General features: G+C 44.2%; 1 protein-coding gene, 2 long non-coding RNA genes and 1 pseudogene across 8 annotated transcripts; 3 read left to right on the top strand and 1 right to left on the bottom strand.

Annotated features, from left to right (window-relative positions):
* Positions 1 to 14,540: 14,540 nt before the first annotated feature.
* LOC132346376 (uncharacterized) lies at positions 14,541 to 26,115 on the bottom strand. The gene is made up of 3 exons (XR_009496216.1): positions 24,162 to 26,115; positions 23,819 to 23,962; positions 14,541 to 14,736 (listed from the first exon to the last, which is right to left on the bottom strand). It is a non-coding gene; the product is annotated as an uncharacterized lncRNA (long non-coding RNA).
* On the top strand, positions 25,781 to 44,542 carry LOC112448484 (uncharacterized). 2 transcript variants are annotated; one of them, XR_003036860.2, is made up of 5 exons: positions 25,781 to 25,833; positions 27,203 to 27,880; positions 32,171 to 32,244; positions 41,058 to 41,176; positions 43,000 to 44,542. It is a non-coding gene; the product is annotated as an uncharacterized lncRNA (long non-coding RNA). The 2 variants fall into 2 exon arrangements; XR_009496215.1 differs by having other exon boundaries at positions 25,785 to 25,839.
* A 30,674-nt stretch (positions 44,543 to 75,216) lies between these two features.
* On the top strand, positions 75,217 to 135,780 carry GLDN (gliomedin). 5 transcript variants are annotated; one of them, XM_059890860.1, is made up of 10 exons: positions 75,217 to 75,407; positions 98,800 to 98,851; positions 110,322 to 110,339; positions 110,708 to 110,815; positions 119,007 to 119,144; positions 121,374 to 121,511; positions 124,823 to 124,906; positions 126,450 to 126,575; positions 127,576 to 127,726; positions 130,505 to 135,780. In XM_059890860.1, the coding sequence occupies exons 2-10, from the start codon at positions 98,809 to 98,811 to the stop codon at positions 130,980 to 130,982; spliced, it is 1,284 nt and encodes a 427-aa protein (XP_059746843.1). In that variant the 5' UTR covers positions 75,217 to 75,407; positions 98,800 to 98,808; the 3' UTR covers positions 130,983 to 135,780. The 5 variants fall into 5 exon arrangements, with proteins under 5 accessions (XP_059746843.1, XP_024853810.1, XP_002690971.1 ...); XM_002690925.6 differs by lacking the exon at positions 75,217 to 75,407 and adding an exon at positions 75,816 to 76,699; XM_024998043.2 differs by lacking the exon at positions 75,217 to 75,407 and adding an exon at positions 83,810 to 84,993.
* Positions 135,781 to 135,880: 100 nt separating this feature from the next.
* On the top strand, positions 135,881 to 143,539 carry LOC782491 (TAR DNA-binding protein 43-like; annotated as a pseudogene).
* The last annotated feature ends 640 nt before the right edge of the window (positions 143,540 to 144,179 follow it).

Here is a 144,179-nt window from a genome sequence, read left to right as displayed (position 1 = left end):
CAATCTTACTAGGTAGCTAATTCCTAAATTTCTGTTATTTCTAGGGTTACCAGCATTATCTTTGTTTTCTTTCCTCCTTTCCTTCTTTCATCTAATCACAAAGCCTAGCCCATTGTTTGCTCTGAACTCATCTCCAGTTGGGTTTTATCCTCTGCATCTGTTGCCCAGGCCAGGACCATCAGTTCACTCCTGATTAGTTCAAGGATTTCAAAAGACTGATCTAGTTGGTAGTATGCCCAAGTTAGGATCAATAACACATGAACAAAACTCTTTCTCTGGAATTATTTGTCACAGATGTCTACAGTCTAGTGATATTCAAAAACCAGGAGCCTGAATCAGCATATTTTTATTGACTCATTTTCTGATCACTTAATTCAAACGGCTTTGTCTGATTGCTAAGGTTTTCTGCCAGTGTCTTGTATCACCAAGTTTATTGTTCACATTATTCCTCAACATGGAACACCTTCAGCCAAGAGAAGAAACCCAAGGTTTGCTGGCCCTCTTATGTGAGCTGATCGTTCTCACCTCCATGCTTTTTGCCCATTTTATTCCACGTGTCATGAATGCCAATTCTCTGTCTCTAATTTTTCCCTCTCATTGTAGACCCTAGTCCTATATTTTGCTATCCTAGGATTGCTTCTCTAACCCTTTCCAACCTTCAAAATGAATGTTCTAGAGCAAGTCTTTTAGAATTTACTTAGCAAATACTATATTTACATTAATCTAGCTCTGACAAGCAGAAGTTCTCACATCAGCTGGAAATGAATATCATCAGGCTATAAGCTTCTTCAAGATGAGGACCATGTCTTATTTAACTTTATATTACCAGCATCTAGTCCAGTGCCAGGCACATCATTTAAGTGCAGTAAACATATATTGAATAATCAACTACCATTTTATGGTGGCGAGTTCCTTAAGTGAAGAAGTTTTAGCTTCCTAATATGGAAAACAGTGCTCACAATGCTAGCATCATAGGTCATCAACATTAAATATGAAAACCCATGTAAAGGTCCTAGCACAGAACTTGGCACAGAGAGTTCAGTCCATGCTGGGTTCACACATTTCTGTTGAATTTTTAGAATTGTCATCACAATTGTCGAGCTCCCCTAATTGCATATCAGGGTATTTCTGTTAGAGCCTTTTCTGGAGTAGTACCAAATTCAAGTGTGGGTCCAACAGGAGGGAAACAGTACCCTTTGTCATCAAGTTTTGGTGTGGGGCATGGCTGTGACATATCTGACATGCAGATATATGCTGGTTTGCCTCTTTAGGAGAATCTATAAATGCATAATCTGTTTGGATACTAGGCTTAATCATGGCAAGGACCAGTTTCAATCCCCTTACTTTTCATATAGGAGAGAAACTGTATGATCAGCAGGTTGCACAGCCTTTGAACGCTTCAGCGCGTTCACTGCAGCACTGAACTCTGCATATGTGTTTCCATCAGGAAGAGTGGAAAATAGAATTCCTGAGGAGCTTGCAAATCACTTCCATAAACTTAAGAATTTTCATAATTTTGGAGTGGCAGTCACTCCTAAACTGAATTAGGCTCTCAGTTTTTCTATCTGTAAAATAGGGGTAATAGTTTGAACTCTCATCCTCTTCTTCTTAATAATTATAATACAGAGGAAAGAGCACTGGACTGGGAGTCAAGAGGACTGAGTTCTATCCCTTGTTGTGACTAGCTGCATAGACCTTGGGCAAATCACTTCAACTCAGTTTCCTCCCCTCTAAACTGAGAAGTCTAAAAGAGGCAAACTCTAAGTCAGCTCCCAAACCGCAATGGATATACTTTTTAAGAAATGAAGGGGCCCTCTTCTTCTACCCAGGGATGCCAGATGAGAGGAGACTTTCTGCGCCCTGTATAGAGACAGGGGCATGGCCTGTGCTGTCCGAGGTCAGTATCTGGCATCTATGTGCTGACCATATGTGTCACAGCACCATGCACCAGGCAGGAACTCAAAGAGTATGAGTGCGATTGAAGACAAGTACTCGAGGGCAGTAGAGGCATGTGAATTATTTGGATATCTTTGCACAAATATAATGATCATGTTTTATGCAAAAGCAGAACTTATTATCATGCATTTTTTTTCACATTTCCTAAGCTGCCCACTGGCCCTCTGATTTTTCGGTTGGAGGGATTACCTGTGGGTATACCCCAGTAGACAAAGTCTGGAAAAAGAAGTGGAAAGTTGCCTGTTACATCTGTTGGCGTGTTAGTTCTTCCTCCAGGGATGAACTCAAGTGTAGCAGGTGAAGAGCTGCCCCACTGGTATTCATTTGATGATCATGCCAAGTTCAAGGCAGATCATTTCCAACCCCAAACCTTTCTGGATCTATATCACACCTTAGAATATGTATGTGCTTGTATATATTAACACTATCCTATTTCCCAGCTGCAGGAAAAGAACCACAGGATTTCCAGTCAGAGACTTGAGTTAAGCCTTGGGCAGGACTCTTCAGGTCTCTAAGCTGATAGAAGGATCAAAAGAGACAAGCGCATGTAAAGCGCTTTGTTCCAGGGTTAGTCACAGCAGTCCTGGCCCTCCCTCCTCTATAGATCTCCTCCTCAAATACTGTTTCAGGGAAGTTTTGTTAAATTAACTAAGACTCATCCCTTTGTTAGGGATATTTGAAGAAGGGGCATCCGTACAGACCAGAGGCTTTAGAACCAGACTGCACGGGGCACTGCTGTCCTGCAACTTTGAAGCAGTGTCCCTCGGAGGAAGCTCTGCTTTCAGTAGCATCATCTCACCCACCCTCACCCAAGCCCGCCTGGGTTCTCTTCCCAGTCACTGCAACTTGGTGGCATGTCACTTGACCTGCTTCCCCTCTACCCATGCAGCCCCTAACTGTTGTGATCAGGGGCTGCCCCCTAGGGAGCCCTGCCTCAGGCTCTGTTCTCACAGAAAGGGTACCTCAAAGAGTCCTACCCCACTTGACTTGAGATGTGTGTCATAGCAAGGAGGCCATATGCCCTGTGACTGCCAGTGCCACAGCCCAGCCAAATGCCCCCTCCAATTCATAGCCTGTGACAACCATTGAAAATTGGGGATCTGAGTCACCCCAGAACCAGGGGTTAAGGATTCTCTGCTGTGAAAAGATGCCTAAAGCTTCACCACCAGCCACCTACTAAAAACGTTTGCTTTACTAAGACTAGAGGGACTATTTGAAGGTCAGTTTAAAATGGTAGCTTGTGCCATTGTGGCACAAGGAGAGTGCATGGGCTGGGGAGTCAGACTGGCCCTAAGTGGAAATCCCAACTTTACATTCACTGTTCACGTAACCTCCTGGGGCAAATTGCTGAGCCCGGTTCACACACATGTCAAGTGGAGCTGCTGATGCCTTTGCACAGTTGTTGTGAGGATTAAACAGAACTGCATATTGTAAAGCACCCAGCCTATAGGGGCTGCTCCGAAGGTTTTTCTCTTGCTCCCTTCTCACCAGAGAAAGACCAAATTATCTCAAGTATGACTCATTTAAATTTTTTTCTGTTAAAAAGCCAATCATGTCATAATTGATCATTTCTGACTGACCATTTCAATTCAGGTATTAAGGTGTCCAGAGTAAATGGATTTGTTTGCAGTGTGGACCTCCCACAAAGCAGGACAGTTTGCCAGTGGGTCTACCAGCTGTTACCCTCCCCTCACACCCCTCCCCACCCTACCAGCCCAATCCCACCCCTAAAGTTGAAGGAAAAGGGCCATTAAGTCTGTCTGAAAATCCTAGACACCAAATAATTAGAAGCTTTTCGTTCATGAAACTATCTTTTTTCCCGGGAAGCCCTCACTAATGGAGAGGCTTATTTTGATTTCCTGGTTTATGATTTATATTGAGACCATTTGTGTATTTGTGTGTGTGTTTCAGAAGTAACTAATCCCAAAACAGCAGAACAAATTGCCTTAGTCTATAGTAGCCAGTCTGTTCTAAGTATCTCATTGTATATCTCAGATTTTGTCATTGTTTGTCTGTCTTGGCCAGACAGCTCATTACAAAATGACAAGCTCTATAGTGTTGTGGGCCCCTTTGTTTCCTTACGCATAGACAAAATGTAGAAGATGTAACCCTCAAAAGACATAGTGAATGGATCTGAAAAATCTTAAAGAACCACTGAAAAAACTACCACTTATAATATAAATGTTATCATATTTTCACTTATTTTAATTCCCCTTCATATTTAGGAGACTGTGGTACGCTGTAAAATGGAAATACATCCAAACACAGTCCACACAAGTTATATCTTATAGTTATTTATCCAAGTTCCTTAAATCCACAAACAAGTTTCCAGAATAATGACCAGAAGTACAGTAAGTCTTTAGTTCTAAAGGACAAAGCTATGTTTCTCTGTACTTGCATAGCACATCGCTTAAAAAAAAAAAAAAAAAACTTTCTGCAATTCAATTTAAAATACCCAAGCTGCTAACTTCCAAGCAAAGCTATCACAAGAAGGAATTCTTTCTGCCTGAAATTGGTAGCAGTAACAGAAACACAAGTCATAAGCAGCTTTTAAAATCAAGCATGATCGTGTTGTGCTGATTAAGGAGCATTTTCTTAACCGAGCAATTGTAGGTCCCAGATTTTCTGGGACTGTCCTGATTTTGAATGCCCTGACCCACTGAACTCTGTATTTAGACTAAATATCCCATTTTCTGGTTTCAAAAAGGTGTCAGCACATGGTTCAATTTAAAGATAAGTGGCACACACGATTGTTATAAAAAACCAAAGTATCATCATCCCAACTTGTCTAATTTATTGAAACTGAAATTTTCTAAAGTCTCTTTGCTTAGATCTGTGGTATCTCTATAATCTTTCCAGGTTCAATTGGAAAATTTTTTATTTCACTCTTACAACACATCTTTTTATGCAATCCCCAAGTGGGATTATAATTACACAGTCTTAATTGACGGAGTTCAGATGAAAAAAATGGTTCCTCATCTCTAACTCCAAATTTCTAGAAAGATTTAAAGCTACTCCTGGGTACCTGGAAAAAAAAAAGGAAACAAGGCACAGATGCCTGGAATTTCTATTTTTAGCTTTGGAATGAATCTTTTCTGATGGTAATGAAAACAAATAGAAAAATGCTTGCTTTTGTGCTATGAAAGAGAGAAGAGAAAAACCGGTCCATAAATACTTGCAAAAAAAAAGACCACTTGCTACTGGAATAGAAACTGGATTAAAAAGCTGAAGTTTAGAAGTAAAATTATTTGGATACTCCTTAAATATTTTAGCAGCTTAAAAATGCACTAGGAAAAAAATTCACGTATTTCCCCCTCTCAGAGCATACCATTCGGGGTGATACTTGCACAGTTCTATATTGCCACAGTGTGGATTTTTTCCCCTCAAATGAAAACCTGCAGAAATAAACTCAGAAAAAGGAGAGATTGCTTCCCCCTTCCATCCTCATGCCAATAAAATATTTTAAGTGAACAGTTTTCTGATCACAAAATTCAAGTCCAAGTTGTTTTTAAAAATCAAGAAACAGTTATTTAATAGAATACATTCTATTAAAAGTTAGCCAAGACCAACTAACAAGACCTCAAAAAAGGAACATATCTCAAAGAATTTTGTTCTCTTCAATAGTTGCATGAGTTGTTTTTTTTCTTTCAGGATAATGTGCAAATATCAAGGTTACCTGGGTCTGCTGGTCACTTCTAGTTTTGGACTCTTGAAGATGGTGAGTTTTGCTAATGATGCGCTGCTGTTTAAAGAACCGGGTGGCTTTTCTGGCAATCACTCTTTGTGTGCCATCTTTTATAAAGGTGCTTCTTGTTGCTAAGAGATCAGTTGCTTAGAGACCAAATCATTAAAAAAAATATATATGTCAGAGGCCAACATAAATTATAACCAAAATTTGTCATTTCAGCTCGCCCTCTTAGTGTTTGGCTTTTGTAATAGATCGTAACGTACCAAGAGAAGCCAATTACTAATCACAAATAGAAAACGGACCATGAGGAGGAGAAAAGATCTGTGCGTACGCTCCCATGGACAGGGAGTAACACCGCTGATTCCCTGGGAGAGAGTTACAACCTCACGGGGCTCTCGGAAACTTTGACTCCTCATGGGGGGGTCTGAGATGTACGTTTATGTACACACATATACCTGTCCCAGGTAAACTTGGGTGCAGTTTGGAGTATGAAGACAGGGCAATTGTGGAGCTACTTTTGTCTTTTTCAAAGGAAAATTAAGAGAAAAAAGATGCTGCACTTGGAAAAATGTTCAGTTGGGAAACTGAAGTGATCTTAGGCTTCAGCCAGATATTTCTGTGTGTGAACAGCTGCCACGGCTGCAGGTCTGTACCATGCTGGGAGGAGGGGGCTGGTGTACAAATCTGCCTTTTATCTTCTCCCCTGTGCAGCACCATCAAGGAGACAGCAATAAAAACAATTGGTTAAGTAGGTAAGGTTTGGCCTTGGGGTTCTTTCTCTCCCACTGTGTGGTGACTTTGCCCATTGAGAGACTCTCCCCTCAAATTAGCTGTCATTCAAGTATTACCCCTCCCAGGGGACATTTACATTTTAGGAATATATTTTTAAATGAAAGACTAAGAATGGTAGCATGTGAAGCTTCTTAACAGGTAGGATAGGTGATGTAGGGGAGCAAAATAAAGCTATATACACTCCTTAACTCTATGACTTCATAACACCTTGCCATCCTCCATCTCTTTTCCTACCTCCTCCATCCTTCACAGTTCTCTTTGGTCCCATCTTAGGTGAGAAGCAAGCAAGCAATAAGGGATCAAAGACTTGGAGTTAAGATTCAGGTAAGATAAAAAGAATACCTAGAATTATTTATATATATATATATATATATATATATATATATATATATTTAAACAAGCCTCCAAAGTGCTTGCCATTAGAAAAGAATTCATGCCTGTCTTGACTCCTAAATAGTGTTATGATGAACACATTATGTGGGAGAATGTGGAGCCAGGGCTAGGAGGTGGGATGGAAGCATCAGGTGGGGTGATGAAGTGGTCTGGCTCTCATTCATTACCTTGTGCTGATCTTTGTTAGGTTACAATCATCTCATCATTCATTTACAGAGTAGATGAAAGACCCACCAGTATCAACTTATTTAGAGATACATGGCAGTTGGGAAAAAAAAAAAAAATTACAACCTGTGCAAATGGAATGGGGCTAATGCTCAGCAGAAATTCATTATAAGAGGAAAGGAAACGCTGACTTTGCCCAGCCCAAGCTATGAGTCAAATGGATATAGGGCATGTGAGTGTTGCAGAATAAACTCAGGTATGTCACCAAGATTTCCCTTAAAGTCTCTTCTCCCTTTCTAATCCCCCCAATTTTTCTTTATTGCCTTTTTTTTTTTTTTTTTTTAAGAAAGAAATGGAAGTAGAAAGGGAAGGGATCTGAGAGCAATTAGGGACAGAAAAAGGCAAGAGAAATTAAAATTCCCGAGTACGTGATTGGTCCTTAGTTGAAGGAATGAGACAAACGTAGAGGAGGTTAGGGGGAAAGAGGCCATGAAGTTGATTGCATGTTTCTTAAGGCAGGGACCACCTTATACTTTTCTTTCCCCAATTCCACATACTTTGTACAGGGCTTTTGCATTTAGACCTCAATCAAATGGTTTTGTTAACTTCCAAGTCAAAGGAAAAAAAACTGGGCCTGAAGAGGTTGAACTATTCCTTGGCCCTATACCGCATGTGCCTGGTTCCCTCCAAAGGAGCAGGCTCTGCAGATGTTTATATTTTGGAGTCCAATCTGAAAATAAAACCCACCTTTATTCTTATCCATCTGCCCTAATCTCAACTCCTTTGGCTCTGCTTTGACTCTCCCCACTCTTGTGGCCATTTGCTTTGGATTTCTTTGCTTCTACCTCTGTGACATGAGGCCCCTGCCTGTCTTTTTGGCCACCTCTTGCCCATTGGAAGGTGATTCAGGCACCACTCAGGATACCAATCTTTGGCCAAGCTCCAGGCTTTCACCTGCCTAGGTGGAGGTGAGAAATGTAGCGGGTCTGTGAAGGACCCACTCAGTTGTCAACCCTGTGTGACTGAAGAAAATAGGCTTGGATCCATGAAGCCTCTTCCTACAAGCGTCCCAAACTGAAAGGACATTTTTCACAGGAAATAAACTGTTTGCACCAAGGAATGTGATCTGGTGTTTTTGGGATCCTACACTGCAGCAGACCACTTTTTCCACAGATGAATGGACCAAAGAGCCCCCACAGCCTGGTTCTACCACTGCTGTGGTGCTGCTCAGCCCATATAAGCTCCATCTCCCAACCTCAGGAATGAGGGGGAAGCTGGGAATCCAGAAGAGTAGGGAGACGGTATACACTGAGAGACATCGAGCCCCAAGACATCTTCTGCAGAAGTGGTTGCTGCCTCCAGTGCCTTTCATTGATAAAAGCAGTTTTCTTTGATGCCACTCCCACCTGGGCACCCTATTGCATCTATTGCCTCCTACCCAACTGCCAGTAATTCCCCCAGGACTTGCCTCTCTTGACTGAAAACCGAAGACACTTTCTAGAAATAGAAGAGCCCCCTTCTTAGTTAGTTAGGAGGACCTACTCCTATCCTGGAAAGTGGATAGGACCTACTCCTATTCCAGTATAGTGGCCTGCAACTCCCATGCCAAATTCTGTGGGAAAATATCCCCAGAAGAGGGCAAAGGGCCTATCTAGAGGAGCATGCCCTACTAGATAAGAATGGAGGCTGCCTCAAGTGCTTGAGGTCCTCTCTCAAGGGACATCTCTGCATGCAGGCAGCCTACAGCAACTAGTAAAAGCTTAAGCAGTACCAAACAAGGCACCTTGCCAATGTTGTGTGCTGGGCAGAAAGCTACTCTTAAAAGCCAGAGTACCAGAGGGCCACAGAGGAGCCACCGCCCCGGAAAAGTCTCCTCTAGCTGTCAGCGCAGTGGCTGCTATTAAAGAACAGGGTTTGGACAGTGACGGCAGCAGAACACACCTGCCTCAAATTGAACTTCAGGGCCATTTTGGGAGGTGTGAGGTGAAGGTGCAGAGAGGACGTGTCTCTCCCAGAGACGGCTGTCCATCCTGGCTAGAAGTACTGCAACCAAGCTTGCCCTTGTGCTGATTGCTTCTCTGGACTCCAAACTCTTGTTGAAATCCACAGGGACTTCTGGCATGCTAAGATCTGAGACACAGAGGCAGGCCTCAAGGCTCACGTTATTGCTGCCTTCCCTAACGGCAGTTCCTCCTGGTCCCACCTTCTCCTGGCAGTGATGAAGGCTTTAAGACATCACGTGTCATCACCCCTTTAGGCACATCATCACAGCCTTACTCAGCAAAAATCCCTCTAAAACACCTTGCTCCCCCATCCAGATTGTATCCCTGCTTTTTGGGGGTATACATCTGTCCACAGGCATACTCTCCAATGATTACCTAAAGAGCAAGGCCAGACACAGCGTATCTCTTGGGTGCTCAGGGAAGATTCGCCCTTGTCCCTGTCACCAGTAACAGACCTGATCCAACTATCTAGATAATGTACCTGTAACAACCCTCTGCCCCTTCTCTCCTGCTAGATAGAACGCCCCTTCTCTCCCCTCCTTCTCCACCCCGCCACAGGAAATATGGCTTCCACCCACCCCACGTCCCCAAAGCTCTGGTCATACCAACACTCTGGAAACCAGCCTGCCATTGGGGGAGCAACAGCAACCCCCTTCCAGAAAGGCCTCAGCAGCACCTTGCTCTGACATGTTGAAGACCGCAACAAAGAGCCCATCCACCACCCCTGGTCTCCAGAGCAAGCATGTATGTCCAAACCCATCTTGTTGGTTGCCAGATATTCAAGGCAGGGAGCTCTCGGACTGCAATTTGTATGATAATTAACGTAACAAAAGAGCTCAGCCTGATAAGAACCACCACGTAATCCAATTTCACTGCTTTTCTTGGAGAAAGAACCATGATGTTCTCTTCATAGATTGTCTGGCCCTCATTGACCCTCTTTCGCAGTTGGTATTATACCCATCTGTTAAGTAGTTTCCTGGGTGAGAAAAAAAAAATGGGAAAAGGAATGGGAAGCAAAAGAAGAATATGCTGTGGTAGGGAAATGTAGAAGCAAACAGAAGTTAAGGGTCTGGTGCTCTTGAACTTATGAGCATTACATGTCCTCACAAGGCACATACATTAATATCCACACTAAACAAATTTCCCTGTAGACTAGCTCTAGAATCTTCTAATCCTCCTCAAGAGAGATCAAAGGGAGATAATTAATAGTTGCAACACAATTATAAGCCAACAATGTTGCTTTAGCAAAATACAAATAAACTGAGCAAAATTATCTTAAAACTACTCTCTTTCCCTTCTCTGATCCACCTCTGAGTCAATCTTTCCCTGTCTTCCCATTCTCCCTGTACATCCCCCCATCAAGCCACCTCTCATCTGCAGGGAAGCACTCTCTTCTGCCCCATCTTTATGCACACCTGCTCAAGCCTGGGACAGCCACACATCTTGAAATGAGGTGGGCTAAGATAAAGGCCAAAAAGCACTAAACTAAACTGCTCTGTCTTCAGGAACCTGTTTTGTTGGTTTTTGTTTCCCTCCTTTAAAGGTTGGTTCCTGCCTGAACCACAGTTTTCAGCCAGCAGAGTACACAGTGCTTATTTCACTCTAACACTGCATTTTGAAGCCAAGTGTGCTGTAACCACGTGGCATGTCCAAAGCCCACTGTGTAAGGGCATCAGTCCTCAGTTAGCTTAAAGGGAATCCTCCTCAAAGGAACAAATGTTCTCCAGTTGCCCGTGCTTCCGACACCATTGCCTCCTTCCCACTCAGGGTTTCCCAATTGTTTTCATCCTGCAGGAGATTCGTTGATTTGTAAACATAGCGACTAAACAACAGCAAAGCATGCAGCAGGCATCCAGTGGAAGGCTGATGAAAACCACCCAGGAGGCAATGAAAGGAAGAGATCCACACAGAGGAGATATTCTGGCTTACATACAAGCAAGAAGTCGAGACCTCATGCCCATGACATCTTGAGAGGTAAGCAGTGGCATATTCAGAACACACCTCTAGGAGGCCTCTGGAGGGGACAGAAGTGCTGCCCCAGTCTTGCCAAGGGTGATCCCAGCAGAAAAGGCTTTCGATCCATCCCACCCATCATTTCTATCCATATAGTGATCAGGAGAGGGCAGGGTCAACAACCGTTAGGGTTTGCCCCTGCATGTTCCTCCTACACATAACTCATCTAGATGACACCCACTCCAAAAGAAAAATAGACCCTCTGGGAATGAGCTGGGAAATTTATCAGTCTTCCTTGCCTATCCTGCCCTTTCCAATTCCCTAGACCAATCCCAATCAAAAGAGTAGAAAATATAACTTTCAAGGAAAGGGAAAACAACACAGCCTTGTCATCCAAGAGAGACAGGGGCTAACCACTGCCACGGGGTTAAGTGTGATTGTTTCCAAGAGGCACTGCTAAAGCAATGTAGATTTACATTGCTTTAGCAGACCAGGGAAGGTCTGTTTTGAAGTGACCAGGAAACAGAGCCCCCTGGTACTTAGGGCTTTTCATGATGCTGCTTCCTTGAAGCTGCAGTGAGCCTCTTCCAGTTCTCAAACAGCTGCCGCTCAGGCTTTGGTACACAACCTTGCTGGAAGGTGTCTGTTCCCACACTGGCTCCCCAGGCCCCTCCTCCTCTCCCAGCCACAAGCACCTTGGCCCTAACTCTGCCCCTGCGGGTCTCCCTCTTACTTTCAAATGGCACCCCCTCCTCTAACTGTTCAGTTAAAACCCCCAAAGTAATTATCATACTGACTCCTGATAATCCGCAATGATGCAGGGCTAAACCTATTAAAGGAAACGAAAGCACTGCCTTCTGGATGTCCAACCCAAAGCAGATCCAGGTCGCCAGCTTGATTTTATTGGTAACTAATAGGAAATTCTGACATCTTCGAGGTGGGGTGTGAATTGAAGGTGGAATGTTAAAAAGTTCAATGCCTCAGTGAAATAGTCCATGGATAACTGAATTTGATATATTAGTAAAGAGTTGATATATTAGCTAAAGAGTGTTATTGGAGTAAAATACTAAGTAGTAGAAAGCTGTTTTCATGTAATAGTTTAAAAGCACCATGCATGTGACAAGTCATCTCAAGGTGCTAAAGTCTCTATTTTTTTCCCCAACCTATCTCTCCCCCAAATTCATGCACCCCTCAAGAGTAAGGACCATGTCTTACTCATCTTCTAATCCCTGGGCTGCTGGAGTCTGCAGCCCTTAGTAGATGGACAGTGAACTTTGCCGCTTACCCTTCACCTCATGTCCCCAGCCCCCACCTTCCCTGGTGCTCCTCAGGGCCTGACAGCTGAGCTACCTGAGCTCTCAGTCCTGCCATATTCCCAGACCAATCATGTCTTGACACAAGGATTTTTGTTCAAGTAGCCACAGCCCTGTCTACAGTTCAAAGCGTGGTACCAACTCACTGTCTATCCCAAGCTTTCTAACTTAGGCCTTGGTGCCTTGGAGCTGACCCCTAGCATTCCACATTGTTACTCAAGTCAGGTTCTCCACCATAACTCCTTGCAGTTCCCCGGGGCCTAAGTGTTTAGTACTGAGTAGGGATTCATCTGACCCCATTTCCTCGGTCTGGGTGAGCTGTCTAATAAGCATGCCAGCTCTACCACCCCGCCGCGCACGCTTCTGCAGCCCACTACATGGATAGCGGTCACGTATCCCCCAGCCTGTTCCCCTCCCCTCACCCTCCATCCCTTCCTTCCTGGAAACAGAAGCCCTGATTTGACCCCCTGACCCAACAGTCTACTTCCAGTTAAACTCAGACTGTTCTCAGTGCTGACAGCAGCCTCTTTGCCCTCAGTCTGGTCTCTGCTTTGCCTTTCTGATGGGACACCCCTATCTCCCGAACCAGCCCCCAACTCCCGGGGTACTGACCATTTGTTTAAATCAAGGCAGGGGATTACTGAGCCCTGTGCCCTCTTCTCCCAGCTGGCCCTCCACTTAGCATATGGCCACAGTTAGTGAGGGGGCTCTGACATCTCCCAACCTTTCTTGGCAACCTTCAACAAAGGGATCTGCAAGTAATGGTGGTAAGCCCACCCCCAACACACACACACACACACACACACACACACACACACACACACACACCCCACTGGATTCCAGCATCCTTCTTGCACTGTCAAGAGAAATGGAAGGTGAACTAAGTGGGGAGGGATTTCTCTGAAATAGGTATGTTGCTGTGGAACTAGGGTTTGGGGTTAGTTACTTTCTTTGTGGGAGGAGGGGTAGGGATACAGCTCCCTAGTAATGAGACATACTGAATTGGTGGGGACAATCCTACTTTCTATGGTGCTTTAATTCATTTCAGTGAAGGTAATTTACTTCGCACTTTACTAAATACACAAGTCCTTACATTTCAAGTGCCTTGTTGCAGTTTATACACATTTCCAAAAACATTTTAAAAGAATTCCTTCTCAAATCATGAATTGGGGGAAAGGGGGGCCCCCAGGTGAGTAGATGGCTCCCCTGGCATCATTCTGGGCATGGAGCAGCTCTCCCCAGGGGCCCTGCCCCTGACTCTAACCGCAGGCTTCATGTTACAAGAGCCCTGCTCTCATCCACAGGGATGTCAGCTTGGTTCTGCTTGTCATCACTCTTGGGTTTCCTCTCACGTAAGGCTGCAAACTACCCTCCACCTTCAGCTGGTTGGGTGCTTTGGAGCTCCCAGCCATGCTCAGATGGCAGGTTTGCCTGCTGAACTCTCAGCTGCCCACTGTGTCCCCTTTCTTCCCTACTCCCCTCAGACAGGCAGGATTCTCACACCATCCTCTCCACACTCCTTGCCAGAAAGCCTTCCTGAGTCAAACTTTTACGAGTCTCTTCTTGTAAATGGGAGGTAACCCCAGCACCTTCTCTAGAGCTATTTGCTTTCTAAGCCCTTTTCCAGTGAATCAAGGAATAAAGACTGGCCCCTTTGAAGGGATTTATCATTAACCCTCAGGGAGCTGGAGGAGCCTGAGAAAGGCCCTTTCCAGTGCCCCAATATCCTATACAACATTCCTGCTACCAGACCCAGCAGAGGCTGGCAAGGTTCAGTGAAAGCAGCCCCCACATTCCTCTGGCCTGGCCCTGCCCCACCACCCAACTTCAGGCCCAGCGCTGAGTGAATGGAAGGCAGACAGCAGGTGGGAAACTGAGGGTGCATTGCAAATGCACCTTTTGAAGACTGTTATCCCTGGCTGGTCCAATCCTGTGTGAGCCCATACTTCCCCAGCTCCTAAGAGTTTCCTTTTATCTCACATTCCTGCTCAGATTATTCCCAGGAACCACTTGGGAAAGATACAATGTGTTTCTCTTTGCACAGTGCCTGGCACATAGTAAGCACTCAGTAAATGTTAGCTATTAGACATTAAAGAACAAATCCAGAATGAAATCCAGGATGCTTACATAGAAGCTGCTAGGAATAGCTAGGGGACCAGAAGAGTGGTGGGCAGCTAAATTCTCAGCACGTGGTGGACTACTTATTTAACGGTTATGAAATGGAGGGAGCTGCCTGCAGTTCTTTAAAGGAGAAAAAGAATGCATTTTAGCCAAATGAAAATGATAAAGAGTATTTTATTATTCCTAAAATCTCCAAGAAAGTTGAAAAAAGTTTTCTCGCACTGGCTGAGTATAGTGCTCAGTACCTAAGATGGAGGTTTATGGCAAAACATCACCCATCTGTCTTCTGTCTTGGTTGTGAGAATTCCTGCTCGTCAGATGATGTAAAAGATTTCATAGGACCCAGTGCCATCTATGGGAGGAAAGAAAGCTAGTGAGAGGTGTAAAACCAAATAAACAAGCAGAATTTGCAAGATTCCCACCTAGAGCCGGGGAACAGAAAGATAAACAGCTGAGGTTCTGCCTTCAGAGTCCAGAATTCATCTTACTGCCTAAAGCCCAGAATCACAGCCCTGCTTTCTTCCCTCCCTCTCCTTTGTCATGTTGCTCTCCACATGGAGGCCGGAATTCTTTCTCCATTCCCTGAGTCTGTCTTGATTTCCAGCTGGTCCTCCTGTAGTGCCTTGATTTCTAACTGGCTCTGTGGGGCACAGGTTTGCTTCCCTGCCCAAGACTTGCCATGACGAGGGCAAGAGTTCAGCACCTTGGTGCAGGTAAGGCCCGCACTTCACCTTGACCATTGCCAGGACCCCAAAGCTCTAGACTGGATGCCCTTGGGTAGAACACTGGCTCTCCTTCCCACCAAATGCAAGATTCTGTGCCGCTTTCACCCCAGCATGCCCTGTGATTGAGCCAGTCAAGGTCTGGCAGAAAACTAGGTTGGTGGCAGATCCGAAACCTTAAAGTGAAGGTGTGGAGTGGGGGTGGGGTCACTGCAGGTGTTCAAGCAGGGAGGCCGCATGTGGGCAAGATGGACTGGACAGAGCCTCAAGGCAGAGAGACTGGTCACATGGACTTAGATAACTTCCCCTCAAGGTGGAAAGGAGGCAACCAATGTGAGAGATGGTTCAGAAGAACTGACATGAATCTGGGGAAGTGTAGGGGAAGGGAAAGAACATATTATGTTAAACAACTAGGTAACTGCAAAAACGTCTTTTGAATGGTGCCTTCCCCTATGAGCCCGCTCTCCTAACCCCTCGGTCTCTGTTTACTTGAGGTTCCCACTCAGTTTCCCAGGAAGCACCCAGGGAGGCAAACCCCCTTATAGGAAAGATGTTCGTGCTAAGAAGAAACGGACAAGGTGATCAACATCTAGCAAGTTCTTACTATGGAAGGAGCATTGGTAGCCTACAAGGAACCTGAGAACCAGGGACCTTACCTCCAAGGCTACCCATTAAAGTGCAGAGCCAGAGTCCAGCCTAGGAGCATGACCCTGAAGTCCTTGCCCCTGGCGGTGCAGAGTGTTTATCTACAGAAGCCAGAAAGAGGAGCAAAATAGAGGGGGAAGATGACCACTTTGAACAGGTTGAGGGGCTGGCAGTCCAGTCAGCAGTCAAGAGCTGTGGGCTTAGAGATCTGTAGATAGATCAGGACCTGGAGAGACAAACCTGGGCATCAGCCACTCCTGGACACGTCAGATCTCCAGCATAGACACAGAGATCAGAAAAGAAGGTGCAGGCCACCACCCTGAGGGACACCCTCGGTTCAGGAACTAATGAAGAAGCAGAAAAGAAGCCACGGGGTAGAAGGAAAACCAGGAGTGGATCATTTAACTGGAGAGTCCAAGGAGGGCAATGTAAAGACAGGAGCAAGAAGCCATAAGCTTAGAACACTATACTGACAAGCTGAAAAAGCAGGAGGAGGCTAGTGGCTTCAACCATTAGAAGAACACTGCTGCTCTGCCACCACTCAGATTCTGTCAGATGGTGAGCAGAGGAGCTGCTGAGCAGCGAGTGTGGACTCTTCTTTCAAGAAGAGTCAAAGAGGAGAGAACTGGAAGAGGTGGGGGAGGGTGGGGGAGGGGACTCTCCCTCCTTCAGGCAGGATTGCACAGATTTAATCATTCATCTCACAATCCCTGCAGTGTGCAAAGAGAGAAATCATCCCCAACCAGATTATTTATTGGCCTGGACAGACCATACTTCAGAGGCAACAGTTTTACAGCACCTCCCTTTCAACTCAAACTCTCTGGTGGGGGTCATTCTGCCACCACCACTGGCTGTAAAAGTAGCGTATCTCTAACATGATGCTAGAATCTTGGCGATCACCTCAACCAACCCACCACTCTGTGTGGGAGCAGTAATGGCTCAGGCTGACAAGCAGCCTTGGGGATCCCCAAATCTGTAGAAAGCTCTGAGCATTTCCAAAAGGGGCCAATCATATCCAACTTGTGTGGATTTAAGCTGCTTCTTGGTCTTACCTATTTCGTCAGCCTCTGATTCAGGAGGAACAATGTTAAAGGCCAAGGAAAAGACCTCTTTACTTAGGGCCAAAGGTGCAGGGGCCAAGTGGGAATGAAATCCAGCTCCTGCTTTCTTGCCTAGTCCTGGGTCCATCCAGATGCGACACCTTTTTCTAAACTGCCCAAAGGAGCGTAGGCTAGTGGGGGCTTGCTTATACATGTACGTTGGGAAAAGGTCTGAGGTCCCTCTGTGTGGGTGGAGGGCAGCTTTATCCTCAAGAGAAGAATTTTTTCTTTTTTTTCCCCTGACTGCCGTCCTCTAGCCCTCACAGGCCTAGTCTCCAGTCACCAGGCTCTCTGGCTGGCAGTCCAGGGTTGAGGAGAGGCCGGGATTGCTAGGGCTGAGTGCTCCACAGGCCATGGTAGTCTCAGGTAGAAAGGTCAGCTTCCAGAGGAGCGCTGGATGGAAAAGGGGAAGGGGCCAAATCCGCTGAGTTACGGGAACAAACTTTAGTGGTCCAATGCCTGGTGCAAAACACTGTTGACTGTCTGTGCAAATTATTTTAAACACAAAATTGGCGAGTCTTCACTAAATAATGCTCTCCCTGGTCCTTGAATGAACCAGCTGAGACCAGACCAGAAGAGGTTAAATCATGTGGAAATCCCTATTTTAAAATGGAGCTACATTTACTCAAGAACCACTTATGTAGGATATGTCTTCAAATTGTTGCCATTTGCCAGAGAAAATATGCTCTAATTCCTTGATGCCAAAGAATGTCTGATTGTATAATGAAAGTAGAATAATTGAGCTACTTGTTCATTACAAAGCTCTCCAGCTGAATACCCTAAATTCTTCAGTGGCTGAGTGGGCTTGCAGTGAATTAACAACGTTCCTTATAAAAAAAAAATATATTTTGAGGTAGGGCACAATATTTACAGTAGAATTTTCTGTGAAGTGTTACTAAATTCCTTTTACTTCAAGAAGGATCATGCATTATTCTTTGTTGGTAATGCCAGGGTGATTCAGGACAGGCGAAACATTAGCCAACGTGTTACTCAAAAGTCTAGACAAGCTTCAGTCTGGTCACTTTTCTCTCAGTTTCCACCAGGGATCTTCCTTGACTTTCATTCTCCTAATTTCCCGCCCCTCTCTCACAGAATTCCTGCCAGCTGCCTTGTCTCCAGGTAACTGAAACACCAGGATTTGGGGAGCCCCGTAAAGGGCAGCAAAGCATGTAGTGTTATCCTTCCCGCCCACAGAAGCAGGCAGCAGGGTAGTGTCCACCTGGGAGGCTTTCAGGGAGGCACTGGTGTTGGGTACAGAAAGCTGGGGTTAGGTGAGAGACGGAATAAAAGCCGATAAACCAAGACCAAGCTCAGAACGACTGATGCTGCCAGACGGAACTGACACTGTCTCCACATCTTTGCACTTCCCAGAAAGAGTGAATGAAGTGCCAGCCCAGTCAGGGCTCTCTTGTCCTCTTCTGGCTGTGGCTCTGGGAAAGCAGGCTGCAACGTCAGTCACAAAGCTCTGGCAGCAGAGAGGTTTGGGGAGTGGAGAGAAGAGTGAGAAAAGAGAGAAGGGACACAATGAGACGTGGCCAGGCAGGCAGAGCCTTGTTTATAGGAGCACAGGAACATTTTAAGGATCACAAGTTGAGTTTGAGGACAACCAAGAAAAGACCCCTTGATTTCCAAAAGTTACTTTTCAAGTTTTCAAGTGATTCCAGAGGGGTAAGGATAGATGCTAGATAACAGGAGGGTTAAAGAGGGGCTTGGGGCTGGGGCTGAGGAGTGGTGGTGCAGTAGGGTGCAGTAAGGCAAAGACCACACATTTCCAAAGCAGCAGAGAATAAAAACTGGCATGGGGGGCTCTGTGTGTGTGGGGGGGGGGGGTGGGGGTGCTGTGTCACTGGGGCCGGGAAGGGGAGTGGACACTGGAGTTTTATTTTAACAGCAACCCTCTGGGCAGCCATTATGGCAGAAGAGGCCTTAAGGGAAAGAATCTGAGGAGCAGAGGAACTGTACTGTTTCTCTGAAGTCGGAAGGAAATAGAAAAGAAGGGCTATAGGTTTGATTTGTGTTCATGAGTCTCGCTCTCCCACATCCACATGGCACAGTGGGTGGCAGGAGGGAGCCATCACCGTCGGTTCTCTGTAGTGTGGGCTAGTGGCTAAAACAGGCAAACGAGCAGCGGGGTGGACCCAGTGACCACCATCAAAGGACACTCTCTCCTCTAAACCAGGGGGCCCCAGGGCCAATCATGGACCAGTGTCCTTCCGTGGTGAACTTCTCACTGAAATAAGGACAATGAGGTCCTTTTTTCATAGAGCTAAATTCAGTGTAAAAGGTCTGTCCTTTATGCTGAGATTACATCCTTTTCCCTTTTTTTTTTTTACATTAAAGTGTTTTGCTAAACATGAAACAATGATCACAGATCAGAGTTTGGGTTTTTCCCTTAATATCTTAGAAAAAGGAAAAATGCTGTTCCTGGTGCAGCCTGCCCTTGCCGCCACCACCTTTTTTCATATTTTTGTTTGTAAAGTGAATTCTTAGGAACCACTGTTCTCAAACTCATGTTTATACACCTCTAAAATACAGTACAATTATTTTATATAAAGTATTTCAGAATGCTGGAAGAAAGACGTTTTGGGGTTGGTCTCCTGGGTCAGGATTTATCACCTCCTGCCGGTGCACCAGTTGAACTGTGAGCTGTTTTCTGCAGGGAAGGTTCACCTTGAAGATGAGTGGGAAGTCAAGTCTTTTCAACTCTTTTCCAAAAGGACCACATGACAACTCTTATGTATACACCTCCCTCCAGAGACACCAGTGAACAGGTATGTGGTGGGAATGGGGCTTGTGGAGCCCTAGGATCCCAGCCCTCGAGACCTGGAAGGAATTCCAAAGTTCATCTTGTCACCTAATCCGAATTATTCTGCCTGAGACCCTCTTTAAGGAAGCAGGTTTGTCTGAGGCCGAATCATCAACCATTAGCAGGGTCAAGAGGAAAGAGGGGCCAGGCCCACTTTCCAAACCCCCAATCAGGCCTCTCCCATCTCCACCTGTTCCTAACTCAAAATTATGGCAAGCCCCCTATTTCCCAGCAAGCAAGCTTCAAGCCAAACAACGGCAGCCTTGGCCCAGCATGCTAGGCCTACCAGGTGGTACTTGGAGGAGAATGCCATTTTATCCTTTGTAGTAATGGCTATTTGCCTCCAATCTTTAATGCCTTTCTGACTGTGTGACTCAGAGCTGCTGCTGTAGCCGTGATCCCCTCCTGGGGAGGAGTTTTCTTCCAGTGACCCAGAGGTCATAGTCCACCTCAGCCTCCACGATTTCAACAAGGCTTTCCTGCAAACGTCTCCGCTCCCTGTCCCCTCCCCAACCTCCCTGGTTCAATACCGTGCCCTCACACACCCCCACACCCGCCCCAAGAGTGAAATCTTTGTCTTTTACAAACTTCAGACCTCATGAGCGTTCCAGTTGAACTGATTGGCATAAAAATTCTCACAGTACTCTGTGAGGCTGAAACACTGGGAATTACAAACAAGAGCACCTCTAGGGCTGGGACGACCTAGCAGAGTCACCTCGTACTTTGGCTGTAAGGGACATGGTGAACAGGGCCACTGTGGAGAAGTTAGAATGGGGAGGGGGGGATTGGGGCCACTCTGAGGAATGGGGGGAGGACCCAGGAAAGCTTCACAGAGAAGACATTTGAGCTGGGTCTGGAAGAATGAGTTAAGAGGCAGAGAGGGGACTTTCCAAATCCAGCTCCCTGTCCCTTGCCATAGAACCAACACACCCCAGAGAGCATAGAGCAGTTACAGAGGAAACTCACACTGAGAGCCAGGGAGGACCCACCAGCTGGGGTGCAGCTGCCATTTGCGGTAGTATAAAACCAAACAGCCCTTCCTTACTCACTTGCGTTATGGCCCCCACCTGAAAAAATAAGGTCATCTGTCCACTGGCTCTAAGCTGAGATTTAATGCCTAAACTCTGTATTTTGGGGTTGTCTAATTATCTTTTTTAGACATTGTGGGAAAGACTTGAAGCTTTATTGAGCCTGTGCCATAAAAAATAAAATGTAGTAAATTAATGTTTTAACTTTGACACTGGCACGTTTGACAAGTTATATTGACATCTCACTATCCTTTATGCCCTTCGGTAATGATGTGGCCACTTCATGATGCTTGCAATGATAAGGTGTTTAGCTGGGGATATGTTGTGAGCATGTGTATCTTGGAAATTAGCATAAAGGAATCCAGAAAAAAATTCTATCTCTGGGGAGACAGGATTCACATGGGAATCAGAAAGACCTGGCTTCTTTCCCCAGCTCTGCCCTGACAGTAAATGCCTCATCTCTAACTACCATCCACTTCACTTTCTCATCTGTAGAAGGGAAGCAGTTGCCTAGGGAGGGGAAAAATGGAATAGATGGTTTCTAAGGACTCTTCCAGCTCTGCCATTTCTATGATGAAATTCTAAAGGATTCCTTTATTGAACAGTGGTCTAGGACATTCCCTTCCATGCCAATCAACCTTGTGTAATGTTTGCTTCCAAAATCCTGAATCCTTGCTTTCTCAGGAACCTTTGCATTAGTAGTTAAGAGTTTGCCTCAACCATTAATACTGTTCTCCCACTTTAGATGTTGCTGAGAAAAAGCCAGCAGGGCTGGAACAAAGTGTGAAAAAAGGAGCTGATCTGGGGGCAAAGAATCGCCCTTGGCGTCATGGATCACTGCTTTTCCTCAAATTAGAAAAACGAGGCCTGAGCTGAGTGCAACTGTGAGCTTGTTCCTACAGCTAGCAGAAAGCAAGGAAGGCAAGTGCCTGGGGCCAGGCCCCCATCTGCCAGCTCCATGCAGGTTCCTAGGAACCAACAAAGGCACTTTCTTGCTCCTTCAATACTCTGCCTCAGAAGGCTCCATACAGAAGCGAGGTACCTTCTGCCAAAACAGAGGACCCTTTATCCTGAGCCCCTATGCACTCCTTTTCCATTGTGGGTGGCATCTTCTGTCTGGTGGCGCCTGGGCTTCTTGCCATCACCAGGGCTTCCTTTTGATCCCTGGTTTGCATGGCTTTCTGTTGAGCAAACAAACACATCCGTCCCCCCCACCAACAAGACAAAGGCGATTCATTCATAGGAGCTGTTGCCCAGCTGACAGATGTTCTGGCCTTCTTGCCCTGCAGCCAGGCATGTTGCTGACCCCAAAGGTGAAAGGCCATGCCACCCATTCTCATCCCCCAGTTGGCCAGTTGCTACTCAGGATCATACAAGAATTTTGATGTTTGTCTTTCCTCCCCTACTCCTGCCTCCACAGTTCTTAGTGGCTCTTAGGACAGAGCTGTTTCCAAAGTGGCCTTTGATCAGGTCAGCTACAGCCTGGAAAAGATGGGCCATGTGGTCAGAGATGCCCTGCCACAGCTGCTCAAACCCTACATCTGCAGACCTGACCGTGTCTTCAGGAAGAAAAGGCCGTGAGGAACCCTTTTGAGGTACTTCCACACACAGAGATAGTGTGTAATGGTTCAGAAAACAAGCGTCGCCCTTCTGGTTTGTCCTGACTTTGGGGCTCAGCAGTCTACTTTTCACGTTTAGTTTATGGCCTATTGGGGGGGGGGGGGGACAAGATCGTCACTAACTCTCCAGCTTTTAGAGTTCAGATAAGCTCCTGACCAAATGGCCACTTAGTCTAGAGGAGGGAATGTGCACTTCCAACAGGATACCCATGGGGGGGTCCTACGGAGGCAGTGACATTTGAGCTGGCCTAGAGGAGAGGTAGGATTTCACTGGGCAGACATGGAGATGGGCAGGCTCTCGTCTGTGCAAATTCTTCTGTGTGAAGGCAGGAGAATGTGGAGCCAATCTGAGCAGCAGGGAGAATGGAGAGGCAGCCAACGAGGCAGGACAGATCACGCTGCCACAAATATGCTCCTTGAGCTCGTCAGCCAGCCCACCAGGAGTTCTGAGCTCAGTTTGAGTCAATGCTCTTTAGACCCCTTTCTTCTTAGAAATTCACCAAGAGATTTTTGAGGGAGAAGTAACCCCTATGGAGTCCACTTAAAGGGCAACTCTACGATCTCAACTCAACTTACTTTCTCTAGGCTACTTTGGAAATCATTGCAACAAACATTTGGAATCTTCCAGCATTTTTCTACATAGGTTACTGAGTGCTCTGTTTTACCCCAAGCCACAGCTGACAAGAAGAGCTACCAACAGCATACTAACTTGTTGTGTAGAGCTAAGAGTCTCTAGAAATCCCTTTGGTGCTTTTCAAAGTCATCTTCAGGGTGCAATAGAAAGGTTTGACAGCATTGAGTGAAACTGACCCTTTGCTCCCCTGCCAATCAATAGTCAAGGCAGAGAGTTTCTGGAATAAGATCCTGAAGAGCGCTACCACCATACGGGGCAGGCCTGCAGCTCTAGCACCAGCTCCTTTGCTGGAGGCCTACAGAGTTTGAAGAGGGCTGCCGCTAGCTCCTCCTCTAGCCCTGGCCCTACAAGGGGAACTGGCTCCCTGCTGCTTTTCCCTCCTACAAGGAACAGCCTTTCTTTCCCCCAAATTATACCCATCCTCAAGGCCCTTTCAGTATATCAAGTGATTAGAGATCCCTGTTAGTGTAACTTTTGTTGTTGTTGTTTAACAATGTTCAATAAGAAGGACATTCCCTTTAAGAAAATCATCGCCCCCCCAGAAGTAGAAAACAATAGTAAGGGGACAAACTGAGTTAGACACCAATATGATTGAAGGCCGGCAAAGTGTGATGGGAGAAACAGCAGGAAAGAGAAAGAGCTGAAGAGAAGTGAACAGAAAGCTAAGAAAGGAAGCCACCTCCCCAAGGAAGATAATGGAGTCGGACCAGGGGCGGGTAGGAGCAGCCATCAGAAGAGAAGTCAGATCCAAGGAGACCTGCCACGCTGAGGGCTGAAGATGTATTTTGATGGGCTTAGAACGGGCATGGGAAAGTTAGTCTTTGGTGGCAAACTGTAAGGCAGAGGCTGGAAAGACTGAGTTTGGAGGTTGAAAGAATACCGGTGTGGGAAATCCCCGAAGGCAGTTTCTTGCACTGGACTTGGCCATGTTGCTCCTCTTCTTTTCCTTCGCTTTCTGGTACCCTCAGGTTATTTGCACTCTTCTCTGGTTCCCACTGCGCAAGGGCAGACACTGAGCAGGTACCTGAGAGGGCACAAAGCTTCCTTTCCAAATCAGGTTTAGCCTTTTATGGTCCTGAGCTGACCAATGGCAGGATTCACCTAATTCTGGATGCAAGGCCTACACCTCCGAGGCCAAGGGTCCTCCCCTTTGAGCTAGGTGTATAAAAGGTCAAGCAGAGAATGAATGTCCCCTTCCCACTCCTGAGGGTTCACGGGCCTACCTGTTTGACCCTACTCTGGCTTGACCAACAATGCCTTTGTTCCTTTTCTTATCTGGCCGTGAAGACATGCTACTGCTGCTCTCTCAGGCCGGAGTGTTCTGCTCTTCATCCTTTGATGGACTAGACCTGATTTAACTGCCTGTTTCTTTTCCATAAAGTATCTTCAGGTTGCTTTGTCTTTCCAAGGCTAGGATTACTGCTAATTAAATTCAGACTACTGGGAGTGACTACAACCCTGGGGAAATACTGGTTATGGTTGGGCTTAAAAAGCAAAAGTCTAAAGGGTGTGATATCACTGATAATTAAGCAAAAATTATTCTTGGAAGTTACATAAACATTTTTAAAACAGTAAAACTTAGGTAACAATATCCTTGCCAAACAAAAAATTTCACAAATTTTCTACAAAAATTACAGAGCTACAATTCTAAAATAGCAATGAAGGAGAAAAGGAGAACTAGATTAAAGTGTAGACTTCTTACATACATTTCCCCTTTTGTCTTTGTATTATCTTGTTGCCCTTTCTTGAATGTGTGTGTGTGTGTGTTTGCATCAAGCAACTCTTTCCTTCTCCTCCCCACCTTGGGTCAGCTCCAGTCTTCTCACTTCTGCCTACAGACACTTCACAACATGTGCCCATACTATTTTTGCTGGCAGACATGAACTAAACATGGACCTGACATTCTTGCAGATTCAAATGAACAGTCTTGAGCATCTTCACTCTATGGGGTCCCATGTCCCATTCTGCTGTGAAGCCTCATTGTTCACTTAAGGGCATTCACTGATCGAAACATCTTGCCTGGGTCTAAAGGTGTATCATTAGCTGCCCTTCCAAATCACAAACTCATAGGATGATGGGGCTGAGGGTCACCTTAACTGCCTTCAGAGAGCACCTGTCATTCCAACCCTGAGTTCTCAACTTTTAATCACTGCTCCCTATAAACAGAAGCCTATTTTCCTCTAAGCAGTATTGGGAAAAAAGGTAAAGCAGGCCAAGTGTCATCTTTGGTGTCCTCTTTCTAGAGAATACGCCCAGAGCCTCCTTGGCCTCTTTTGCACCTTTCTCCAGCTATCCTCTCTTCAGATCACAGTTTTAGACTGCAGCTACCCATCACCATAACTAGTACCACCTTCAATCTCTGCCTGTGGAAAATTTCCTCTCAGCCTCCTAGGTCCAGCTCAAATGCGACCTCCACTGACAGGCCTTTCTTGATGCCCAACCTGCATCTTTCTCTCTTCTGCAGCCCCAGTGACCTTTAGAATGGTATTTGCTATGGTACTTGGCATTTTCTACATTAGACAGTAAACTCCTCGAGGGCAGGACCCATGTCTGACACATCTCAGGATCCTCTGCAGGGTTGAGCCCTGTGAACCCTTTCTGAGGCATGCAGAAAAGGCTAAGGAAGGAGGGAGGCTCTAACAATGATACAGTGTGCTCTGCTGGTAGCCTTGAGTGTGGAGTCTACCTCTTCCTAGGACTGGCCTCCCTCTTCCCTCCCTTTCTCAATCCCAGCCATTGCTGAAGGACATCTCTCTTTAACTGTCTTCAGCCAACTGTCACTGTGGGACTGAGTCCTCTGGGAAGGCTTCAGCTGTTAACAGCTTAGAATGTTGCTATTCCCAGAAGTCTTTGCACTGAAGAGAGGGAAAGATGGAGGTGGGGTCTTTGAAGGAGGTGAGGGTATGAACCTTTACTCCTCAAAGCCATGTATGTTAGAGAATTTGGGCATGACAATCTGGGCAAGCGAGGAATTTAGGGGATTGAGAGGGCTATTTATTGACACTCTTTCAATCACTGTCCCTTAGTATTCTGAGTGGGTTTCCTTCTCTCTATGCCTTTGGCTTTTTAAAAGGTGTATGCCCTGGCACTTAGCAGCCCTTAAATAGTAATCATTCTTAGTATTGTCATTACCAATAGATCAAGAATATCAACAAGACAGACAAGTGAAAACATACAGAGCCCACCCTAAACACATGAGCATGTGGAGGTGCCAAGCAAGAGATGTAGATGGATTTTGTTAGGCAGAATTTCTGAAAATAAGTTTCTGAAAGGAAGTATCTGCCTCCCTGGTGGTGGAAACAGTCTGAGCAAAGACAAGGAGGTGAAAACAGCAGGTTATGTGTGCACAGGGGATGGCCAATGACTGGGAGAGGCCCCTTCTAAGAGACTGACCAGTGGAGCTGGTTAGATGGCAGGAGGCAGTGGGCCAAGATGAAGGAGGTATCATGAGGAATTCAACTGGAGTTGCAACCGCATGTGCTGGTGGGTCAGTAAGAAGTCCCCTAGGAGCCGGAAGTTTCTAGGCTGAGAGTGAAGAGATGGAGCCTAGGCTCACCGGAGTGAGTGAATCTTGCAAAGGAGCAAGTATGAGGGAAAGGGAAGGGTGTGGGATGCAAGGGGTGTCCCAGTGGAAAGTGTTGGGGATGGGGGTGACAATAGAGCGATAGGAGTGGAACTTCTAGCTCTTCCAAGCTCACCAGTTACAGCAGAAAAATCCAGAAATATAAGGCCAGGAAGGAGGAGAATGTTGTTAGAAACCTCAAATGTGCTCTACATGCAACTTTGTTTAAAATGAATATTGATGTGGTCTTTAGTTACTGATTTAAAAGATTAACATCTTTATTGTTTTTCTGGATTGGGAGATATATTGAGGGCTTGATAAATGTTGAGTTGAAGTTCCCACTTGGCCATCTCCCTGGTGCTTGGTTTGCATTAATATGAATATATCTCTTGCCTTGGGGGTGTTGCAAAAACCGTTACTTTCTCCCAGTTCTTCTCTCTTTAGCTGCCAGCCAGGTAGAAAAATATCACTGAATAAAGTCACCTTTCCATCTACCCACTGTCACTTAGCTAATGACTAATGCACATTTTTGAAGGGGGGTAAACAGTCCTTTGCAGGAGTATAACTCTCTCCCTATTTTTTCCCAGTCCAACTCGTGTTAATGATGGTTTTCAGTAGGTAATGAGGTTATGAGGAATGTTTATTTCCTTTACATTTTATGCATTTTCCAAATATTACTTAGTTAATTTTCTTGTTTTGAAGGAAGAAAAGCAGACCGGACATGATTGGAGTCATCACTCTTAGTCTTCCAAGAGAATCTCTGTAAGCCGTGAGATTCCTAGTGACATGACAATACCTCTGTGCCTCCTTTGAGAGAATATCCTTGGCATAATATTCAAGATTTTCAACTTACTTTTTAAAAGATGCATGAGCATAAACTCTACAAGGTAAACTTTAGGATTGCACTTCAAAATTGAGTGTTTACTAGCCCCCACATGGCTGGTTCTCTTCTTCCAATGTAATATCAACTCTTATAGGAAAATGTGACTTGGGAAGATTCCTAAGAATAAGGCATAACCTATACGACTTATGTCATATTTCTAGCAGGAAAACTCAGCTAGTGGGGAGAGCAGTCGTATGGTTAGGACTGTCTCAAAACCAAATTCACCCAATACGAATTCAACCCGTGAACACTGCCGCTGCTCACTGCTCCACTTGTGCCCTCATCACTGCCTTCATGCCCCAGTGCTCTGGGCCAGTTGACGACTCCCTCTACATCCCTACATACTCTCTGCTGGCCGGCTGCTGGGCCTTGCTTTGGCCAGGGGGCCACATCACGATAAAGGCTGGGGAATGTAGAGTCACCTGCAGCCTGTTCTGCCAAAATATTCAGTGGAAGACTGAGCCACGCTGACCTCGGACATGAGGAAAAGAGATGTGGTAGGTAGGATTCTAAGGTAATTCTTATGATTCTACCTCTACAGCCCCCAAGATTCCATCCCCTCACCACCATGCACATGTCTGTGTTATCCCCCCACCCCTTGAGAATGAGCTGTGCTTAGTCACTCGGTCATGTCCAACTCTTTGTGACCCCATGGACTGTAGCCCACCAGGCTCCTCTGTCCGTGGGGATTCTCCAGGCAAGAATACTGGAGGGGGTTGCCAGTGAGCAGGACTTAATGAATATGAGGGAATTTCACTCTTGTGATTATTACCTTGTATAACAAAGGGGATGTTGTAAATGAAGTCAATGACCCTAATCAGTTGACTTTGAGTTAATTTAAAGGGAGATTTCTCTGGGTGAGCCTGAATTAAGCAGGTGAACCCTTGAAAAGAGTCCAGGTTTTCGAAGTCAGAATGATTTCAAGCAGCTGAGATGCTCTTCTGTTGGCCTTGAAGAAGCAATCCTGTCATGTTGTTGAAAGGGCTACGTGAAAGCGAATAGCAGGTGGTTTTCGGGAGCTGAAACTGAATTCTTCCAACAAATAGAGAGCTTGGAAGAGAAATCTAAGCTGTGGATGAGATTTCAACCCTGGCCAACACCTTGATTTCACTATTATCAGAGGACACAGCCAACTCATACGTGGACTCCAGACCCATGCAAGAAAGATTTCTATTGTTTGAAGACACTAAGTTTGTGGTAATTTGTTATGTAGCAATGGAAAACTAGTACAATCAGTAAAGGATGTCTTCTTACATCCTTGAAGACAGAGGAAGATGTGAGATCTAAAGTCCTTTGAGAAGCTTTGGAAGCAAAAGAGCATCCTTGCCAGCTAGAGTAATTCAGTGAGTGGTGCTGAAATATAAAATCAAGCAAAGAAGCCTCCCCCTCTTCCTAAAAATCCCTGAGGTAGGGGTTAAAACCCATGTCTTCCCCTCTCATGAAGAAAGCTCAAGTAAGTGGTGCTGGCTGCCGGTCTCTGAGTTCTCCACCTAATAGGAGATTAGTGCAGAGGAGAGGATCCGGAGATGAAATTTACACCCTGGGAAGGTATCAACAGTGGGTTTCAGTCAAAGACAAGCCCTTCACTTGTGTCTCTTGAAACTTGGCAAATTTCTTCCCTGAAATTTACTCATTTCCTAGGACTTTATTTCATGTTGTGTGTGCATGCTAAGTCACTTCAGTTATGTCAGACTCATTGTGACTCTATGGACCATAGCCTGACAGGCTCCTCTGTCCATGGGATTCTCTCGGCAAGAATAGTGGAGTGGGTTGCCATTTCCTTCTCCAGGGGATCTTCCTGACCAAGGGACTGAACACATGTCTCTTACATCTCCTGCATTGGGGGCAGATTCTTTACCACCAGCGCCTCCTGGGAAGCCCTTTTGTGCTGTTACTTGCTACCAAAGGCACAGAAACAAGTTGCACTGTTCTGTGGTGCATTTTTTTAAAAAATAAAAGCACAACCAGTTTGCTTTTCCCCCAGAAGAGCCAATATTTGGTTTTTCTTTCTTCTTCTTTTAAAAACAATTTTGGAAGGGTGACACCAGTTTCTTTCAAACTGGTGAATCATATCAATGTTTAAATAATTTTAAAGGGTTCAGAGGGATTATTTCTTTAATACTGGGAATAATTAAGAGATTATATAATATCCACAGGAAAGACAAATAGCTTTAAAAAGAAAACCCTTCATCTCTTTTTCTGATACCATCTCAAGGGCCCTAAGTCTCTACTAAAAACAATAAAACAGTCTAAGTGAAAAAGTTATCTTTAAATTTCAGATCTCTAGTAGATTGTGCAATAGAATATTTTTTTCATCTCCCTAATTTTATTTATTTTTTCTTTTTAATTGAAGGATAATTGCTTAACAGTGTGTGTTGGTTTCTGCCATACATCAACATGAATCAGCCATAGGTGTACATATGTCCCCTCCCTCCCACTTCCAACCCCATCCCATCCCTCTAGGTTGCCACAGAGCACCAGTTTGAGCTCCCTGAAACATAAAGCAAATTCCTTCTGGCTACCTTATTTTACATAGATATTTCCAGATGTCTAAGCTGGGTTTAGAAAAGGCAGAGGAACCAGAGATCAAATTGCCAACATTCACTGGATCATAGAGAAAGCAAGGGAATTCCAGAAAAACACCTGTCTCTGTTTCACTGACTATGCTAAAGCCTTTGACTGTGTATATCACAACAAAATGTGGAAAATTTTTAGAGATGGGGATACCAGACCATGTAACCTACCTCCTGAGAAACCTGTATGCCAGTCAAGAAGCAACAGTTAGAACCTTGTATGGAACAACTGACTGGTTCAGGATTGAGAAAGGAGTACAATAAGGCTGTTTATTGTCACCCTGTTTATTTAACGTATACACAGAGCACATCATGAGAAATGTCAGGCTGGATAAGTTACAAGCTGGAATCAAGATTGTGGAGGGAAATATCAACAACCTCAGATAGGTGGATGATAACATTCTAAAGGCAGAAAGTGAAGAGGAACTAAAGAACTTTTAATGAGTGAAGAAGGAGAGTGAAAAAGCCAGCTTAAAGCTAAATGTTAAAAAAACAAAGATCTGGTCCCATTACTTCATAGGAAATAGAAGGGGAAAAGGTGGAAACAGTGACAGATTTCCTCTTCTTGGGCTCTAAAAAGCAGTGAAAGGAAAGACATCACTTTGCCAACAAAGATCCATACAGTCAAGGCTCTGGTCTTTCCAGTAGTCAGGTACGCTGTGAGAGCTGGACCATAAAAAAGGCAGAGTGCTGAAGAATTGATGCTTCAGAACTGTGGTGCTGGAGAAGTCTCTTGAGAGTCCCTTGGACAGCACGGTGATCAAACCAGTCAATCTTAAAGGAAATCAACCCCAAATACTCATTGGAAGGACTGGGGTTGAAGCTCTGATACTTTGGCCATCTCATGCAAAGAGATGACTAATTGGAAAAGACTCCGATGCTGGGAAAGATTGAAGGCAGAAGGGGAAAAAGGCAACAGAGGATGAGATGGTTGTACAGCATCACCAATGCAATGAACTTGGGCAAGCTCCTGGAGATGGTGAGGGACAGGGAAGCCTGGTATTCTGCAGTCCATGGGGTCGCAAAGAGTTGGACATGACTTGGCGACTTAACAACAATAGCAATCTATTTTACATATGGTAATGTATATGTTTCCATGCTACTCTCTCCATGCATCCCACCCTCTCAATAGAATATTAAGTGCTATTCTATTTTGTGAGCTGCTGTCATATCCACACGTGGAAACACATTTCAGATATAACAGCGATCTAATTTCATGTGACATGAGGAGTCCAGACAAAGGTGTGATTGCAGAGGATGGGGAAATTGCTTAGAGACCAAGTGACCAACCTTGAGCCCATCTTTAAAGGAAGGTTAATGTCCCATCAGTGATGAGGACTGAGAAGGAAGGGACCGCTGGTCCACGCAGGAAAAAGTTGGGAAGGTTAGAGGAGTCTAGGCATATTTGTGTAATATTAAGTGAACCAGTTATGTTGGAGGTGGAATTCATGGCAGGAAGTAGAGATGTCTGGAAAAGCAAGCAGCTATGGAAAGTTTTGGTTACTGAGTCTAGATCTTTCCTGTATGTAGTGGAAAGCCACTGAAGTCATTTGGATCCATCAAAAGCAAATGTTTTATGAAAATCCGTGTTTAGCTGTGTTTGTCTGAATTGATGGCAGGGAGCCGATGGGGAATTTACAGTGAAAGTGATAAAGACCTAGCCAAGGCAGTGGAAGGAGAGGAGAAGATAGCAATCAAAATACAATACACACACACACACAAATTCAAAAAGCATGGTGCCTCTCTAGGGAATCTACTGGCGTCACAAGCCTTCAAAGGTTTTGGCTGGGACCCTGTTTGTTTGGTGCAGCCAAGTGGCCTAGGCAAACTTCTTTCTCTTTGCAGAGAAATATAATCATACATGGGCTTATTCTGACATTTTTACAGAATTAGCTCATGCCTAATTGAGAATTTCAGAGATTAAAAATTAGCCACATCAGGAACAGAGCATGGTAATGGTGTGAAAGGCTGCTTCCTCCAGGGCAAGTGTGAGCCAAGATTTAAAGATGCTCTTTGGGTCCAAACTGATGCTGAGAGATGCTGCTTGGGCCCTAAGTTTCTATAGGCTTCCACATATCTTCTTACTCGGCTCCCTGCTAAGCCGTCAGTTTCTGGGTTTCCTGTTTCCTCCTCAAGAAGTCTGTGTGATCAGCCCTAATGTTAGTTTCATTTTAATCCCTGCCATTTTGACATTGTTCTTGCCTACATCTTCAGCAATCAGACTAAGGAGTCACCTACTGCTTAGGTGGATTGTACCTGGATTCTAGTGAAATGAAGAGACGCTAAAGGTAAGAGCTAATTATCTGTTGAATACTTACAATGTACCAGCCCCTCTTCTAGATGAACGTAAAGTGCTTAACAAGGTGTCTGGTACAGATGGGGCTCAAGCAACATTCACTTCTTTTCTCCCTGTTATTAAATTATAGAGAGGGCGTGAGATGGTGGGAAAAAAAAAAAAAGGAGCCAAAAGGGAGATGGGCAAGGAGAAGCCCTGTCTTGTCTGAATGCAACATGCAGGTAACCCCCACCCTCCTGGAGCAGGAGGAGAAGCTGCTCCTCACCAACCAGTTAGGAAGAAGAGAAGTCTTCCCCTCCCCCCGCACCTCAGAGCACCCAGCTCCCCTCTGAGCAAGGGCCAGCACTGAGGCCTGGGAGGAACTCAGAGGGATAACCCTGCTACTTTGCTACTTGCTGGCTGTCCTCTGTTCCCAAATCACCCTTCTGCTCAGAGGAAAGTGTCTTGGAAAATGAGCCCTCCTTTAGCTTAGCTTTTCTTCCTTTGTATAATAATAGGTTCTGATTTTTAAATTTTTTTAGAGAGGGTGATTAACACTTGCTTGAAGTATACTCCAAGGAGATCTAGGTCTGAAGAAGCTGGGACGTGGCTTCCTAGCAGAATTCTTCCTCTTTTGTGAGCCTGTAGATCCCATTGTCAGGGGCAGGATGTCTTTCTCCCAAAGTCCTCAAAATGACACACTCGTCACGCAGAAGACTGCTATGGCTCTAGTAATGTGAGAAGGGAACATATTCAGACTGAATCTTAGATGCTGATGCAGTAGAGAAAATAGAACCCATACGCAGAAGACCTGGATTCTAGTCTATGGTCTTACTGCTTTAAGAGAAAATCATGTCACCCTTTGAGTCCTGGTCTCCTTGTGTACCACCTAAGAACCACAAATCTTATCACAGTGTGGTAAGAATGGCAAGATAATCAGTACCCTTGCTGATGTTTAGTACCTGAGCTAATTCAATGGTTGGCCCCTGTTCTTCCTCACATTTTTATCTCCTTTCCCAAATTCAATACTCTGGTCTTACTTTTATGTAGAAAGAGAAGGTAAGTTCTTTCAAAGAGAAAAGGCAGCAAGGCAGAGGCAGAGGGAGGGAGATGTTCATCTTCCTTACGAAGGATTATCTCCTTGGCAGGTGGCCTCCTCTTCTCCCACTCTTTTTTTCTTTTTTTTTTTTTTAATATAATTGCACTCATCTCACATGCTAGTAAAGTAATGCTCAAAATTCTCCAAGCCAGGCTTCAGCAATATGTGAACTGTGAACTTCCTGATGTTCAAGCTGGTTTTAGAAAAGGCAGAGGAACCAGAGATCAAATTGCCAACATCTGCTGGATCATGGAAAAAGCAAGAGAGTTCCAGAAAAATATCTATTTCTGCTTTATTGACTATGCCAAAGCCTTTGACTGTGTGGATCACAATCAACTGTGGAAAATTCTGAAAGAGGTGGGAATACCAGACCACCTGACCTGCCTCTTGAGAAACTTTTATCCAGGTCAGGAAGCAACAGTTAGAACTGGACATGGAACAACAGACTGGTTCCAAATAGGAAAAGGGATACGTCAAGGCTGTGTATTGTCACCCTGCTTATTTAACTTATATACAGAGTACATCATGAGAAACGCTAGGCTGGAGGAAGCACAAGCTGGAATCAAGATTGCTGGGAGAAATATCAATAACCTCAGATATGCAGATGACACCACCCTTATGGCAGAAAGTGAAGAACTAAAGAGCCTCTTGATGAAAGTGAAAGAGGAGAGTGAAAAAGTTGGCTTAAAGCTCAACATTCAGAAAACTAAGATCATGGCATCTGGTCCCATCACTTCATGGCAAATAGATGTGGAAACAGTGGAAACAGCGTCAGACTTTATTTTTCTGGGCTCCAAAATCACTGCAGATGGTGATTGCAGCCATGAAATTAAAAGACGCTTACTCCTTAGAAGGAAAGTTATGACCAACCTAGATAGCATATTAAAAAGCAGAGACATTACTTTGCTAACAAAGGTCTGTCTAGCCAAGGCTATGGTTTTTCCAGTGGTCACATATGGATGTGAGAGTTGGACTATAAAGAAAACTGAGCACTGAAGAATTGATGCTTTTGAACTGTGGTGTTGGAGAAGACTCTTGAGAGTCCCTTGGACTGCAAGGAGATCCAACCAGTCCATCCTAAAGGAGATCAGTCCTGAATAATCATTGGAAGGACTGATTTTGAAGCTGAAACTCCAATACTTTGGCCACCTGATGTGAAGAGCTGACTCATTGGAAAAGACCCTGATGCTGGGAAAGATTGAGGGCAGGAGGAGAAGGGGATGACGGAGGATGAGATGGTTGTATGGCATTACCAACTCAGTGGACATGGGTTTGGGTGGACTCCAGGAGTTGGTGATGGACAGGGAGGCCTGGCATGCTGCGATTCATGGGGTCGCAAAGAGTCGGACACGACTGAGGGACTGAACTGAACTGAACTGAATATCTGATTCCATTCTTTTTCCATTTCAAGTACTACTTTGGAAACTCCCATGTCTTCACTTCCCTTTTGAGTTCTGGAACCCCAAACCAGGCTGTGTTCTCTAAGACTATATGTAGTGGACAAAAAGATTTCTATACAGAGTAATCTTGGCAGTTTGTCAAGTTCACAAAACTACAAGTAGTACTTTACATACTGTTTGATAGAAGTGCTTCGTGGTTGGTCCCCCTTAGAGGAGAGAAGCAATTAAAGATGTTTTCTAGAAAGGCAGAGCCCCAGAACAGGTGGGAAATGCTCTCTATGTATTGTGGTTTGGGGGCTAACAGGAGATCTTGAGAAAGAACTAAGTTTGGGTCCTAAATTTCTAGTCCACATTCCTGTTATTCCACTATACCGTGAGCTCTTTGAGGGCAGGGGTCAAGTTTTAGGCATTTTTGTTTCCCCAGGATATAGCACATAGGGGCATATAATCCAGGATATAGCACATAGGGGCATATAAATACATCTTTGCCAAGTGAACATGTGCAATGAATATCTAGCCAAATAAGGCAGAAAACTTGGAGCCACAGACTCTTGGGAGCTGGCACCACCAGACTAAGGTATATAGGATCCCCAAATACAAGTTCTATCAGTGGGCAGCTACCAGTGACATTCAGAGGAGCACCAACAATAAAAAAAAAAAGGATTCTATGTGTGCTACTAGACTTCTGGTTCCAACCAAATGGAGGAGACACATTGCACTCTCTCTCCCACTTATTACAATTAAACACTCTGAACAAGATACAAAAAAAAAAAAAAACAAGGCAATTAACTGAGGACTCTGAAAAGTAGGTAAAAGCAAAAAGTCTGGGGGAAAAATAAAAATACAATGAATGATCAATATGATAGAAGCCAGTTTCTTGAAATTTTTTTCCTGGATTTGACCTGTCCATGACTGCTGTACAGTTATGAAACTGCATGGCAGTCATGGACAGCAGCAGCTCCAAGAAACAGCCCATTTTTCCGGTCAAATGATCTGAAAAATTGAACCCAATAATCCAGAGAGTGGGAGAAAACCCTGTTCTTTTTTCTCATTTTTTTATTTTTTCAGTTCAGTTCAGTCGCTCAGTTGTGTCCGACTCTTTGTGACCCCATGAATCGCAGCACGCCAGGCCTCCCTGTCCATCACCAACTCCTGGAGTTCACTCAGACTCATGTCCATCGAGTCAGTGATGCCATCCAGCCATCTCATCCTCTGTCGTCCCCTTCTCCTCCTGCCCCCAATCCCTCCCAGCATCAGAGTCTTTTCCAATGAGTCAACTCTTTGCATGAGGTGGCCAAAGTATTGGAGTTTCAGCTTTAGCATCATTCCTTCCAAAGAAATCCCAGGGCTGATCTCCTTCTAGCTCAGCCTTAAGGCCAGATGCAGCTCCCAAACTGTCCTGCCACCACCATGCCAGCTGCTCAGGTACCTAAAAGCCCTGAGAGAAAACCTCTACCTCTGGATTGAGGAACTCAGAAAAATCCACATAATCCTATGATGGAAAGAGTATGAGAGTAGTCCTCATTTTTTCTCTTGTCACTTTGTTGTGATTTTAAGAAGACCCAGAGTCTCATTACATACCATACAAAATGTCCAGATTGCAATCTAAAATTACCCAACGTGGTAAGAAGCAGAAAAATCTGACCATTTATCAAGGAAAAGACAAGATAATGTTGTAATTACTAGAAAAAATTTAAAGCAGCTATTATAACCATCCTTCATGATGTAAAGGCAAACACTTTTGTAAAGAATGGAATGCTAGAACTTCTCAGTAAAAAATCAAAAACAATTTTTTAAAAAGTAAAAGAACCAAATGGAAATTTTAAAACTGGGAAATACATGAAATAAAAATTCACTTGATAGGTTTAATACAGAAGGCAAAAGACAGAAGAAAGTGTCAGTAGGCTGAAAGAGATAAATAGAAATTATTCAATCTGAAGAACAGAGAGAAAATGTTTGCAAAATAATGAATAGAACCTCAGGAATCTGTGGGAAGATATCAGATGGTCTAACATCCATGTCTTTGGCGTTCTCAAGAAAGAGGTTGGTAGAGAAAAAATATTTGGAAAAATAATAGCTGAAGATGTCCCCAATTTGGTGAAAGGCAGAAATTTACAGACTCTCCACAAACAGGATAAACTTAAAACTGAACATCCCTTCCTACCATCTTACCCACCAACGCCCTCCTTCTCGCCTGCCTAGACCCTAAACACATCTAGATTTCTTGACCCTGGTGTCAGGGAAGGAGCACATAAATATAAGACACTTGGGAGATGATTAATCCTGGCTCACTGACTCAAGTGTGAGACCCAGGAAAAACTAGGTCCCCTGACTAGTCCTCAGTTCCTCATCTGGAAAATCTCAAGTTTGAGCTAAATGGTCTCCTAGTTTCCCTTCCAGCTCTAAGATATCCATTAGCAGTTCTTATGTAGACTTTTCTATTCAAAAATAACATTATTTATCAAACCCAATACTGTGAAACAAGAGACCATTGTCCTCCCACAAATTTTGCACCCTTTGTAATGACTGAAAGGCATTGACTGTAATGGAGATGCTCATTGAACAGAACCAAAAATGGAGTTTCAAAGCAACCAGAATCGAGGTCGACTTTCCCCAGCAGCTTGCTAACAGAACATCTCAAGCACTATGGAAAGGCTGGAATTCATTGCAAAGGAAAGGAAACGCCATAGAAAATATTCACTTTCAATAATTTCATTTCAAACATCAGCTTTTTCAGATGCCAAAAAGTGGAATGTCCCCATTGCCTTGGATTCCCAGGGTAACATCAAGTCTGTCAGAAAACATTTAATTTACCACGTCTGTAAACACAGTGATAATACCACTGATGTAGCATCTTACAGTTAGTAGAATAGGTCTCATTTCACACATTTTATCATTTCATCCTCACAACCACCACCTTCTCAGGTAGTTGAGAGCAGTCACCTCCTGTTTTCTCAGAGAAACCAGTCTGAGAGGTTTTACCCCAGACCATCCAGCACTAAGCCGGAGAAAGAGCCAACAGTCTGGCACCCAATTCTGTGCTCTTTTCCCACACCAACAATCAGAGGCCCGGGGTAATGCCAGAGTCAAGCTGTGAGCTACAGCTACTGGGAGCAGGGCCAGTTACTCTACTTTAGGAGGGCAGGATGTAGTAGATTAGATCCTCTGGGCTCATTCCTCCCAAGAGGAACACAGTGTTGAGAGTCAGCTCCAAGATATGCTGTCCCTTTCCCATCCTCTCATTTGCCTCCAGCCAGGCCGTTTGGCTGGGGAGGCTCTCTGGTATGAGACACACAGAGTTCTCCATCCCCCCACCCTGCATATGAAGGCTCTTTTGCAAAAGTCCTTTCTTCCCTCCCTCCAGTGCCTGTGAACGTGCTTGCTAAATCAAGCAGACTTGGGGATTGGTGCTTGCTTCTTCAGGTTTTACCACTGAGGAGTTTTGAAGGGCTTTGTTGCGTGGCCTTGTCATCTGCTCCTCCTCACCATGGAATTCTGTCCCCTCGCATTCCTGCACATTCATTCAGCCTCCAGGCTGCATTGATGTGCTCAGAGGACTTCTTTCCCTCCCAGCATGAGCCATTTTCAGTTCATTTATTTCATTTCATTTTCAAGAAAAAAATACAAAGTAGTCTTCTTTGAGTGTGAATACTGAGTCATTGCACACTGTCATTTCAGAACAAAAAGAAGGACAAAAGGTGGGTAGGCTCATTTCATCTAGCAAAGGAATAGACCTCCTCTTCTTTGTTTTACCCTTAATGACTCATTCAATCTGAATCAAAGCTGAGTAGTCTTGGCTTTGGAATAGGAGGCTGGGTGGGGGAGGAGTGGGGTGCAGCGAGTTGGAGGAGTGGAGTATAGGCATCACATAAGCGGGGATCATGGGCCAAACCCCTGGAACCATATCCAGGAGACATGAAGAGAGCAGAGGAACTGAGAAAATAGAGTGGTTGAATGGCGCTATGCACAGCCCTTGCTCATCTCTGGTCCTGGTTCTTCCCTCTACAAAAACTTAAAAAGGCTCACATGAGGGGGCTGGGAAAGGACCTCAGGCACACAACTCTAATGTAACTATGTCCCTGGAATCTGTGTGCTTTCTACGTGGGCACTGGAGTCTGGATTCAGGAAATGAGGTTTGATGCTCACCTGTTTAGGAAACTGGACAGGTGGAGAGAGGAAGTTTTGGTAACAGACTTAGGTTTGGATCCCACCTCTGTCTCTTCTTGGCTATGTGACCTTGGAATAAGTAAACTGAGTCTCAGTGTTTTTGTTTGTAAAAAGGGAATAGTAGTACTTGTCTTGCTAAGCCCTTGTGAGGATAAAAATGTAACATTTGTGACATGCCTTAGCACAATGCTGCTGACGTTTTCTCTTGGACTTCCCTGACTCACAAACAGGACAGTGGGACAGAGGACAGTTTGGCTTGGTGGCTTTGGGCAGCCATTTAATCTCCCTCAATTTCTTCTTCAGTAAAAGGGATAATATGTGCTTCACAAGAGGATTGTAAGCATTAGAATTGATGGCATGAAGAGTCCGGCACAGTTCTAGGGCACTGTGGCTCCTCAAGTGGTTGTAATTATTTACCTTAGAGGTCACTGTCAGGGTCCAGTGCCCCTAGAAAGGGGTCCCTGGGAAGATTGCAGCAGCCCTTAGAACTAATATCAGAGGCTAGAGGCTGGACCAAGACAGGAGATACCAGCAGATTTTGAGACAGGGTAGATGGGATGAGGGTGCCATCAGCTGGAGCCAGTACCCAGAGGTGTGGGGCAGGGTGCTCAGAGGGCATGGTACCTGGCAGGACACTTGCCCCTATGGCCAGAGAGGCTGCTCCACACCCCTGGTTATGCAGCTGTGTCTTTCATAGTCTTGGGCTCAAGAGTCTTTCTGCTGGGTCCACAGGCCCTACTCAGAATGTAGGCTGCCAGACAGGCTTCTTTAGGGGTTTAGAAATCGTAATGCAACACCCAGGCATAGCACCTCTAACCATGGGACCTGGGTCACTACAAAAACCCACAGGCATAAAAGCATTCCTTTGGGGGAAGGAGGACCTTTTGTCTTTTTTTCTGGTGGAAACTGGGATCTGTGGGATTTTGGTCATGCTGGGTTGTCTAATGATCCACAGACCCCTTGAGGTTCCAACACAAGGGGCCTTGGGATGCATGACGAACACTCTACCACTCTGAAAGAGCAATGAGATTCATCTCTCCAGTCCTTCCTTTCATCAAAAGTTTTAGTTGTACCCCCTGGAGGACCAGCTCTTTGTGGCTCTCCCAAGAAAACCACAACCAAACCATCTGCTTAAAAAAACACACAGTTCTATCTCAGTACTTCTACTTGCATCATTGTTCAGCCTGGAACATCCTCTCCGTTCATCAAAATCCTACCTGTACATAAGACCCAGCTCCAATCTCAACTCTTCCAAGAAGCCCTCTAATATCTTTTCAGCCCACAGCAGTTATTCTTACCTCTAAATACAGTCATGCAACCATTTTTTTTTTTCCTGGATAGCCCCCTATTCCATGGCTTTGTTAACATCTGCCTTTGTTTAACTTTTTTCTTTATGAATATTGGTTTCCTCTATCTTTCCTTGTGTCTTACTTCCAATAGTCACCAAAGACCATTGGTTGTGCCTCTCAGCAACATCTCAAATCTATCCACTTCCATCTACCTCTCAAGGCCATTTTCTGGTTCAGGCCACCATCATTGCAACAGCCTCCAAGTGGTCTCCCTACATCTAGACCTGGCCCTCCAATCCATTCTCTACCCTGAGGCTAGAGGACTCTCTAAGATACAACTATGCCACAAGCACTTGATCTCACTAGCATCAAGATAAAATATGAACTCTCTAACAGACCTTTCAAAGTCCAGCCCACCTTTCCAATCACATTTCTCAATATTCCCCACCCCTCTCTTCCACCACCATCACGGAGGCCTGTCTTACTCTGGTCATGATAAATCCTTCTCAGCTCCTCAGGCATACTTCTTTGGACATTCTATCTGGATCACTCTTCCTTTCCACCCTCCATGCACCTCACACAGCACTCAGTCTTCGATCTTCAGGCCTCCTCTTCAATGTTATCTCACCCACTAAGCCTTGACCCTCCCCCTAAAGCCCGGTCCAGGTGACATACCTGGAGTACCTTGTCCCCTCCCTCTCAGGGCACTTTTAATTCTGTTTTGTCGTTGCCTGCTCACTGGTCTGTGTCCTCCACTGGACTGTAAGCAGTTTCAGAGCAGGAAGCATGTCTGTACAGTTACTGTTGTATCCCCAGTCTTGGACCCAGCATCCACCTTTAGTAGAAGCTCAATACATAATTTTTTTAACAGATGAATGAAAAGAAGACTGAATCTGTACATCCACATCTTCAAGGGCAGCGACCATTTCTTATGCTTCTCTTCAGGACCTCGTTCAGGACCCTGTGCATTCTAGGTACAAAGGAAAGGAGGTAATTATTTGCTGTGAGCGAAAAAGTCTCGTTATTTAAATAGCACACTCCTCCATTTCGTGAAGTTTCCCCCTCTCAGATGGAAGGCTTTAACTACATGCCAGCAAGGATGCAGCTGACAACGTGGTGACCTAAATCTGCCTACAGGGGAACTGGACACGTAGCACCCCCAGCCAGGACTGGGAGACCCACAGAATTCAAGGCCTCTAGAAACCGAATGGGCCACTCCTCCACAGAGGAGCAGAAAAACCCTTGACAGAGTCCAGAAACTCACATTCTAGCCCTGGTTCCTTCCTTAATTATGGGACAACAGGCAAATTACTTCACCTCCCTGGAGTTCAGTTTCATCATTTGTAGAATGTAGAAAGGGGGAAGGGCTGATAATGTATCTTCACTTAGAACCCTGAATTATCATTCCATGAAAAACCATGTCACCACATTCTTACCTGAGGTGAAAAAGAATCAAGATGTTTCCAACCTAAAGATAAGGACACCCATACCATTTCAAACAAGGCGTTTTGTAATCATAATCTTATCTGTTGTATGAGGCTTTGAACTTGGTAGTGGGCTTTCATAACTTTCATTCTTTTAAGTAACTGACAGAGACAACCATATGGGTATGTCAGTATCTCTTCCCTCCCTCTTCCCTATCAACTTTATTAGAAATAGCAATATGCTCACTTATAAAGAATATTCCCCAACCTCCCTTACAGCTAGAATGACCATGTGACTGAAGTTCTAGCCAACAAAATGATATGAGCAGAAGTCGCATATAGCATCCAGAACGTATTCCTCAAGGGATAGAAGACACCTTTTGTGCTTTTTCTCCTCTCTTTTATGCTGGATGAATGAGAATGAGATGACTAGGACTTGGCAGCCACAGTGTACCATGAGGTGATGTGCTAAGAATGTTGGAGCAGGAAGACAAAAGGAGCATTTGTTCCTGACTTCTGGAGCCATCATCCCAGCTCTAGGCCAATTCTGTTGGATCTCTTTTCCATAAGAGAGAAATCATTCCTATCTTGTTTAAGATACTATTTTTATTTTCCTGTCACATGTAAACAAACCTAATCCTGATTGATAAAATGATCATCTGTTTTATGAAAGATCCTGTACTACGTACTGTAGGGAATGCAGAGGTACATAAGATTTAGACACAAGACTTAGGCAAGAAGGTTCTGTCTGGGTATGAAGGAAAAAAGAAGAAAGGTTTGGTTTTGCAGGTCCATGTGGGTATGAAAAGAATTTATGGGAGTCAAGACCAGAGAATGTAATGAAAGGAATTTGACTGCCAGGCCAAAGAGGTCAGATTTGATCCTATGACAGACAAGTAGATGACCTTGCCCCCATTGCAAACAAAGAAATCTGTGCCTAGGTTACAGGACTTGCCTAAGGCCACCCAGCCAGGGAGGGACAGAGTCAATCTCAATTCTCTTGACACTCAGTCTGGTGTTATCCTGCAATTCTGTTCTGCATTTGAAAGGATCTGGAGCAGCAAGAGTAGAAATGGAGGTTCTACACTCCGACATAGCCAGGGAGTTGGAGTGTGCACTGTTCCAGTCGCCTGCCCCCCCACCCTCCAGGACAGAACTTTGTGAATTGCCAAAAATCTAGGAGCCAGACCTACCTTTAAATCTGAGGACCCTTTCTGGGCCCCCTGATTAGCCACCTCTGTGTGGCTACCATGGCCAGGGTGCTCCTTTACTGTGTAGTAAGCCCCTCCCCGAATGTCAGGTACAGCTCTGCCTGCTCTTTATATATTATCTGATTACTCTCATTTATTTGAGCCTAATAAAGTTATAATGTCCATTCCTGTTTTACAGATGAAGATGAAGAAACAGAGGCTCAAGAAATAAAGTCGCCTATCCAATGTTGCTCAGTTGACGGCAAAGTTGAGGTAAAAAGCCATGTTTGTTCAACTCCATAGACCTGTTCTGAGCCCCACATTCTAACATCTCCCCAGTCTCTGCCAAAGCATGGAACAGTCTCCTGTTCCTGCTCAGATTCCAAGGACTTACCTGGTTTGATGGGTTGACCAGCACTAAGAATCTCCTGCCAGATTCCAGCTGTGCTCATTCCACCTGCATCAGGAACCGGCACCCCATCCAGGAGTCACACCATCATACTCTGCACCTGACCCTGTGTGGGTGAGGCATCTCCTGGAAGACAGTGGACCCACGGATGCCCAGTCCTCTGTGAGGGCTCTCAATTTTGTCTGGTCATGGAGCAGGGATATCGGAGTCCTCCCATTCTAGGTTCTAGAGTTCACAAATTCCAGCAAGCTGTTTCATGGGATCAGGGACACTTCGTTCTTTGCGTCCATCCTGTGACTGTCATGGTTAGAATGCATTTGTTCTGATTTGCACTGACATTCAGTCAATAAACAACTGGTCATTGGAACTGAATCTCCTATCACTGCCAGCATTTGCAAAGCTGAGTTTCATTTTGCTGATCATCCAGTGTGTGTCTCTCCAGTAATGTGGTATGTCCAGTGTTCCAACATGAACCGCATATTCCCCTAAGCTGACCACCCTGGCTTTCTTCTGGAAATTCCACCGGAAACACCCTGAGATACTGTAGCCTGCAAAGCTGAAGGCAACGGATAGACCTTGGTCCTTCTACATCCACTGCCTAAGTGTGAGGGACAAGCCCTATGCCAGGCTTTGCCCTAGCCATCACATGTCTACCCTGTTCTTGTCTTGCACAACCTCCCTTTCCTCTGTCCAAACAGTTGCTGTTTCTTTCCAAGCTCAGTCTACGATTCTCACCCCTATACATGCTCCCCTAATCAGGCTGAAGACAGAATATGCTCACCTTATTTTACTATGACTAGATATATCAGGGATATATCAGACTTAGCCTAAGTCTAGCAGATTTTAATAGTTATTAATAGAATATTCGTTCTTTTCCTTATAAACACTATAGTCAATATTCTTGTTCTCTCATGTACCACTTAAAGTATCTGAAATCAGACATGAAAGAGTAATTTAAATTTGTTGAAGACAAAGCTTTCTCTTTATTTTATTTTTTAAAATGTTTATTTTATTTTGGAATATAGCTGATTAGCAATATTGTGGTAGTTTCAGGTGTACAGCAAAGTGATGCAGTTACACATATACGTGTATCTATTCTTTTTTCATTTAGGTTATTACAGAGTATTGAGCAGTGTTCCCTGTGCTATATGGTAGGTCCTTGTTGGTTATCTATTTTAAATACAGCAGTGTGTACATGTCAATCCCAAACTCCCAGTCTATCCTTCCCCTCTGCCCATACCCCCAGTATCTATAAATTCATTCTCTGTGAATCTGTTTTTGTTTAAGTTCATTTGTATTGTTTTAAATTAAATACCACATAAGAATGATTTCATATATTTGTCTTTGTCTGACTTACTTCTCTGGGAATGATAATCTCCAGGTTCATCCATGTTGCTGAAAATGGCATTATTTCATTCTTTTTAATGACTGAGTAATATTCTACTGTATAAATGTACCACATCTTCTTTATTCATTCATCTAATAATGAATATTTCTTCCATGTCTTGACTATTGTATAAAACAATAAACATTGGTGTACATGTATCCTTTCAAACAATGTTTTTCTCTGAATATATACCCAGGAGTGGGATGGTTAAATTATACAGTATCTCTATTTTCAGTTTTTTAAGGACCTTCCATAAATTTTCAATAGTGACTGTACCAATTTACATTCCCGCCAACAGTGTAGGAGGGTTCCCTTTTCTCCACACCCTCTCCAAACATTTATTTTTTGTAGACTTTTTGATGATGGCCATTCTGACTGGTGTGAGATGATATCTTATTGTATTTTGAGTTACATTTCTCTAATAATTAGCAAAGAATGCTCAAACTACCACACAATTGCACTTATCTTACACGCTAGTAAAGTAATGCTCAAAATTCTCCAAGCCAGACTTCAGCTATACGTGAACCATGAACTTCCAGATGTTCAAGCTGGTTTTAGAAAAGGCAGAGGAACCAGAGATCAAATTGCCAACATCTGCTGGATCATCGAAAAAGCAAGAGAGTTCCAGAAAAACATCTATTTCTGCTTTATTGACTATGCCAAAGCCTTTGACTGTGTGGATCACAATAAACTATGGAAAATTCTGAAAGAGATGGGAATACCAGACCACCTGACCTGCCTCTTGAGAAACCTATATGCAGGTCAGGAAGCAACAGTTAGAACTGGACATGGAACAACAGACTGGTGCCAAATAGGAAAAGGAGTACATCAAGGCTGTATACTGTCACCCTGCTTATTTAACTTCTATGCAGAGTACATCATGAGAAATGCTGGGCTGGAAGAAGCACAAGTTGGAATCAAGATTGCCGGGAGAAATATCAATAACCTCAGATATGCAGATGACACCACCCTTATGGCAGAAAGTGAAGAGGAACTAAAAAGCCTCTTGATGAAAGTGAAAGAGGAGAGTGAAAAAGTTGGCTTAAAGGTCAACATTCAGAAAACGAAGATCATGGCATCTGGTCCCATCACTTCATGGGAAATAGATGGGGAAACAGTGGAAACAGTGTCAGACTTTATTTTTGGGGGCTCCAAAATCACTGCAGATGGTGATTGCAGCCATGAAATTAAAAGACACTTACTCTTTGGAAGGAAAGTTATGACCAACCTAGATAGCATATTGAAAAGCAGAGACATTACTTTGCCAAAAAGGTCCATCTAGTCAAGGCTATGGCTTTTCCAGTGGTCATGTATGGATGTGAGAGTTGGACTGTGAAGAAAGCTGAGCACCAAAGAATCAATGCTTTTGAACTGTGGTGTTGGAGAAGACTCTTGAGAGTCCCTTGGACTGCAAGGAGATCCAACCAGTCCATTCTAAAGGAGATCAGTCCTGGGTGTTCTTTGGAAGGACTGATGCTAAAGCTGAAACTCCAGTACTTTGGCCACCTCATGAGAAGAGTTGACTCATTGGAAAAGACTCTGATGCTGGGAGGGATTGGGGGCAGGAGGAGAAGGGGACGACAGAGGATGAGATGGCTGGATGGCATCACCGACTCGATGGACATGAGTTTGGGTGAACTCTGAGAGTTGGTGATGGACAGGGAGGCTTGGCGTGCTGCAGTTCATGGGGTCGCAAAGAGTCAGACACAACTGAGCTACTGAACTGAACTGAACTGAATAATTAGCAATGTTGAACATCTTTTCACATGCCTCTTGGTCATGTGTATATCTTCTTTGAAGAAATGTCTATTTAGATCTTCTGTTGGTTTTTTTGATTGTGTTGTTTATTTGTTTTAATATATATGGAACTGCATGAGCTGTTGTAAATTTTAGAGATTAATGATTTGTCGGTTGCTTTGTTTGCAAATATTTTCTCCCATTCTGTGGGTTGTCTTTTTGTTTTATTTATGGTTTCCTTTTCTGTGCAAAAGCTTTTGAGTTTAATTAGGTCCCACTTATTTATTTTTGTTTTTATTTCCATTACTCTAGGAGACAGATCCGGAGAAGGCAATGGCACCCCACTCCAGTACTCTTGCCTGGAAAATCCCATGGACGGAGGAGCCTGGTAGGCTGCAGTCCATGGGGTCACTAAGAGTCGGACAAGACTGAGTGACTTCACTTGCAGTTTTCACTTTCATGCATTAGAGAAGGAAATGGCAACCCACTCCAGTGTTCTTGCCTGGAGAATCCCAGGGACAGGGGAGCCTGGTGGGCTGCTGTCTATGGGGTTGCACAGAGTCGAACATGACTGAAGCGACTTAGCAGCAGCAGCAGGAGACAGATCAAAAAAGATATTGCTGAGATTTATGTCAAATAGTATTCTGCCTCTGTTTTACTCTAAGAATTTTATAGTATCTGGTCTTACATTTAGGTCTTTAATCCACTTTGAATTTATTTTTGAATATGGCATTAAAGGATGTTCTAATTTCATATTTTTACATGTAGCTATCCAGTTTTCCAAACACCATTTATTGAAGAGACTGTCTTTTCTCCATTGTACAGTCTTGCCTCCTTTGTTGTAGATTAATGGATCATAGGTGAGTGGGTTTATTTCTGGGCTTTCTATCCTGTTCTGTTGATCTATATTTCTGTTTTAAATGTGTTCATAACAAGGTTTTCTGAAGATATAAGCAGATTTTGTCAAATGCAGAAGCACATACAATTCTCGCAAACACATGTTGTAGCATAGTCAAAATAATCATTAAACCTTGTCGACATTCTTAGAGTTTTTACACAATCCTCATAACCTATCACTGTCACCAATAAGTGACAGCCAGTTAAGTAGCTGAATCCACATGATTAGCAAAGGCTTATTGCTTCATTGGCTACAGAAGTTTTAAGAAAATCATGCAGTAAATGTTTTGTATACAGCAGTATGTTGCATTTATACACCCTTCTACACCCTTTTACCTGGAAAATTCCATGGATGGAGGAGCCTGGTAGGCTGCAGTCCATGGGGTTGCTAAGAGTCCGACACGACTGAGCGACTTCACTTTCACTTTTCACTTTCACGCATTGGAGAAGGAAATGGCAACCCACTCCAGTGTTCTTGCCTGGAGAATCCCAGAGATTGGGGAGCCTGGTGGGCTGCTGTCTATGGGGTCACACAGAGTCGGACATGACTGAAGTGACTTAGCAGCAGCAGCACAAACACTCTTTTACACCCAGCTGATGGGCACAAAAGGAACTCTGAAATCTGTACCGTGCACATGTACTAGCTTCTCTTTTAGCCAAGCAACAGCAGAGACTGGCCTAAGTAAGGCTGGGATCCAGTCCCAGTTTACCTCTTAATAGTGTGTGATCTCTAGTAGGTCAACACTCTCTGAACCTCAGGTTTTTCATCTGCAAAATGGAAATGATACCAATGCCCACCTTATCTGAAGTTAATCAAGGATGAGAAATCCCTGATAGGCCATGAAGCAACAATCAAAGGCCATGAAGCAACAATCAAATATTAGTCATTTTTTTCACACACATTTACTTTTCACTTTGCCCCTGTCAAATGATCCTTCCCCTCTGTGCAGTGGCCCAGCTTCTTGACCCGGTCCTTTCTCACCACTCTGTCATGAGCCATTGGCCTTAAGTCTGGGAGCAAACTGGTTGTCTCTGGGGAGAAAGGGGCTGAAGGAAGGTAGTCAAGCCCCCGATGCCTCCACTGCCCATGAGCCCTCTCCCAGGCCCCAGCCACCTGCAATACAAGTGTGTTTCCCAAACACCTGTGGAGGGAACCTCTGCCTCCACCCCAGCCCTGAGCTGAGTAAGCACTAGGGCGAGCAGAAGGGGCTTGTCATCTGGCTGAGGCCAGAACTCAGATGCACAGGTAAGCCACAGTCCTGAACAAAACAGCACATGGTCAGGTGCCAAGGGAGTGAGAAAAATAGACAGTCCCGGAGGCTCTGTTTGTGGACACTGGCAATTCTTGCAGTGCTCTGTGGCCCCAACAAGCTGAGAGACGCGATGTGCACCATCTGCCTCTTCCTCAGCCCCACTCTGGAGGCCCCCCTCTGCCCTGTCCCTTCATGACCCCACAGCCATCTCCCTCACTGGCCTATAGCCACGGGGTCAGACAGTGGACAGCTCCATTGCCACACATACCAGGCTGGACCCAGAGGCTGTCCCCAGTGAACACCTACTGAACTGAGCAGACAGAAACAGAGAGGGTGGACAGCACCAGGGGCTCGTCCTCTGGCCTTGGAGGCCTGCCTGCAAAAGAGCGTGCAGGAGGGACCCTGTCCTGGGAAGGAGGTTGCCTAGGCTCTTGTGGGAGGAGCTCCCTAGAAGGAGAAAAAGGGAAATTCATCAATATCCCATGAATTACGTTGAGAGCAATGCTGTTTAGAAAAGAAGCCTGGAAACTGAAATTCCTGAGAGCAGCAGCTAAGCCAGGGAGCACATTACTCCCTTGTCAGAGGTGAGAGTGTAGAGCTGAGGCTCTATTCCTAAGTCCTGTCTGCAGGGCCTTCCCACTGCTGGCTGCCAGGGCTGCTTCCTGGACTGCAGGTGGACTGAGTGCTGCTTCCTGCCACCTTGCTGGGTCGGGGTGGGGCTCATCTGTGAGTTTGAAGGGCCCTGGCATTCTTGGAGAAAGGTGGCCTGCTCACCAGGCCCTGTTCTTTCCTGACCTCCCGCCAAGAACAGATGAAGCTTTCTCTGAACTGTTCAGTCCCTTACCTGATTTGGAAGCATGAAGGGAATATTAAGATAGAGAGCTACTGTATGTAGATGTCTGTCTCTTTTTGTACTATATTTACAGAAAGGAACTGCTTTGGCTTTTAGAGTGAAGTGTGATGTAAGAGTTTGTTGCTGCTACTGCTGCTGTTCACCACCCGAGCAGTAAAAACAAATTGGAAATATTCAAATGTCAATAACACCATCAAATTGCTTTAAAATATATCATAGCCCCCCCCCCCACTTCAGCTGTCATTTTTTAAATACTTGGAAGAATAGAGAACTTTGTGAGAGAAACTATCATACTCTAATGCTTGACAACACGGTGTCCACCTTCGCCCTCCAAACTCTCCCATCGGGGCCTCGCAAATACCTTTAATTTCAACAGTTTGGGGTGAGACTAGCTCACTGTGTGGCCTTGGGCAAGTCCCTGATGTCAGGACCTCCAGGTTTCTCTTCCACTCTGGAGCCCCTTTCAGTTCCATGAGTCTTTAACTGGTGATCCCATTAGGAAACAATGCAGTTGCTAGAATGATGAGTCTTCAGGGAGCACAGTCCACTTCTGGCTGAACTGTTCCCAACACTGCTGCTTACACAGAGGTTCCAAACTTTCAAGCCTCAATAATGACTCCAAGGAATTCAGCTTTTTCTTCTGTACCAAATGACTGCCGGAACCACAGGGGCCCTGGACAGGCCTTAGCTGGCCCAGCAGAAAGAAGGAAATTGACCTTCTGCCCTCCTCCCAAGCTCACTCTTTCAGTGGCCTCCTGGGCTGCCTCCTCTGGACCCCTCTTCACAGCCCCTCTACCCCACAAATCCAGGCCCTTGGGCAGCCTACAATTGCCCACTTTGTGGGGCTTCTCCAGCCCTCTCCTCCCCTGACTGCTGAGAAACTCCTTCTAGAGGATCTGCACTCAAGTGGGAAGGAGACTTCTGACTAACTCACACTCAGGTTCAGTGTTTCCTCAGGAATGGAAATATGGATGTCTCATAGGAGAAAAAAAGCCATTACATTCCCACAGAAATCAATTTTGAAGAGTTGAATTCGAAGCATCAAAGATGAACCAAGAGAGGGAGATGTTTTGTGGCGCAGAAGGCTTCCAACACCAAATTTCTGGGTTTGGGTTTGGCCCTACCTTGTCTTTAAAAATTGTGTGCTCTTGGGAAATTTATCTAACCACTCTGAAATCTGACTTTTATGACCATAAAATAGCTCTGGAGCCTCTGACCTACGCCCACTCGATCATGTGAGAGCGCTTGCAAATAGTAAAGCTCAGCACAGACAGCATGTCGGTGCCCCTCACCACTTCCTCCTGCGTGTCTGGAAGCGGCCCCCTCCTCAAGTCAGCTCTGCCACAGCTCTGCCACTCAGAAGCCCTGGGGAGGGAGAGATGCCAGCCAGCACTTTCCCTTCCAGCCTGCGGATCATGCTCTGTCCCCTTCCCACCTCCTAATCCCTGTAGGGATCCTCCCCCCACAAGAAAACACCACAGGCAGGGTTTCTGGCTTGGGCTGTAACAGGGCAGCAGGAGACTGGCATGCAGGGCAGAAGAGAGGAGGGTCTGTGTTATGGATAAAACCCAGAGACATGTTTTGTTTTTTTTTTTTAAAACCAAGACAAGAATGTGGTCCTTCTGGCACTGTTTATAGCATCTCTCAGCCCCCTTGAAGACTGGGCAGCACTTCTTGGTGCTATTTTAAAATGAGGCAGCCCATGGAAAGGGGCTATTCTCACACTTCTTTCAGTCAAAGGACAGCCCTCCAACACCCAACACAATGGACACTCTCCTTATTTAAATGTAAACATTTCTCATAGTTTCCCAAAATCAATATTTATAAATACTATGCTGGCAATTATTCTAGTTATTCCTAATTACCATTAGGCTTGTATGATGATAATGTGCTCCCATATAAGCTTGAAAATATTTCTAAAAATGCTAACAGAAATGAGTGAATTATTTTTTCTTAAAAAGCCAATTCATAGGACACTCAAATATTGTAAAGAGAGGTGCCATTATGTTTATTAAGCCACAGTCTGATGAAATTAAGTAATGCATGCTGGATGACAAAGTCACACACTGATCAGAGCTGGGGGAGAACCCAGTTCTCCTAATCCACTCATGGCTGGTTGAGAATGAAACAGAAAATAATATAAACTAAAAGGTAATTATGAGCCAAAAAGATAAAAGGCCAATTCAAAGCTGTTTTAAAACAAACTAAACACTGATTTAAATCCAACAGTAAACAAACATATGGAAATTAAATTTCAATGAGAAAAAGCATAAGTGGGTAATGCAAGTTTCAGACAGACAGAGTAAACCCATTTCAGCTGTCCTCTGATGCAGTCTTTTTTTTTTTTTTTGATGCAGAGTCTTTACTGTCAGCTATCTGGATCTCTGTGGGTCATAATTCTGAGGAGGAAATGATTACTGGGAAAACAAAGGTCATCGGTAAAAAATACTGTAACAAAATGCTGGGTCTTTTCTTTGACACAAATTGAAGTCAGAAGTGGAGATGTAACCTCATTTTTGGTGAAAATGACCAGGAAAAATAAACAAAGAAAACAGTTCTTTCTCTGCTTCCCACAAAAGGGAATAAAATACCAAATAAACAAGAAAGACAAAGTAATTAAGAGAACTCCTAAGCCCAGATAAACTGGCCCAGTTTGATTGGAGTGGGTGCGCACTGCAAAGCCCTTAGAGTGCTTCTGAAAAGCACGCTGAGGAGAGATGTGCTGTGGGTGCTTGTAAGAACTTGCAGCCTAAAGATGTTCATCTCCTTCACCATCTGCTTTCCCTGCTCTGTCTTCTTGTGCTCACAGTATGATGCTAAACCAGGGGGCTTGTCTCATACTTACCCAACAAGTAACACAGAGAATTCCTGAGTCTCCCTAGTCTCTCCCATTTGATTAAAGTAGGTGTCCAAATCAGGTTGCTATGGAGTAAGCACCGATTTTACTGAATGCAGTCAGCTCAATCCATAATTCACCTAGCGTCTCCTAGCCATGGTTTCCAAGAGGCCAGAGGCAAAGCTCTTCTAGGAAAATGAAGAAAGAAAAAATCCATCTGCAGTAACTAAGTCAAATGTCCAGAACTCCTGGACAACAAAGAATAAGACAATAGCAAAACTAATAGGAACATGACATGGACCTTACAGGAAAAAAAAAAAAAACTTGTTGGAATAAATCTCAACTGCAATGAAGTGTAAAACACGGCTAAAGCTTAATATTAAACTAGTAAATCCCAGGTATCTAAACTTTCATTTTTTTTTAATCAAAACTGTCTGAAGTTATGGGAAGTACCTAAAGAAAGGACCCATGTACATAAGACAGCATTCAAGCACAAAGGCACAGGGCTTTGGGAAGAGCCGGTATAATGAGGGGCTTTAAAGCTTGAGTGTCTTTCACTGCATGGCACATCTACCTCCGCCAATGCATCACTGTGAAATTCCTTCAAATAGTAGTTTACTGCATTTCACTGACTCGTAGACTTTTAACCTGGAAATATGAACTGGCTTGTCCGTGGCCACATAGCTAGTTGGTGAAAAGTCAGAGATCAAGTCAGTCTCTTGAATCCAAATCTAGACCTGTGTTCCCTACACCCTCTACACCTCTAACTACTTTGTATACACTCCTAATCAGCCAAACTGGCTCAGGTTCTTGGTTTCAGGCAATCAATAACAGATCTTAGATATCTAGCATCTCAAAAGAATAAACACTTCTAGCATTCAGAAGTAAAGTAACCTACGTGGAAGCTGGCAGGTGATATATGGCACCATATGTCACACTGGTGACAGCCCAGCTCTCTCTGGCTTGAGCTCATTGCTGTTCTCCATTTCTTCCAGAATCAGGTGCCAGGGCTAATTAAATTCCTGATTAAAGCCCAAGGCACCACTAGGGGTTTAGCTGGTGAGCTGGCTGGTTAGAAAGTACAAAACAGTCCCTTCTATTTTATTTCCACAGACACTAGGAATAAATTAGTAGAGCTATCCAATATTCCTTCCACATGATAATACATCCACTTATTTATTCACTTATCCATTTATTCATTCAAAATTCTTTCATGAGTACCTTGGGGCACAGGACACATCAACCTCTCCCCTCAAGGAATTTACAACTCATTTGAGGAGATATGAAATGAATCCATGAAAAGAAGTTAAAATGGAGAAGTATAGGCAGATCAGGGAAGGAAGAGAGAGGTTCCTTGAGGTGGAACTGATCCAGACAGCCTTCATGGAGGAGGCAGAGTCGATAAGCTCTTGGGAGTAACTAAGTAGGAAGCCCCTTGATCCTTCCATCCCTTGGTTAAATAAAGTAATATCTCAATGATACTAAGGAGCAGGACACATCAGCCACTTGCCTAGGGATTTGTTAATCTCTGAAGTTAGCCCGAAGTGAAAGATAATAACCTTATATTACTATCTTTCACTTTGGGCTGTGAGGACCCAGTATCCTCACTGTACAGGCCCCTTGGGGCCAGGCTTGTGACTGACGGATAGAGAAGCATTTCTTCAGGACACTGGATCACCTGGAATAGTGGCTCTCAGTAACATTAGATCTGATGTACTTTTTATAACAAATAATTTGTAACTCTCCCTTTCTCATACTCAAAGCCAAACCAGAGATAAAACAATCTGCCTATACACAAAATTTACCCTCTAAAATCCATAATTTCAAAAAAATATAGAATCGTACATTCACTGCACTATATTCAAGGAACAAAGAAAAATAATTTATAGTAAAATGATAAGTACGTCAATACCTGAAAAAAAAAAAGTACACAGCTACAACTGTAAGACCTAATGAGGAGCTGGATGTCTGCACCTATATGCAGAATGACCATGGATTCAATACGTACGAACGCACACAGGTTCACGTGTGTTTTAAGGGCCACTCAACTACTGTGACTGGCATTGCCATTTGTAATATTATTTTCCAGAATGGTGAACAACCCTCAGTAAAGTTCTGAACAAAATTTACCATGTTCATCCAACCTTGCACTCCTGAGAAATTCAATGTGTGTTAAAGCTAAAAGCAAAAAAAGCCCACCTTTGTGTTTATATATAAAATGAAGTTGGAAGCTCAACCCTGATAGTTATGAATAAGATTTTCACAGACATGAACGTCCAGTTTGTTTGAAAGTCAAGTAAGATAGTCCCTTGTGGTGTAGACTGTCCTGACCGCTGCAGAACATCTGACATTTCTGCCCATGTCCACTAAGTGTCAGTGGCAACCCCCCATCATTGTGACAAATGCCTCCATAAGTTCTAAAAATACGTCTTAAGAGGTGGAACCACTTTCTCTGGGAAGTCTAAATTAGAGGGCAGGGGTGTATTGTGGGGGAGGGAGTGTCTTCCAGTAGCTAGAATTAGGGATTTTCTGCTTACCCTATTGCCCTCTATGATGCTTAATTTTATGTGTCAGCTTGACTGGGTCATGGGGTGCCTGCTATTTGGCCAAATATTCTGGGTGATTCTATGAGTGTATTTTTGTTGCTGTTTTTCTTTCTTCTTTTTTTTTTTTTTCACTTGTCTTGAAATCACTTATTATCAGGGAGGAGGAAGTTACAATAAATTGTCACAGAGTTGGTACACAAACATAAACTTTCTTCAGCATTAGTTATTTTTTTTTAATTGAAGTATAGTTAATTTTTACATTTTTATTTTTTTTTTAACACCAAAAACATTTTGTGTTGGGGTATAGAAAATTAACAATGTTGTGGTAGTTTCAGGTGAACAGTGAAGGGACTCAGTCATACATATACATGTATCCATTCTCCCCCAAACCTGTCTCTCATCCAGGCTGCCACAAAGCATTGAACAGAGTTCCATGTGCTTTGCAATAGGTTTTTGTGGGTTATCCATTTTAAATATAGCAGTGTGTACATAATCTTCCCCAAATCCATAACTATCCCATCCCCCTGAAAACCATGAGTTCATTTTCTAAGCCTGTGAGTCGCTTTCTGTTTTGTAAGTAAGTTCATTTGTATCTTTTTTTTTTTTAATTCCACATATAGAGATGGCATATGGTATTTCTCCTTTTCTGACTTACTTCACTCAGTATGACACTCTCTAGGCCCATCCATGTTGCTGCAATTGGCCTTATTTCATTCTTTTTGATGGATGAGTAATATTCCATTATATATATATATACATATATATACTGCATCTTCTTTATCCATTCCTCTGTCGACGGACATTTAGATTGTTTCCATGTCTGGGCCGTTTTGAACAGTGCTACAATGAACATTAGGGTGCATGTATCTTTTTGGGTCATGTTTTTCTCTGGATACATGCCCAGGAGTGGGATAGCAGGGGCACATGGTAGCTCTATTTATTTAGTTTTTTAAGGAACCTCCATACAGTTCTCTCTATGAGTAATATTTTTGGATTAGAGTCCCATTTAAATCGCCTGAATAAAGCAGATTGCCCTTCCTAATGCGGAGAGACCTCATCCAGTCTGTTTAAGTCCTGAATAGAACAAAATTCTGGGACTCCCTTGGGTAAGAGAGAATTCCTCCTGCCTGTCTTCAAACTGAAATGACTTCTTCCTGTCTTAGGCCTCAAACTGAAACAAGGACTCTTTCTGGGTATCAAGCCTGCTGGCATTCAGAATGGAGCCACACCATCAGATTCCCAGTTCTCTAGCTTGCCAACATCCTGAGTAATCTGTCAGCCTCCAAAATAATGTGAGTCAATTCCTTTTAATAAATCTGTGGGTGTGTGTGCGCACATGTGTGTATATAGACCATCTATGTATTATCTATACTTATCTATATACACATTATATTGGTTCTGTTTCTCTGAAGAGCCCTATGTAATACACTCCCACACAAGTCTGAGCCATGTCCTTGCCCTGGCCTGCCTCCTGCCTTCTGGTGCCTCCTTCCAGGGTGCTGGGCTCTCGCCATCATAGCCCTTGGTCCACTCTAAGATACCCTGAAGCACTGTATTAGGAGGCTCCAGCTACAGCACACAGGACCCCACCCCAAACTCAGCATGAAGCAGGCAGTGGCAAACAGGAATGGGAGGGACGGCCAACAAGCAGCTTTTACAACTGATTGGCCCCCCGGGGCTTGGGCCCTTTTGCAGTATCTGCTTGGACACTCAGGTTTAGAGTGTTCTGTGAAACAGAAAGGACCTTTTCAGAGAGACATTGGTATTAGTAGTGTTTCCCAGGAGGCCAAGAAGGCTAGGACCAAAGACGGGAATTTTACAAGGTAGGCAGATATATAGAGAACCCCTTCAAATACCACCTGGGATGAAGACAGTTTCTCAAAGGCGCACCCTCTCTCTCTGGGCAGAGGGAATGGCAATGTGAAAATTTGATTAGTTCCCCTTTAGTGACTGAATCTTGTGGTCAGGAAAGAAGCCTTCAGAAAGAAACTGTAGAAAGGGTATTTCATTTTATCAAGTATTCATTCACTCATTCAAAAATGCGTTGAATGTCTCCTGCATGCCAGGCCTGCATTAAGTTCTGAGACTTTAATGATGAACAAGATGTAGGCCTACACTAAGAAGCTCACTGCCTGACAGGAAGATAGACAGGTAAAAAGGCAATTATAAAATGACGGTATGCACACCAGGAGAAGTAAACACAATCACAGTGGAAGCATATAGTTGGGGCATTTATCCCACCCAAGGATGAGGAGGTTTCCCCAGAGGGAATAGCAGAGGTAAGATGTTCTGTTTATTAAAGTATAGTTGACATACAATATTTTGTTAGTTTCAGGTGTAAAGCATAGTGATTCAGTATTTTTATACACTGTGAAAAGATCACACTATGAGTCTAGTTACCACCTATCACCATACAAATTATTACAGTATTATTGGCTATATTCCCTATGCTGTACATTACACCCCCATGATTTAGTTTACTACTGTAAGTTTGTACCTCTTAACCCTCTTTACCTATTTTGCCCATTTCTCTGGCAACCACTAGTTTTTTGTCTGTATCTATGAGCCTGTTTATTTGTTATTTTAGATTCCACATATAAATGCTATCATATGGTATTTGTCTGATTCATTTCACTCAGCATAATTTTGAAGTATGAATTTAAGTTGGGGCAGATAGAGAAGGGAAGAAGGACGAAACAGGCCAGAGATGAGTGCTGCTGTAGCAGAAGTCAGGGAAGGAGCGGGTATCTCCTGGAAGCTGGAAGAAGGAATATAAGGCACAGTGTGGGATGGTAAGAAACAGGCCAGAGAAAACAGACAGGGGGCAGGTCATGGAAGTCCCTGTGTGAATCATGTCAGCAAGTTTGGTTTTCACTATGAAGGCAGTAGGAAGCAGCTGAAATATTTTAAGCAAACGAATTATATGATCAGATCTGTGTAGTAAACATATCACGGAGACTGAAGAGTCAAATTTAGGTGCATAAGCTAGAAGACTGGGAACAGGACAAACATTAGGGACAATATTGCAATAGTCTGGCTGAGGCAAATTAAGGCACAGGGGAGGAAGGAAGGGGTATAAGGAATATCAAGGGGGGAAGGGTTTGTGTGTACACACACACACACAATTGATAAATAAAATATGAAAAAAATATTGCCATCACTAATAAAGTAATAAAAAGTAAAAGGGATGGTGTTTCCTTCTATGAACTTGATAAGGGTTTTTGTTTTGTTTTAAGGGAATAAAGTGAGCTTAAAACTCAACATTCAGAAAACCAAGATCATGGCATCCGGTCCCATCACTTCATGGGAAATAGATGGGGAAACAGTGTCAGACTTTATTTTTCTGGGCTCCAAAATCACTGCATATGGTGACTGCAGCCATGAAATTAAAAGATGCTTACTCCTTGGAAGAAAAGTTATGACCAACCTAGACAGCATATTAAAAAGCAGAGACATTACTTTGCCAACAAAGGTCTGTCTAGTAAGGCTATGTAGTCATGTATGGATGTGAGAGTTGAACAATAAAGAAAGCTGAGCACCAAAGAATTGATGCTTTTGAGCTGTGGTGTTGGAGAAGACTCTTGAGAGTCCCTTGGACTGCAAGGAGATCCAACCAGTCCATTCTAAAGGAGATCAGTCCTGGGTGTTCATTGGAAGGACTGATGTTGAAGCTGAAACTCCAATACTTTGGCCACCTGATACGAAGAGCTGACTCATTGGAAAAGACCCTGATGCTGGGAAAGATTGAAGGCAGGAGGAGAAGGGGATGACAGACGATGAGATGGTTGGATGGTATCACCTACTTGATGGACATGAGTCTGAGTAAACTCTGGGAGTTGATGATGGATAGGGAAGCCTGGCATGGTGCAGTCCATGGGGTCACAAAAAGTCGGACATGACTGAGCAACTGAACTGAACTGAACTGAAGGGAATAAAGCAATAGGAGACTTGGGGAAAGTTTGGATGTGAATTTGAAGTCCCTATGGGCCTCCAGGTAGAGCCCATTGGTAGTTGACTTTGTGGGTCTAGAGCTCAAAAGAGAAGCATAGGCTACAGAGTTTGAAAGTCTTCCATGGTAGGCGGTGATCAAAAGCTTTGGAAGTAGATGAAGTCACCAAGAGAATCTGAGTCTATAGAGAGGATGTAAGGCAAAACCCAGGCTTTCCTGATGGCTTAGCAGGTCAAGAATCTGCCTCCAATTCAGGAGACATGGGTTTGATCCCTGGGTCAGGAATATCCCCTAGAGTAGGAAATAGCAACCTGTTCCAGTGTTCTTGCCTGAAAATTTCCATGGACAGAGGAGCCTGGTAGGCTACAGTCTAATGGGGTTAGTCCAATGTTGTTGCAAAGAGCTGGACAAGACTGAGTGACTAAGCACGCACATAAGGCAAAATCCATAAGTATACTGGCCATTGAGGTGAGAAGAAATTGAAGAGCAGTTGAAGGAGGTGAGAAAGAATGCTCAGAGAAATAGAAGGAAAACTAGAATAAAGTGATATCATGGAAACCAAGGGAGGAAGGAGGGACAAGAAGGAGGGAGTGAGTGGCTAAATGTTGCAGAGAGGTCGAGCAAGACTGACACTGAGGCAGAAAAGTATATGTTGTGTTTAACAAACAAGTCATCGGTGACTTCTTTCTTTTATTTCACTTAATATTCATTACTTATTTCATCCCTCCCCCTATTTCCTTTGTATTAATTAGCTCAAGTTGCTGTTCATTTCTTTTATTTTCCTTCTTAGTTTGGGAGCTGTCCCTTTCCATTCCACCAGCTGCCATCTCTTTTGTGTCACTCACAGGCAGACCCATTAAATGAAGATGCATCCAACTATTTCCTCCAAATTCGCCATTCTCCTGCTATTTCTCTTCCTCTGCAGGATAAAATCTTTAGAATGCTTTCACTTCCCATTCTCACACAGCAACATGAGACCTGTGGCAAACTTTTACTTCCCCTCTTTCTCCTTTAGTACTTTTAGTTTCAGGCTATTATTAACATTTCCCTTGAAATATGTCTCTTCTATTTTGTGCAATTCTATTACACATTCCTAAATGGACTATTATTATCCATCCAAATGTAACTAATTGTATATTTTACAGATCCTTGTTCAACAGATTTTTTTTTCCCTTTCTATCCTCCCTCCATTCTGAAGCCTTTAAACTGATTCATTCATTGTTTGATTAGCTCTCTTCTTAATATTATTTTCTCTGATAAAAGATGTGGGTGACATGTCCTTTGAATTTTTGCATATCCTCAAATATATTTCTATGGCTCTGACAGGAGGGTAAGATCTTGCTACAGGATTCTCAGTACGCAGTATTTTTTTTTCTGGTAATCCTCACATGATTCACTCTAGTCCTCTTTCTGCTTCAAGTGTCATAGACAAGAAATTTGATGCCCTCATGATACTTCTTCCTCTGTAAGTAACTTGTACTTTCTTTCTGGAAGAGAACAAGCTTTTCTTTTTATTCTCAGACTTCAGGAATTTACCAAGCTATGACTCATTTGTCTTGCCCACAACTTACCGAAACCTTCCAATCAGCAGAGTTTAATTTAGCTTGGTAATTTTACTTCCTATTACTTAAAGTGTTAGTCGCTTAGTTGTGTCTGACTCTTTGTGACCCCATGGACCTCTTTTCCATCTACTTAATTTGTCTGCAGAGCTTGCCCTCTAGTTTCAGAAAGTCTTTTTGTGTTCAGTGCAATCTTTACATCCTAATCTTATTTTTAAAGTTATCATTGTTCTCTATTGCCTTGGTTTCATGTAAGTCTCTTCTACGAGTATTGCTGGGCCCCTTAGGTATTATGGTAGTCTTTCCTTTTGTCTGATCCCTGGGCTCAGTGCCAGCTGCTAGGGAAGCTTAAGAAGCAGCAGCCCCACAAGTGGTGGTATTAGTCCCCTTATCAAGGCCACAGGAGGAAGACTCTCATTCCCCAGTTTTCTCTTACTTGCTACTCTCAGGAACAAAGATAAACTCAGTGCACCTGTATGATTCCTCTCCCTCTCACCCAGCTGGTCCCTTTGCCAGGATACCTACTGGTGCCAGATACTGGTGCCTTCTTATGATCACAGAAGAAGGGGCAGTGTAGAGATCAGGTGCTCACATGCCCAGCTTTAAGAAAACAGTATGATTCCATTCGAGAAATCATTTCAGAGTGATATCTGAGATGGATATTACAGTAGAGAGACTTAGGCCCTCTTTCCTATTACAAACACACCAATTTGGCAACAATTCATGGACAAAATTACTTCAGTCAGAAACCCAGAAACCAACTGAAAATTTCATGTAAGCCAGACTTGCTGAAGCTAGTAAGGAAAGTCAAAACACCTGTTTGCAATAATTGCTACCCCAGTACAGTTCCATATGACCAAGAAGAGAAACCATAGCTCCAAGTTTCTCCTAGGAAGGAAAACAGCTGTTCCACATGTCCAGTGCCACAATCTTCTTTCAAGGGGGCTACTCAGACAACTGGCTTCTGTCTTGCCAGTCTTGGAGCTCTGACATGTCCAGCATAGTCTAACCACACAGGGGAGAAGAGAGACAGCCATGTGGCCTGGGAGATACCATGGCTTCTCCTCTCTATTTAGCACAGAGTGACCAAACAAAAAACATAGCTGCCTGATTCTCCTTGGCAAGGGAAAGAGTTGGCCCAGATTTCCAATACCACAACTTTTCCCGGGGCTCCCTGCAGGACTAGCTTCTAACTTGTTTGTCTTGGAACGTTGATGGGATCTGGCAAAATCTATCCAACTGGGGGCTAGTGAAAACAAAGACATAGATTTGAGCTGGCAGTCACCATCAGTTCAGTTCCGTTCAGTCACTCAGTCGTGTCTGACTCTTTGCGACCCCATGAACTGCAGCACGCCAAGCCTCCCTGTCCATCACCAACTCTGGGAGTTCACCCAAACTCATGTCCATCAAGTCGGTGATGCCATCCAGCCATCTCATCCTCTGTCATCCCCTTCTCCTCCTGCCCCCAATCCCTCCCAGCATCAGAGTCTTTTCCAATGAGTCAACTCTGCATGAGGTGGCCAAAGTATTGGAGTTTCAGCTTTAGCATCATTCCTTCCAAAGAACACCCAGGACCGATCTCCTTTAGAATGGACTGGTTGGATCTCCTTGCAGTCCAAGGGACTCTTAAGAGTCTTCTCCAACACCACAGTTCAAAAGCATCAATTCTTGGGTGCTCAGCTTTCTTCACAGTCCAACTTTCACATCCATACATGACCACTGGAAAAACCATAGCCTTGACTAGACAGACCTTTGTTGGCAAAGTAATGTCTCTGCTTTTGAATATGCTATCTAGGTTGGTCATAACTTTCCTTCCAAGGAGTAAGCGTCTTTTAATTTCATGGCTGCAACCACTATCTACAGTGATTGTGGAGCCCCCAAAAATAAAGTCTGACACTATTTCCACTGTTTCCCCATCTATGTGCCATGAAGTGATGGGTCCAGATGCCATGATCTTCGTTTTCTGAATGTTGAGCTTTAAGCCAACTTTTTCACTCTCCTCTTTCACTTTCATCAAGAGGCTTTTTGCATAGTACCCTTTCATGTTGCAGCATAGAGCAAGCAGTGTTTTTTTTTTTTTTAAACCTAGTTTCCAGATTCTCTTTAGGAAAGAAAAATGTTACACAGAGTGTCCAATAACCCTAGACATCTACAGACTGCAAATAACAACAGAAGTGGACTTAGCTTAGCTTAGCATGAAAGACTGAGAGGCCTTCAGAACTGCTGGCCAGGCTAATTGGTGGGTGTCTCCTCCTATACAAGGCTACTGTACTTTGTCTAGCACAGACACTAACACAGAAAGTTGAGGAAAATAAAAAATCATGCAAAGATCTCCCAAACAAGGAAAAGACATAAATCTCCAGAAGATTACCCTAATGAAATGGAATTATATGATCCATGTGACAGAGAATTCAAAATAACTGTCATAAAGATACTCACTGGGGTCAAGAGAACAATGCATGAACAAAATTATAATTTTATCAAAAAGGTAGAAAATATTTTAAAAGACCAAACGGAAGTCATGGAGTTGAAGAACACAATAGCTAAACTGAACATTTTTCTAGAGGAATTCAGCACCTGACTGATTAAACAGAGAAAGGATCCATGAACTCAAAGACAAATCATTGAAAATAATTCGGTCCGGCGAGCAAAAGGGAAAGAGAGAGAATATAGACATTTTAGGGACCTATGGGGCATCATAAAATAGACCAATAGCTGCATTGTGAGTATCCCAGAAAGAGAAAAGAGAGAATGGACTAGAAAGCTTATTCATAGAAATAATGACTGAACACTTAGCAAATATGGAGAAGGAAATAGACTTCTAGACCCAAGAAGCCCAAAGAACATTAAATAAGATGAACCAAATTAAAAAAAAAAAAAAAAACACCCCACATTGAGACTTAATCAAATTGTCAAAATTCAGACACAAAGAGAGAATTTTAAAAGCAGCAAAGGAAAAGAAACTTGTCACATAGAAGGGAGCCACCAAAAAACAATCACTGATTTCCCAGCAGAAAGCTTGCCATCCAGAAGAGAATGGTATGATATATTCAAAGTGCTCAAAGGAAAAAAACTGCCAACCAAGAATACTACACCTGGCAAACTATCTTTCAAACATGAAGGAAAGATAAAGAATTTCCAGACAAACCAAAGCTGAAGGAGTTCATCACTACTAGACTCTCCATATAAGAAACGCTAAAGGGAGTTCTTCAAATTAAAATAAAAGTGTCCTAAACAACAACACAATAGTATAAGAAATATGAAAACCTTGGTAAAGGTAAATACATACACAAATTCTGAATTTTGTGTTCCTGTAATGGTGGTAGGTAAATAATTTTTAATTCTAGTGTATATATTAAGAAACAAAAATATTAAAATAACTATAATTTTAAAATATGTTAAAAGATACATACATGAACAGATGTAAATTGTGACAATAGTAACATAAGGAGGGATCAGGAGAACTTACAGGGTGGACTTTTGTATCTGATTGAATTTAAATTATTAGCTTAAAATAGACTCTGATAGCTATGAGATATTTTATGTAAGCCTCAAAGTAACCATAGAGACAAAATACCTAAAGTTACACAAAAGAAAAATCAAGACATAGCAATACAAAAAAATCAACAAAATACAAAGTAAGACAGTAAGAGAGGAAAAGACAAGCAAAAGAATTACAAGACTATCAGAAAACAAGAAAATGGCCATAGAAAATCCTTCCCTATAAATAATTACTTTAAATGTAAATGGATTAAACTCCTCAATGAAAAGACATAGAGTGGCTAGACAGATAAGAAAACAGCACCCAAATACCTGCTGTCTATAAGACACTCAATTTAGATTTAAGGACACACATAAGCTGAAAAACAAGAGATAGAAAAAGGTATTCCATATAAATGGTAAACAAAAGAGAGCAGAAGTGGCTAATCTTACATCAAACAAAATAAACTTTAAGGCAAAAACTGTTACAAGAGACAAAGAAGTATATTACATAAAAGTGTCACTCTACCAGGAAGATAGATAGATATCACACATATACATACACACACATATACATAAACACACACTCAACATCAGAGCACTTCATCACATAAGTAAACATCAACAGGATGTTTACAACAACTGAAGGGAAAATAGAGAACAATAAAAAATAGACTATTTCAATACCCCACTTTCAATAATGGATAGAACATTTAGACAGAAGATTGATAAGAAGGCGTACGACTGGAACAACACTATAGACCAAATGAACCTAACAGATATACACAGAGTATTCTAGACAACAGCAGAACACATTCTTCTCAATTATTCATTGAACTTTCTCCAGGACTGATCCATATTAGGTCACAAAACAAGCCTTAATAAATTTAAGAAGATTGTTACCTTTTCTGACCACAATGGAATGAAACTAGAAATCAGCACCAGAAGGAAAACTGGAAAATTCACAAGTGTGTTGAAGTGTGTTGAAACTAATCAACACACTGTTAAGCAATAATAAGCTCAAAGAAGAGGTCAAAAAAAAATTAGAAAAATACCTCAAGACAAATAAATACAACATGTGAAAGTGAAAGTCACTCAGTCGTGTCCGACTCTGTGACCCCATGGAAGTGGATAGCCATTCCCTTCTCCAGGGGTTCTTCCCAACCCAGGGATCGAACCCAGGTCTCCTGCACTGCAGGCAGATTCTTTACCATCTGAGCCACCATACTGAAACATATAAGATGTAGCAAAAACAATACTAAAAGGGCATTTTATTGAGATAAATACACTACAAATGAAGAAAGATATTAAACACCCTAACTCTACAGCTCAAGAAAAATAAAGAACAAACTAAGGTCAAAGTTAGCAAAAGAATGGAAATAATAAAGATTAGAGCAGAAATAGAGTATAAAAAATTAATAGAAAATAATGAAACTAAGAATTAGTTCTTTGAAAAGATAAACAAAACTGATAAACCCTTAGCTAGACTAAGAAAAAAAGAAGACTCAAATAAAATCAGTAATGAAAGAGGGGACAGAACAACCCATGCCACAGAAATAAAAGGATTAAAAGATACTGCTATGCATGATCATGTACCGACAAACTGGATGACCTAGAAGAAACTGATAAGTTTCTAGAAACATACAATCTACCAAGACTGAATTATGAATATATAGAAAATATGAGCAGACCTGTAACTCATACAGAAATTGAATCAGTAATCAAAAACCTTACAACAAAGAGAAGCCTAGGACTAGATGGCTTCATTGGTGAATTCTACCAAACATTTAAAGTAGTATTGGTGCCAATCCTGTTCAAAGTTTTCCAAAAGATTTAAAGGCGGGGGAGAGCAGTTCCATATTCACTTTATGAGACTACCCTGTTACCAAAAGACAGACAAAGACACCACAAAAAACAAAAAAACTGCAGGCTGACATCCCTGATAAATATAGATGCAAAAATCCTTACTATTAATAACAAATTTAATTCAACAGCACATTAAGATTATCATACACCATAACCAAATGGAATTTATCTCTGGGTTGTAACAATTTTTCAACAAATGAAAATCAGTTAATGTGAGCCACATTAACATAATAAAGGATAAAAATCACATGATTATTGCAATAGATACAGAAAAATATTTGACAGATTCAACATTCTTTCATGATAAAAACTTCTCAACAAACTAGGAATAGCATAAAGGTACCTCAGTATAAAAAAGTCCATAAATGAGAAGCCCACAGCTAACACCATACTCAATATTGAAGAATTAAAGCTTTCCTTCCAAGATCAGGAACAAGGTAAGGATGCCTACGTTCACCACTTTTAGTCAACATAGTACAATACCAGAAGTCCTAGCCAAAGCAAATAGACAAGAAGAAGGAACAGAAGGCATCTAAATTGGAAGAAAAGAAGTAAATTTGTCCTTGTCTGCAGACAACATGATTTTATAAATAGAAAACCCTATAAGCTCCATTAAAAAAAAAAAACTGTTAGAATAAACAAATTCAGTAAAGTTGTAAAATACCAAAATCAGTTGTGTTTCTATACACTAACAACAAACTATTTGCAAAAGAAATTAAGAAAACAATTCCTTTACCACAGCACCAAAAAGTTAAAAGTCTTTTTACTAAGAAAGTAAAAGGCTTACATACTTAAAACTACAAAACTGACAACAACAACAAAAAAAAAATCAAAGAAAATATGCACAAATGGAAAGACAGTTTGTGCTCATGGATAACAAAACTTAATATTTTTAAAATGTCCATACTACCCAAAGTATCTACAGATTCAATGCAATCCCTATTTAAATCTCAATGGCAACTTTTTTTTTTTTCAGAGATAGGATAAGCAATCTAAAATTCACATGAACCAACAAAAGACCATGAATAGCCAAATCAATCTTGAGAAAGAACAACATAGCTGGAGGCATCACACTTCCTGATTTCAACATATATTTCAAAACTGTACTAATCAAAACAGTATGGTACTAGCATAAAGACAGAAATATAGACAATGAACCAGAATAGGGAACCCAGAAATAAATTCATGCATGTATAATCAACTGATCTTTGACAAGGGTGCTAAGAATACATAAAGAGAAAGGATAGTCTCTTCAACAAATGGTATTGAGAAAACTGGATATAAATATTAAAAAGAATGAAATTGGACCCTCATACACAAAAATTAACTCAAAATGGATTAGAGACTTAAATGTAAGACCTGAAATTCTACAACTTCTAGAAGGCAATATAGTGGAAATCCTTCATGACATTGGTCTTGGTAATGGTTCCATGGATCTAACATAAAAAGCAAAGGCAATATGTGATAAGTGAGATAACTGAGACTACATCCCACTAAATAGCTTCTGCACAGCAAAAGAAACAATAAACAGAGTAAAAAGACGACATGCTGCTGCTGCTGCTGCTAAGTCGCTTCAGTCGTGTCCGACTCTGTGCGACCCCATGACAGCAGCCCACCAGGCTCCCCCGTCCCTGGGATTCTCCAGGCAAGAACACTGCAGTGGTTCACCATTTCCTTAGGGAGTGGTAAAAAGTATTTGCAAACCATATATCTGATAAGAGGTTAATCTCCAAAATATATAATGAACTCCTACAATTCAATAGCACAAAAACTATTAATAACCCGATAAAAATAAACAAATGGGACCTAATTAACCTTAAAAGCTTCTGCACATCAAAGGAAACTATTAGCAAGGTGAAAAGGCAGCCTTCAGAATGGGAGAAAATAATAGCAAATGAAGCAACTGACAAACAACTAATCTCAAAAATATACAAGCAACTCCTACAGCTCAACTCCAGAAAAATAAATGACCCAATCAAAAAATGGGCCAAAGAACTAAATAGACATTTCTCCAAAGAAGACATACAGATGGCTAACAAACACATGAAAAGATGCTCAACATCACTCATTATCAGAGAAATGCAAATCAAAACCACTATGAGGTACCATTTCACACCAGTCAGAATGGCTGCGATCCAAAAGTCTACAAATAATAAATGCTGGAGAGGGTGTGGAGAAAAGGGAACCCTCTTACACTGTTGGTGGGAATGCAAACTAGTACAGCCACTATGGAGAACAGTGTGGAGATTCCTTAAAAAACTGGAAATAGAACTGCCTTATGATCCAGCAATCCCACTGCTGGGCATACACACTGAGGAAACCAGAAGGGAAAGAGACACGTGTACCCCAATGTTCATCGCAGCACTGTTTATAATAGCCAGGACATGGAAGCAACCTAGATGTCCATCAGCAGATGAATGGATAAGAAAGCTGTGGTACATATACACAATGGAATATTACTCAGCCATTAAAAAGAAAACATTTGAATCAGTTCTAATGAGGTGGATGAAACTGGAACCTATTATACAGAGTGAAGTAAGCCAGAAGGAAAAACACCAATACAGTATAATAACGCATATATATGGAATTTAGAAAGATGGTAACAATAACCCTGTGTATGAGACAGCAAAAGAGACACTGATGTATAGAACAGTCTAATGGACTCTATGGGAGAGGGAGAGGGTGGGAAGATTTGGGATAATGGCATTGAAACATGTAAAATATCATGTATGAAACGAGATGCCAGTCCAGGTTCGAGGCACAATACTGGATGCTTGGGGCTAGTGCACTGGGACGACCCAGAAGGATGGTATGGGGAGGGAGGAGGGAGGAGGGTTCAGGATGGGGAACACATGTATACCTGTGGCGGATTCATTTTGATATTTGGCAAAACTAATACAATTATGTAAAGTTTAAAAATAAAATAAAATTAAAAAAAAAAAAGAAATGGGCTAACTGCTTGAGTAGACATTTCTTCAAAGAATATATACATATGCCAATATATACATATGGCCAGCAGGTATATGAAAAACTGCTTAATGTCACTAATCATTATGAAAATGCAAATCTAAACCATAATGAGATATCATTTCACACTGGCTATCATCAAAAAAGCAAAAGTCAACAGTGTTGGTGAGGATGTAGAGAAATTGAAAGCTTTGTACACTGTTGGTAGGACTATAAAATAGTGCAGCTGCTGTGGGAAACAGTATGAAGCTTCCTCAAAAAGTTAAAACTATCACATGATCCAGCAATCCCACTTTGGGGTATTCATCCAAAATAATTGAAATCAGGATCTTAAGGATATTTCTGCACTTCCGTGTTCATTATAGCACTATTTACAATAGCCAAAATGTGGAAACCATAAATGTCCATCAACAGATGAATGTATTAAAAATATGTGGTATATACATTCAATGGAACATCTATGTGCATGCTTAGTCACTCAGTCGTGTGTTGCTCAGTTGTGTCTGACTCTTTGCGACTCCATGGACTGTAGCCCACCAGGCTCCTCTGTCCATGGGGATTCTCCAGGCAAGAATACTGGAGTGGGTTGCCGTGCCCTCCTCCAGAGGATCTTCCCAGCCTAGGGATTGAACCCAGGTCTCCCGCATTGCAGGTAGATTCTTTACTGTCTGAGCCAACAGGAAAGCCCAATGGAACATTTACACAGCCTTAAAAAATAAAGAAACTCTGCAATATGAGACAGCATAGATGAGCCTTGAGGACATTATACTAAAAAGGCTTCATAAAAAAAGACAGTCATGAAAGGCAAATACTGCGTGACTGCATTTATGTGAGGTATCTAAGATAGTCAAGTTCATAGAATCAAAGAGTGGAATGGTGGTTGCCAGAGACTGAGCAGGGGAGGAAATGGAGAGTTTCTAATCAAAGAACATAATATTTTAGTTAAGCACAAAGAGGACATCCTAGAGAACTGCTGTACAACATTGTACCTACAGTCAACAACACTGTATCACACACTTAAAATTTGTAAAGCAGGTGGAGCTCATGTTAAGTGTTTTTACCACAATAAATATTTTAAAAAGAAAGAAGGTAAAATGATACACAAGAGTAATTCATTCCTAATTGTTGTGTAAGATAATGGGGAAAAAAAAGAATGAGAGAGAGAGAGGGAAAGATAGGTGAGACATAGCCCAATATCACAGCTGTGCACATCTCTTAAAAAAAGAAAGTCATCGAAGTCAGGATCTGTAGTCTGACCTGCACTCCCCCTGGCTGGTGGCAGTCCTCCAATGCCTGGCTTCAGTCCCCTGGCTCTGTAGATGGAGTGCCATCTTCACCAGTCTTGATATTGGCAGGAATCCCTTTGGTCCCTCCCACTTAGCCGCTGGAGAGATGAGGCATATATAATCTTGCTTGTCAATCTGCCTTTTGACCCCAAGAAGAAAAGGTCCTGGGCTCTTAGTCTCCTAGTTCATCTTTCTTTCAGGTTTATTATTCATCTCTGAGATGCAGAAATGATGGTTGCACTACCTAGTCTCCAGGAGATCATATTCTGACATCATTGCTCTCTGTAAACCCACCATAAAATGCCAGATCTAGGACTGGTTTCCTCTCCCTTGTGAAGCGCACACATTCTAGCAGTGAGTGCTTACCCCGCCTTTGTTTTTAAGCCTTGGAGCCAAGTGCCTCTCTAAGCCCTTTTCCATTTCATCAAATTGAATCCTTTCCCTGTCCTATTTTCCCTACTTCCTGCCCATCATCTTGAGCATTCCTGACTGGCCAAGATTTAGGCCCAAAAGGTTCCCACTTTCAATGAAGAGGGCATGGATAGATGTTGGTGAGGTTACAACAGGATGATGTTCGGGCAAATTGCTTACCCAACCTGAGCCTTGCTTTTCCATCTGTGAAATGGTTGTAAGACTTACCCTGCAAACTTCACAGGCTTATTATAGGGCTCAAATGACATGAGAAAGTACTTTGAAAACTGAACTGCTCTACACATATAAAGCTTTGTTTTATTTTTCGAAAACAGTGGTTCAAGTTTCTTAAGTGGGGCTTTGCAGTATTAACTTACTTCCATGAATTTAGCCATTTCAGAACCACTCAGAGCTCCTCTTCATATTTTTCCCTTCAGTTTCTGAAAACAATTACTTCTTTTATTTACTGAAAGACCATAACTCCAGTTGAAAAAGAAAGCTTCTCTTTACGGTGTAACAAGGTTACAATTTAGATTCTACTAATGTTGGAGTCTGGGGCCCTGTCTGTCACCAATCAGGTGGAGATGTGGACATGGAGATGTGCCCACATCCCCCGTCAAGGGAGGACTTGCTGCAAGGAGTAGGGGAGGTGTGCCTCAGCTTCAAGAGCTGCCTGGCCCAAGGCCACACCCTCCCCAGTACAGCCCACATCTGCCCGGTGACCCAGAGAGATGAGGGAGAAAGCCCAGTCATTCTGGCCTGATACAGTATACTGATGGGCAATACTCAATCCAGAGCCTCCCAGTTGGTCTGGCTAAGGCTTGGTAGGACTACACTGAACTGGACTTCTTCTGCTCAGTTCTGCTTCCTCTCTTTCTTTCATAGGTACTGATCCCTAATGAATATCTTGTACCCCAAATTCCATCTCAGCATCTACTCCAGGGTACCCAATCTGTGACAACTGGCTACCATGCACTAAAAGGGCAGGATGGGATTGGTGGAGGGGTATGTTTACTGCAAACAAAGGGAACAAAGAAAGCACAGGAAAGGTAGAGCGGAAATCTGAAATAGCACTACTGTACAACCTGGGACAGCTCCAGTCTATCAATGATTGGGTTACCCAGATGTCTAAGAAACTATAACTATGATGGGTGGAAATCTGCTACTACCAAAATCTCATAAGGGACGCAGAATCATCCAGCCTCATTCAGGGCATCTATCTCATCATCTCAGTCCTAGGCATAACATGATTTGGTGGTCTCAGCCTAAGGCGCTGAAGGCTGACTTCTCAGAAAATGCAAATGTTACTGGGTATAATACAAAAACCTCAGTTAATATCAAGATTAGCCAAATCATCTAAATGTTAGTCAGGGTTTTATGTTTCAACTGCCTTCAAATGTGCAGTGAAAGAAAAAGTGGCATTTTCTGGAACTCAATGTTTTCTTATTTCATTCTTAAAAATGGCTTTAAAGGCTGAGATGTAGTCTGGTGGGGGTAGAGATTAGAGTTTCAGTAGTGCCAGGAGCCACTGAAGATCCAACAATAAGAGGCAATCTCTGAAAATGAAAATCCGTCACCTGTGATCCACCAAAGCAACCTCCCACCACCCCAGCACACACACTCAAAACTCCTCACTGGCTTCCCACTCCTCTTACAGTAAAGACCCCGCCTTATGAGGTCTAACCCACAGAGACTGGCCCCTAACTCTTTCTCCAGCCTCACTGCACGCTCTCCCTTCCTTGTTTCCAGTGTTTTCCGCGCTGCAGCCACATTGGCCTTCTTATGGTTCCTCAGGGCCTCACACATACTATCCCCTCTGCCTGCAACTCCCCCACCCAAACTGTCACCTATTAATGACAACTCACCTTTAGTTTCCAACTCAGCCATCGTCAGTTCCTTTGGGAAGCCTTCCCTGGCCCCGTACTCCACATGTAAGATGGGTTCCTCAGTGGTACAATCTCACAGAATCACAGTCAGTTTTTTCAGGGCATCTATCTCATCATCTCATTTGGAATTATACCCTCACATCTGTGAGATCTATTTGGTTAATTATCTCCCTACTTAGACTGCAGGTTGCAGGAAGGCAGGAATGGTGTCCCAGTTCGCTCTCCATCTTATTCCTAGATCCCAGCACAGTTCCTGGCAGAAAGTAGGCACTCAATTTGTCGAACAAGTGGATAAACAAATGTTGAATGAATGAGTGAGTGAACAAACGGGGAAAGTGAGAGAATTTCTCACTTCGGTTGGGTGACTTGAAGTTTCTTGGGGTTAAAATGTAGAAATAGGGAGTTAAAAGCAGAGGCAGTTGGGTGGGAGATAGATGTACATGCTGACAAAAATCAGACAGACTTTCTCCCTAACTGGTGGTAAAGAGGAAGAATAGGGCCGGGGAGGTAGCAAAGCACCATCAGAAGTCACAGCATAGCTGCCAACCTTTGGACCAAAATACCCAAGTGCCAGGCCTTAAAATAAATGAAAACTATTCACTTCACCATCAGGAGAAAATGCTATGGAATTCAAGTTGGAGTGTATTATTGAATTGGATTTTATACTCCAGGGCCCTAAAGCTAACCTGGAATCATTTTTTAAGACCATTCTATTTAACCTTTGAAAATGAAGCATCTGCCTTTTAATGGAAAAACTACTTATTGTAAAGACAGCACATGATGTTCTTGGCTCCCTTGGTCTCCAGCAAAGGAAACTCAGATATCTCCCCAGGTTCCCATTGTACCTTGAACCCCCTATGTCACCACAACAGGCCAGATTAATAGCTAACTTTATTTTTTAATAATAAGTACAATGTACCAGCTCATCCAGATGATACTAGGCAGGGCAGTCTACACAGACATACCTGCCTCTCAAAAGTCTCAGGAGACTTAAGAAGCCAAAGATTGAAGGGCCGCCTATAACCAACCTCAAAGTCACTGTATTCAGACAAGAGGCTAAGTTTACCAGCCACTCAAAATTCTGTTCCTGAAAACAACACTGACAATCAATTAATCAAATATTCTTACTTGGCACAAGTCCCTGCTGTGACAGACACAGTGAAGAGAGATCCCTTCCTTAAGCACACTATAACCCAACAAAAGAACTAAGATCCAGAAGAACTAAGAAATTGAGTTGAATAAGGTACCTAAAGTCGCATAAAAAGCAGTTTCTGGTTTAGGTCCATCTGATTCCAAAGCCCTTGCTCAGAACCTCTGAGTACCTGAGGCTTGCAGAGTTCAGGGAGTGGGAAAGCTTGAGGTGGGCATGGATGGCAAGGCCTGACGAGAAAGGAGGTTCTGAGCTAGATCTTAAACAGGGGCAACCCTGAGATAGACCAGAGAAGGAGAAAGATGGGTGTGCGGTGTACAGGGCACAGGCAGGAGAGAGGAGAACAGGGAAAGAGAACAGAGCAAAGTCAGCTGCTTGGATACAGTTGGTCTGGGGTGAGGGATGGGTGAAGAGATCTGCCTCGTAGGCCACCATAACATGCCCCAGCCTTCTCCTTTCTTGTAAAACACTGTATTCTTGCACAGAAAGACTTGGAGAGGGAATGGGAGAAGAATCAGGTGGAAGATTCTGGGAAATCTGGCTTTTCCTTTGTCCTCTTCTTGCCTACTTCTTAGCCTCTCAATACAATATCTCATGTACTCTAACCATCTAGCCCAGTGTTCATGCCAAGTGGAGTCCTATATCCCAAGAAGGGCAGCAGCTTGTTCTGAGGTTGTCAGATAAAGCCAGGCTTGTTCCAAGGGGAACTCCTTCTACAGGCTGTGGGCTCTGAACCAGAAGGGATGGGGATGTGTGTGTCAGGCTGCATTCACTCCCATGACCATTAGACAGGCAGCCTGCCAAGGAAAGGGGGGCATGTTCTGTGGCATAAGCAGTTTCATGCTTAAGCTCTACTATCACTACACACACATCATTTAACAAAGCCATGCCTCACCATACAGCCTTTCGTTCATTCATTTGTTAATCTGCTCATTCAACAGGTAACTGCTGAATGCCCATTTTAAGCCAGGGACTGTGTTAGGTGTTGGGAGGAGACAGGGTTAAACAAGATGTGGCCCCTGACTTCAGAAGCTGTACACTGTTGTTAATGGTGGGCATTGGTAACAGATAGTCAGGCAACAGTAATTGTATGAGCATTGGGATAAAAGGACCCTCAAGAGGCTCCTTTTGCTTCCTCTGCAAACTGTTTGTCTTGTTCATTTTTTTGTACTCAGCACCCATTACTGTGCCTGAAATACAGTAGGCACTCAGTAATCTTTTAGTGAATTAAATGAAGATCTTACTGGGACTGATCTCCAATCTGCCTCTCTGTGACTTCTCCCTATTGGTTGTAAGCCTGAAAATTGGCATCCTAAGCCTAAATGAAAAGAGAGGAGGATAGATAGCAATTCTTCCAATAGGTCATAGTATGCTGGGATTGGGACACTGTCTGTATCACTTCCATCCCCTACCAGACCTCATGTCCCCATAGTTGAGGTCGTTCATGAAGCACTTGGGCCTTTATGCTTTCCTGATTCCTCATCCTGGATGTTCTTTTAAGAATACGCAAGCTGGTCAGCCTCGATTAAAACTAAGGAATCCAGACCTTGACACAGAACCTTGACAGCTCCAGCTGGCTCAATGGCAGGGAGCCAGCTCCTTCTCTGAGATAATGGGCTGTGGAAACAGCAATCTTGGTTTTAAGTTGTGGCTTCCCACACCACCAGGGCCTCCTGCAGGCCCTGGGGCCCCAGGGAGGTAGTCATTCTAGAGGAAACTGAGAAAAATGGGGAGTGAAGAGGTCCTGGGAGAGACTGAGAAGTGACTGCCTTGGGGGCCAGGGGCAGGGGTGGTTAGTGGCCTTTGAGGCACAACAAGCATATGAGCTAACAGGAGTTGGAGGGAGCTGTGAAGAGGTAGCCGGGAGGTATGAGGCAACTGCCCCCCTCTTGCCTGGAGAGTCCCATGGACGGAGGAGCCTGTTGGGCTGCAGTCCATGGGGTCACTGAGAGTCAGACACGACTGAGTGACTTCACTTTCACTTTTCACTTTCATGCATTGGAAAAGGAAATGGCAACCCACTCCAGTACTCTTGCCTGGAGAATCCCATGGACGGAGGAACCTGGTAGGCTGCAGTCCATGGGGTCGCACAGAGTCGGACACAACTGAAGCGACTTAGCAGCAGCAGCAGCAAGGTAAAGTCCAGTAGTGGCCTGGCCACCATCCCAAACCTTCAGCCAGAGAGCACCTCAGAATCCGACCAGAGTGTTCTTGGGACAAATCCCTCCAGCTGGGTAGCAGCAGAATAAGGTTAGAACCAGGAGTATTTTTTTTTCCTCCCAGTTTCCACTCTGGAGTTTTTTTTCTCATCACTGTGCTACCTCCCAGATATGGATCTCATGAGAGAGTTCTTGGCCAGTCACATTCTGAAAATCTCCCTTCACAGATGACCCCTGCTTGTCATGCAGGGCTGGGCCTTTCTCCTTCTGATGGATGGCTTTTTGAACCATCCAATGCCAGCTGTTTCCCGGTCTCTATCCATTCTCCTCCCAGGAAAGATGGAGTAGGGTCTTCAGTGGCCACATGAGGCCTTGTGACCCTGGGGAGGAATGACAGGCAGCCTGGGACTCAGCCCAACAGCAGACTGCCCAGGGGCAGTGGGCACATGCCTTGGCATCTGGGCATGCTGATCTTTTTCTCCAGAGAGGGCAGTGTAGGGGGAGGAGGGGGTGGAATCCAGCGACATCTCAGGCCATAAGAATTCCTGCTCTCCCCCTCAGTCTGACCCTCCTTATACCCGTCTAGGCCATGGCAATGCCCACGGTCAGGGCAGTGGGGGAGAAGGAAGGAGAGGCGGGTTTGCTAGTTTGCTTGGCCAGGCACCAGGAGTGTGAGCCTGCCCTCCTCCGCAGACTGTCTCGCTCCTGTCCCCCACTCCGCCGGCCTGTCCCTCCGGGCTGCTCGAGCCCCATTACTACTGTCCCCAGCCCGCCCCGCCAGCAGGGCCAAAGGGCGGCGTGACTCACGGCGCTGCCACCAGCCCACGGCTTGCCCGAGGCGTATAAAGGCTGCCGGGGTGAGAGGCGGCAGAGCCTTGCCGGACACAGTCCGAGGCGCGCAGAGCATGGCTGGAGGCGCGGAGCGAGGCCGCGGGGGCGCGGGCTGGGGGCTGCGCGGCGCCCTGGCCGCAGTGGCGCTGCTCTCGGCGCTCAATGCCGCAGGCACGGTGTTCGCGCTGTGCCAATGGCGCGGGCTGAGCGCTGCGCTCCGGGCGCTGGAGGAGCAGCGGGGCCGGGAGCAGCGCGAGGACAGCGCCCTGCGCGCCTTCCTGGCGGAGCTGAGTCGCGCGCCTCGCCGGGCGCCCGCGCCACCCCTAGACCCCGCGAGTGCCGCGCGCAACAAGCGCAGCCACGGCGGGGAGCCTGCGCAGCACATCCGTGCGGAAAGCCACGACATGCTGATGATGATGACCTACTCCATGGTGCCGGTAGGCGGGGTCTCAGCTCCCTTTGACGCCCCCGCGGGGTGGGCAGCGGACAGTGTAGGGAGAGAGCCTCAGACATCCTCTCCTCCCCTGGCCAGATGGCACGGTGCCTTGGGGAGAAGTCCTGGGTGTGAACCCGCTGGGGAAATCACCTTGGCGAGCACCTTAGCCCATCTGGGGTCAGTTTCCTCATCTATTAAACGGGGGAGGGGTGAAGGGGTAAGTCTTCCAGCTCTGACGTCGTTCAGACTGCAGATAAATTAGTGGGTAGGCAATGTTCTTAAGAGCCTACTTCGTAACTTTGAACACAGGTTTTCACCTTCTGGTGTGACAGGAGCCACAGCGGCCCGAGCTCTGCCTGTGAAATTCGCAGGGGGCCCCTGAGAGCACAGACGTAACATTTCTGGAAGAGCACACACTTCTGTAAAGTGATTCTTTCTCTGACATCATCTATTGGTCTGGCTTTTCACCTGGCCTCAGCTCATCCCACCAAGACTGACAACCTAATAGTTTAGGTTTATGTGAAAACAGTCTTAATTTTACCAACCCCTGGGACCTTTTTGAGGGGAAATTTACTCTTGGGTACCAAGTGGTTACAAATAATGGAAATCAACATAGAGCAACTTTGTCAAAACGCAATGTGAAGGTTGGGGTTTATCATGTGGGCTCAGAGACGTCTATCAGTTCAGTCGCTCAGCTATGTCTGACTCTTTGAGACCCTATCGACTATAGCCAACCAGATTCCTCTGTCCATGGGATTTTCCAGGCAAGAATACTGGAGTGTGTTGCCATTTCATTCCCCAGGGGTTCTTCCCGACCCAGGGATCAAACCCACCTCTCTTATGCCTCCTGCATTGGCAGGAGGGTTCTTTACCACTAGCGCCACCTGGGAAGCCCCCAAGAAGTCTATGGAACCTCAGGAAATGTCAGAGTGAGCTCTTCATAGGCTCATGCATCTAGGGGAGAGTCCAGAGCTTTTCATTAGATTTTCAAAGGCCACTGTGCTCCTCAAAAATGATTTCAGAAACACTGCACTTTAAAAAGTCTTTAAAGCAAAGCCTCAAAAATCTTTCTTCCAGTTTTAACTTCATTTGTTTTTGCTGATATTAGCTCAGTAATTATCTAACTATTACACTTGGATCACATTGCATTTCCCCATTCTATTTCATTATCCATTACAGCTGTGATGGATATTTTACTTTAAATTTACAAAGATTTCAGTTGTCATCTCAAGTCAAGTGTGAGCCATATTTCAGAATCCTAGGTGTTTGAAGATAAATTCACTTAATCCTATTATCATAGAAGCTTTTAAATAGCTTACATGAGCTGAAGTGCTTTCATAACTACATGAAAGTACTACACACTTCAAGCACATCTTTTGGGAAGGATCACATTTTTCCATTCCTGAGTTCTTTTTTTTTTTAACCCACATTAGCATTTAAAAATCTGGACCCAAGCAAAAAATTCAGAAAAGGACCTCTGTAAAGTGAAAAAATCTCTTTAGGGAAATTCACTCTTTCTCTTGGCTCTCCACTGTGCATTTTTAGGGGTTTGTTAAACCATCCAAGAAGGTTGCACCTGAGCATCAACATTTTATATTTTTAATCCTGCTTTTAAGGTAGAGGCTTATGTATCCAGATTGCATTCTGTTCATCATAATCCAAGAGAATGCAGACACTCATATCTGTGTCAGTATGAAAGCTGATTTAACTACCACTACCTGCTCTGTAGCAAGTCAGAGAACAGACATTACATTTACCTGGATGAGAAGCACTTGAAGACTGTCCCCAGCTCATCCCCCACTTGCAATGGATGTGCTTTGACCTTTAGGAGTCACTGAGGGATTTTCCATGCAGGCCGGGAGAAAGTCACCATCACAGTCCTTTTGGAAGTAGTTCCCGAACAGTAGACTTAGGGTTTACCTGGGAACACATTAAAAATGCAGATTTCAGGGTCCCACCCTCAGACTTGTAGAATTATAATCTCCAGAATCAGCTTCCTTAGGTCCCCTGACCTACCCATCTCCCACCCTCCCAACCCCTTGGTGAGTTTGATACAAGTGGTCCAGGTGCCAACACTTTGAGAAACGCTCCTCTAGACCACCACTTCTCTAACGTGCATCTGAAGATCTTGGAGATCTTGTAAAAAATACAGATTCTGATTCAGAAGCTATAAGTTGGGGACTGAGGCTCTGTGTTTATAGCAGGCTCCCACTTATATTGGTGCTGCTGGTCTGAGAACCACACTTTGAATAACTCCATTCTAGAGCAGTGGTTGCACAGTGAAACCATATGGGGAGTTTAAACATGACTGATGCCTAGGACCCATCTCCCAGAGATTCTTAATTAATTGTTAGGAGTGCACCCGAGGGCGGGTGCCCACTCACCAACACAAAGGGCCTTGGCATGCCTTCCTGATGGTGGTCAGTTGTATTAAGCACCTCACTCTCACCAGGTCTCCCTTGAGGCCTCTGCTTTAGGCAAAGGAACCAACTTAACGGTGAAAAGCTTTTTACATACTTTATTGTGACAACATTCTCACCATTCACCTCTGTAGATTTTCCTCATCTTTACTCTCTGTGTTTCTCAGAACAGAGAATTATTCGCATGAGGAAACAACTTTTAAAAAGAACTTTCTCAGGGCATGTAGAGTTGGACATAACTTAGCGACTGAACAACAACAGGGCACCTAAGTAGAAAAATTGCTAAGAGAACTATTAAAGATGTAGGATACAGCATGCAGGTAAGTGTACCAACTTCTTAGGGTTGAAGTCTACACTTTACCTCACCTTTCTATATAGTGCCAGTAGGTCTTCAATGAGGGTGAGATCAGAGGTCCCCTCACTACTGAAGTCCTATGTCCTGAGAGATCTCGGAACAAAGAAACTGCATGCAGACTAATTTCAGCATTGCAAAAAGTCTTCCAAAAATGGCTCATTTATCCAAGATGAGCCTTCTCAAGCCAACCAGTACTTCTAAGTTCTATGCTTTTGGCTGAAAGTACTTCAACTCAGCATGTTAATTCTGGTTAGCACAGTCTGACCAGAAACTGATTGGCAGCTGTAAGTGATTTTATTAAAAGGACAGAATAACTAATTATTACTTAAGTACAATTAGTTTGGTTGTTATTGTTTAGTCGCTAAGTTGTGTCTGACCCTTTCGTTACAACCCACCAGGTTCCTCTGTCCATGAGATTCTCTAGGCAAGAACACTGGAGTGGGTTGCCATTTCCTCCTCCGGGGGATCTTCCCAATCCAGGAATCGAACCCACGTCTCCTGCTTGTCAGGCAATTCTCTACTGCTGAGCCACCTGGGAAGCCCATTAGTTTGGTACAGCCATTAAATCTTTAAAAGGAAGTGAGTATTTTTGAGAAAAGTAATGAAAAGGGTCCTGGGTACCACTGAGCTAGACCAGTAATGGGAACCCATCTGCCAGGAGCTCCTGCAAGAGACGTTGGTGCTGTATAGTCTCCACTCCCTCCCACTGCTCTTCTCATTCCTCCCCACATCAGTTTCTCTCTTTCATCCTATTCTTCAAATCTCACCCTTATTGATGTTCTGGTAGCTTTATCATCCTCCCTAAAATCTTGGGTTAAGCACCCAGTTGGAAGAAAGTTGTACTACTTATAATGTGTGCCTTAACAAGTTCTAAATGAATCAAAAGTTTACATTTAAAAAATGAAGTTCTAAAACTGTTAGAATAAAATATGAGTAAGTTCATTTTTAATCTTGGAAAGGGAAATGAGAACTATAACTCAAAAGCCAAAAGCAAACAATAAATGAATAAATTTAACCACATTTAAAAAGGACACACACAACAACAAAAACTGCATGACAAACAATTATAAAAACAAACACATACACCATTATCCAAGGCAAATGATAAATGATAGACTGGAAAGAAATATTTGCAGCTCATATCATAGGTACAGGGCTAATCTTCTGCATATATTACATATGCAGATTATATATATGCAGAAGATATATATATATATATATATATATATATATATATATAACAGTTCTAGAAGCCAATTTAACAAGGTAAGAATTTAATAGGGAAACCCACAACAGAAATAGGAATCCGGTAGGAATATGGAACGCATAGGTCTCAGGAAAAGAAATGCAAATTTCTCTTAAAAACACAGGAAAAGAACTCTTGATTTAAAAATGCAATTACTGCTCCAAAATATAATTCTTACCTTTCTGAATGGCAACTGCAAAAGTTTGACAACATATTCTGTTGGGGAAACTAAAAGGAAACAGACTTGCTCTTATACTGCTGTTTGGAATGCAAAATGCTACAGCCCGTAAGTAAGGCAATTTGGCAATACCTTTGGATAACAAATACATTTACTCTCTCACCCAGCAATCTTGCTTATGGGAATGTATCTTGCACAAGACTTTGTCACCTATGAAATGACATATGCACATAGTTATTCACTGCAGAACATCGGTAAAAACAAAAGACTAACATCCTGTGTCCACTACAGGACTAATTAAATAAACTGACGTATATATCCACTGGGATACTAGGTAGCTATAAAGCAAGAATGAGTAAATTCTCTGTTCTGCTATTGGAACAACCCCCAAGATATATTTTTAAATGACAAAAGTGTAAGAAAGAAGGGGAAAAATAAATGAAATGAACAAAATCACTTACTTAGGGAGGGTCGGGATAAGGTGGGCATGAGACTTCACTGCATAGCTCTGTGCATTATTTTGACTTTTGAACCACGTGATTGTGTTACTCTTATTGTGAGTGAAAAGGCTGCAAGCCCAAGGTTACATGGCAGCTGCCACTGGGCTGGGGGCTGTAGGGCACAGTAGGGACTGTGCCCACCCAAGGCTTATGTGCTCTGTCTACAGGGGAGGCTTTTGCTGATGGTTGCTGTACATGAATGAGAGCCTCGTGTGCCTGATCTTTTGATTTTTGTCAAGAAAAGTAAAAAATCTGTCTTTTTATGTGAAATCTTTTGACTTTTAAGTATTGACAAAAATTTTCTCAACATGTTTTTTATTTGACTGACAGTGTGTTGGCCGAACAACACTCACATTGTTAGGGGCTGAGTTAAGACTTGGTCTTGAACAAAACGGTTTTATTTAGTTCCACCACAACCCCCACCCGCACCACTGATTTCCCAGCCTAATTTTGAAAGGATAGTGAAATCTGTACCATTGTTATCATTGTTGGTGGTTAAGTGGAGTTGATTTTTTGCATTTCATTTGGTTTGGTTGGTTTCATTTTGTTTTGGTTTTGGCTGTCCCTAAACATCAACTATAAGGGCTTTTCTGGTGTCTCAGTGGTAAAGAATCTGCCTGCCAACGCAGGAGACGTGGGTTTGATCCCTGGTTTGGGAAGATACCCTGGAGAAGGAAATGGTGATCCAATCCAGTATTCTTGCCTGGGAAATCCCATGGACAGAGGAGCCTGCTGGGCTACAGTCCATAGGGTCGCAAAGAGTTGGACACAGCTTAGTGACTAAATGCGAGCACAAAACATAAATTCTACCTTCAGTGGATGGAGATTTCCAGTCACTGTGGCTTTCAAAAACATTTACTGTGGGCAGTTCTCATAGAGGAGATTCCAGCTATGTTAACTAGTAATGCATTGTAGCAAACAGCTTTTCATGATGACCACTCTGAGGTACATGAATCTGTACCTTATCTTATTTACAGGGGACAAAAGTCACATTACCGTAGTCACAGCTTCTGCTTGCATGGATGCTGTATCTCCTTGAAGGCCTTAGCTTGATCGTGGCAGGGGTTACCTGCCTTTCCCACCCCTTGAACTGGGTCACTTCCATGGTGTAAAAGCTGAGGATTTAGATCAGGAGTCAACAAACTATGGCCTAAGGTCAAATCAAGCCTGCTATTTGTTTTTGTGCAGCTTGTGAATTAATGATTTTTACATTCACACGTGCATAGGAAAAAAGTAAGAGGAACAGTATTTTGTGACACATGAACATTGTATGAAATTCAAGTTTCAATAACTATAAATAAAGTTTTATTGGAATTCATCCATGCCCACTTGTTTATGTATTGTCTGTGCTTACTGTCACATGACAACCACAGGATTGAGTAGTCACACCAGAGACCATATGACCCACAAAGCCTAAGGTATTTCCTATCTTGTACAGAAAAGTTTACCGACCTCTCATTTAGACAGTGGTCCATGGGACTGGAGGGCCCTAGGCATTGTACCTTTGGAGAGCTAAGCTACTAAATCGGGGTTGTTTAAGCAGAGTGTTAACCTTGGGGTTTAAGCCCTCCTGCAGGAGAGAGTCCAGGACAGAGCTGCACTGAGAGTAGACTCACTCTAGAGGGAGGCAGTGGGACTGAGCCAGCCCTCAAGCCTGGTTCCTTCTAAGCTGACTTCCCAAGTCTGGAGTGGATAATGTTAGAATAGCCACCCCTTTAGCCTCATATCTAGGCCTTGTTTCAAACCGCATCTATTTGGTTCAGTTGCAGGGGAGAAACTTATACCCCATTAGGTCCTGTTGTATAGACTGGGCCCTGATGAGAGCTCAGAGGCCTGACAGAGCAGAACAAAATAAGACAGGCGGCCAAAGCAATAACCCACGTGTGGAGCCTGGCTGTGGCGGGAGAGGAGGGCAGGTTCTGTGGCCTTTCTCATACCAGCATGTGCTAATGGGCATTTGGGATGTCACACGTTAATTTGCATGTCAGAAGCCATGTCCAAGTATCAGTTAAGGGTAAGAGAGAACCTGAAGCTACATCTCAGCTAAGCTGTGTCTGGTGTTGGTACTATGAACACACCCACAAATTTTGTTCATGTATCAGGTCGTGATGGTATGTGAGGAAGACAGGAGAGGGCTGGCCCCTTAGCTACATTCTTCAGACACTTTCTTCATTGATACATATTCTGCATACATGCAGATAAAACCTTCAGGGAAGATGTACAGTTGTCATGCTTCTCTAAGGACTTATGGAAGAAACAAGTGGGTCAAGACTGAGCATCTGGACCTGTGGGGACAGGAAGGTTGTGTTGGCCTGCATGAAAGGCATTGAACTGTCTGGACCTACTCTCAGGTCCTGTGGTTATGCGAAAGCTCCTAGTTTCTTTCTAGCTATAGCAGCAGAGATGAGGGCAGCAGGAATAAGCCCCCTGAGCCCATACAACCTGAGCAGGATGAACCTCCCAGGGCCTGGTGACTTGTCCACTCCCATCTTTTTCTGCTGTTTCCCCGCCTTTCCTTCAACCTTCTGAGCCAAGGATAAAATGAACTCAAGGTCATGTTCCACCCTCTGGAAAAGCACCACTCCACTCTGGGGAGACGGCTGAATCTGTCAGACCTGCCTGTCATTTCGCACCACTGCCTACTAGATGACAGGCTGAGAGATCTCTGGGTAGAAGGCTCTTTCTGGGTGCGTTGCAGAACTTCTCAGACCATGAGTCTTCCCATGCTGAGATGCTGCTCACCCTCCACAAAGCCCTTATCTCAGGATCTCTCTTTGGCTGGTCCAGGCTTGCCTTCACACGATGCTGCTGCCATTATGTGCCTGCCCTTAACTCGGGAGACCTGGAATTCCTTCTTCTTCACGGTCAGGTTCCCAGGCAAATTCTCTCTCCCCAGTGCTTCCCTGAAGTACGTTATGGCAGTAAGTAGTGTGGGCCTGGGAATCAAGCAGATTCATCCTGGGCCCACAGCTTGGTAGCTGGGCACCTTTGGGCAAGTCTGTTAACTTCTCCCAGCCTCTGTTTCCTCCTCTGTAAGACTGAGATAATAATATTGAGTATGCACCTCAAAGGGTTGTTTGGAAGTTGAAGGGAGATGATATAGTTAAAGGACAGTGCCTGGTATAGCCAGACTTCCAGTAACTGTTCATTGTAGCCGTTTCTGAGGCTAATCGCTGTGAGTTTATCTTGTAGCCCTCCTTGCCCCATGCCCTCAGTATCGTGTTTCTGGCTTTACTCTTTATCTTCAGTCTCTTCAGAATGCCGAGTTGTCTGATCATATGTGCTGTTATCAGCTGCTGCTTTGGGATCCTATTTTGCCTTTTGAAGCCTAGGGTGGCATTGCACCAACCTAAATCATCTCGTCATTGAAAACAAAACAGAATTAGCCTTGATGTAGCTTCTTCAACAGTTCAGGCTTTCCCAGCGCCTCACCCCTGTTCATGGCCACTGATGACGAGGTTTGACACCCATGAGGAGAGTCATCTTCACCCCCATTCTGAGATACTGGCATAGTTCTTGTGTACTCCTGTTGATTTCTGTTGATGGCAGTTCTGAAAAAAAGTTCTGGATGCTTTCATTTGGAAGACTGACAAAATGTGAGTGGAAGATAGAGCAAAAAACTTCTAAGAAAGGGGAACAATTTACTTCTTGGGGTGGGGTGTCTCATGTTATCCAGGATATGGGTACCTATGTGGGAACTACCAAAATAGTCCTAGATCTTATAAGACATAACTTATCTGGCAAAAAAAGACATTTTAAAAATCTACATTCTTTAAACTCTTCTTCCCTCCCTGCCTCAAAAATATCCTTGGCCAAATCTAGTTGACATTCAAGCTTGATTTACATGCATTTTATCTACAGACTAAAGGTCATGTTGTGTAAAACAAGCTGAAGCTTTTAGGTTGTAATTCTGCTACAAAGGGAGCATTTTTCAGCCCATCAAATGCTTTTTTTATGCAGCTCTTTGAGTTGTAACAGCTCTATATTTTAAGTAGATATAATTTACTTCTAGTTTAACTGAAGTTCAGACACAATTTTCTTTACTGAAAGGTAGAGTTAAAAGAACAAGGCCAACTAAAGATCACTTAAAATGCAATTCGTGGAATTGTTCAGAATGCTGTAAGTAGAGTAACCCCATCTCCGGTCACTCAGAAAGTTTCTTGTGTTCATCAAAGTGCTGGGAATTTTGGAGATGCTGCATAAGCTATATGTAAAACTGTGAAGGACTTGGAAATGCGTTGTGGGTAACTGTACCCAAGCTAAAATGATGAGCTAGCAACTGCAAAATAATTCCCCAGTATTTCAGTGACTCAGTGCTTTTGGGGTCTGGAATCTTTTCACTCAAAGGTGGAAAATGCCTTCTTCCTGTAGGCAACACTTGAGGTCCTTGGAATCCATCCCTCTGAACAGGCAGGCCTTTAGAGAAAATTCTTTAACAGTGAGCATCAGGGCAGTGACAGAGAAAACTGGTCCTCACTCAAGTGATGAAGGAAGGTTTTGTGGAGCAGACAGAACTGGAAATGGGTAATGAAGGGTTGATGAGATTTGACAGGCAAGGAGGGGAAGTCAGTGCAAATGCAGTTAATAACTTGAGCCAAGGTCTGGGGACAGGAATGAACATGGTTGCAAGGCTGAGAGAGCAAGAAGCTTTCCTACACTGAGGAGTTTGGGCTGTGGGAGAGGAATTAAGGGGGCCACAGGAGAAAGAGCCTTGAATTTCTACTTTTGAAAAGCTGAGAATGAATCTGATGAGCAATTGGGAGAATCTTCCATGGGGCACTCATGAAGGAAGCAATTTTATAGGACTGATCTGGCTGTACAATACAGGAAAGATTGTACTGGGGAGAGATGAGAGGCAGGAAGAAAGTTAGGAAGTTATTGCCTTAGTCCAGGCAGGAAATGATTCTGTCTAGCTAAGGTGATGGTATCAGAAATGGAGAAGATCTATATCCTAGAAATACCACGAAATAAGGATGAATTGAACTTGGGAACTAATTGGATGTAAGAAAAGAGAAAGAAGCCACCTGGTCCACATCCATCCAAAGACGGTGGAGTGATCAGAATTGAGGGAACTGAAATGGGTTAGTTTAGATGTGAGAATGCTGCATTTGTTTTGAGATTGAATGTGAGATGAAAGTAGAGGAAAAGGGGAAGGAAAACTGAAGAAGGAAAGAATATTCAAGGAAAAGAGAATACCCTTCTTCCAAGAACTATGTGTTCTCCACCAGAGAGGTCTTTACAAGTCTAAAAAGTAAAAGTCAGTTCCCAAAGCCTATATAATGACCTCTAGAAAGAATGTTATTTCCCAGATAGTCATTTTTATGTATGGTTCATGGGTTCAAACCATACATATATGCTGGGTATTGAATTTAGGGAAGTTAATTACACTAAGCATAATTTGTAAATATTCATGTTCAAGGTGAACTCATGCATTCATTCTTCTGTTGATCCAAACTTTTTGAACCCCACAGAAACAGCATGTTTGTCAAAGCAACAGTTTCATCCAGCCAATGTTTCAGTGCTAACAACATCCACAACTGTTGTGGATGAGCATCTCAACCCAGCTGCTGCTGCTGCTGCTGCTGTCGTTTCAGTCATATCCGACTCTTTGCAACCCCATAGATGGCAGCCCCTGGAGAAGGCAATGGCATCCCACTCCAGTACTCTTGCCTGGAAAATCCCATGGACGGAGGACCTGGTAGGCTGCAGTCCATGGGGTCGCTAAGAGTCAGAAATGACTGAGCAACTTCACTTTCACTTTTCACTTACATGCATTGGAGAAGGAAATGGCAACCCACTCTAGTGTTCTTGCCTGGAGAATCCCAGGGACAGGGGAGCCTGGTGGGCTGCCGTCTATAGGGTTGCACAGAGTCAGACACGACTGAAGCGACTTAGCAGCAGCAGCAGCAGCAGCAGATGGCAGCCCACCAGGCTCTTCTGTCCACAGGATTCTCTAGGCAAGAATATTGGCATGGGTTGCCATTTCCTTCTCCTTTAAACCCAGGGACCTCCTCTAAATATTTCCTGGACTAACCTCTTATAGCTGTTTCTTGTGCAGAGGGAGGAGGGGGCTGAGCAGGGAGTAGCTTGACAAAACATCTTCACAAATGTTTTTGCTATGTACAAAGAATGCCAAAGGGCAGAGTTTGGGATAATGGATTAATTCTTTGTCCACCCCCTCAACACTGGACAAGTTACTTAACTACCATTTATGTATACTTTTCTGACTATAAGGTGAAGATAAGCATACTTAGATAAAAATCAAAATTATCTGAAGATGCTTGTTGAAAGGAATAATGGGAGCACAGAATATTACTATTAACAGTTAGTGAAAGATTATTCCAGCAGCACTCCTGCTTCAGAAAAATCCATTAGAGGCCTGGGGGAGACAAGTGATTCTTAGCTCACTTCAGAACACTCATCTCTTCCACCCATAACCTCTTATGCACTTATTGTCTGTATCACAACTAAAACTTTGTTTGTGTACAGTTTTGGTCTCTAATTTGTCATCTCTAGTTACCTTTGTCTCTTTAAATATATCTCACCACTCTGCTACACCATTAGCGAGGTATTTGATGAATATCTCTTCATTGATACAGGCATCTACAACTCAGCAAGGGCATATAGACTAAGATACCTGCCAGTTTCTGAATCTAGTTTCTTTACACATGAGGAGTTTTGGAGATGAGTCCTGGAGTATTTTTAAAGTCTTTTCTAAGAATTCTTGCTAGCCATCAAATAGGAGTTTGTGTCAGGTATCGGTAAGACTGATTTAGCAGGCCTGCTCTACCTGTTGGAGATTGCTTCATTCATCTGACATGTAGTTACCTACTGTATCACAGGCACACCGTGGGGGCACAAGAAACAGTATAAGCAAACCATGCAAATCCCTGTCCTGTTGGGGTTTACATTCTGGGGGGTAGCGACAGACAAGAGCCAAGGTAAATAAGTAAATTACCTGCAGTATTAGAAAGTGATAAGTGCTATGAAGAACAATAAAGCAGCATGAGGATTAGGGAGCAGGAAGGGGGAGATGCAGTTAGAAGTCTTCTGGGTGGGAAAGGCCTCACTAAGAAGGTGACATTTGAACAGAAAACTTGAAGGAGGTAAGGGAGTGAGCCATGTGGAAATCTACGGAAGGGCTGTTCAGGCAGAAGGAAGAGTGAGAGCAAAAGCTCCGAGATGGGGGAGTGTACAAAGAGCACAAGGAACAGAAAGAAGAGGGAGTGGGAGGGAGTAGTAGGAAATGCGGTCAGAGGATAACTGGGCAGAAAAAGGACCAGAGGACCAGTTCATGTAGTGCCTTGCAGGATGTTGTAAAGACACTGGCCTTTGTGGGCAGGGGGGCGGGGGGTCTTTGAAGGATTTTAAGCGGAGTGATATGATCTGACTTGCCTTTCCCAAGGATCACTACAGTGGACTAGATTCTTTGGAGGGGAAGCATGGGCAGTGGTAGCAGGGAAGCTATTTACTTGGCTATTGCAGTGAAAAAACGGTAGTGGCTGAGGGGTGGTAGCAGTGGCTGAGGGGTGGAATGCTAACTGGACTCTGTCTAGATATGTCTGATGTCAAGCTGCTAGAATTTGCTGACAGCTTGAACATGTGATGTGAGGTGGGGGGCGGGGGGAAGGAGTTCAATGACTTCAAAGTTAGTGGCCCAAGTAGTGGAAAGACAGAATTGTCATTAATGAGCTAGAAGAACTGCAGATGGAACGATTTTGAGGGGAATATCAAGAGTTCAGCTTGGGGTATGTTAATACCAAGATTTCTGTTAGATGTTTAAGAGAAGATATTGAAGAGGCAGCTGAATACCTGAGTCTGTGAGGGAGGGAATCCCTGCTGGCAGTGTACCCAAGAAATGGTGGAGAGGCCGAGCATGCTAATATTCACTACCTGGACACAGGGAGACTCTAACCAATAGTCCATCTACTCCTGAGGTTACTGAGGCTTAGAGAGATAAAACATCCTGTTCAACATCACAGAGCCAGTGAGTGAAGGAACTGGCACTCACATCAGACTTAACTGTGTCTGACTCCCAAAACCCATGTACTTTATACCACACCTTTCAGCCCTGGGTGTTATCTTTTAATTCTTTTACAGGGTTTTCATTTTTTTTGGGGGGGGTGATTTTGTTGTTCAGTCTCTTAAGTAGTGCCCAACTCTTTGCAACCCTATGGACTGCAGCATGCCAGGCTTCCCTGTCCTTCACTATCTCCCAGAGTTTGCTCAAACTCATGTCCATTGAGTGGATGATGCCATCCAATCATCTCATCCTCTGTCACCTTCTTCTCCTCCTGCCCTCAATCTTTCCCAGCATCAGGGTCTTTTGCAGTGAGTTGGTTCTTGCATCAGGTGGCTAAAGTATTGGAGCTTCAGCATCAATCCTTCCAGTGAATATTCAGGGTTGATTTCCTTTAGGATTGATTGGTTTGATCTCCTTGCTGTCCAAGGGACTCTCAAGAGTCTTCTCCAACACCACAGTTCAAAAACATCAATTCAATGCAGCCTAGCCTTCTTTATGGTCCAACTCTCACATCTGTACATGACTACTGGAAAGCCATAGCTTTGACTATACAGACCTTTGTTGGCAAAGTGATGTTTTTCCTTTTTAATACACTATCTAGGTTAGTCATAGCTTTTATTCCAAGGAGCAAATGTCTTTTAATTTTACACTGCATTTTCTTTGATGTTTGAGACCACTTTTCATTCAGCACCCCAGTCTCTGTCTGGCTGACTCAGCCCTAACCAGATGTCTCTACTCAAGAGAGCATGAAAGGTTTGTGTTATTTCCATCCAAAGCAGGGGCACATCAATAGCTCCTGCTTTTGTGATGATATTGCTATGGGCAGGACAGAGATGGCCACGTCTCAGGGAACCTAATAGGATAATCCTCAAATCTCCGGGTTCCCGTTTTCTAGGGATTAGTGGAGTATTTGCCAAAATAAAGTTATCTTAGGCAAATAGACACAAAGAGAAACAGTAACCACATGCTAGATGTTTGGTTCCCATAATCTACTGGTTAAAAAGGAATAATATCTTTGGCTGAAGAGCACATTCCATTCCTGGTAATCAATCAGTTCAGTTCAGTGGCTCAGTCATGTCCGACTCTTTGTGACCCCATGAATCGCAGCACGCCAGGCCTCCCTGTCCATCACCAAAACTCCCAGAGTTCACCCAAACTCTTGTCCATCGGGTCGGTGATGCTATCCAGCCATCTCATCTTCTGTCGTCCCCTTCTCCTCCTGCCCCCAATCCTTCCCAGCATCAGAGTCTTTTCCAATGAGTCAACTCTTCACATGAGGTGGCCAAAGTATTGGAGTTTCAGCTTTAGCATCAGTCCTTCCAAAGAACACCCAGGACTGATCTCCTTTAGAATGGACTGGTTGGATCTCCTTGCAGTACAAGGGACTCTCAAGAATCTTCTCCAACACCACAGTTCAAAAGCATCAATTCTTCAGCACTCAGCTTTCTTCACAGTCCAACTTTCACATCCATACATGACCACTGGAAAAACCATAGCGTTGACTAGACGGAGGTATTAATACTTATCAAATATCCACTATATGCTGAATGTCATTCTAATGCTGGCAAAGGGACCAGATGAGAGAATGGGGCATACAGTAAGAAGATGAAAGAGTTCTTACCAATAGATGCCTATTTGGTTGGGGAGCCAGAACAACATGAAGGAGCACAGTGATGTTGCTGGGCTGTAAAGGAATCAGTCAGTGGGGATGGAGGTCTTTGGGGAAGGTTGGGCAGGATTTGACTGGACTCTGAAGATACCATTTGAACCAAGAGCACTCAGCTCCAAGCCATCGGCATGGGATGGCCAACATTTGTTCCCTTGCACCAACAAATGCCTGGACCTTTGGCTGATCTTCCTGTGGCACTGCAAGAAGAAGGTCATGCCTCAGTATTTCATCCACAGACATGGCAAAGCCTACCTTCCTGTTGGGGTCCGTAGATTGTCATCACCACATCTTGGTCCCAGTGTGAATTCCTGCCTTTCAGAGGGATGAGTCTGGGGTAGCTGACCCCAGCTTCAGACTCCATGAGGGATTCCTCTAACACCTGTGGTCAAATTCTTCAGCTGGGCCAAGGCTTTCCTAGCTTAATCCCAGGCTGATTATCCACTCCCAGGAAACTGTTTCTAAAGGACTATTTGCATGCACATAATAGCAGCAATTTGCACAATTAAGGAGAGCCATACAGTTGTCTAAGAAAAATGGAATTTAAGTTACAAAATAGGTCACATCTGAAAGGTGACTTGGAATTAAACAGCATCCTCCACAGCAAACCAGAGCCAGTACTTGGGGAACGGCAGAGAAGCCATGACAGACACATTATTTCAGCAGCATGCAAACTGGTGGTGATGGGGAGGTTCGCTCTTTTACTTTTTTTTATGATCAGTCCTGACAGTCAAATGTGAGAGGAAGGGAGTTCAAGAGGGCAGCCGGCCAACCGCCTGAGGCTTTGTGTGCAGATGAGCAGTGGCAGTACACTGCATTTCGCTCTATTCATCTTGATGAGAAAGAAACACTTTTGATTAAGCCTTTCATTTTTGAACAGAAGAGACTGCTTGAAGCTGATGCAAAATCAACTAGTAAAAATCTAGTGTCTTGTTCACATTCAAAGTAAACTAAAGCAGAGATTTGCATTTCCTGTTGAATTTCACACAATTCCTTTTGCAAAATCTAAATGGTATAAAAATAGTAGTGTGTGCTAAGTCACTTCAGTTGTGTCCAACACTGTGTGACCCCATGGACCACAGCCTACCAGGCTGTCCATGGGATTCTCCAGGCAAGAATACTGGAATCGGTTGCCAAGAGATCTTCCTGACCCAGGGATCAAACCCTCATCTCTTAGGTTTCCTCCATTGACAGGCGGGATCTTTACCACTAGCTTCACCTGGGAAGCCGCAAAAAATATAGATGTGGTACGAAATAGGACTTCTGTCCTGGAAGCCAGCTCTGGGAGCCTGGGCCAGCTACTTCACTTGATTTCTTTGGACCTCAGCTTTCTCATCCCTCCTCCGCTTGACTCTAGGTCTCTGGGTGTCTCCCCCTACTTCCTCCCCAATTCCTCCTGGGAGTAGAATTTGAAATCATCTGTCTACTTCAACTCTCTCATTTTATGGATAGGTCAACCCAAAGTAGCTCCATTCTATTTGTTTTCTATTTAGGGGGTTGGCAATTTATGTGGGAAAAAGAAAAATCTTATGATTAATAAACAACTTCAAAATCACTAGACAGCTATTCTAGTTCATTCTACATTCACTTGTCTAGAAGAAACAGAGATCTGTCCAAGTTATTCCAAATGATGGGCGTAATGAGGAATACATGACATTGTGATTCCTAGGGAAAGCTCTGTAATTAAAACCATCCTTTGGGCTCATATAATGTTTGCATGCTCTCTTCTCTCACTCTGAATTATTAAAAACACAGCAAGTAAAAACCACCCATAATCCCAATATATCTTTTCAAATGATATAAACTAATAAGTGAAAATTACCCTTTAATCTCCTAGTCTCAGTCTTCAATAGGAAACAAGATCTCAATGGTTTGGTTCATGAGCCTTCAAACTTTTCTCTGTGCTTATCCAGACATATCTAAATGTTCTTTTTCAACCAAAAAGTTCTACTGTTATGTGGCTTGTGCTGTTTTTATCACTCAGCAGTATGCTTTCAAGATTAGTACACATAGATCTACTTCATTCTTTTGCACCTGCTTAATAAGTGCCTTATTCTAAAGCAGATCAGTCCTGGGTGTTCTTTGGAAGGAATGATGCTAAAGCTGAAACTCCGGTACTTTGGCCACCTCATGCGAAGAGTTGACTCATTGGAAAAGACTCTGATGCTGGGAGGGATTAGGGGCAGGAGGAGAAGGGGGCGACAGAGGATGAGATGGCTGGATGGCATCACTGACTCGATGGACGTGAGTTTGAGTGAACTCTGGGAGTTGATGATGGACAGGGAGGCCTGGCGTGCTGTGATTCATGGGGTCGCAAAGAGTCAGACACGACTGAGCGACTGAACTGAACTGAATAAGTGCCTTGTTGTGTGTGTGTGTGTATGTGTGTGTTAGTCACGTAGTCATGTCCAACCCTTTGTGACCCCCTGGACTGTAGCCCACCAGGCTCCTCAGTCCATGGGATTCTTCAGGCAAGAATACTGGAGTGGGTTGCCATTCCCTTCTCCAGGAGATCTTCCCGACCCAGGGATTGAACCCAGGTCTCCTACATTCCAGGCAGATTCTTTACCATCTGAGCCACCAGGGAAGCCCAATAAGTGCCTTACTGATAAACATTTAGATTGTTTGCATGCTTTTGCCATCACAGTGTAGAGATGAACATTCTCATCAGATATCCTTGTATAGTCTTCTTACAAGTGAGGTTCCCAGTTCATAGCATTTTCTTTCTCATAGAGGCTGCAAAATTAGTCCCATCTATTTTTAGTTTTAATTAAAGACAACTCAAGCCAACTGGTGCCAGATTAGCAAGAAGTCCATTATTTTTCTTCAGAGGCTTTTTCCTTGCCCCTGAATTGCCCAAGATTCCATGGGTTCTACTAGTCCAGTGAGACCAGTTCTGTATCCAGAGAGAAAACTGGGAGATCTGGTCAGGCCACAGATGGGACCTATTTGGGCTGTCTTTTCCTTCATTGCTGCCATATGTTATAAAAGTTGAAAGCAAGTCCCCATGTATTGTGATATGTCTTCGTCCACTGCAGCATGACCTCAAGGTGACCCTGAGATGCCACAGCATTTCTTCTGGGAGGATGGCCCCACCTCCTCAGCAAAACTGACCTAAGCTATCCGGGGGTACCATTCTTTATGTTACACCCAGGTTGACAGCCGTTGTCACCTGCTCTCAAGACAAGCTGTCCTTTGGAGACCATTGACATACTTTCCTACTTGAACCCTATCTCACCAGTGGAAAAGTTCTAGGTCTGGAAACAGGTACTGTTCTGTGCACAGGGATACAGACAAAATAGCAAATTCTCCTGCTGTCAAAATGCCTTCATTCTTTGGAGGAAAGGCACAGGTAATAAACAAATGCATACAGAAGCCAAGATAATATTGGATAAAGGTGAGTGCTACACAGGCTGAAAGCCTTGAGGTGATGGGGACTGGCTGCTGGGGTTACTCTCAGGTAGGGAGTCAGGGAAAGCCTTCTTAACGATGTGGCATTTGAGCTGAGGCCTCTGTGAAGATGTGAGCAATTTATAAGGCTTGGCAAAGACCAGAGGTGATGGTCAGTGTGATTGGAGTCGAACAGTGGTGGGGTGGGGGTAGATGGCCTTGAGAGAGGGCAGGGCCACGTCCTGCATGGATCCTGCCTGACACCCCCAGGGCTATGAGTTCTGAGGCTGTTTTCAGTTCACCATTCTCAAATCCTAAATGAAGATCTAGAAAGCCTGGTATACTAAATATGACTCCTTAACTTGACAAGCTAGGTTTTATGACTTTCAATTTTGAATTTTCTGATTTTCATCCAAATTCATAAGCATTATTAGTACAGAAAAAAAAATGTTTCTGGTTTTCTTATGGTCATACCTTTTCATACCATGTTTTACTTTGATACAATCTTATATAAACCATGTTTGTTAAAGAATATTCCCAAGTGAAGACTGACACAATTTACTGGTAAATATCTAAGTTAACTTTTAGCATATAAATGAAGCCAAAAGGTCAGGAAATGAAAACTCCATCTTTATCACTTTTATAGAAGCTATGCTAACACCAACTCCAGTGATGAACATAAAAGAGAGAAAGGTTAATTTTCCCTATTGATGCTCCTGTTGTTTCCAACTACTTCTCCTGCTGTGATCCCCCAGGCAACAAATGAGGCATTTATGAAGTCTCTAATGGTTCTCTCAATGAACAATTATGCATATTTTAAGAAGATAAATTTTGTAGTGCAGCTGATTGCATGAATTTATGAAAATGACCCAAAGCAGTGAATCGAAATTTCTTCTGGCTATGTTATAATACTCATCCGAGCCACAACAGAAAATACAGTAGACCTAGAATCAGGAAACCTGGAGTTGAGCCCAGCTTTTCCACGCGCAAGCTGTGTGACCTTGAGTAAATGACATCACCTTGCTAAGCCTCTCTGTTCTTATCTATACAAAAGGGAGAGTCCCACTGCCCAAAATACTTCAGCTTAGAGAGTTTTGGGGGCTAGGAGGGAACGGTTTATGTTGGGAGGGACACCTGGGATGTCCTAATGCATTGCTGGGCTGGAGGTGGTATATGGATGTTTGTTTTATTATTCATCTTATACTGTAGGCACACATTTTATATTTTTGTGGTATATATGATATATTTCACAATAAATTTCCAAAGTAGTCAGTAGGCACCTGTGACACACTTCACAAACAGTAAATACAGTACAAGTCTTCCTCCAGGTCCCCTAGAAAACAAAATAAACCTATAGAAGACAAAACAAATTTTCCCTTCAAATCAAAACAAGTTTTCTTTAAAAAGAGTTTGAGAGAGAAATCAGCAAAATTTTTGAATAAAACAAAAGTGCATTTTGTTTTATTAAGTGCGGGCATTAGTATAGCTCCTTCCCACCCTGGCTCTCTACTCCTCCTTACTTAAGGAGGAGTTTTTAGGTTTTAGTTCTCCTTTTTAAGGTTCTCTCCAGAAATAGTCTAGAAAGTCATAGACAAAGAGAATCTGGAAAGTAGCAAGAGAGAAAGTGTATAGAAGCATTTTCATATGTACTACTTTTTTACTTAAATGAAAGCTTCTCTATATCTTGTTTGTTTTTTTTTTCATTTATCTTAGCAATCTTTCAATATTGGCTTTATGGATTTAAATTTAGTCTTTACCACAGTATTTCATTGTATGAATATGCTACAATTTCTCTAACCAGACTTTGTTGATAAATATTGAGGTTGTTTCTACCTTTTGCTCTTGCCCACATTTCTAAAATAACCATCTTTGTACATATATCCTGTCATACATACATGAGTGTATCTGTAGGATAAATCATAAAATATAATGAGTCAAAAGACAGATCCATTTAAATCTGAGTAGATATTGTCAAAATGCCCTCCAAAGAGGCAGTGTCCCTTTGCATTTCCATCAACACAGTATGAGAGTGCTCCTTTCCCAATACCCTTGGGGAAGTACTCTGTTATTCTTTTTATTTACAAACCGAAAAGGTAAAAATAGTATTTCATAATTGGATGTGTTTCTTCAGCTATAAGTGAAGATAAGACACTCTTATTTTCCTTCTTTGAGCTTTCTGCCTGGATCCATTGCCCATTTTCCTTTGTTTTTTGTTCCTTTACTCATTGCTTTGTAGCAGCTCTCTGTATACAAGCTCTTTGCATAATTATTCTAAGTTTGTGTTTCTCCTTTGTTATTGTTTATACTATTTTATGTCTTATAGAAATGTTTAATTATTAGACAGTCAAATTTATCACATTTTTCCTATATATAGTATGGGGATTGTTTCTTCCTTAGAAAAGTCTTTCCTACTCTAATACCATTATAAATATTTTTCCAAAGGTCTCCTTCAGTATTTTTACTAGCTTGTTTTTAACTTTAAAATTTTCAACTAATGCTGCTCAATTAACTTTTTTAGTGTAAGGAGTGAAATAGGGATCTGTATTTATGTTTTCCCCTAGATGTGTATCCAGCTGTCTCAACTCCATTTCCCAATTGATAAGGTTTCTTCCCACAGTTTTGAAATGCCACCTTACTTGGGTTTAAAATGTTCTCTATGTATGAATTTGAAATTCTTAGATGGTAAACTGATAAATTAACTAAATCATTCCTGGCATATCCAAGAGACCATCAAAACAATAGCGTAAATAGAGTTTGCTTATCCCATACCAGGCCCTGTTGTGAGTGTACTGCATGTATTCAATCATGCATCCACATAACCATGCTATAAGTAAGGTAGGTACTGTTAGCTCCTTTATAGACAAGGATGCTGCAGCACAGAGAGGTTAAGTAACTTTCCCTAAGTCACACTATTTGTGAATGACAAACCCGTGATTTGAACACAAGCAATTTGACTTCCCGATTCATGCCTTCATCTGTACTTTCTGCTGCCTTCACAAAATAGAACACACTTTTGTGTAAGCTTCCTACATCCAAGGAGCTGTTCTAAGAACTTCATATATAACTTCACTTAAGTTTCACAGCAATCCTAAGATGTTGCTGCTAAGTAGCTTCAGTCGTGTCCGACTCTGTGCGACCCCATAGACGGCAGCCCACCAGGCCCCACCATCCCCGGGATTCTCCAGGCAAGAACACTGGAGTGGGTTGCCATTTCCTCCTCCTAAGATGTTAAGTACTACTAATAGCCCCATTTCACAGATAAGCAAACTGAGACAGAATGGAATTTGTTGTTTTAGTCTCTCAGTTGTGTCCGACTCTTTTGCAGCCCCATGGACTATAGCCCCGAATGTAGCCCACCAGGCTCCTCTGTCCATGGAATTCTCCAGACAAGAATACCGGAGTGGGTTGCCATTTCCTTCTCCAGGGGATCTTCCTGACCTAGGGATTGAACCTGTGTCTCCTGCATTGGCAGGCAGATTCTTTATCACTAAGCCACTAGGGAAGTAGAACTACAGAACAGAAAGAGAGGGGGGGATGGTGTGAGATGAGGCCAGATATAGAGGAATTTTGCTGTATCTTTAGAGCAGCAAGGCATCACGAAAGTGATTGAATCAGGGCTGACCCGATCAGATTTGGGTTTTGTGAAGCTCACAAGCAACAGCATGGAAAATGAATGGGGGCAGAGGGGAGAGTGTATAGTGGTGTGTGGAAATCTTGTGTCAAGCTGATAGCATGGTGCAGTGACCATGCATTCCAGATGGACATCCCATGGCAAGTAAGCAGTGTCCCCATGACATGAGAATCACTGCTCTAAGGGCAGTTTCCACACGCCATGCATGGAGCTCCCTAACCCTGAAAGCAGCAATTCATATAATCTACATTTTCAGAAGAAACCGAAACATCAAGGAGTCAAGTACCTTACCCATACCCACTTACAGAGTTAAGTATGTGCTTCAGACTGCTAAGTTCACCAGTCCTGTTTATTCAGATCCACAGATTGAGTCCTTCAGACACTGGGGAGCCAGCTTGGGTTTAGATCTGGCTGTTCCTCCCCCATCCTCTGCCTTCTCAGAGTTTGATAGAAATCAAGGAGATTCTGTTGATGACGTCAATAGAAATAGCTGCTGATACAAGAAAAATCTTTATCTTTAGCTCTTTCAGGGGTGTCTTTTCAGTTTTAGGTTAACTTTTCCTCGGACTTCTACCTGTTCTTCTGAAGCTATTTTGGAAATTTTTATAATTGTTTTCTGCTTGTCTGAATAAACAGCAAGTTCAGGGTCTACTGCCTACCGTGCTGCTGGTAATGGTCCTCTCTTCCCACAGATCCGAGTAATGGTGGACCTGTGCAACAGTACCAGGGGCATCTGCCTCACAGGTAAGCTGGCCAGCATTGACCAAGAGCAGCTCACATGGGGAGGGCGTGTGCTGGCCGAAGGGCCTGGGGCAGAGTGAACACCTAGGAACTCCTTAGCTTTATGAAAATGCTTGCTGGTTTACTTGTATACCAGATGTTTTCAATGGGCTAAAACTCAGTAGTAACATAAATTTTGAAAAACAATAATATTTTTGGTATTGCCATAGAAATCCAGCCATGGCAAAGAACTAGGTCTTGGGTAATTAGAAATATGTGGTACCTTGAACTGAGGCCAACACTAATTCCCATCAGTGTTTTAAAAGGGAAAAGAAAGGAAAAAGACCTTGCTAAGTAGTAGAGAGCCCTTACCAGAAGTAGTTATTTCCCCATATCGTACATATAGCTTGAATGGGAAGCTCTAGATGCAAACTGCTAATTAGTCAAGAAAACTTTTTTTATGACGATTTCTCTATGCGGTGCCTACTATGTGCTCGATGGGACTGGAAGTTGGTCACACCCTGTCCCCTTCTATTCAATGAATCAAAGACAAATAGAAAGGAAGGACAGAATTAACCTCAAGGCACATCAAGCCTTAGGACCTGGAATGGCTGATGGATGGAGCAGGGAAAGAGAGTCGTGGTGTTTGGTTTTCTTTGGCTGCAAGGCATGTGGACATGCAGGATCTTAGTTCCCTTGACTAGGAATCAAACCGAAACCCGTGTCCCCTGCAGTGGAAGGGCAGAGTCTGAATCACTGAACAGCCAGGGAAGTCCCTGGGGAGTGGTCTTGGTGTGATTATACCTGACTCTGGCAGATTGGCTTCTCATCTCAGGGGAGGAGTGCCTGCCCACTGCCTTCAGAGCTCACAAACTCACATGCGGAATGCTGCTCTGGCCAAAGGGCTGGGGACAGAATGAGTACCTAGAAACACTTTAGGTTATGAAAATACACGTTGATTTGCTTTTACCAGACATTTTTAATGGGCTAAAAATCAATTTAAAATTATGAAAAATAATAACATTTTCATTGTTCCCATAGTAGTATGACCATGGAAAATAACTAGGTCTTGGGTAATCAGAAATGTGTGGTACGTTGAACTGAGGCCAGTCACCCAATTCATCACCCTCTGCCCCAACCAGGCACTGACCACCAGGGACAGGCCCACAGTGCCTGGTCGCAGACACTGCATTTCCTGTCTCTTTGAAGGGGGTGCAGCATTCTGAGGAAACAGAGGGAAGTTATTTTTGCATTAAAAATCTATTATGGAGAGGTCCAGATCTTAGATGGCAGGGTAGGAAGATCCTGAGCTCTCATCCTCCCATGGACACACCGAAACTACGACTACTTACAAAACAATTATCTCCGAGAACAGCCTGAAGTCTAGCAGAACAGATTTTCTAAACTAAGGACAGAAAGAAAAGGACACAGTGAGGGACCCATGTAGGATGAACAGAGACACAGTCTAGTCAAACCTGCACCCCCAGTGCAGCAACCCACAAGCAGGAGGGATGTCACAGCCACAGAGATTCCCCCCGAAGAGCAAGGGATCCAAGCCTCACATCAGGCTCCCCAGCCTGTGGGACGTGCATGGGGAAGACGAGCCCCCACGACACCTGGATTTGAAAACCAGTGAGACTTTCATTCAGGAGAACTGAAGGGCTGTGGGAATCTGGGACTCTGCTCCTTGCATACACATTCATTCACTCTAACTTCCAGCACAGAGGCAGCAGCTTGAAAAGTGCTTGGGTCACATAAGAAGGAGATTCACTGATGAATTTTAAGGCATGTGCTGGAGGGACAGGGATCTGGAGGAACTTCCTCTGGGAATGGAAGTGCTGGCAGACACCATTTCTGTTTCTTTCCACCAAACTGACACTGTGTGCCCCACCCCAATGCTCCCTTGAGGACTGACTCCAGCCAGTCCCTCCAAAATACATCTTGCCTTGCCCTACCCAGAGGGCAGCCCTAGCTGGCACCAACCCCCCTCCAAAGCAGCTCCCACTTTAGGGGGCCAGCCCCACACCACAGAGCACTCACAATAGTCCCAGCCTGGCCTTGAAGCCAGTGGCACTGGAGCTAGCTCCACACATCAGCAGGCCTGCAGCAGTGCTCTGGTGACCTGGGGTGATTGCACCATTGAGCCGCACCTTCTACATAAGGCCACTCTTCTACAACTAGGAGATGTAGCCAACACCCTTAATACATAGAAACAAGCACAGAGAATTAGGCAAAATAAAGAGACAAAGGAATACCTTTCAAATGAAAAAATAAATAAATAAAAATAACACAAATCACCAGAAAAGGAGCTAAATTAAACAAAGATAAGCAATTTACAAGATAAAGTGTTCAAAGTAACAGTCATAAAGATGCTCACCGACTCGAGAAAACAATGGATGAACTCAGTGAGAATTTCAACAAAGAGAGAGAAAATATAAGAAAAAAGAACCAATCAGAACTGAAGAATAGAGTAACTGAAATGAAAAATACACTGGAATGAATGAACAGCAGATTAGAGGATGCAGAACAGATCAGCAATCTGGAAGACTACAGTCTGGAAGAACAGTGGGAATCACCTGATCAAAATACTGAAAAGAAAAGAGAACTTTAAACAATCAGATAGTTTGAGACCTCTGGATCAAGAGTACTAACATTTGCATCACAGGGGTCCCAGAAGAAGACAGAGAGAGAAAGGGACAGAAATCCTACTTAAAGAAATAATGTCTGAAAACTTCCCTTGCCTGTCAAAGGAAACAAACATCCAAGTAAAGGAAGCACAGAGAATCCCCCAAAAAGACGAACCCAAAGAGGTCCACACCAAGACACATTATAATTAAAATGTCAAGAATTAAAGAGAGAATCTTAAAAGCAGCAAGAAAGAAAACCTAATTATGTACAAGGAAACCCCCATAAGACTATCAGCTGTTTTTTCAGCAGAAACTTTATAGGTGGGAAGGGAGTGGCATGATATATTGAAAGTATTGAAAGAAAAAAATTTACAGCCAAGAATACTTTACCCAACAAGGTCATCATTCAGAATTGGAGACATAAAGAGTTTTGCAGTCAAGAGAAAGCTTGTAAAGGAGTTCATTACCACTAAACAGACCTTACAAGAAATGTTTAAAAAAAAAAAAACCTCTTTAAATAGAAAAGAAAAGGCCATAGTTAAAATTATGAAAGAAAAACATCTCTGTGATAAAGGCAAACATATAGTAAAGGCAGTGAATCAACTACCAAGGAAGTTAGTATTAAGTTTAAAAGGCAAAAAGTAGTAAAATTATCTATAACTAAAATAATTAGTTCAGTGATGCACAAATAAAAACATGTAAAGTATGACATCAGAAACAAAATGAAGGAAAGGAAGGTAAAAGTGTAATGTTTGTAGAACGTGCTCAAACTTAAGTGACCACCGACTTAAAAGAGACTGTTTTATACATAAGTTGTTATATGTGAACTTTTAACTAAGGAGACAAAAGTCTTGTACTCAGAAAACTGGGCTTTCCATATGGCTCAGTGGTAAAGAATCTGCCTGCCAATGCAGGAGACACAGGTTCAGTCCTTGGGTCAGGAAGACTCCTTGGAGAAGGTAATGGCAACCCACTCCAGTATTCTTGCCTGGGAAATCCAATGGGCAGAGAAGCCTGGCAGGCTACAGTCCATGGGGTCGCAAAAGAGTCGGACATGGTGACTGAACAACAAAAACAACTCAAAAAACTACATTTCAATTCAGTTCAGTTGCTCAGTAGCGTCTGACTCTTTGTGACCCCATAAACTGCAGCACGCCAGGCCTCCCTGTTTATCACCAACTCCCAGAGTTTAATCAAACTCATGTCCATCGAGTTGGTGATGCCATCTAACCATCTCATCCTCTGTTGTCTCCTTCTCCTCCCACCTTCAATCTTTCCCAGCATCAGGATCTTTTCCAATGAGTCAGTTCTTTGCATCAGGTGGCCAAAGTATTAGAGTTTCAGCTTTAGCATCAGTCCTTCCAATGAATATTCAGGACTGATCTCCTTCAGAATGGACTGGTTAGATCTCCTTGCAGTCCAAGGGACTCTCAAGAGTCTTCTCCAACACCACAGTTCAAAAGCATCAATTCTTTGGTGCTCAGTTTTCTTTATAGTTCAACTCTCACATCCGTACATGACCACAGGAAAAACATAGCCTTGACTAGACGGACCTTTGTTGACAAAGTAATGTCTCTGCTTTTTAATATGCTGTCTAGGTTGGTCGTAGCTTTTCTTCAAGGCACTGATAAAAGAAACTGAGGATGACACAAACAGATGGAAAGATGTATTGTATTCATGACCTGGAAGAATTAAGATTGTCAAAATGACTATACTACTCAAAGCAATCTACAGAGTCAATAAAATCCCTATCAAAATGCTGATGTTATTTTTCACAGAACTGAAATAACCCTAAAATTTGTATGAAACCACAAAAGACCCCACATAGCCAAAGCAATCTTAAGAAAGGTGAACAAAGAACTTCAAATTTCCTCATTTCAAACAGTATTGCAAAGATAGCAATCAAAACTGTACGGTTCTTTTTTAAAAGAAATATTGGAGAGTAGTTGATTCACAGTGTTGAGTTACTTTCTGCTGTATAGCACAGTGACTCAAAACTGCATGGAATTGGCACAAAAACAGACACACAGATCAACGGAACAGAGTAGATGCTTCTATCATCAATTTATTATGACAAAGGAGCCAATAACAGACAGTGGAGAAAGACAATCTCTACAATAAAATGGTGTTGGGAAACTGGACTGCCACATGCAAAAGAACGACGCTGGATCACCATCTGCAAAAATAAACTCAAGACAGATTAATGGCCTAAATATAAGATTTGAATCCATAAAACTCCTAGAAGAAAACAAGAAGTATACTCTTTGACATCAGCCTTAGCAGTAAATTTTGGCTCTGTATCCTCAGGTACAAGCAACAAAAGAAAAAATAAACAAATGGGGCTACAAAAAATTAAAAATCCTTTGCACAGCAAAGGAAACCATCAACAGAAAAGCAAACCAAGCAAATGGGAGAATAGATGTGCAACTGATTTATCTGATAAGTAGTTAATTCAAAATATTGAATATGTAAAGAACACAATATAAAAATCTATTTAATTAAAAAATGGATAGAAGACATGAATAGACATTTTTCCAAGGAAGACCCACAGATGACCAACAGACACATGAAGAGATGCTCATTTTCACTAATCATCAAGAAAATGCAATTTAAAACCACAATGAGATATCACCTCATTCATGTTAGAATGGCTGTTATCAAAAAGACAACTAAAAATAAGTGTCAAGGAGATGTGGAAAAGGGAACTCTTATGCACTGTTGGCAGGATTGTAAATTGGTGCAGCTACTATGGAAAACAGTATGGAGGTTCCTTAAAAAATTAAAAATAGAAGTAGCATATGATCCAGCAATTCCACTTCTGGGTATTTATCTGAAAAAAATAAGAAGCTAATTAGAAAAGATATATGCACCCCTGTCTTCACTGCAGCATTATTTATTATTTATAATAGCCAAGATATGAAAACCTAAGTGCCCATTGATATATGAATGGATAAAGAAGGTATGGTATAAATACACACAATGGCATACTACTCAGTCACTAAAAAAGAACGAAATTTGAAGCAAAATGGATGGACCTAGAGGGTAATATGCTAAGTGAAATAAGTCTGACAGAGAAAGACAAATGTATGATTTCACTTATACATGGAATCTAGAACACAAAACAAGTGAACAAGCATAATAAGACAGAAACAGACTCACGGACACACAGGTGGTTGCCAGAGGAGACAAGAGGGAGGGGCTAGGGGCTAAGTGAAATAAGTGAGAGAGATTAGGGGTATGGACATCCAGTTATAAAATAGATGAGCCATGGGAGTGTAGTGTCCAGCATAAGGAATACAGTCAGTATTATCACAGTAACTTAGTATTGTGAAGGATTACTAGACTTGTGGTGATCAGTTTGTAATACATATTAATGTTGAATCATGATGTACTACACCTGATACTAATATAATTTGTATGCCAACTATTCTTCAATTAAAAAAAATTCTCTTATGGCATAAATGCACCATTCCCATGGACTCTAAAGATAAGCACAAGACTTTGAAGCCATCTGGAGCTTGTGCTGGGGCTCCTCAGTCTAAGGCTGCAGGCTCTGAGGAGGTCCTGGTCTCTTCACAGGGCTGCGCTGGGGAAGGCTGAGAAGCCCTGCAGTGTGCATGGACATGCAGAAACCTGCTGCAGTATTCTCCCCAGGGCCTCTCGCTACCTGCCCGGCATTAGGAACTCTGGTTGCATTTGTAGAATGACTAAATCTGTGATTTTTGTAAGTGATTAATGGGGGTGGTGGGCTAGCAAGAAAGATGCTTCCTGGAGGAACTCTGAGTCCAAACCCGACTCTTGTTGGCTTAGTTTAACCTCAGAGAGAAAAGCTGTAATCCTGTGGCTTCTTAGAAAATGCTAATTGAGTTATTACTCAAGTCACATTTCGGCCCTCACAGAAAATTAAATATCTTCAGAACAGCTTAGTCCTTTATTCTGAAACCCTTGTGGCTTAAGCACAAGGATTTCTTACATCTCTGGGAGTCCCTTTTCAGCGTTGCTGCATGTGACAGTAATGAGCGCTAGAGAAATGCTCAAATGGATAGAATTACAGGCACAAAAGCCCTGTTGAGAGGCACAGGAAAAGCCTCTTCCTTTTTGATTTTTATAGTGATAGAATGAGAGCCAGGCTGTTCAGTGAATGTGGGCCAGAGCTATTGAGACCACTTAGGAGAGATTGACGGGATCGCATCTGTGCTGGAGATGGGTTGAGGAGGTTATTCTTTGGCACCTAAAAATGCTTTTCAAAAGCCAGTTCCTTTTTTCATGACAGCTTGAAATTGGGTCTTCTTTTACACAGAAAGCTCTTCAATTAAAACTTAGGTGTGAAAAGTACAAGTTGTATGTACTTTTTTACAAGGCAAGGAGGCACCCAGGGATAGGCCAAGGTGCCTGGATTGGGAGCAGGGAGGTGAGAGGACCCAGGACTGAACCAGGGAGCTTCAGGGGGAGAGGCAGAGAGCAGCAGTCCAGAGGTTACAGGGTTACAAGGCTCCCAGATGACACCTTCAGGAAGAGTTGCCAGGACAGAGCCTGGGTTTGGGCCTGAGAACAAGATCTAGCTCTTCACTGGAGTCATCTTTGAAAAAGCAGGTGTTTGTGACTTGAGGCTAGTCCAACTGTGACCAGGAAAGCCCCTTCCTGTTCCTTTCCCAGGACTCAGCTGTGGCTGCTCTGGGGACAAGGACAGAGCAGTCAGGCTTTAGGATTTTGCTAATGCAGAGTTTGTCAAATGACATATGGTTTTCTGGATGCATCTTATCCCTGATCCCAGTTTCCTTGGGACCCCAGAAGCATGTCTTCTGGAAGAGCAGGTTATCGTGAAGAAGGCAGGTCTTGGGTAATTCTTCACTTCCAGTGGCCTCCACATACAGGCTTGTTGGAAAATCTCTAAATCATCATATTGCTGAACTGCTTGTTGGGACCAACGTGCTTCAAATCCACAGTGCCCATTCTCCTTGCAGAGACATGACTCCAAGTCTGTGATAACACTTCTTATCCTATACCCAGGCATCAGTCGTGGATCACTGTTGCCACCTAGCATGGCCTCAGGTCCCAAGTCATTCTTTTCTCGTGTTGCAGAAAGTTGTACTAACTGATTGGAGTTGGCACTTGAAATAATATCGAACTCTTCTCATTTTTAAGGTTGTCATGGCCATAATCCAAAATTGAAATGCACCAAATAAATGAGATTAGACCAAAGCTCCACTTTAATGGGGCATGTGGGGAAAGATACATATTTTTCCACATCAGGTGCCCTGGGACTGGCAGAATAGCTATCAGCAGGGCCAGTTGCAGAGGGTGGACCAGCACACAGAGGGTGGGAGCTGAGGCCTCAAAGCTGTAGCCAGTCCAATCCAAGTGAGGATCCCCCTTCTTAGCATGGAACCTTGTATAAGTGCGCTGGTGGCAGGCCCAGGGAACAGCTCTGCGTACAGCCTTAATAGGAAAGTGACTGCCTATGCGTGTTCCCAGAGGGTCTCTTATTCCAGAAGGGGACAAGGGTCAGGAGCTGAGAAAGCATCCTGCAAGACAGTTTTCTAGGGGCTAGTTGGCACATGTTATTTGATATCTGACATTATTATAATGACTCATATCTGGGGCTTCTTCTGGGTGAGAGGGGCCATGAGCAGCTCTGTTGGTATCCTGGGGACCCTGGGACAGTCACCATCACTCTGCCCCTGAGCTCTTTGAAACTGTCATCCTTTCTCTTCTGAAATTCTCTAGTTTCAAGGCCTGAGCATGGACTTCACAGGTGGTGTGCAGTGTTAAAGAATCTGCCTGCCAATGTAGGGGACGCAGGAAATGTGGGTTTGACCCCTGGGCCAGGATCATCCCCTGGAGATGGAAATGGAAACCCACTCCAGGATTCTTGCCCGAAAAGTCCCATGTACAGAGAGGCCTGACAGGCTACAGCCTGACAGACTCTTTGAGGTCACAAAGAGTCAGACACAGCTGAGATGCACACATGCATGGGACCTGCTGGGCTGGCCTCACTCTTCCTTCTCCAGAGCACTCTCTCTGTCTTTCCTGGCGCTGCTTCTGTCTCCTGCCTCCCTCCAGGTAGGGTGTGTCCCCCTCTCTGCATCCCCAGATTTGGCTCAGATATTTCACTCTTACCTCAAGGCTAGTATCTCCCAGTTTTTCTAGGGTTAGGAACCCCTGTAAGGGTAATGACTGATTCTTTTCCCAGAAAACTTTCACATCAGGTCCAGGGGACCCAGGACCACCTGCACGCCAGTAACCTGTGGTGCTTCGTGAAAATGCAGGTTCCCGGGCCTCACGCTAATTCAAACTGGATCAGAATCTCCAGATTGGTCCCAGGTATCTGCATCTTTACAAGCATTCTAGTCGACTCTAGGCCTCAAGTGACTAAGAACTGTAGCCGTAGGATGTCAAGGACGTCGGGTGAGGGTCAGTAAACCCTAATCTAAGCACCTCATCATAGCAGTATCCTTGGCCCTAACTAATGTGCCCTAAGTATACAGCTCCGGCCAGGACCTCTCTCTAATACTCCACTGCATGGCAATGGACTGTCCTGAGAACTCTTGCAACCTACTATATACAGTTGATTCTTTCTTGTTCACCTTTTTTTTCTACCAACCTGCACATCTGATTTTGGCTTCTATCAGCAGTCCGGATTGACTGTGGATTGATTTCTGACAGCTATGGAAAGTCCACATTGCATCCTTACCAGGGCGTTTGTGGCGCCATCTGGTGGTATGACTACAGGCTATCCTGATCCTAGAAAATGCCGTGCCATTTTCAGCAAATCATTTTTGCGCAATATAGGACTATATATATATAAAACATACTGTCAAACACTTTGCTCTTTTGAAAGTTTTCAAGTCTGTCAAATAGGCTCATCAGTATCCAGGCACCGAATCATCTGAGAGGCCTTCTGTTTTGCCTCCAACCAGACATGGAGTCCTGCCCGTTCTTCTGCTGAAAATACCTCTCGCATTTCTAGCCCCTCTAGAACGCTACAGTCACCAACCACATTTATCTTCAACCTTGTCCCAAGTTTTAACTACAAACATTCTATGGATAATTTCTCCTCCCCACCCCCACCCCCGCCTCTTTCTCTCTCTCATCTCATTCCCTAGTTGTATTCCATCTACAGAAAGGATCGCAAACGCGCACTGATTTCAGTGTCATCTTCCCTTCTTAAAACCCTACTATGGCTCCGCGCTGCCTTGCAGATACTGTCTGTGCCCCGCTATCAGGCCTTCAAGTGTTGCTGTGCCATATCCCTCCGCCAAGTACCCCGGCTTCATCACTACACATTCCAGCTGGGCCAGCTTCCCTCCTCTCGCTCACTCCTGGACCTTTGCTCCAGTTGGTCTCATGCAGGGGTGCCCAGCCCTCACCCCTGCAACTGTCTCAGGCCCCCTGGGTCTTCAGAGCTACAACTCAAGGCTTACCCTCTCTGAAGTCCTGCTCAGACTGCCCTTTGCCCAGACTGTCCCAGCACCTCTGTGGTTGCTTCTCTGTTGCTCCCTCATATCTCACTGTGGTTTCAGAGTATTCACCTTCCTCAGTTCGACTATAAACACGACAGATTCAAGGACCAAGATTTCTTTTTTTTTTTTTTTTAATTATTTTATTAATTTTTTTAGCTGCACTGAGTCTTCATTGATGCACGCGGCTTTCCCTAGTTGCTGCAAGCTGGAGCTAGTCTTCACTGCGGCCAGACCATGGGCTTCCCCTTGCAGTGGCTTCTCTCGTTGCAGGATGTGGGCTGCAGGGTGTGTGGGCTCAGTAGTTGCAGTGCAAAGGCTTAGTTGTGCTGAGGAATGCGGGATCTTCCCAGACCAGGGATTGAGCCTATGTGCCCTGCATTATTAGGCGGATTCTTAACCACTGGACCACCAGGAAGTCCCAAGGTTTCTCTGAGTAGATTTTGGTGCACACAGTAAGTGCTTTGTAAATGGTGGTTTTCTGAAAAGTCACAGGACTTGGATCTTTAGACAGACCTACTCACTCCAGTTGGAGAAGGGCATGGCAACCTACTCCAGTATTCTTGCCTGGAGAATTCCATGGATGGAGTAGCCTGGTGGGCTACAGTTCATGGGGTTGTAAAGAATCGGACATGACTGAAGCAACTGAGCCAGCACGCACCCACTCCAATATTGGTGATTGTTTCTGTGGTCAGAGAAACAAAGACCCTCAACTGTTCGTGATGCAACCTGACTGGTCTGTATGAGTGCTTATTAAGTGGAATAATTGACACTAAAACTGTTTGTGGAGCAATTTATTGTGTTAGATTATGTGTAAATGATTCACCTGAACACCTTAGATCCTTTTTAGGGTGATTACAAATGAAGAAAGGTATTTGTTACCTGATCTGAGCCCTCAGGTTTTCTCAGGCAATTTTGTGCAACAAAATAGAAACCCAGCAAACCAGCTTTTGCTCTCAACTCCCCTGGGTGGCCTAGAGGAGACAGGCTGTCTGGATGAGTGCATTCGGGGCTGCTCCCAGGACAGCTGGCTCTCAGCCCTGCAAATGCAGCACTTCCTGACACCTAGCTGCACACAGGCTGCAGCAGGGCCCACCCACGTGGTCACCAAACCTCATGTAATTAAGTTGACTTCGGAGTCTATGGTGACGCAACTTAGAAATTATTCTTAGTCCACTGGAACTTGAGCAAAAGTGGGTTTGATTGGGCTATGGGTGTTTGTCTAATTGTTTTTAAGGATCTTTGGGTAAACATATTGAGTTCTAAATAAAAGGCACAGGGCAATTCCTTCGGGCCCATAGATGATTAGTATGTTTTAAGAGGGGGAAGATGCTCTTTGTTCTTTGGGTTCGGGAGTTAGCTTACTTCTATCTGTGGTTTATCATCTAAATTTTTCTTCTGTTGTAGGACCACCTGGCCCAGCAGGTAAGAACCTATAGATATTCTGAGTTTGCAGGGAGGATGTGGGTGGCTGGCTCCCAGGATCCCTCAGAAGGGACTGAGGCAGGGAAGGGGGAAGAATCCAGAGGCAGCCTTGACTACAGCTGTGTCCCTGCCTTCTCTCTACCCGAGTCACCAGCTCTCCTGCTCCCTCCTTCTTGAGAGCCTGCCATCACCATTCACTATCTGACACTGCTTTGGGTGGTGGTGGGGACGGTGGGGAAGGAAAGGAAGAAGCAGGAGAAGCTCTGGGAGAGGCCTTGATGCCTGCCCAGTCTCACTGGCTAAAGGAAATAATGTTAACTTCAGTGAACATTTTTTTCAGTGTTCCTGCTTCTCGTGTTTTGATGCAGGGCCTCCCGGAGCCAGTGGATTACCAGGACACAACGGATCAGACGGACAGCCTGGTCCTCAGGGCCCAAAAGGCGAAAAAGGAGCCAATGGAAAAAGAGGAAAAATGGGTATTTAGGCACAGTTTTTCGAATTAAATCCCTTGGTTGTTTTGTCTCCATCATTGCGTTTTGGATGAGCCAGCGCTGGTGCAGGGGGGACAGGTGCTGTATCTCTGAATGCGAGGCCGGTTAAGTGTTGCCTGGAAGCCGCTGTGTCCTGGGGCTATAAGGGCCTCCTTTCTGGTCCGACCCTGATGACGGTGTATGTCCAGGCTGCCTGGGAGAAGCAGTGTTCCTGGGAACTGATGGCCACTCCTCTGCTTGCTCTGACGCCAACAGACAGATGGAAGGGGCAAGAGTGTCTGTACTGGTACCCCAAGTTCTTTCAGGGGTCAGTTCCTGCCCTAGCCAGGGTAGCTGGACAGAGAGGATGAGAGGTGAATGTGGTCAAGTTGACACCAGAGAGGCAACACAGCCAAATCAGGTTAGCCCTGGGCCTTTTAAGAACCAGGGTTTGTATTCAGCCCCTTGCCCTGCATACCTCCCTGGGCAGCCACACAAGGCAGGCTGCAGGAGGGAAGGGAGGAAGCTGTGAAAAGCTTTTCTCTAAGGACGGGCTGTTGGGAGCATGGCTCAGCCCTCGACCAACTCAGACTCTAGCCTGGACCATCTAACTAGAAAGCAAGGGCTGTGCTGTCCCCGCCACCCTGCCAAAGCCCCGGGCCTATGAATGCCCTCCCCTGCTCCCTTCCTGGGCCCAGGATGCATTCTCATCCCACCCAGAGATCAGTGTAATTGCAGGGAGTGGGAGGAGGGGCCAGAGCTGGCAGGGCCGCAGAGAGGAACTGGCTTTGTTCTGGGAGCCATGAGAAGCCACAGAGGGGTTTTGAGGAGGAGGGTGACATGATCAGATCTGCCTTTCTGTGATACCCCCACTGGGGGAGGACAAACTCGAGCAAGCATGGGAGCCAAGACAGGGAGACAGTGAAGAGGCTACTCAGCAGGCAGGCAGAAGGGATGCAGGTGGGATGTGCAAAGGCTGATGAGCTGAGTGATATTTGGGGGTAACATCAGCAGTACTTGGGGAAGGCAAATATAGGTAGGAAGGGGGAGGGAAGCACCAAGGCTGACTCCAAGGTCTTCCTCCTGCCTGACGGCTCTTCCCTAAGATAGTGAGCCCTGGACCAACTTAGGTCCTAGCATGGGACGTGCTCAGTTTGAAATGCCTTGAAATGTCATGAGGAGGTGTCAGAGGGCCTTGAAGATGCAGGTTTGCAGTCAGAGGAGACCCTGGGGCTCGAGGTGTACCTTAAGGAGTCACCCGAGGCGATGGGCTTTTGGGCCATGAGCCCAGCCCCTTCGGGAGGGAGCCACCCAAGAGGAGAGCCTGGGCCCATCCAGGAGGAGCAGCAGTATCTAGTGACCAAGTAGAAGGGAGGAGCCAGCAAAGGAGGCCAAGGACAGGCTGAGCAGCAGGAGGAACCCTAGGAGATGGTGGGAACATTCCTCAGCAGGCCTTTATTGAGAGGGTTCCCAGTGCTAGTGCGGAAACAAAATAGATGCAGCCCCTATTGTATAGTGGAACTTTCTGTCTTTGGTGGGGAGGCAGACATAAAGTCAACAATCAGATACATCTGTAATCACGGTGTGAGGTGCAGAAAGGAAAGAACAGTATGTTATAAGCAGGGCGGAGAATGAGGGTCAAGAGGTAATGTCTGACGTCAGACCTGAGGGACAAGAGCAAGGCAGACGGTGGCCCAAGTGGAGTGCACACACCTGCCAAGGCCCTGTTGGGGCAGCTAGGGGAGGGGGCGTACAGCCAGGTGAGGTGGGAGGCGGGGGCCAGGCCCTTCCAGAGCCTTCTGCATGGTGGTCTGGGTCTCTCTGCCAGCCACATGCAGGATGTGACCCTCAGGGCCAGGGTCATGGCCATGGAGAAGGAGGGGCCATCGTGTCAGCAGAGAGCTCCAGGATCTTTAGTGGTTTGGCAGGGAGGGTTGGGAGAGGGGAGGAGTGGGCATGCCTTCCAGAATGAGGGAACAACAAGTACTGTTTCCAAAAACAGGCTAAAGAGCCCATGTTCCACAGAGATAGGACTGGGTTAGGCTGTACACGTCTATGGGGTCACACAGAGTTGGGCACGACTGAAGCGACTTAGCAGCAGCAGCAGGCTGTGCACTCTAGCGGTGATCTCTTAACAATGGTATATATTAATAGCTGACATTCACTGTCAGGCACTCTACCAAGTGTGCTTTACATTTACCTCACTGAGTCTTCACAACAGTCCCAGGAGATGGGGATATTTGTGGGCCTTATTTTTCCAGATGAAGAAGTCTCATCTTTCCATTTTCCAAACAGGCCGGGGCCCTCGGTCAGGGCCTGTGCACCACTGTGCCCCCACCCATCCGTGACCTGGAGCAATCGCAGCTGATACCTCCTCCTCTTCAAGATCGCCCCTGACCTCCGTGTCTGGCCCCCGCCTCACCAGCTCAGTTACATCCCCTGCTCTCCTCCGAAGCATAGATCCCTCCCTGAACTCCTCTCCTCGTGTTGCTCGCTGATGTGCTAATGGTCTGGCCACCTAGGGAGAACGTGAGGTCCATGAGAACCAGGCTCCGGAGCCTGGTGCACCCAGTGAAGGCGGCAATCAAGTCATTGTTGAACTAGTGGACATAACATGCCCAGTGTCCAAAAGCTAGTAAGCATAAGAGGCAGGCTTGACTCCAGGCCTTGACTCCTGGACCCCTGTTCTTAAACACGACAGCACAGAACACTTCCAGGCTGGAGGGGGTTGAGTCCAAGAGGCATTACTGGAGGTGCTACAGAGCAGGAGCAGGGGGAAGGAAGCCTGGGCACTGGGAGCTAGTGCTATTGATTGTCTAAGGATGTTGCTGAGCCTCATTTGAGTCTCACCAGGAGGGTGGGAAGGCGCCAGCCCTTCAGAGAAGCCCTTAGGACACAGGCAGGACGCACAGTTCATCAAGTATCCACGTGTCAGGCAGAAAGAATTATCCCTGCTCTGCAAGCAGAAGGGAGCCAGGAAAGGCATTCTGGGCGCACCTGCCTTGAACTCTGACTGGCTTCGAGGGCCTGGGTCTCCTCACCTGTACACTGAGAAGCAGGGCTTCCAACAACTCTAACATGGCTTCCGGTTTTGAAACAGTCTGCTCCAGTGTTTGTCTGTGAGGGAGAGGCTGTGCCTTGTGCATCCTGTTGTTTGACACAGCTCTCAGCCAACCCCAGCTAAGGCTCAGTAAAGAACTGAGAGAACAGCAGGACATAGTTTCTGTCCATAAGGGCTTGCAGTCCTGTTGGAAGAGAAGATAGTTTATATACAGCATGAATTCTGTAACTGGTTATTCTGATATGAAGATGCTTTATACTGTACAGCAAGGAATGCTGCCAGAAGAAAACTTAATTGTGCAGATAATGGACAAATAGGATCCTGTATAGAGGATGAGTTGTACTGTAGAGTTAAGTGTAAAGGACAAGAGAGACGTGTGATCCACACCTTGGAAATAAATAGAGGGGAAATGGGGAGGGCAGTGCAAGGAGAGAAGGGAAAGGCCCTACTTGGAGGCACTGTTCGGGAGGCTGGCCCTGCCTATGAGAAGGGCCCCAGGTGAGGATGGGGTGCGGTGGGGAGGGAGCAGGGATTTTAGCTCTGTGTCTGCAGAAGGCAGCCGGGAGCCACTGTGGGCTCTTGAGAAGAAGACCAACCTAGTGATACCAGAGTTTAGAGCTCCAGACCAACAGTTGTTTCCAGGATATTGAAATATGAAGCTAACCCTCGCTTTCTGATCTTAGGAATGCTAAGAACAAGAGTGGAATAGGCCAGAGTCAGAGCTTGAAGTCTTGGTTTGGATCCCAGCTCTTCTGCTTACTAGCTGTGTGCACTTGGGCAAGTTACTTAATTGCCCTGTTTCCTCAACTGGAAAATGAGAATAGTAATAGTGTTTTTAGGAAGACTAAATTTATATATAAAATATATATAAATATATATCAAGTGCTTAGAATAGGGTCTGACACAGAGCAAGTGCTGCATTCATTTTAGATATTAGGTGGTGGTGTTGTTTCAAAGGGTGGGGAAGGAAATCTGAGTGGAAATGCCTACATTTGTTTGAAACCATCAACTTAGATTTAGAGAGAATTGGACTTAACCGTCGTCAGTTTTGCAAACAGCGTCCTTTCCGAAGTTTGACGTGCTGTGCCCCAAAACCAAGCATTTCTTTCTTTCCATCTGCCTCTCACTTTCTCACTCAAGAGTTAATGCTTTTGTGTTTTCTCTAAAAATTGAGTCCCCACAAAAACAGAAATAAACATCCTCCTCCTTATTCATCCCAGCCTTGGGTCTGGGTTTTGCATAACACCCTCAGCTCCCATCTCCTCCGCCTCAGTGGGTGACAGATGGTGCTACCAAAAATAAGATGTCCTCCTTCACCCCCTGCAGTGAAGATGGCGTTGACCCCAGTTGATCACACAACCCCAGACTCTAAAGCTAGGAAAATGACTTGTTTTGAGTGGGCACTGCCAACGGGAAAGGAAAACAGCAGAAAGCCACACCCAGCACCCGAGCAAGGCGAGCAGAGTCTGGCCTTTCTTCTCCTGCAGAATGTGCTGACTCCAAGCCTGCCAGCAGCCATGGGACAGACACTGCCCTGATCCAGGCCACTCAGTGTTTAGCAGTGTCCCTGCCCATATCCAAGTCGGGGAAGGCAGACAGTGCCACATCTGGCTCCTCTGCCAGCGATCGTGATGAGGTGGTGGTGTACTTCTGCATGCCATGGCCAGGGCACGGCCGAGGTGGTTGCACCAACCAAGAAGAGGGAAGACTCTGTGGAGGTGGCGAAGACTACATAAACAGAACGTCCCCTCCCCTTTCTTGAAGAAAGTGATCATGTGCACACACAGCTGAGCGTCAAAATACACCCGTGAGCAGAAGTCCTTAATATCCTGAGCACTAAACACCAGCCCCTGTGCATTATGACAGCTGTGAGAATGTTCTCCTGTTTCACACCTGGCCTTTTTGAGAAAGGGGGAAAATGCATAAAAGGAAGGAATAAAAGAAGAGGAAATCGAACGATGATGCCAAAGGCTCTTTGTGACTAGAATAAATGCTTGAAAAAGAAAACCCTCAAGTAACTAGAAGATACCATTTCCCTGAGCACTGCTGAATGTGAGTCACACGACACCTTTCGAAGGTGTCAGTTATCTTCGGGTGCATTGTGCTGGCTGGACTCTATGGCAACGTTCTCATCTTTTGTGTCCTTCAGATAATGTGCCAAATTGCCTATTTAAAATACTGACAAAAGAACGTCCGCTCGTGCAGAGGTCCCTGATTAAGGGCTTTTCAGTGAGTGAACCTCTTTCCAGAAAGATGTCCTGATAACTGTGGACAGAGGTGACCCCCCAGCCATGGGATCTCAGTGTGGTGTGAGAGATGCATTGTGGGACCTGCCTCAACCATGTCACTGACTCCACGGCACAGCCTCCAGTACCTACACTGCAGGCGCTTCCCTTGCTCTTCTTCACATGCTCTTCCACTGTGTCCCCAGCAATTCCATTGGCAGAAATTGAGCAAATGTTTCCCTGTTTGTTGCATTTTTTAACAGTGATCAACACTTTCAGGTTCTTTCATACACTGCTGTCTTCCTTGGGATGGTCTGTGTAGGCTCCCTTGAATCTAATAGAGCTTATCAGCCCCTTGGCATAGAGAAAAGGTGGTAGGAGTGCCAGTTGCACATTTTAGGGAACAATGGGCTAGGATGGCAGTGCAGGGTATTCCAGCGCCATCTGTGGTGTGACACGATTTATTAATAATAACCTCCCCATTGCTGCAAGGGCTTGAGAAGAGCCAATCAGGTGGGGTCGAGACGTGTTCAGGGTTGGATGGGAGGTTAATCTAAATGACCTCTAAGGTGCCTTCCTATCTGAAAGTCTATGATTCTCTTGGGATGGTTATATAGGAATCCTGTGTAGCTGGTAGGAAGTTGGGGGTGGGGATCAGAATTGGTTTTAAATCTGGAGGGAGGACAGTGGCGATGTCATAAAATGACAGTTGGGGAATGGGGACTTGCCAAGCTGGTGGGGCACTCAGCCAGAACCTTTAAGAAGGGGCTTGGGATTGGCCACATAATTAGAAAAAGCAATGAATCCTAAGGCCTCTTGGTTATAGAGGTTGAGAGAAACTGAAGTTTTTCACTGAAACTTGCCTCTGGCTCTTCTCTGTTGCCCAAAATCTCTGCCCCTTTGAAAAATATCTCTGTTGAGTGATATCTCCAGGAGGCTCTTGTCAAAATGAACAAACAGTGCCTGCAATGGGATATCATATTAATTTATTCATATCTGGCAGTACCTTTGCACATAGTAAGCAATCACTTTCCCTCTTAGTATCCCTAGGTGCTCCTAAGTTCTAGCAGCTTTTTAATAAATTTTCTAAAAGACAGTTTTAATGCATCCCTCTCCAATCTGTTTGCCTCTGTTTCTTTTTCTTTGCTTTATTGTACTTTATTTAAAGTGACAAGAATAGGTACCATTGTCTTGTTCCTGATCTTAGGGGGAAAGCATTCAGTCTTTCATTATTAGGGACGTTGTTGCTGTTGTTTAGTCACTCAGTCATGTCCGACTTTCTGTGACCCGATGGACTATAGCCCACCAGGCTCCTCTGTCCATGGCAAGAATACTGGAGTGGGTAGCCATGCCCTCCTCCCAGGGATCTTCCCGACCTGGGGATCATACCTGAGTCTCCTACATTGGCAGGAGAATTCTTTCCTATCTGAGTCACCAGGGAAGCTCCGGAGATGATGTTAGTTGTAGGTTCTTTTCACAGATGCCCTTTTTCATATTGAGGACATTTCCTTCTATTCCTAGTGTGATGAGAATTTTTATTCAGAATAGGTGTTGGATTTTATCAAATGTCTTTCCTATATCCATCAAGATGATCACGTAATTTTTTCCTTGCTTAAATTATTAATATGCTACATTACATTGACTAAATGATTCAGATTTTGAATTCTATCCTGGCAGGCAGTTAAGCTTACTGCTCAGTATTTTTAAGGTTTGTTATGATAGATCCACAGCAGCCTTGACTGTTGAGCTAATTTAGCCTCACTACTAAGACAACTCTTTCCAAGGACTCTATCTCACAGCCTGCCATTTTCTGAGATCCCTCTGCTTTGACTGGCGGGAATGAGGACCCTTCCCTGTTCAAGCTCTGAGAGCCATATAGTGAGTGGCTTTCTGTTCATTCTTTTCCCTGCCTGGTAGACTTTCACCTTATACAGACTATTACTCTGCCAAAGACTTGAGGAAACCCCTGGGAAGTTCACCAGAGCTCTTTCTACACAATAACCTCCTCTCTTATATTCTGTCCCATGAATCCCAGCCACCTTTATCTCCCCAAACTCTACTTTTTTGTCTCCTCACCTCAGCGAAGCTGCTGTGTGGAAGCTGCCATGAGTTGGGGCATCATATGATGCGTGAGATTGGCTTCCTTTCTCCCCAGCATCAGAATGCTGTGCTGCCCATTTTGCAATGCTGCAATGAGTCACTGCCTGATCTTGACTACTCCTAGTAGGACTGTGGTTCCTATAGTGATGTCTCCCTGTGGGCAGAGACAGAAATTTTGTCCATTACCTGTTGTTCACACTATCTCCTTCCTTCATAATGCTTGTCCTAAAGCAGTGTGACCTGTTTTGCTATTTTGCTTTAAAATATTTTGTATCCAAATGTCACAGAAAAGGGCATTGGAGATGGAATCAAGATTTTTGCTGCTCACTTTTCAGCCTCAGTTGTAAACCCTGTAGGCCTTATTTCCAATTTCTACCAAGTGAGAGTAAGGAAAACTGACCAGCCTACCACCCCAGTATTGTGAGGGATACACCAGATAATGCAGATGACAACATCCACTGTTCAAGGGCCTAACAAAATCCTCCAAGTGCTCAGCCTTCCCTCCTGGGGTGGGGAGGGCAGATTTCTGATGAGGCTTCCCCTTCTTTCTGCTCTCACTGTGACTGTCCCTCTTGGGGTTCACTCCTCTCTCCAACCTGTTGGCCCAGCAAAATGTCTCTAAAAAAAAGTCAACAGAACTACCTAGAAGTATATTCTTTCATGAATTTGTACCTTGCTGCTGTCCTAAAATGATTATGAAGTGTATGTATTTGGTTTTGCTTCACCTTAAAAACACAAAGCACAGTATTACAAAGTAGTATACCAGAATTTCCTGCACAACAGGCTCATAAATCTTTTTTTTTCCCTTCAGGGCCCCCTGGAGCCACAGGAACTCCAGGGGAAAAGGGAGACCCTGGTGAGCTGGGCTTGCCTGGAAGCGAGGGCCAAGCAGGGCAGAAGGGTGACAAGGGAGACAAAGGGGACGTGCCCAACGACGTGCTCCCCGCAGGTAAGGGGCTGGTGCTGCGGTCTCCCGGGGTGAATGGGCCCAGAAACCATCCTGGTTTCTTGTACCAGGGCTGCTCTGGGTCATCTCTCCTTATCTGCCCTAGATGCCCCTCTGTTTCATAGCACGTTTTACAGTCCTGTGCTTTTGACAGGGAGAAAACCATGTGTAATGTAAGCCCAATGTTGGTAAGACCAAATCTGAGATCTAAGCATAAGCAGTTGAGATAAAGCACCATGCCATAGTTGGATGGATTTCAGATGAAGGAAACTTCCTTTTCCCAAATATCTGTTAAATCCAGCACAATCCAGAACAAGAGAAGTGAGAAATTTCAAAGGACAACAGACAGAAAGTACAAGCTTCAGAGTTGAGCTCAGGCCATCTTCAGCCCCTTATCCTAAGATTCTTAACATAGGATTGAGGCAAACATGATTGCTGATCTTCTTTATCTGGTTTCCAGCCCAGGTTAAAAGCAGGTAATTGATGTCTGTGGCACAGCAAGCTTCAGAAAGGCAATAACATGGTGGAAAGAGTAAGTGACGGCTGATGGTCATGGAGGAGGAAGAGGCAGAATTTTAAAAGCACTTTACTTTGGGGACCATTTGTACTAGAAAAGCATAACTATCCTATTCGTGTGTTCAATAAGCATTTTTGAATATCAGAGAACACCATTTATGAATTAGGGACTTTGCTATAACAGCTGAAAATGGTAATATGAAAATGAGTAAGACATGATATCTATTCTCGAGAAGCCAGGATGATAGATGTTCAGGACAGTGACCCAGAATCAGTGTCCCATCCAGCTTTCAAAATTTCTTGGGCACCTGCCATTTACCAGGTACTGTGTAAAGATCAAAGCACCCAGGAAAAATCAAATTGGGTTTAGCATGCCTTATTCCAAAAAAAAGGAGGTTGTGCACAAAATATGTAAGATTTAAGAGGTGTTTTGACAGGATTCATATATGTGTGTGTGTGTGTGTGAATATATTTTGAAACTATAAGATCATGTTATATTCAGTTATATGGGAAAGCTACACATCCAGAATGTCACACACCCCTATATTACCAAACAAATGAGGGTGACCTCAAAGCATTCAGGAAAGCAGCAGCTCTGAGTGTACTCCAACTCTAGAGACCAGGCCAGAGCTCAGTGTGTCCTCTGGCCAGAGGGCAGAGAAGGAATAGGAGGGCTGGACCACATCTGCCATGATCTCTGCCCTTTCGGCTGGGGGCTTAGAACCACCCTCAGCCTCTGTGACTCCTGCTTGCCCCTTCAGTTCTAAAGCAGCTGAAAAGACCTATTTGGTGGGGCTGGGAAGAGGCAGCTAAAGAGATCTCAGATCAACAGTCAGCCCAGGAAAGGCGTGTAGAACCAAAGGACTGAATATCCCAGACTAGCGGCATCTTTATGCAAATTGCAGAACCAAAGGCCCCTGCAAAGGGCTGTACCCACACCGCCACCTGAAGTTAGAAGTGTGTAGTGACTCCACCTGCTGATGTGTAGGGAAACCAACCATCAGAGCACTCACCCTGGTGACCTCAGTGGGTTCTCACAGGGCAGGGCAGGGAGTATGAGACTCTGGAAATGAAGAACCAGTCTCAGAGGGATACACTGCCTGCCCAAGGTCACAAAGCTGGACAGCCGCCCCCGATCTCTTCCACAGCATGGAGCAGTGTCTCTCATGCCTGGAAGCATCCTTGGAGGTTTTTAAAACTACAGATGATCAGCTTCCCCATCATTTTGATGAAGTGATCTGGGATGGGGTCCAGGCATTATAATTGTATTTGAGCTCCTTGGGTGATTTTAATAAACAGTCAGGGTTGAGATCTCCCAACATCAGCCAAGAAGAAGAGGATGAGCTAAAGAGTGAGACAGCCCTGAGTGTTGGGGTGGGGGGCAGCTCTGCTCCAGCTGTGACCTGGGGCAAAGCCCTGAACATTCCTGAGACCCGGGTCACCCGAGGAGCTGCTGGTACTGCCTCACAGAGTACTTGGGAGAGACAAAGGGAAGATTTCTAAAATTCCCAGCACAGTTCCTGGCACCTAGTTGAAACTTAGCACCTTCTGTGGGAGCTCCCTTGACCCTGTGTGAGTGAGTGCTGGAGGACCACTGTCCAGGATTTGGCCAGCTTCCCTGGAGCGGCTCCATCTCCTTTTCCCCTGTGTGGAACCCATCTCTGCTTACAGCTCTCTAATCAACTCCCACCCCTGCTTCTCTCTCTCTTTCTCCAGGTGCCAAAGGTGACCAAGGCCCACCTGGCCCACCTGGCCCACCTGGGCCCCCAGGCCCTCCGGGTCCTCCAGGTCCCCCTGGAAGCAGAAGATCCAAAGGCCCTCGGCAGCCAAACATGTTCAACGGCCAGTGCCCAGGTCACACACCCCTGCCCTAGGGAGCTACCTCTTCAGTGAACAATCCCAAGCTCTCAGGCTTCACCCAGATTTTGTGACCAGATTGTTTTAATAAGGGGAGATTTTACCCAAAGCGAGTATTCCCTCCCCTTCTCCACCGACCTGGGAGGCCTGAACAGCCTGCCCAGGTTAAGGACTGGTGGCAGGTTTAGAATTGGGCCTCCTGCCTCCTGCCCTCATCCCTCTTCCTTCACTTGAGCTAGTCGCTCAATCATGTCCACCTCTTGGCGACCCCATGGACTATACCCTGCCAGGCTCCACCATGGAATTCTCCAGGCAAGATTACTGGATGTGGTAGCTATTCCCTTCTCCAGGGGATCTTCTTGACCCAGGGATCAAACTTAGGTCTCCTATTTGGCAGGTGGATTCTCTATAAAGGCTGAGCCATCACCAGACTATTCCTCTTTCTTGCCAAATCCACCATCTCTGGAGCATGGAGGGCTTGACTGATGTTGGAGGGATGGAGACGATGGGGAAATTCAGATCATCTAACTCCCCATAGATACCCCAGTACTGCCATCACCACCTCTAAGCTTTGCTAACAATGCTAGCGATGTTGTAGGCATAGGGCTAAGTGCTCAGTTCATTTAATTCTACACTAGCCCTAAGATATAGGAGTCGTATTCTGACCAGTTCACAGATACAAAGCTGAAACCCCAGGGAGCTACGTGGTCTGTCCATGGTCACTCAGTTAGTCAGCAACAGCTGGGATTCAAACCCCAGTGTGCCTGCCTGAAAGCCCCTGCTTGGAGCATTTTCCTTTCGGAGACAGAAATCCACACGTTGAGAATAAGCCAACAAAGGGCAGTTCATTTCAGTCACTCAGTCGTGTCCGACTTTGCGACCCCATGGACGACAGCATACAAGGCCTCCCTGTCCATCACCAGCTCCCAGAGTTTACTCAAACTATGTCCATTGAGTCGGTGATGTCATCCAACCATCTCATCCTCTGTTGTCCCCTTCTCCTCCCTCCCTCAATCTTTCCCAGCATCAGGGTCTTTTCAAATGAGTCAGCTTTTCGCATCAGGTGGCCAAACTATTGGAGTTTCAGCTTCAACATCAGTCCTTCCAATGAATATTCAGGACTGATTTCCTTTAGGATAATCTGGTTGGATCTCCTTGCAGTCCAAGGGACTCTCAAAGAGTCTTCTGCAATACCACAGTTCAAAAGCATCAATTCTTTGATGCTCAGCTTTCTTTAAGGTCCAACTCTCACATCCATACATGACCACTGGAAAAACCATAGCCTTGACTAGACGGACCTTTCTTGGCAAAGTAATGCAAGGGCGCCTGATCTCTGGCAGGCCTGGGCGGCTTGTTCTTTGGCCAGTTGTGACAGGGGTGGCCATGGGGTTGAGAGCTAAGAAGAAATCAAGGGCCGAGTTAATGAAAAGTCCTTCTCAGATGCTGCTATAACTTCTCCACACAGAGATGTTCAGGGACTTATTCCCCTAACTTGGGCCATGAGGAGGCACAACTGGATGCCTGGCTTCCTGGCAAGCAGAGAAGAGGGTCCTGACTGGGGTTTCTTTCTCACTTGCTGTGGATTTCTCCACCACTTTCCTAAACACTCTTTCATTCTGTCTGGTGCACTGTTCTTTCTGGAAGATGTTTGGGTTGCGGGGCGCACACACTCAGTTTCAGAGTGGGTGAATCTGAGCTTTCAGAGATGTCACCATCACGCCCAGTAAATGGAGCCTGATTATGACCCTGCCCAGCAGTGAGCAGGCTGTTAATTCAATACCACCCTTTCCCTTAGCATCAGCCCTTTGTTCAGCCTCCCTGGGGGTGCAGGCTGAGCGGAACCATCCCCTGAGAGGAGGGGAAGTCTGGCCCTGCTTCTGTGGAATTCGGACTTGCCAGAGGCTCTGTCAGCAGTGAGAGGGGTGCTGGAGAGGTGCCCTCCCAGCCTAGCCTGTCTGCTAAGAGGCTGGTCGGCAGGAGTTGGGCTTCAGGGTTGTGAAAACTGCTTTAAAAGAGAGGCCATTTCCTTCTGCTGTGCCTCCCAGGAGTGAGTCCTGGCTGCCAGGCATCCAGCATCTGAGCTTGGCCCTCGCTCCTGCTCCTCCTGTCCCTTTCCTTTAATCCCGTCCCACCCCCTCAGCTTCAGAAGCTGGTGGGTAGGTCCTGCACGAGTTAATGAGACCCCTTTTTCAGACTAAGAATGGGAGGGTCTCTCTGTCCCTCTCTGTGCGAAGCCCAGGCCTCTAAGTGGAAACTCAGGGGGGAACTTGAGAGGCAGGATTGTGTGTGGGGAGTCTAACAGCCCCGAGACTGCTCTCATCCATGGCAGAAGGGCTTCAGAGAGACAGGGCTCATCCAGCTAAAGGAACATTTGAGAAGAGCCTCCCTATTTTACTGATAAAGACACCTCTCTAGTTTATTCTGTGTGTTTCCCTAGCGACAGTGGAGGTACTCCTTTCTATCTAGCAACCACAGGTGATTGGAAACCCTCAGAATTTGCCTAGGGAAGTGGAGTCCTGGCCTTTCCCAGAAAGCCCGATTTGCTGAGACCTGCTGCCAGCCGGTCTGTGCCTTCTCATCTCCACACTGGCCACACTACCCCTGCCTTCTGTCCTGCTTCTGCCACCTGAGCCACCTCTTCACCAAAGGTCTGAGTTCAGCCCATTTGCTAAGGAAGATGAATCTATGCTTAGTCATAGCCTCAAAACAACTGTGAATCAGGTGCCCCTCAAGGGCCTGGGTCCCACAGGTCTTCGAGCGGAAAAAAACAGATGGAAAATGGGGAGGGGAAAGGGGCCCCGACCTCTCTGGTCTGGGCTGTCTCTAGGCTTATTCTTCCTCTGCTCCCTGGCAGTTCAGGAAGACAGGATGAAATGGGCCACCCCATCATGAGGCTGCTCCCTCATCCCCATCAACTTCCCTGAGGGTGAAAATCCCTCCAGAAAATACAAACTGTGATAGATTCCCACCTGCCCAGAGTGGCCAGGAACGTGTCAGTAAGCCTTCCCCACCTCCCCCAGATTGTTGAGAGTTAGGATAGCTGACTCAGGTGACATTTTCCTATTATTGACATCCTCTCAAGATTGTACAGTCTTAGCAACTATGACCATGAAATGCTTGTTGGGAACTCACCAGGCAGAGGAAAAAAAATTGGAAGCATATGAGTTGGTGCTTAAAAGCAAGCAAGCAAAAACCAAGGATGCTTATGAACTCGAATCTGGAATAAGGTGGCAGAAAGCACCAGTTATAAACTTATACACATCTCACCGTGCCAACTGCATTTGCTCTGATTATCTTTGTTGTTTTAGGTGAGACATGTGCTGTACCAAATGATGACACCTTGGTTGGAAAAACTGATGAGAAAGTCAGTGAACACCATTCCCCACAAGCAGGTACAGAAACAAAGCATCCTGTTTATTTTTTTAATTATTTGTGCATGGGTCTGCGTTGCTGCATACAGGCTTTCTGCAGCAGCGGGGGCTACTGTCTAGTTGCGATGAAAGGACTTCTCGTCGTGGCGCCTTCTCTTGTTGTGGAGCACAGGCTCCACGTGCACTGGCTTCAGTAGTTGTGTTGCACAGGCTCAGTGGTTGTGGCTCGAGGGCTGCAGAGTGTGGGCTCAGTAGTTGTGGTACACGGGCTTAGTTGCTCTGCGGCATGTGGCATCTTCCCGGACCAGGGGTCGAACCTGTGTTCCCTGCATTGGCAGGCAGGTTATTACCCACTGGAACCATCAGGGAAGTCCCAAAGCATCCTGTTTTAAAACTCAGAAATCAGATACCTTAAAGTCATATGAACTAAAAAAATAAAATCAGCACAATGTGAGAGTTGTGAGTCATGTTTCTTTTGTTGCAAAATGAGGACTACAGCCCAGGAGAAAGCGTTTCAGGTAGCTCTGAGAAACTGCTCCAGAGCAGTAGGGGGAAAGGTCAGTATATATGTGATTTTGGTGAAGGAGGAGTACATGCAATCTAGCACATGTTTTTTGCAGAAGGTTTCTGCAAGTCACATGGAGCAGTCATCCCCATGAAGGATTTGGGTGCTTTTCTAGACACTTAGAAAGTGAAAGCGTTAGTCTCTCAGTCATGTCTGACTCTTTGTGCCCCATGGACTGTAGCCAGCCAGGCTTCTCTGTCCATGGAATTCTCAGACAGGAATACTGGGGTGGATTACCATTTCCTTCTCCAGGGTATCTCCCTACCCAAGGATAGAACCCAGGTCTCCCACATGGCAGGCAGATTCTTTACTGTCTGAGCCACCATATGAAGAGATACATGACTTCAGTTCAGTTCAGGTCAGTTGCTCAGTCGTGTCCGACTCTTTGTGACCCCATGGACTGCACCATGCCAGGCTTCCCTGTCCATCACCAACTCCCAGAGTTTACTCAAACTCATGTCCATTGAGTTATCACCACACAAGTGATGCCATCCAACCATCTCATCCTCTGTCGTCCCCTTCTCCTCCTGCCTTCAATCTTTCCCAGCATCAGGGTCTTTTCCATTGAGTTAGTTCTTCATATCAGGTGGCCAGAGAACTGGAGCTTCAGCTTCAGCATCAGTCCTTCCAATGAATATTCAGGACTGATCTCCTTTAGGATGGACTGGTTGGATCTCCTTGCAGTCCAAGGGACTCTTCTCCAACATCACAGTTCAAAAGCATCAATTCTTCGGCCTGGGCTCATAAAATCAGCTCCTGAAAATATCTAACTATCTGAAGACTTGTTCTACCAGTCCCCCACTCCCGCATCCACTGAGGACAGAGTGCCTCATTTCTGCTCTCCACCCTTAGCTCCTTGCAGGGGATGTGGAAAGTCAGCAGCTGCATCAGCACATGATTTAATCCTTGTAGAGGTAGAGGGCAAGTGCCAATGGCAACTGCCAATTTGTAGGTGACAGTCATAATTGGGAGGTGAGTAACTTTCTCTTCTTTTGATAGAATCCATGATCACATCCATTGGAAGTCCAATACAAGTGTTGAAAGTTAAAGAGACGTTTGGGACTTGGATAAGAGAGTCTGCTAACAAGAGTGATGAACGCATCTGGGTGACTGAACATTTCTCAGGTGCTTTTACTTGGCGGATGAGCCATATCTCTGCTGTAATTTTATATTTCCTTTGTTGCCTCCCTTCAGGCTTATCCTGTTTCTGTGTCTGAAATCCTTGCTCATTGGTGTCACAGAATTGCTTTTTTTTAATTTTAGAAAGCCCAAATGAGTGGGCAGAATGCTGCTCTCAGTTGAGCACATTGGTGACAAACCTCACAGTTCAGATAAGAGGGACGTGACCAGGGTGCCTCAACTGCAGCTTTTTGGCAAAGTGTCCAGGAGGAAACAAATAGCATCCTGACTGATAAACCCTTTATAAACCCTGAAACCATAATGAAGAAGAAATGCCAGAGACAATTTTTATTTTTATTTTTTTTTGCACAGGCTATCTTTCTTTAAGGAGAATCCTTTTGGCCACTTTTCTCACATACCACAGTATCTGAGAGCCCAGGGGAGTGGGTGAGGTACCATCTCGAAGGTCTACTGCATCACACTGTCCCAAACAGATGTGGTCAGGCATTGCAGTGGCCCCATGCCAGAAGAGGCCTGGCCATGCCGACTAGTCAGAGCAATAGCTCAGACATGCTACTTTGGTCTCATCCAGGCTCACTCATCAGCTGGCAGTAACTGTCCAGATGACCAGCTGAAAGGGAACCTGTGACTCTAACGGGAAGAGCAAGGCACAGAGGCAGCATGGCCCCCTTGGAGTGCAGTGGTGGGAGGTGACCGCACAGGTGCTCTTCACGATGCAGGCCTGTGGCAGAAAAGTTGATGAAATTGTAGGGGAGGGCGTGATACCATTTTCCTGGGAGGAGCAAAGGCAACTCTGGTTACTGTGTTCAAAAGATGGTTCAGGAATCCACGGAAGAGAATTGGCCTTAGGGTTTGGGAGCCTGGGATCTTGAAACTGGACAAGGACCCTTGCGGGATGTCTGACTCTCACCTTCTGTCCTTTTAGCCCTCCTCCCCCAGCTCACCTCCAAGCTGTGACTGCCTTTCCCTGGTTTCCCTCCTACAGGCATCAGGGTGAAGGAGTTCGAAGACCAGCCCTCACTGCTGAACGGCAGTTACACGCTCATCCACCTCCCGTACTATTTCCACGGCTGTGGGCACACTGTTCACAACAACTCTCTCTACTACCACAAGGGAGGCTCCAACACCATAGTGAGGTGAGTCCTTCAGGGCCCCGCTGCCCCTCCTCGCCCATCCCAGCTGGTACCTACTGTGCGTGGCACTTCAGTCATACTTCAGCTACTTAAGGGAAGGGACTGTGGTTCTACCCTCTATGTTCCCGGGGCCTGGCGCACAGCCAGAGGTCAGTCAGGGTTTGCTGACTGAATGAACCGCAGGCCACAAGGAGTGAGCCCCCATTGCATTTATTGCTCGTCTGGAACCAAGTGTAAGTTCAGGGCCAGAGAGAAGGAAGCTGGGAGTGACTGGGGGTGGCAGGGGTCGGGGGCGGAAGCTTTCTCATCCTTTGGGGAAAAAAGAGCAGAATCCAGGCCTCCCTCTGGCAGGAAGGTGTCACACCCCCAAATCGGTTTTGTTCTGAAAACTGTTGGGTGTGAAGAATTTCATGTCACAGCTGAGATCTCTGAGGACTAGAGACTGCAAGGCCTTCAGGTGGTTCTGTCATCCTGACAGAGCCCTCACCAAGCCACCTCCACACGCCCTCCATCTTCCCATGGGCAGGAGAGGTGGCCACGCCACCCAGGTAGTCGGGGCCCAGGACAGCAGCCCAGGCTTCCTGGCTCCGCACAAGAATTGCTAAAGGTTGTCTGCATGGCTCAAGAAGACATCAAGTGCTGGGCTTTAGAGGCAGACATCATCTTGGGCAAATCAAGGGAGCAGTGAACGCAATCAAGTTCCAACCCTCCCACCTACTTATTTGTGAGCTTAGAGGAGAGACACCACTTCCGGTGACTTCCATGCCCTCACTACAAATGGAAAGATGGATGAGAACCTCTGCAGCCCTCCAACTGTACTCCCATTGGAAATGACAATTCCAGTGTTATGAAAGCTGTGGTCCTCATCATTCCAAACAAGAGACCTGCATCTTGAGGGAGGACTGGATTCCTCCATGGGCACGGGCTTGCTAGTACATCATGCAGTCAAACCAGCCACGTCAGACACACATGTCAGCCGTGGCTGGAGGCACCCCCCTCCTGTGCCTCTGCACCACCTCCCATCCTGGGCTCCCTCAGCACCTCAGCACCTCCTGGCTACCTCATCTAGACAGAATCTTGTGCTAAAAGAAAAAGATAACTGGCCCGCCACCCATTCACAAGCCCTCTCTCCCCACACACACTGCTTTCTGTGACATTTGTTCTCATTCAGTCCCTGCATGTGCATGTGTGCTAAGTCGCTTCAGTTGTGTCTGACTCTTTGCGACCCCATGGACTGTAGCCTGCCAGCCTCCTCTGTCCATGGGATTCTCTAGGCAAGAATACTGGAGTGGATTGCCATTCTCTCTTCCAGGGGATCTTCCCAACCCAGCAATCCAACACACATCTCTTTTGTCTCCTGCATTGGCAGCGGGTTCTTTACCACTAGGAAGCCTTGTGGCTGCCATATATGTAGAGCCACCCAGGTGGCACAGTGGTAAAGAATCCACCTGCCAAACAGGTTCAATCAAAGCTGGTTCGATCCCTGGGTCGGGAAGATCCCCTGTAGAAGGGAATGGCTACCCACTCCAGTATTCTCGCCTGGGAGATCCCTTGGACAGAGGAGCCTGGTGGGCTACAGTCCATGGGGTCGCAAAAGAGTCACACATGACTGAGCAACTGAGAGCAGTTACGTGGGGTATTCTGGGGTGAATGAGGCCCAGAGGAGGATTGGCCACCCTAAGAAAGAGTGGCTTCTAATGGCACTAAGCTTGTGTGAGGTTAGAACAACTGTACTGGGGCCCTGCTCCAGTGCCTGACTACAGTCTGGGAGGAGAATTGGAGGCAGACTGGAATTAGACCCTGTTTTTGCTGGGAGAGACGAGCCTCATCAAGAAAAGCAACTGTCAGTGCCAGTACCAGACAGGGACAGTCCTGAATCCCTGGCATTCAGAGGAAGGGGAGCCCTGAAAGCAGAGATGAGCATGAAAGACCTTCTCAAGCCCTCACTCTTGTCTAGTTTCTTTTCCAATTTACTTCAGGATTTCTTAACTGGCTTCGAGCTTGCTGTACTCCGGTGCATCCCCGCAGCTTCGCACCTGTCACAGTTCTGCTGCTGCTCAATGGCGCCTCCTAGTGCTTTTCTTTTTGTTTAGCCTTGAGTCCCTGAATTTTCATTCCTGAAGCTGAATCAAAATCCACTTTTGCTCTGATGTAGATTTGGAGTCTGCCAAATCAAACAGCCTCCAGGAGCTGAGGGGCATGGGGTTTCACGCCGTCACTTCATTGATCTACTTGCTTACCAAAGAAAGAAAAGTGACTTTACAGCCATGACTTTGCTACTTCACCTCTCAGCTGCTGACTTCCTTCATTGAGCCTGCTGTGAAACTTTTGTCTTAAAACTCCAGCGTGGAGTAGAGGAATCACCCTCAAACTTGGAGGTCAAAAGCCTGAGTTTAAACTGCTTGTCTGTATTCCTGAGCTGGTCACATCTCCTTTTCTCATGAGTAAAATGAAATGACAGACTAGATTATCTTCTAAGGCCCCTTGCAGCTTTGAGAGGGCATATCAGGAGGTCAGCAGACACCTGAGGATTCAGGAAGTGAAGGACTTTTACCGAGGTCACATGGTTAGTAGGTGGACACTGAGATGTAGTCACCAGCCTCTGCACCCTCACTGCTCACGGTGTTGCAGATGTAATAGCAGAATGAGCACAACCTGGAACTTACTAGAAATGCAAAATCCCAGGCCCCACCCTAGGTTAACAGAGGAGCCTAAAAACCACCCTTGTCCATAAAAATGGTATCTCATATCTACTTTTTTCTTTTTTTTTACACATTTCAGGTTTGAATTTGGCAAAGAAACATCCCAAACTCTGAAGCTTGAAAATGCCTTGTATTTTGATCGAAAATACCTCTTTGCGAATTCCAAGACGTACTTCAATTTAGCTGTAGATGAAAAGGGCCTTTGGATTATCTATGCTTCCAGCGTGGATGGCTCAAGCATCCTTGTCGCACAGCTGGAGGAGAGGACCTTCTCCGTGGTGCAGCACATCAACACTACGTACCCCAAGTCCAAGGCCGGCAACGCCTTCATTGCCCGAGGGATCCTCTATGTCACTGACACCAAAGATACGAGGATAACGTTTGCCTTTGACCTGTTAGGAGGGAAACAGATCAATGCAAACTTTGCTCTAAGAACTTCCCAGTCTGTTCTTGCCATGTTATCGTACAATATGAGAGACCAGCATTTGTATTCTTGGGAAGATGGCCATTTAATGCTTTATCCTGTGCAGTTTCTGTCAGCCGCATTACACCAGTGATAGGAAGCATTCTATTCCCCTCAGTAAATTTCAGCTCTTCTCTGGCACCATGTGTGTCCCGATAGGAAACTTGTCTTTAAGGGCGGTCAGGTAATTAGCTGTCATAATCTCACGACACGGGTGCTTACGTGGTGTTTCCCCTTTAATTCGGATTCTGTAGGGGGAAATAACAGACTGGAACTCAAAAATGGCTGGCATTTGGTAATTCCTTCACAAACTAGCTGGGCAAGTTACCTCTCCCTCTTTAGGTCTTGTTTTTCCCCACTGGTAATATGAAAGGACTGGCTAAGATGATTGGTAAGATTTCCTTACCTATAGGGAATTCTGTGATTCTTAGCTGTTGCGTATTTGTGTATTTGGTTTTGTGTATTTGGTTTTGGATTTTATTTTTGGCTTTTAGCCATGGCTGAGCAGATTTACCTGTGAGTTGATCAGCCTGGTGGTCTGAGCAATGAATTCCTTAGTGCCGACTTATGTTTATTGTCTTGGAAGCTGCACTGACCCTTTAAGGCTGTTGAGGTACCTTATTACCCCTAACTTATTACCTTTCTCTGCATCTTCATCAGCCACCAAAGCGTCAAAGTGGGCATCATCCTTAGCTCCTGATTACCACGCCAAAATTAGCCAAAACCAGGAATAGCTGCCTGCATTGAAGCAGAAACAGGCTTCCTGGGTTCCTGTCAATTTCTGACCATGCCAATCTGCAGCTCGGCTCATAAACATTGAATCTGCAGGTCCTGCAGGGTCTTTCTGCCCTAGATCTGCATCTGCTCTCAGAGCAAATACTGTGCAAGTGGACATTAATCCAGTGAGAACCTTGAGAGGCACTTTGCAGTTTTCAGAAGAAAGGTGCCATTCGTGGTTATTATCTAGAACAGGGATGGGCAAACTGTGACCCTTGGGCCAAAGACAGCCCATTGGCTGTTTCTGTAAATAAAGTTTTATTAACACAATCAGAGGCATTTGCGTATTGTCACAGGCGTATTATAGGCTGTGACTACTTTTGCTGTATACTGGCAGTGTTGAATCACTCTAAGAAAGTTGAGTAACAGCTCCCCAAATCTAAAACATTTATTTTCTGGCCTTTAATAACAATAGTTTGCCAATCCCTGATCTAGAATAGTAAAGTGAGCCTGATTCTTAGAAGGGCTTATTGACCTGAGCCTGTTTGTTATATATTTTTTTTTGTTTCAGACTAAAAAGTGGTCATTTATTTCCTTTGAGTTTATAGTAAAGCACAAGGGTGAGAACAGCATAAAATTAAGCGTGCCCCACCCCCACCAAAAAAAGCAGTTAATGAACTGTTCTTACCCTAATGTAGTTTTTCTTTTTAATATATGTTATCTGGCTTTTTTCTCCTTGTGACTTTTTAAAAAATTTTAATTGGCAGATAATTACTTTATAACTACCCAAATATAGTTTTAAAGAATGTGATCTGGTCCCTTTGGATGCCAGGAGAAAATCCAGTTTAACTTGCTCCTAGTTCAGTTCAGTCACTCAGTCGTGTTCAACTCTTTGCAGCCTCATGGGCTACAGCATCCAGGCTTCCTTGTCCATCACTAACTCCCAGAGCTCACTCAAACTCAAGTCCATCAAGTCGGTGATGCCATCCAACCATCTCATCCTCTGTCGTTCCCTTCTCCTCCTACCTTCAATCTTTCCCAGCATCAGGGTCTTTTCTAAAGAGTTAGTTCTTCACATCAGGTGGCCAAAGAATTGGAGCTTCAGCTTCAGCATCAGTTCTTCCAATGAATATTCAAGACTGATTTCCTTTAGGATGGACTGGTTGGATCTCCTTGCAGTCCAAGGGACTCTCAAGAGTCTTCTCTAACACCACAGTTCAAAAGCATCAATTCTTTGGTGCTCAGCTTTCTTTATGGTCCAACTCTCACATCCATACATGACTACTGGAAAAACCATAGCTTTGACTAGATGGACCTTTGTTGGCAAAGTAATGTCTCTGCTTTTTAATATGCTGTCTAGGTTGGTCATAGATTTTCTTCCAAGAAGTAAGCATCTTTTAATTTCATGGCTGCAGTCACCATCTGCAGTGATTTTGGAGCCCCCCAAAATAAAGTCTCTCACTGTTTGCATTGCTTCCCCATCTATTTTCCATGAAGTGATGGGACCAGATGCCATGATCTTAATTTTTTGAATGTTGAGTTTTAAGTCAGCTTTTTCTCTCCTCTTTCACTTTCATAAAGAGGCTCTTTAGTTCCTCTTTGCTTTCTGCAATAAGGGTGGTATCATCTGCATATCTGAGGTTATTGATATTTCTCCCGGCAGTCTTGATTCCAGCTTGTGCTTTATCCAGCCCAGCATTTTGCATGATGTACTCTGCATATAAGTTAAATAAGCAGAGTGACAATATATAGCCTTGACTTACCCCTTTCCCAGTTTGGAACCAGTCTGTTGTTTCATGTCTGGTTCTAACTGTTGCTTCTTGACCTGCATACAGATTTCTCAAGAGGCAGGTCAGGTGATCTGGTATTCCCATCTCTTGAAGAATTTTTCACAGTTTGTTGTGATCCACACAGTCAAACGCTTTGGCATAGTCAATAAAGCAGAAATAGATGTTTTTCTGAAACTTTCTTGCTTTTTCTATGACACAACAGATGTTGGCAATTTGATCTGTGGTTTCTCTGCCTTTTCTAAATCCAGCTTGAACATCTGGAAGTTCACAGTTCACGTACTGTTGAAGCCTGGCTTGAAGAATTTTGAGCATTACTTTGCTAAAGTGTGAGACGAGTGCAATTGTGCTGTAGTTTGAACATTCTTTGGTGCTGCCTTTCTTTGGGATTGGAATGAAAACTGACCTTTTCATTGGAATGAAAACAGGCCTCAGCAGTCCTGTGGCCACTGCTGAGTTTTCCAAATTTGCTGGCATATTGAATGCAGCACTTTAACATCATCATCTTTTAGGATTTGAAATAGCTCAACTGAAATTCCATCACCTCCACTAGCTTTGTTCGTAGTGATGCTTCCTAAGGCCCACTTAACTTCATACTACAGGATGTCTGGTTCTAGGTGAGTGATCACACCATCGTGGTTATCTGGGTCATTAAGATCTTTTCATATAGTTTTTCCGTGTACTTGCTCCTAAATGCCCTTAAATACATATATTTTCTGCCAACTCGGTTCTTCAAACATCCTTCAGCCCAGCACTGAGGTCCAGGCAGGGCCACCGAGAGTAGAGAGGAGTCCAGGGGTCCTACAGCCAGGAAGGACACCTAGGGAAATACTTATGTAAAGATTTCTCAGCAGTTTGCCCTCACTGAGTACATGCATGTGTTAGGGGGGAGCTTCTGAAAACTTTTTCACTGGCGCCTCATTGATTCTCAGTGGCCCTGAGTCCTGGTTTTATACCATATTAGTGGAAGCATTTTAAAACTCAGGGAATGTGCAGATTGAAATATTTGAGTCTCCACACCCCCTGAATAAACCTAGGCAGCTATGAGGGAATTTGTTGTTGCTGTGTTCTCAAAATAATGGGTATTTGAGACTTTTCCCCCCACTTGTTAATTAGATTGGTTGTATCATGTCATCACAGCTTTTTAAAAAAAATGTCCTCTTCAGATTCATGTTTTATAACAGAGTAGAATAGAGTTTCGTGTTCAAGATCAATGTGTTTAATATGTGCTGCTCTTCTTTTAAAGTATTTAAAAATATATGTTGGCTGTTTCTGGACACAGGGGACCTGAATATATATATAATTTCATAGTGATGATTATAATAGTAATATATACAATACTAACTGTAAATATAGTAACAACCAAAAGAGGTTAGTTATTGAATTAGCCCATATTTCTTTTAGAAAAAGTTTTAGAAACCCCAGTCTTGGTATTTGATTTATCTTGGCACCCTTAACTGTTGGTAAGGAATCATATACTCACTGCTAGAGACGTATAGATTGGGATTTCTTGCTCTCTTTTTTTTTTCTCACTATGGCAGAGTAATATAAGGACAACTGAGTCTGACCAACAAACAAAAATTAGAGAGTAATTTCATAATAGGGTTGAAAAGTTTGTCTTTACAGAGTGTAAAGAATTCAGATTTTACTCATTCTTTCCTGCAAACAGTGCTTGATTTTAAAAAAAGGTTTGAGCTCACTGCTAAAATAGAATGTACCAGCTAATGTTTTCAAATCAAGATATCATTTTAGCAGTTTACATTGATGCTTATAAGCAAAGTTACTTTAAAGCACTTTTCAAACATTTGCACTTCTGATGTCAGAATCAAACCAGATAATTCCCTAATTCTTCTTTAATCTAAAGCAGATAACTTCCCACCAGAGAGTAAATAGAACCATCCCTCTCAACCTCAGAGGTTGGGTGGACCCCGTTTCAAAGCATTTTCTTGCAAACTGATATTGTGCCCTATCACTTAGCCCAGGTGTTATGGCAAAGAAAGAGTCCTGGGAGGAGAGTTTTAAAATGAAGAGTTCTGATCTTAGGTACCTCCACAGTCTGTTACCTTCCAAGGTTGCAAGATAAAAAGTCAAACAAGACACTAAAATTCTTAAAGAACCAGGTGTCTTTTTCTAACTGCACTGACTACATTTTGACTGTGACTAGCTGATCACAGACCATCTAAAGGAGAAGTTCACGACTGAGCTTCTCAGTTTTCATGCAGCTGCTATGACCTGGTGAACCACATTATTAAAAGCCATAATTTCCAATCTGTAACCACAGATTCTAAGCTATTCTGAACAACGAATGGATCATGGTGAATGTATCTTTTTAGGTTGTAATTTATTTAACTTTAATTAGTCAATAAAAATAATCATTGCTGAACATAATCACATGTTGAAACAAGTGTACTGTTATTATTACCTGATGTTAATTTATACATAATGTTTAGAAGAAAAGATAACCAAAAACCAGTATTGTGGTAGAATTATATTCATATTTGTTGCCCCTCTATTCAAACTCTCATAGTTTGCTGGCTCCTTCTGAGTACTGAAAAAAGTCATTAATATGGATTGTTTTCTCTATCAGAAAACATGAAAAATGTGCAACTACTTACTAAAACTAGATACTTACAGACGTAAGTGGAGAAGGCAATGGCACCCTACTCCAGTACTCCTGCCTGGAAAATCCCTTGGATGGAGGAGCCTGGTAGGCTGAAGTCCGTGGGGTCACTGCAAGTCGGACACGACTGAGCGGCTTCACTTACACTTTTCACTTTCATGCGTTGGAGAAGGAAATGGCAACCCACTCCAGTGTTCTTGCCTGGAGAATCCCAGGGACGGGGGAGCCTGGTGGACTGCCGTCTATGGGGTTGCAGAGTTGGACACGACTGAAGCGAATTAGCAGTAGCAGCAGCAACAGACATAAGTGCAATGAAGATTTGTTAGTTTATTGGCTTAGTTTAGGCTACTAAAAAGGACACGATGTTACAGGCTAAACACTGAAGGAATTTTTAAAATTGGATTTGTGTGAATTGGGGCAAGTCTCTCAATCCCTCAGAAGCTCTGTGTCATCTGTAAAATGTGGAAAGTACTACTTACCTCCTTTGGTTTTTCCATGTGAAATGAAAAGTGCTCTAAAAATTATATGATTCTTGATAAATCATAAGTGGTACTTTTATATTTCAAACCTACAGGGAACCAGAGTGACCCTGTTATTCTTTCAGCCTTATTCAGGGGCTGCCGACCTGAGTGAGAGGTATACAGCATCATAAGTGTCTCTCTGCTGGTCTGCATGACTAGGGAGTTAACACTTCATGCCACCAAAAAAATGGTCCCTTAGTCATGCAACAAATTTACAGAAAAACTGCCCTCAAATCATGAAAAAAAAATTCAAGGACCCGCCGTTTTGACCTAGAGAACTTCTTTATAACCTTCCCCAGAAGAGTCTCTGTTCCTGACAGGCCCAGGCATGCACTGCTGCTGACTTTTGTCATTAAAATAATACAAAGCAAAAAAGAAAGAAAAGTCCTCAGAGAAAATAGCCTTTCCCCTCTACCTGGGCCATTCAGACTTTGCATGGGATGCTAACATATCCAGTTTTATAGCTGTTCACAGTAAGATTTAAAATATGCAAGAAATTAACCTGTCTCCCTACTTTCCCTTCCAATCTGTCATGATCAGCCTCAAAAATTGAGCTACTTGAACAGTGGTTGTTAAACTACTTTCTAAAAATCTAAAAAAATTAATTCTAAAATTGCTAAAGTCTTGTGTCTAGCAACCTGGCTTGGTTAGTGTTCCAAATTCTTTTGCCAAGAAGCCACATACACAATCACAGGATTACAAAACATCAACACTAGATAGAACCTTCACATAAAAACCATCCCAAGCTTCTCATTTTAAAGCCTAGAAAAGTGAACCCAGAGAAGTTTCACCTAACATCACAGCTTAAGTGTCGGTGAAGATAAGACATTTTTTCCTAACTTTATGGTCATGGTTTCCACCTTACTCAGACATGTCCAAGAGAAGGATCTGGTCTTTGGAAAAAAACAATAATTAACTTTGAAGATTTTTTTTCAAAAGGTGTTCCTTTTTAAAAAGCTGTATCTAGAGGAATTTGCCAATTTAAGCCTAGTCAGGCATAGAACACTCCCCAACAATTCCTCAACAGTCATCACCTTCCAAGAGGTAGATAAGTAAGCTGGCACAGCACTGCCTGTTACTCTAAAAATTGCCTCACCATTGGACAACCCTTCCTGCCCCAGTTTTTTTGAGACATCAATGTAACTGCTGCCTGGTGCTTACCATCTATGTGTCATGGTCTCTTCTAGGCAATGGAACTCATTATTTCATTATTTCACTTGAGCATTATTTCACTTGATCATTATTTCACTTGAGCATTATTTCACTTGAGCATCATAGATGCTCAAATGGAAAAGTCCTTGTTGCTGTTTTTCAGTTGCTAAGTCGTGTCTGACTCTTTGCAACTCCATGTCCTTCACAATGTCCCAGAGTTTGATCAAGCTCATGTCCATTGATATCCTTCTTAAATATCATTTACTGTCTCTGGTCAATGTTTTAATCCTCTCTCCAAGCATAGTAAACACTGTGATGTACCCACTACATGGATTCCACGTCAGGAAAGACTTTCTGCCCCTGATGCTGGGAGTGCTGTCAGCATATAGCCTTCGGCTGTCAGACCCTTCAGGATTTGCCTTGTCTGCAGAGATTTGCTTCACCCAGGAAGCACCTCCTCATCAAGTGATGGATCAGTGTGAGTATAAAGGCTTGGACAATTCAGCCCAACCTGGAATTGCTGTAAAGGGCCATTCTAGTACCAGAGATCCCCATGGCTCAGCCAGACCTGTCACTGGGCCTGCATCACAGACTTTTCTTTCTGCTATCCTGCTTCCTTCTCTTCCAATCCTCCCAAAGGTATTGATAGTAAGTGCACTGTTTAATGACACCCTGCTAACTAAGCTCCATCTCAGAATTTGCTTCAAGAGGAACCTGTTGTAGAGTTGCCAGGTGAAATGCAGGTTGCCCAGCTAAACTTTAATTTCAGATAAAGAACAAAATTTTTTAAATATAAATATGTCCCAGAAATGGCAGGGATATACTTATACTAGGGGCTTCCCAGATGGCTCAGTGGGTAAAGAATCTGCCTATAATGCAGGGAATGAGGAGAGTGAAAAAGTTTGCTTAAAGCTCAACATTCAGAAAACTAAGGTCATGGCATCCGGTCCCATCACTTCATGGCAGATAGATGGGGAAACAGTGGAAACAGTGCTGACTTTCTTTTTCTGGGCTCCAAAATCAATGCAGATGGCGATTGCAGCAATGAAATTAAAAGACGCTTACTCCTTGGAAGGAAAGTTATGACCAACCTAGACAGCATATTAAAAAGCAGAGACATTACTTTGCCAACAAAGGTCCGTCTAGTCAAGGCTATGATTTTTCCAGTGGTCATGTATGGATGTGAGAGCTGGACTATAAAGAAAGCTGAGTGCCAAAGAATTGATGTTTTTGAACTGTGGTGTTGGAGAAGACTCTTGAGAGTCCCTTGGACTGCAAGGAAATCCAACCAGTCCATCCTAAAGGAGATCAGTCCTGGGTGTTCATTGGAAAGACTGATGTTGAGGCTGAAACTCCAATACATTGGCCACTTGATGCGAAGAGCTGATTCATTGGAAAAGACCCTGATGCTGGGAAAAATTGAGGGCAGGAGGAGAAGGGGATGACAGAGGATGAGATGGTTGGATGGCATCATTGACTCGATGGACATGGGTTTGGTTGGACTCCAGGAGTTGGTGATGGACAGGGAGGCCTGGTATGCTGTGGTTCATGGGGTTGCAAAGAGTCAGACACGACTGAGCGACTGAACTGAACTGAACTGAACTGAATGCAGGATATGTGGGTTCAATCCCTGAGTCAGGAAGATCCCCTGGAAAATGAAATGGCAACCCACTCCAGTATTCTTGCCTGAGAAATCCCATGGACCGTCCATGGTTACAGTCCAAAGGGTTGCAAAGAATCAGACATGACTGAGCGACTAAGCACATACTAAAAGTTTTATTTATCCAAAATTCATAATTTAACTGGGAGTTCTGTATTTATACTTGCTAAATCTGGCACCCCTAACATGAAGTGGTCCCAGAAAGAAGTCGCTGATGCAGCTTTGAAGTGGAATCATCCACCACCCTGTTTGTAACAGGGACTTCATGACTGCTAGTGATTGAGCAAAAATAGCCAGTGAGACGAGATGATCCAATCGTTAAAGCTTTCACTGGTGGGAAACTGGAATGATGTAGCAGTGGGAATGGAATGCATCAGCTAGTGTTATGTATCAGGTGTTAGAGATCATGAAGAAACAGGGAATCAAAGGATCATGAAATCAGGTGGCACTTGCTAAGGAAAAAAGATAATAAACAGGTGAGAGCAATTGCCAACTGAAAGCTACGTGGAAAGCCCAGGGCCTCCTTAACAGCACGCAAAGAGGCTCTTGACTTCTGCAGTGGAAGGCAGAGAAAGCTGAAGACCAGACCGCGGACTTGAAGATCAGCTCCAAAGAAGCTTTTTTGCAAGCTTCAAAGAAAATTAAACTCCCAACAAAAGAAGGTCGCCACACCAAGGTGAGGACCTGGCCAGGAAAATGTTGGGACTCTGCTATTTGGAATGGGGCTATAAGGGTCGGCCGTTTCCAAGTTGCTGTTTGTGGTCATTTAGAAATAATGGGGAAATTCAAGGATGCATTAGATCAAGTTTGTTGGCAAATTTATTTCTGTAAAAGGCTTGATAATAAATATTTAGGTTCTGTGGGCCACACCATCTCGTTGCAACTCCTGAATTCTGCTGCTGTGGCTAAAAAACTCGCAAACAATAGGTCAATGAGTGAGCATGGCTGATTCCAATATAGCTTTGTTTATGGGCGCTGACATTTGAATTTGATCATTTTATGTGTTACAAAATGGTTTTAACTATTCTTTTTAAAGATGACTTTTAAAAATAGATCTATTTTTGTCTGTGCTGGGTCTTCACTGCCGTGCACCGGCTTTCTCTAGCTGTGGCGAGCAGGAACTACTCCTCGCAGTGCACAGGTTTCATACTGCCGTGGTTTCCCTTGTGGAGCACAGGCTCTAGGCCCAGGGGCTCCAGTAGCTGTGGTTCACAGGCTTAGCTGCCCTGCGAAGTGTGGAATTTTTCTGGACCAGGGATTCTTTACCACTGGACCACCAGAGAAGTCCTGGTTTTAACTATTTAAAAACATAAAAACCATTCTTAGCTTGCAGACTGCACAAAAAAGGTGTGGGCTGGGTTTGACCTACACGTAGTTTCAGATTGCTGAAACCTGATACAATTTCATGATTTATAATAAATATATATTGGTCTTTGTCTACTTTCTGGCATAGAGCTCCTAGACCACAAAATTTCCTGTGATGAGCGCCATTAAAGTGTCTTTTGTTAATGAAGTGACTTTTGGAAAGCCCCTAGGTAACATGAACACAGGGACCGCTTACCAGTATAGCCAGCTGTGATTAGAGGGTTGGAACTTTCAGTCCCACCGCAGCCTCCAGGGAGGGGAGTGGAGTTGGAGGTTGAATCAATCACAAGTGGCAAATGATTTAATCAATCATGCCTATATGATGAAGTCTCCATAAAAACCCAAAAGGACACGGTTTGGAGAACTTCTATGTTGGTGAACATGTGGAGATGTGGGGGGCGGTGGGTGGGGGCAGCATGAAAACTCCAAGTCCTTTTTGTACGCCTTGCCCTATGCATCTCTTCCATCCGGCTATTCCTGAGTTTTATCATTTTATAATGGTAACCTAGTAAGGAAAACGTTCCTCTGAATTCTGTGAGATGCTGTTGCAAATTAGTCTCAACCAAGGAGGAAGCCACTGGAACTTCAGAAGCACAGGCAACTATCTGGACTTGGGTTTGGCATCTGAAGCAGGAGCACCTGTGCGGGACTGAGCCCTTAGCTGGGGGCTCTTGTGCTATCTCCAGGTAGATGATGTCAGAACTGAGTAGAATTTTAAGACACCAATGAATAGCCAAGAATTTTGTAGCGCGAGAAAACTCCCACACGTCTGGTGTCAGAAGTCCTCTGTTTTGTTGTAGTGTGAAAGTAAAAGAAAAAGCTAGAAAACTGAATTTTCCCTTATTCACCTGGGTTAAGTCATGCTATCCCGAATGGTAATTTTTCTTTCTTATATATACAGAGATCCACTCTTATATTCTTTTCCCATATAGATCATTACAGAGTATTGAGTAGAGTGCTACCATAGTAAGTCCTTATTATTTATCAATGTTCAAATGGTACTTATATTTAAGAACATTTTATTGCTAGAGGATGGAGTTCATAGTGTCAACTTAAAAATTGTTGCACAGACCATGGTGGTTGGCAACATCAGTGTCATCAGAGTTCACTTGAGTGCTGACTGTGAGATGTGTACCAAATGCTTCACATGTATTATCTGATATAGTTCTCATAGAAAGTCCATAAGGTATAAATGTTATCCACCTTTTCCAGACTAAAAGATATTAAGAAACTCACTCTAACTCAGTTTGTAAATGGTGAAATTAAGATTCAAATTGGAGACGTCAGATACCAGAGCCCACACTCTGAGTAACTGCTCTTTCCTGCCTTTCAGAAAGAAGCCTAGGGGTGCGGTAGCGAAGTGGTAGCCAGACTGCTCTAGGATTCCTCGCTGCTTCGGTTTTCTTGTCGGGCTTCCTAGCAGAAAGGCAAGCAAAGATGTCTGAATATATTCGGGTAACCAAAGATGAAGATGACAAGCCCGTTGGCATACCATCATAAAATGATGGGACAATGCAGCCCAGCTTCTAGGGGCACGTGGTCTGCACTACAGGAAGCCAGTGTCTCAGTGTATGAGAGGTGTCCATCTGGTAGGAGGTATTCTGCGTGCCCCTAATGCCGGCTGAGGGAATCTGGTGTACGATGTCAGCTATCACAATAACAAAAGAAAAATGGATGCTTCATCAGCAGTGAACACGAAAAAAGTAGTCCAGAAATAGTGTTGGGTCTCCCATGGAAAACAGCAGGACCTAAAAGAGTATTTTAGTACCCTTGGAGAGGGTCTTAGGGTTCAGGTCAAGAAAGATTCTAAAACTGGTCATTCAGGGACTTCCTTGGTGGCCCAGTGCTAAGACTCTGCACTCCCAATACAGAGGGCCTGGGTTCGATCCCTGTTAAGGGAATTATTAATAGATCCCACATACCACGACTAAAAATTCACATGCTGCAACTAATAAAACCCGACACAGCCAAATAAATGCATATTTTAAAAACTGGTCATTTGAAAGGATTTGACTTTGTTCATTTCATGGAATATGAAACCCAGGTAAAAGTCATGTCACAGCAACATGTGATAGATGGACAACAGTGTGACTGTAAACTTCCAAATTCTAAGCAAAGCCCAGAGGAGCCTTTGGGAAGCAGAAAGGTGTTTACTGGGTGCTGTACAGAGGACATGACTGCTGATGAGCTGCGGCAGTTCTTTTGCCAGTACGGGGAAGTGGTAGACGTCTTCAATCCCATGCTGTTCAGGGCTTTTGCCTAGTTCCATTTGCAGATGATCAGGTTGCCCAGTCTCTGTGTAGAGAGGACGTGACCATTCAAGGAATCGACATACATATATCCAAGGCTGAACCTGAACACGGTAGCAACAGACAGCAGTGGAAGATGTGGTGGTGATCCAGGTGGCTTTGGGAGTCAGAATGGATTCGGTAGATCAGCAGTAGAGAGGGCGGAGCTGGTTTGGGAAATAATCCAGGTAGTAATATGGGCAGATGGAGGAAAGTTGGTGGTTTTAGCATTAGTCCAGCAATGATGGCTGCAGCCCAGGCAGCTCTGCACAGCAGCTGGGGTATGATGGGCATGTTAGCCAGTCACCAGAACCAGCCAGGGCTGTCAGGTCATAACCAAAGCCAAGGCAACATGCAGAGAGAGCCGAGTCAGGCTTTGGGTACTGGAAATAACTTTTAGAGTGGTTCTAATTCAGGTGCAGCAATTGGTTGGAGATCAGCATCAAATGCAGGGTCAGGCAGTGGTTTTAATGTAGGCTTTGGCCCAAGCATGGATTCTGAATCTTCTGGCTAGGGAATATTGACTTTGGGTTATGGTTAGTTGGTATAAACTGGTGGGAATTCAAATTTTTCTAAACGCATGGTAAATATATTGTAAAATACGTATTTAAGAATTTTTAAAATTGGCTTCTTCAGTGTGGAGTATATTCAGCAGTATATCTGGCATTTTTCTTTAGAAAAAGAGCTAAATGAATTTTAGAAGTTTTGTTACATAAAGGGTTGAAGTATTGAGTGTTTGAAAGTGAACTGCTATTAACCTGACTGATAAACCAACACATTACAAAATGTTTCTCCTGCAATATTTTATCCATGGACTTGTGAAGTGAATTATTTGCATGTTCAAAATGGAAACCATTGATTAGAACTATGTTTTTCTTGTTTTCATTCAAATCCCACCATATCACTTTTTTTCCTTGGGAAATCTCCTCTTTGGAGAGCATGGTATCACAGTGCTTGGTTCTTTTGTTTTTGTTTTTTTAGCCCTTGTCTCCTTCATATACAAAAGTACAATACAAAGCCTTCATTTAATCTTTCCAGTTCATCTCATTTCAAATGTTTATGGAAGAAGCACTTTGCTGAAAGTAGTGCTGTAAATAATTCTACCACAGGAATACTTCTGTCTGCATGCTTTCTCATTCAAGAATTCTTATCACGCTGCACAGGCTGCATCTTTGATAGTA

This window comes from Bos taurus, chromosome 10, assembly GCF_002263795.3.
Source record: "Bos taurus isolate L1 Dominette 01449 registration number 42190680 breed Hereford chromosome 10, ARS-UCD2.0, whole genome shotgun sequence".
Lineage (NCBI taxonomy): Eukaryota > Metazoa > Chordata > Mammalia > Artiodactyla > Bovidae > Bos > Bos taurus.
The sequence above is the reverse complement of the archived record's forward strand: the minus strand, read 5'-3'. Positions and strand labels throughout refer to the sequence as shown.

Bases quoted from the DNA above. Each gene is read 5' to 3' on its own strand.
- GLDN (XM_002690925.6), top strand. From the start codon at position 76,337: ATGGCTGGAGGCGCGGAGCGAGGCCGCGGGGGCGCGGGCTGGGGGCTG. The intron at 76,700-98,799 runs GTAGGCGGGGTC...CTCTTCCCACAG, and splicing joins TGACCTACTCCATGGTGCCG to ATCCGAGTAATGGTGGACCT. The intron at 119,145-121,373 runs GTAAGGGGCTGG...CTCTTTCTCCAG, and splicing joins CAACGACGTGCTCCCCGCAG to GTGCCAAAGGTGACCAAGGC.